The following is a 136657-nucleotide window of genomic DNA, read 5'->3' on the forward strand; positions in this document are numbered from 1 at the left end:
CTGTAACATACAGGTGTATGACGTTCTGTAACATACGTTTGTATCACGTTCTGTAACATACATGTGTATCACGTTCTGTAACACACGTGTGTATCACGTTCTGTAACATACGTGTGTATCACGTTCTGTAACATACATGTATATGACGTTCTGTAACATACGTGTGTGTATCATGTTCTGTAACATACATGTGTATCACGTTCTGTAACATACGTGTGTATCACGTTCTGTAACATACATGTGTTTCAGGAACACACTTGGCTGCAGTGCTCGGGACATATGGATCCTAGAACAGGAGAGTTATTCTTAGAACCCGAGGGTGGAAAAGTTTCAGTTTGTGTCATTAATAAGAAAGACAGAATATAAATGCATAAGATGCAAAGAACAAACCGGTAATAATCAAATTACAAAGCAGATATTCTAATACACAGAGACTATTGAAACAGGTCTGGCCTGATGCCATGTTATACTAAGAAAAGAACAGGAAATGTTACATGATGTACAGAGTTCTATTCCGCTAAACCCACACGCAGGTGCTGGGCACATGGAGGAAATACAGACGTCTCACGGTCACACTCAGACAACCAGGGTCCCTGAGATGACATTATCCTCACAACAATGCACCATCTGCAGACGCTGGTCCCCATTTACAGTTTTTTATCATTATTCACAATCTGTATTGTTTTACACTATTGTTTTACACTATTAATTTGTTATAATGAGCTGAAATAATACTGTAATCCACTGACAGATGTGTATCACTGTAAGCCCTGTGTAAGGTTACGTGAGGCACATTATACCTGGTACTTAAAATAAGTTGTTTTTTGTCTAGAATATTAATTATTTGAACTTGGATGCACCGATATACTGAATATACGTTAGTTTCTCTACACTCTGTTATCCTACAATATGTCCAACACAAAATACACAACTAAATCCACAAGTTTGCATCTAATTCTAAAAAAGTCCCTTAATCTCCAGGCATCTCCTGCGCAGAATACAGGATTGGACCCAACAGATGGGCAGTTTAGAAGGACGGAGGGATCAGGGAGGGCTAAGGGGCATTGTTGTGTCCAGAGAATGATTATTCTATTAATTTATTGTATCAAGTAAGGGAGACAATTTAATTTAATTTAAAGCAGACATATAAGCAGACGTAGCTACAAACAACAAGTGATGGGATAATGTCCAGGCAGTTGGGTGCTCAGAAGAAATTTGCGTTACCCACTGGGCGGCCGACAATAAATGGTGGAGCCTGCGGTGGAAGATTCACCAGTGCAGAAGGTGCTGTGTGTCCAAGCACAATCACATTCAATTAATTCATACAAGGAGCGCGTAACAGACAAAGGGTTCGAGGGGTCACACCAGCGCCGGCAGGCTGCGGTCTGTTTATTCACTGCGAAAACTGAAGTCTTCTAGCACACTACAACATCCCTAATCTTACAACAGATACGAACAAACAGAATTGCACAATCATTATCATCATCATTTATTTATATAGCGCCACTAATTCCGCAGCGCTGTACAGAGAACTCACTCACATTAGTCCCCAGTCTCAATAGAGCTTAAAGTCTAAATTCCCTAACATACACACACACACACACACACACACACACACATACACACACACACACACACACACGCACACACGCACACAGACAGACTAGGGTCAATTTGATTGCAACCAATTAACCTACCAGTATGTTTTTGGAGTGTGGGAGGAAACCGGAGCACCCGGAGGAAACCCACGCAAACACAGGGAGAACATACAAACTCCTTACATATACAATAGCGCTGATATAATATATGACATATACACAGTTCAAATGTTGTTGTTAGCAGTTGCGGCGGCCGAGGGCACCGCCGCGACTCTCACCTCTCGACTCTCACCTGACCGTTGCCCTGGCGTCCCGGTTGCCATAGCGTCATCGCTATGGCAACCGGGACGCCAGGGCAACGGTCGGACACTAACTACAGGGGCGCTGTGTCCCGGCAGCTGGGAACAGCCGGGCGCATGTGCAGAAGCGCCCACAAGCCTGTGGGCTGATTAATGTGGCAGGATTGAGCCTGCCCATGTGATTTCAGAGCTAGGCTCTGATTGGCCACTACTGGTATTTAAGGCAGTGAGGTCTGCAGCCTCACTGCCGGTTATAGCGTTCTGTCCTCAGTCCTGCTGCCTGCTTGTGCTATCCGTTTGGTTCTTGCTACCTTGGATTTGACTACCCGTGTTTTGACCCCTGCTTGTTCTTGGACCTGTGACCCTTCTCTTCTGACCTCGACCTTTTGCCTGGATTTCGGATTTTGCTTCTCTGCCTGTGTGTCTGACCCTTCGCTTGTCTCTGGATTTTGCATCTGTGCTTGTGACCCTTTGACCTAGGATTCTTCTTAACTACAGCCCGCCAATCACTCCACTCCTGGGTACTCCTTTAAGCCAGTATACGTTACTTGACCCTCGGTTGGCCCGCAGCCCAGTCTGTCCCCACCACTAGGGGCTCCAGCGAACTCCGGGCCTTCAGAGTAGTCCCCGAGTTTCACTGTACTGGCTTGGGAGTTCCTAACATTATAACCGGCCAAGGAAGGTTGGTATCATACGGCCATGGACAGCGAGGAGTCGAATCTGTCCCCAGCCCAGATTCTGGCCAACCAGATACAGGCGATTTCCCAAGTGGTGCAGAATTTATCCCAGCGCCTGGTAGTCCAAGAAGGGGCTTCTAGAGACCTGCAGCTCCAGCAAGTTCCCGCTGGTGACACACCGGAGCCTAAGATGAATTTGCCTGACCGATTCTGTGGAAGCAGGCCAGCCTTCCGTAATTTCAAAGAGAGCTGCAAGTTGTATTTTCGTTTGAAACCACGTTCCTCTGGTTCCGAACAACAAAGGGTAGGGATCATCATCTCTTTACTCCAGGGTGACCCTCAGTCTTGGGCCTTCTCCTTGCCTTCAACAAGCCCAGCCTTGCAGTCAGTGGATGCCTTTTTCCAAGCTCTGGGGTTATTGTACGATGACCCGGACAGGGTAGCCTCAGCTGAGGCTCATCTCCGAACGCTAAGGCAAGGACGTCGCTCAGCGGAGGAGTATTGTGCGGAATTTCGGCGATGGTCCACTGATAGCGCCTGGAACGACCCAGCATTGCGAAGTCAATTTCGCTTAGGACTTACCGATCAGATTAAGGATTCCTTAGTCCAGTATCCGATATCTGACACGCTGGAGAACTTGATGCAACTTGTTATAAAAATTGATCGTCGGATCAGAGAGAGGAAGGCTGAACGGGAGTCCTCTGCTCCTATGGACGTTTTCGCTAGCCTCGATAACACTTTGCCCGATTCCTCTGAACCCATGCAGTTGGGCGCTTACCGTTTGCCTCCGGAGTAACGCTCCAGAAGACGCTCACTAGGCTTGTGTATGTATTGTGGTCAACCAGGCCACTTAGTTCGTTCATGTCCCAACAACCCGGGAAACTCCAAAGCCTAAGTGCAGGTGAAGAGGTGCGCTTGGGTCTTCAGATTACCTCTTCAGAAAATTCTTTATTAGTCCCTGGACGTCTAAGTTTCCGCGGGAGATCCATGGACCTGAAAGCGTTTCTTGACAGTGGTGCGGCTGGTAATTTCCTGGATATACATTTGGCTCAGACGCTTGATATTCCGCATATCAAGTTAGGATCAAGCATCACTACATGTGGTTTGGATGGTAACCCCTTGCCTGGGGGAAGGATTCTCGCTAGGACTCCAATGGTTCGGTTGTCTGTAGGAGTCCTCCATACGGAGGAGCTCTCTTTCTATCTTATTAGTTGTCCATCTGCTCCGTTGATATTGGGGTATCCCTGGCTTCGCAGTCATAATCCCCTTATTGACTGGAAAAGTGGAGAGATTACTCGTTGGAGTCCCGAGTGTTCCACGCCTTGCTTGACCCTGCCGCTTAGAATCCTACAGCCTAGTCCAGACTTGTTGCCGGTACCCTACCAGGACTTCTCTGATGTGTTCTGCAAAAGGAAAGCTGATTCCCTTCCACCACATCGAGAATATGACTGCTCCATTGATTTAGTCCCGGGTTCCAAGTTGCCCAAAGGGCGGTTATACTCCTTGTCCATTCCAGAGACTCAGGCCATGGAGCTATACGTGGAAGAAAACCTGAAAAAAGGTTTCATACGTCCTTCTAAATCTCCCGTAGGCGCAGGTTGCTTTTTCGTGTCAAAAAAAGATGGCAGTCTTAGACCATGCATTGATTTCCGTGGACTGAATAACATCACTATTAAGAATATGTACCCGTTACCGTTGATTTCGGTGTTGTTTGATCAATTAAAGTCTGCCACTATATTTTCGAAGATTGAACTCAGAGGGGCTTACAATCTTATTCGAATCAAGAAAGGGGATGAATGGAAGACTGCTTTCAATACCCAGTCGGGACATTATGAATATCTCGTGATGCCATTCGGGTTATGCAACGCTCCGGCGGTTTTCCAGGACCTGATCAACAACGTTTTATGAGAGTTCCTGGGTAAAACAGTAGTTGTGTATCTGGATGATATTTTAATCTACTCTGAGTCTTTACTTCAGCACCATCAGCATGTTCGCCAAGTTCTGCTGAAATTACGGGAACATCACCTATATGCAAAAAGGGAGAAATGCGAATTTGAGGTGGCCACTGTGTCATTTCTGGGATATATCATCCCTTCATCAGGATTCGCAATGGACCCTGCCAAAGTTCGAGCAATCCAGGATTGGGTCCTCCCTACTAATCTGAAGGCGATCCAGAGGTTACTCGGATTCGCAAATTATTACCGTAGGTTTATTGACTCTTTTTCCTCGTTAGTGGCTCCTATCACTGCCCTCACTCGAAAGGGAGCTAACCCAGCCAAGTGGCCTTCGGAGGCATCGGCGAGTTTCTCGGCACTCAAAGCTGCTTTCATTTCAGCTCCAGTGCTGAGACATCCTGATCCGGAACTTCCGTTCATTGTAGAGGTGGACGCTTCTGATATCGGTGCTGGCGCTATCCTTTCTCAGAAAGACCCAAGGAGCAAAAAATTACATCTTTGTGCATTTTTTTCTAAAAATTTTTTATCTGCCGAATGTAATTATGATGTCGGCAATCGTGAATTGTTGGCCATTAAGTTGGCACTGGAGGAATGGCGACATAGGTTAGAGGGAGCTACTCATACCATCACCATCTTCACGGACCATAAAAACCTCCAATACATCCAGACCGCTAAAACCCTGAATTCTAGGCAGGCCCGCTGGGCCTTATTTTTCGCCAGATTTAACTTCATTATTACATTCCGTCCAGGTTCTAAAAATACTAAGGCCGATTCCTTGTCTCGAAGTTTTTTGGCCCATCATCCTCAGTCTCCTGACCCGTTGCCTATTGTTCCTACAACTACTGTTCATCTCGGACTCACCCAGGATCTAGGAGCAACTATCCGGCGCTGCCAGAGAATCGCTCCGGTTAAGACACCGGTCAACATATTTTTTGTCCCAGTCCATTTAAGGAAATCTGTTCTCATTGAAGGCCACAACAACCGCTGTGCTGGCCATCCGGGAATCCGTAGGACTATTGAGGTTCTTTCTCGTTGGTTGTGGTGGCCCACTTTGTCAGACGATGTGGAGAATTATTTTCGGGCTTGTCCTGAGTGTGCTAAAAACAAAACCGATAGTAACGGTCCTTCTGGGCTATTGTTACCCTTGCCGGCGCCGAGCAGGCCTTGGACCCATTTGTCGATGGATTTCATTGTCGACCTACCAGTATCCGCAGGACATAACACCATCCTGGTAGTTGTCGATCGGTTCAGTAAGATGGCACATTTTATAGCTTTGCCCAAGTTACCGGATGCCAGGACCCTGGCCACCTTGTTTTTGACGCATATTTTTCGTTTTCATGGGACTCCTGAAGATATTGTATCGGATCGAGGATCCCAGTTTATTGCCCGGTTTTGAAAAGTCTTTTGTAAGTCCATCGGGATCTCTATCAGTCTGTCCTCAGCATATCATCCCCAGTCGAATGGACAGACAGAAAGAACGAACCAAGCTCTGGAACAGTTTTTGCGCATCTATGTGTCTAAGTTCCACGATAATTGGTCCTCTCTTTTGCCCTGGGCAGAATTTGCGTAGAATAATTCTTGCCATTCCACTATTCATACATCCCCGTTTTTCTGCAACTTCGGGTTTCACCCGAAATCCAACTCGTTCTCTACTACTGTTCCCTGCGGGGATTCCAGAACACCTGCTTTTACGGCCAGGCTAAGGTCCGTCTGGAAAAAGGTACACGCTGCACTAGGTCAAGCTTCCCGAAAATCCAAGGTCTTCGCTGACCGTCACCGTAGACCATGTTCATTGAAACTGGGGGATCGGGTTTGGTTATCCACACGGAACATCAGGTTGCGGCAACCTTGTAAGAAGCTGGGGCCCCGATACATTGGACCGTTTCCAATTGAGAAGAAAATTAATCCAGTGGCATTTAGGTTAAAATTACCAACCTCCTTAAAAATACCTGCGACCTTTTATTGTTCGCTTCTGAAGAAAGTCGCCGCTCTCAGTAAGTTCAATCAACCTTTCTCCAACAGGCCCCGGCCTCTGATGGTGAATGGAGACCATGAATATGTTGTCGAAAGAATCCTTGACTCAAGAAAGGTCCAAGGCCAACTTTAGTTCCTCGTACATTGGAAGGGTTATGGCCCTGAGGAACGATCTTGGATACCACAGAGGCGTCTCCATGCTGAAAGGCTCATTAAAGAGTTTTTTAATAAGTTTCCCACGAAACCTGGATGTCGGGGTTCCTTGACCCCTCCTCAAGGGGGGGGTACTGTTAGCAGTCGCGGCGGCCGCGGGCACCGCCGCGACTCTCACCTGGTTCCTGTAGGCGTCCCGGTCGTCGCTATGGCAACCGGGACGTCACTTCCTGCCTTTACCCGACCGTTGCACTAACTACAGGGGCGCTGCGTCCCGGCAGCTGGGAACAGCCGGGCGCATGCGCAGAAGCGCCCACAAGCCTGTGGACTGATTAATGTGGCAGGATTGAGCCTGCCCATGTGATTTCAGAGCTAGGCTCTGATTGTCCACTACTGGTATTTAAGGCAGTGAGGTCTGCAGCCTCACTGCCGGTTATAGCGTTCTGTCCTCAGTCCTGCTGCCTGCTTGTGCTATCCGTTTGGTTCTTGCTACCTTGGATTTGACTACCCGTGTTTTGACCCCTGCTTGTTCTTGGACCTGTGACCCTTCTCTTCTGACCTCGACCTTTTGCCTGGATTTCGGATTTTGCTTCTCTGCCTGTGTGTCTGACCCTTCGCTTGTCTCTGGATTTTGCATCTGTGCTTGTGACCCTTTGACCTAGGATTCTTCTTAACTACAGCCCGCCAATCACTCCACTCCTGGGTACTCCTTTAAGCCAGTATACGTTACTCGACCCTCGGTCGGCCCGCAGCCCAGTCTGTCCCCACCACTAGGGGCTCCAGCGAACACCGGGCCTTCAGAGTAGTCCCCGAGTTTCACTGTACTGGCTTGGGAGTTCCTAACAGTTGTTCAATATATATACACAGAGAGAGAGAGAGAGAGAGACCACTTCAGAATGTTCATGCACTCACTTGGCAATTCCATTTGAAAAGTCTTTATACCTATAGTATTTGGTTCTCTCCACTTTTTTCTTCAGATCTTTTGAACTCTTGCACCAATTAGAAAGTTCCTCACCTATTACTATTAGTATATTTAATTACTGCACTTTTTTAATCTTCTTTTATTAGTAGTTTTATTAAGTTCAGAAGAAATAAAATAGGAGAGCAAAATGATCTCAGCCTTGACAGCTCCATAAGATATTTGGGGATTCCAAATATTTATAACTACAGGAACAGATAGGCTTTCAGAACTCTGCAGATCAGTGATACCCAACACTGATTTTGTGTTACGCTTTAATGCTGAAAGATGGAAATAAAAGCTATGGAGCTCGGGATATGATGAAAATATATAATATTTATTACAACAGGTCTGAATCAGAGAATGCAGGAAATGATACGAACCGAGTATAGCAGACAAAAAAACAAGGATCTCTGTGTGATGTTGAGAACTGGTAACAAGGAATACAACTGGTGCAGGTGGACTGGCCGAATGGAGAGAAATCAGATACAGAGATGACGGCAGCAGCTTGTAGGAGTCCCAGAGAACAGGAGTAACAAGTGAGCACAACAATAATAAGGAAGCGCAACATAACAATAATGACCAGCACAGGTAACTGGGAGAGGCAGGCATGAACAGTCCCAGAAGCAGGAGCTGCCGAGATGAAGCAGCAGCCTGAGGCGATGCTGCAGAGAAAGTGAGGCAGATCCTGACATTTTGTAACCTTAGGAATCCAGTACGAATATTCACCTGTATCTTACGATAAGGACAAGATAAATATTTTTAACATGTTTTGAGATAACTTAGTGGCACTGCTACCTATTATATAATGAGTAAATAAAAGTTATTGCAGCATATTGATTCTGGTTTTGTTTGTGTAGGTCTTCAGTAGGGGACCTGGCATTAACGGTAAAGCATCTGAAGCACATGATACCGTCCATGTCGTGGTCCTTTTCAAATCCAGTTGAAGTGGGTTGGGACCACCAAAGGCCAGGGCGCCAGGGGAGAGAGGGCACCCACAATTGTAATGTCTGGGGCTGTCATATTGCAGTGCTATCTCTGCCACCATTTTCAAGCATTAATTAAACACCATGTACGTCTGTGTTGTTATAATTAAGTAATAAAGTGCTGGTTTGTGGTTTTGGGAGAGAGAGTATCAACCGTTAGGGGACTTATCTGCTCATTGATACTGAACATGTTATTACTAATTAAGTTTATAGCTCTGTCTCAGATAACATGAAGTAACGTGTCAGGCTGACCACATGTTATGAATAGAAAGGAACTTGGGTAATGACTGTTACGATGCCTCTTTCTTCTTAGATCTGCTGCGCCACGGGAAGGGGGGGGGGACCACGCTGACAGCACATTAAATGGGATACAACTGCGGAGGTCGGAGATGGGAAAGGGTTCAGTGCAGCTCAATGACGGACATTGGTTTTAGGTGAAACGTTGTAACCAGTCAGACGTTTGCTTTCTTTGTGTAACTTGCTGTAGACAGATAAACGCCAATTGCTGATTGGCTTAGTGCATTGTTTGCACCTAAATGCAATGTTAGTGAAATATACTCTCATGTTCCCCTTGAACACTTCGCCATAAACACACATGACCGAGGCAGATGTGTCCTATGCCTCCAGCAGCCGCTTTTCCCATAAAGCTATATGTGCTTTCGGGTACCATATCTCCCCCCAGGATCAGATGTGTAAAAGCAGCAGAGGTAAGGAAGATCCCAATGGATGGGTACCGTGTAGTAAGAGAAAGACAACAACATAATCCACTGGAGGTGGTAATCAGAGAAGCCAGATTCATAGACGGGAGGACAGACAAAAAGTCACAGAGTTTAAGGCATAGGGAGCACAATAATAATATAGGCGATGTATCTTGCGCTGGAATTTTGGGCACCATTTTGGACCTGGGCGCTTCCAACAGTGCCTGTGCAGTGGGGCAGTCCCAAAAAATGTGCTAAGATTTTTCCCTTCTGGTGATGCAAAAGGGGCAGTGGACATATCTGCACAGGTTCCGGGAGTGCATGAATGTCATGAGAGGCAGATTCCCCTGGATAGCCATCCATGCAATGTCCTTATGTCTATTAGTCAGCCTCTTAGAGGCCACATTCCCCCACAGATGTTTTGTTGTAGCAGCAGGGAGCCCTGGAACAGACTCCATGACATTTTTAGCTCTGATGAGCTTGTGGACAGTGTTTGGCTTCCACAAGTCTGGTTTAAGTCCCTCCAGATGGTGCTCCCTCACAAAATGTCTAATATCCAGGTAAAACCAAGATGTAGTATAGTTGTAAGGGAAGGAGCTGTCCCTCTTGTCCCAGCCAAGGGTCCTCCAAAGGGGCAGGAGGAAAAATCGAGACATGGACTTCCCAGCAGATAAAGTGTTCTTTGGATACAGTTACATACAAAGAAGGTTCGCAGCATGGTGGGAATATCAGGATCTCTTTCCCACCGTTGAGGAGCTCCTTTTGCATAACCGAACGCTTCACTCTCTCCATTTTGGAGATGAAGTGGAAGATTGTCCTCGTGATGGTCTTACAGATGGCAGCAAGAGGTGACCAAGCTTGGGCCGTGTACTGCAGAACATGAAGGATCTCATTGCAGAGCACCAGTGCTTTCCCTTCAATGTTGAGGTCTCTGAGGCTCCACAAACCGACTTTTTGTCTCACTGTCACCAGTCTCTCTTCCCAAAACTTCAGGGGCTCCTTCCCTCCACCAAACCAGACTCTTGATGAAGTCTGACTTGATTGTGAAGGGGAATGTAGCGGGGGAGGACAGGTGCCACTGCTCAAAGAGCATTGCCTCTGACTTCCCGTAGATGACCTTTGCCCCTGAAGTTCGGCCAAAATTCTCGCCCAACGCCAGGGGTGCATCCATGGCCTCTTTACCCGTTGTTGGACCTGCTAAGAGCTGATAGTACACTTGATCGTAGCCAAAAGGCCGAGAAGCGATCTTCCTACACTCATACATACATTTGTTTCCTCACGCCTGGACTACTGCAATGCTCTCTGCTTGGGTCTCCCAGAAAAAGATCTGCACCACTTGTAGCCCCATTCCTGCCACATAACACCTGATCTCCGTTCCCTTCACCGGCTGCCTGCTAGATGGCGAATGTGTTACAAGATTGGCTTATTGACATTCACAGCCCTACACAACCAGGGTCCTGGGTACTTGCAGCAGCTTCTGATTCCCTCTACTCTCACTCACTCAATTCCATCTGCAGATGAAGGACTACTGACAGCATCTCCCATAATTCATCATAATTTAAGCTTTTAGTTTTGTGGCTCCTACGGTCTGAAAGTTGCTGCCTCGTTCAGTCCTCCAGACCCCCACCCTAAAACCCCCACAATGACTAGAGATTCCAGTTTACTCAATAATCTAAGTTGGTTATGAATAGCTTTCAGCTCGGAGCTTTGCTATTATATTGTATCTCAGTGTTGGACCATCAGTGTAGTTATCCCTTGTGTGAGCTGACTGTAATACACTGTTCTATCTTCTGGATCCTGATCCCCCATAACATTGTTATTTCCCCCTATTCAATTGCGTTATTAGCTACTAAAAAACATTGTTCTTGGATATAATGTCCAACTCTATCGATACCTGGTGTATTCTTGTTTTTATCAGACTCCTCCTTTCCTCGCGTATTCTGTGATATCGCTATTGGATACTGGTTTAGCTTCATCTCTGATGGACATTTAGTATTTTAACTTGATTTTTATTTTTGACTATTGATGAACAGATTTGTATTTACAGTGAGTCCATCATGCAGATTTTTTTTTACATATAGTGAATATTGTATTTAATTGGATGCCAAAAGGAATCAAGACATTATCAACTTTTAAATTATTTACTGCCAGTTAAACATTGGTCAGGATAATAGTTGTGGGTTTGGTCTATGGACCAAGAAAGTTGTAGGGAAAAAAAAATATTAATATTTTGGTTAATTGTCATTTCAAACCATGCGTCAGTAACTCCAATCCAAGCTGCAGATTTACTAAAGCATCTAAAAAGTAAAATTGTGTAGGCGTGGCCTATAGCAACCAATCACATTCTAGCTATTGTTATCTAATATATTCTAGCACATGATAGCTACAATCTGATTGGCTGCTATGGGTAACACCTCCACTTTTCCTTCTTAAAAGCATTAGTAAATCTATCCCTGAGATTTCAGTGAGAGCGCCAACATGGAAAACGTTCAGCAGCGCAAAGCGAACGAAGGAGGAGGTCGAGAGCGTAGGCAGACGGATGTCCCCGACTGCAGTAGTCAGTAAATCAATCCATCGAGCGAGTCTGCAAGAGTGAGGGATCCCAGAGTCTGATCCCACTTTTAACCCCGAGTGCCCCCCAATGCAATAGGTGAAGCAGTCTATCCTCCAGTCACCAGAAGTGCCGCTGCCGGGCCTCAGGCACGGAAAGTTAGACAATCATTGTACCGACCTTCAATCTATTTCTATAGATTAATCAGGTCACCTCTAAGCTGCCGCTGCTTCCAAAGTAAACAAACCCAATGTATCTAACCTTTCATTATAATCTAACCTTCCCGTCACATTAAATGTGTGCATTAGATAGCAGGATGACTTCACACACATTACATTTTCATGAAATTTATTTATTCTAGTTAATTATTGTGGTAAATTATTATGGTCAATAAGTTGATGTAAACCCTGATGAGTTGGGCGTATGACCAATAGCGTAGAGTGAAATCAGCAAATTTGTACTGAACATGCAGAACAACATGTACACACGTGTGCGTGTGCAGATTTACTGGCAGGTGGAGCTTGTGTTGGCTGGTGAATGGAGAGGTGTGATGGGAGAGCGAAGAGGCGGTCTAACATAGTCCGAGAGCAGTAACGGTGTGTTCGTGTGATTGCGAGCAGATGTAGATCTGTATCTAGACGTGGATACGTCTGTGGAAACTACATCAATGGCGGTGTATGAGGGCTGGTGCGAATACACGCTGATGATGATGATGATGGTCACCAGCATGAGATAGCTGATTGGCTGATTCACCACAGAAGCTGATAGGTGCTTTGCTCACTGTTCATGAATATGTTATGATTTTGTGAGTATATTCTTGCAAGTCGTTTACATGAGAAGAGTTTTACCTGCTGGAGGTCTGTAAATAATATTTTTTTATTCCAGCCTAATTATGAATGCATATTTCGCTATAAGAACAAATTTGTAAAAATTGAGTGTAAGCGGATCTGATGTACACCTGATGCTCATGCTACTGGCGCAATGGAATCAGATGATACATAAAATGATATTATCTCCCTCTACAAGTAATCAGCCCAATATCTTTGTAGCACCCTCTGACACTCTCTCTTCATTTAATTCCACAAATGAAGAGGAAGTTTCTACTCTCTTCTCTTCTTCCTACTCTACCTCCTGTCCTCTTGATCCCATTCCCTCACAAATTGGTAGATTCCTGTCTCCTGTGCTTATTCCACCTCTAGCTAAAATCTGTAATCTGTCTCTTTCTACTGGTATCTTTCCATCACTATACAAGCACGCAGTGATTACTCCTAATCTGAAATACAAAATTCTGACCCAAACTCTCTCTCAAATTACTGCCCCATCTCCCAGCTCCCGTGCCCCTCCAAGCTTCTAGAGAGACTTGTCTACGCTCCCCTCACACACTTCTTTTCCACAAACAACCTATTGGATCCTCATCAGTCTGGCTTTCCTTCTCAACACTCCACAGAGACTGTACTGAGCAAGGTTGTCAATGATGCTGTGTCTTTCATGCTGTGCCTGAGCCCCCAGAGTTATAGTGCTTACTGTTACTTGTACTGTGCTGTTTCACCTTGTACTGTGCCATTGTTTGTCCTTGTACGGCGCTACGGATACTTTGTGGCGCCCTATAAATAAAAATTAATAAAAATTAATAATAATAATGATCTGATCACAACAAAAACTAAACACCATTACTCTCTTCTAGTTCTCCTGGATCTCTCTGCTGCATTTGACACTGTTGACCACTCTCTCCTCATACAAACATTGCAATCTAGAGCTGCACAGTGACTCAGTGGTAAGCACTTCTGCCTCACAGCGCTGGGGTCATGAGTTCGATTCCTGACCACAGCCTTATCTGTGTGGAGTTTATATGTTCTTCCTGTGTTTGCATTGGTTTCCTCCCACACAACAAAAACATACTCGTAGGTTAATTGGCTGCTATCAAATTGACCCTAGTCTCTCTCAATCTGTGTGTGTATGTTACGGAATTTAGACTGTAAGCTCCAATGGGGCAGGGACTGATGTGAATGACAAATATTCTCTGTGCTGTGCAATTGAATTGTTGGCGCTATATAAATAAATGGTGGTGATGATGACTAATCCTACTTATCTAATCCCTCTTTCAGTGTTAATTTCTCTGGATCCACCTCTGCTCCGCTTCCTTTATCAGTTGGAGACCACAAGGCTCAGTCCTAGGTCCTCTGCTATTCTCTATCTACACCACTTCTCTTGGAAAACTAATAAGCTCCTTTGGATTTCAGTATCATCTCTATGCGGATGATACACAAATCTATCTATCCTCTCCTGATCTTTCACCATCTGTGTTGTCTCGCGTTACTGACTGTCTTTCTGCCATTTCATCTTGGATGTCTTCTCGCCAACTCAAACTCAATCTTTCAAAAACTGAATTAATAATATTCCCACCCAAAAACAGAAGCTTCCTGCCTGACCTTTCTATTTCTGTTGATAACATGACCATAAATCCCACCCCGCAAGCTCGCTGCCTAGGTGTAATCCTTAACTATCCTCTGTCCCTACATTGACTTTATATTTAAGTCATTTTGCAAACATTTAAAAAAACATTTCCAGAATACATACATATCTCACACAAGACACTGCAAAAACTTTAATTCATGCACTCATCATCTCCTGCATCGACTATTGTAATTCCCTCCTTATTGGTCTTCCCTCAGCTTTTACAATATATTTTGCACGCAGCGGCTAGATTGATTTTCCTTGCAAACCGTTGTTCCTCTGCTGAGCAACTCTGTCAGTCTCTACATTGGCTGCCTGTATTTCAACGAATCCAATATAAAATTCTTCTACTAACATATAAGGCCGTCAACAAAATTGCACTATATACATTTCCTCACTTGTCTCAAAATATCTCCCTACTCGACACCTCCGTTCTGCACAAGTTCTGCGTCTCTCTTCTACTCTCATCACATCCTCCCATTCTCGGTTACAGGACTTTTTTCGGGCTGTATCCAGTTTATGGAATTCACTCCCTCGCACCACAAGACTTTCCTTTAGTCTTCAAACCTTCAGGCGTTCTCTGAAAACCCACCTCTTCAGACAAGCTTATAGTATTCCTCTACCACCCTCTTAATCTCTTTAGGTTACCCTATTACCACCCTCTGCACAGCTAATGCAAGACAACAACCCTCTGACCAACATAGTTGTGTGACTGATCATACAGCCCACTCAATACATTTACCTTTGCATTCTGGATGGACCAATAAGTAATATGTGGTACTTACCCTCATATATCAAACTCCCATTGTCCTATAGATTGTAAGCTTATGAGCAGGGCCCTCTTACTTCTGTCTGTATTATCCAATATTGTTTTAGTATTGTGTTAGTTCCCAATTGTTAAGCGCTATATGAATAATTGTTGATAATCTGCTACTAGCGCAGATCTGCAGCCATCGGGCCCGAGTCATTAAGGACAGTAAGGCAAAAAAGGAGCAAATTTGATCCTAGACAAACTAATGTTACAATACAAGGGGTGCAAATTAGTTTATTATTTTGCACATAAGATAAATACTGGCTGATTTTCATGTAACACACAAATATTTGATATCTTTATTTTTAGACTGAAATTTAAAGATGATCTAGGACATGCCCTACCCCAACTATAAATCTGTCCCCACATTTTAAACTTACCTCTCCCTCCAATGCAACAAGGTTTTGCCCAAGTGCAAAGTTACTCATTTTGCTTGCTTTCCTTTCCTTAATGACTCAGGTCCATCATGTGATTTACACAACTTTACATGTACATACAACAGCAATTTTATAGCAATTTTTCATTGAATGCATTTTACATTTGAGAATTCGGACACAAATACATGAGCCCCATATGATGCAGTGTGACTTACCCCTTATAATCAGTAGACATGGGCCTAGATGACCTCATATAAACACTGCCTTTCCAGGAAAGTAGTTTCTTATAATGTACAGGGGTCCTTTTAATTATATTTTCCTCCAGCTGTGAGATCACATTTAGAGGAGATGGTACAACAGGCACCGAATACTTGTAGGACTGGGGGGGATGTAACTGTATTTCTGATTCACTTTCTCTGTTAGTTAAAGGATAATGACAAACGATGATGGAAACATTGGTTTTGGGTGGAATATCGTAAATAAAATCCAATCCCAAAATATGGTTCATCCACGTCCAGGGTTCCTGCTGCAAACGGGGTCACAGCTCAGCAATGGGAGGTGATGGAGGGTGGGGACATTAGGGCAATGACTGATGTGAGTGAGTTCTCTGTACAGCGCTACGGAATCAGTGGCGCTATATAAATAGCTGATAATGCTGATACATATAATACCGCTGTGTACAGATAAATGTCTCTTCTGACCTTACGGTGTCTCATTCTCTGTAACTGCCCAGTCTCTTATCTGTGTTACCGGACGTTATCAGCAACGTCTTATTATAAGATTTGTCAATAGTGTAATAGTGGCTCAGTCCCCAGTCACAGCCGGACCCTCTGGGTCCTCACAGGTCACTCGGTGTCATCTAGATACAGCCGATTCTATCATCAGGAACCTTCTGTTATAGAGATTATATCAGACGCTTCCTCTAATAGGAGCCTGATCTGATGCTGTCTGTACCCAGCCAGTAACGGCACCAAACCGCTCGTTATATAGTGTGGGGGGAGGGGCGCATTATAATATACCAGTGATTATAATAACAATGCATTTTGTAAGAAAAAAGGTGCCTGAACTCACATCACGTAGTCACTCACTGTACACACACCCACACGTCAGTTGTATAACGGAACATAACGTCGCTGCCCGTAGTAAGCTCTCAGCACGCGACCTCACGACCAATCACAACCAGCGCGGATGAAGTACGCATGCATCAGACTCGACACACAAGCAGCCGCATGCACCGTTATAATGATTTTGCCGCCGACCTGCTACGCTCGACAGGGGGCGATTCAAGTCCACGTGGACCAAACATTAAATATTCCAAAGTTACTTTTAAAACTTGAAAAATCCGTTGAAAAAAGGTGCCGGAAGTTCCGGTGAGTTCTATGACAAAATAGCACTGTATGTATATATATATATATAAGGATGCACTCAATTCACAATAAGTAAAACAAACCTTATTTGTATGGAGGTTGGTATGTATATATATATATATATATATATATATACTAAATAAATATACTTGTATATTATAAATATATACGTATACTATATATATATATATATATATATATATATATATATATATAACTTGTCATTTCATCTGACAGCACCAGTGCACATCGCTCATAAGATGCCGGCTGTTTAATTTGCCCAAGTCAGGTTATCGCAGAAGTATGGCAGCATGCAGCGAATGACCTCCAGATTGAACAGAGCCGTTTTGACATTTGAGGGAAGGAAAGATGGTCACGTGCACACAAATTTTTTTTAGGTTTACCACTTTTAGTTCCAGTATTATAGGGGCGTAAATAACAGTCGTGGGCCCTGGATATAATTTTATAACCCCCTCCCCCACCCCATGTACTTACCAGGGATGAAATAAACACATATATACATGGGCTGTGACGTGGCTGTGACGTGGGCTGTGACAGAGAATGCAACCCCCCTCCCCGTGGCCCCCACAGCACATCCTCTGCAGTATTATGATCACCGACCCCTGTGTGCTCCGTCATCTTCCCTCCAGATTTACAGCACTAGCATGCCCCCTTGTGGCCAGGGAGTGATCTGCATGCAATATAGATGATCATTTGGACAATTTATTCCAGTCTTAGATATAAAGACACAAACTTCTGATTACATTACATTATGATTTCTATGTTATGCTGATAACGCAGTTTATTTTAGCCTCTTGTAGTCATTCTATGACCAGCTCTTCTTGCTTTGGGGAATTTGTGAAACTCTGGCAGACTTGGGCCTAGATGTACTAAACTGCGGGTTTGAAAAAGTGGAAATGTTGCCTATAGCAGCCAATCAGATTCTAGCTGTCATTTTGAAGAATGTACAAAAAAAATGACATATAGAATCTGATTGGCTGCTATAGGGAACATCTCCACTTTTTCAAACCTGCAGTTTAGTAAATATACCTCTTGGAGTCATTTTTGTTATCTTCAAGGAAGTCAGACGGATGAAACGCGTCGGCTTACCTGGGACTTACCTGCGGTTGTAACCTGAGTTCTTCCTAATGCCTGTGCAGGGCAGTCTTAATGAATGGGCACGCTGGGCAGTTGCTCTCGGGGGCCACACGAGCAGAGGGGCCCCATAAGTTTGCCAACTTTTCAGTATATTATTCTGGGAGATTTATGCAGAACCTTCAAACCCTCTTTATTAAAACGTTTAGGTGGACCAATCACCTCTGTATCAGCTGTTATATGTACACGCCATCTTACTGTTGCGAATACATATCTTGACCTTGACGTAAACAACATACACGTACTAATTGTACATAAGTGGGTGAGTGGTTGTGTAGGTAGGGCCCCAAATCACTGCTTTTCCCGGGGGTCTATAACGCTGTTAAGACAGCCCTGTGCCTGCGGGTCTCCTGGTCAGAGTCTACGTGAATAATGTTTCCGGTATGCACATTATATATATATATATATATAGACTTTCACATACTGTGGTTTAGAGGCGGATTACACCATATTGTTTCCATTTTGTGGAGTTTCAGCCTCTTTAATCTGTGTATGTGTAAGGTCCGTAGAAGAGCAGTGCCTCACAGGGCGACGAGCTCCTAGTACCTAAGAAAAACCTACCATGATTCGCGGGGATGACTGTTTCCTACCTCGGTTCCGAATCGGGGAGCTCTCCGTACACCCACTGATATCGCCTAAGAAGAGAAACGGAGAGTTAACCCGAGCCTATCAGGAAAGAGCTGTCCGAGAATACGGCAAAGAACGAGGACACTCTCAGTCCAAGCTCACTCGCCGCCTCCTCGCTTTACTCTTGCCAAGGCACAGGGGACTACAGGCACTTGAGACCAGGAATGGTCCCGCCTCAAGTACCTGGCCCACCTGCCGGTGAGGGCCGAACCGAAAGGGGAATCGAGCGTGATACTCACCGGGACACTCCCACTTACGATCCTGTTCTCCTGCACCTTCCCGACACCTGCGGAGGACAAGAACACACAGCCTCCCTCTGCACTCTCAGTGAGACTAAGATGGCACCCACAAAACTAAACTGACTGAAACAGTGACCCGACCCTAACAACACTCTAATGGTCGACAACGCAACTAAGTCAACTATGACTAACTAGGTGTGGTGCACTAACGGAACTGCTCACTTACCACTACTGGGAACACCAGCCGGTGTTCACGGACTAAACCGGAGGGCGGTTCCTAACCCCCTCACCCAGGTCGTACCAAGAAGCTGCCTTCTTGCTATGGGGTCACCCATGGATCCTAAGGACCGGCTGCACGAGGCCCGACTGAGGCTCACTGGAACAGCACGCTAACCCGCGTACAGACTGCCGCCCGGAACAGCCGATCGAAACTGAACCGCCCGACTGCCTGCACCCAGGTATCGAACACGTGTCCCACTCCGGAGCCGCCAGGTAACCTGCACGGAACTGAGGACTAGGACTCTCAACCTGAACCACGGGACGCCCCCTGGAACTGCGTTGAGCTGTGCTGTACTGTCACCGACTCACTCAGTCACCCCCTCTGGAAACCAGTGCGACCCCAGGGACCTAAGGGATGGGGAAACTACGTGTGTTCTCCCCTGACTATGTGTACGCTGGTAACTACACTTGTCCCCACAGCACGGGTTAGCACAGAAAAACACAGGAACAAGAGCCTACCTTTAATGGGGGCCTGTCGTCTTGCCCCTGAACACAGTTATGTAGCACACCCCAAAATACAGTAATACAAACAATACTCGCCGCACAGACAAAATAAATGCAGTATACAGTACTTTGTACGCTACTCACCAGAGCACACCGCTGTTAGCCAACCAGCCGGTTGCTACAGCACCACAGGAGCCTCCGCTCTACTGTACCTCCTAACTCCGTGTGCTCACCTCACACAGGACCGCGCCTACACTCACGAGGCTCTCACGCCTCTATTACACCACCACCAGGGCCGTCTGCCCTTCACACCATGGGCCTCTGCTCAGCTACACACAGAGCCTCGTGCTCTGTTTAATGGGCCTCAGCCCCCTCTCTAACTCAGGGCTCTGAGCCCACTAACTGTGGGCCTTGTGCCCGTAAAAGACTATGGGCAATCAGCCCCTAACCAGGCCCTGTGGCCTTCCTATGGCCTCTAGGCCGCTAACTACCTAAGGGCCTTGTGCCCTTTTATACCTGGGGGCTCTGAGCCTTCTCTATCTAACTAACAGGGCCTTGTGCCTTTTATAGCAATATGGCCTACTGGCCCACTACTTATTCGGGGCCTAGTGCCCAAGTCCCTGGGCCTTGTGCCCCTAATTTAATCTGTCCCACAGGGCCTTGTGCCTGACCGTGGCCACGGGCCTAGTGCCCGACTCTAGTAGGTGTGCTGCGGGCGGGGGCCCGGGAGAGAGGTTGCCTGGCACAGGCCTCACCTGGTGCTGTCTTCGGGGAGCTTCTCCTGGACTCCTTCCCCGTCTGCCGCTGCTTCCACGCTCTGCCGCCGGCTTCTGGTCTTGATCACGCCGGTCTTCAGGCAGCAGAGGCGCTCTTAGCCCTAACAAGGGCTCTCTGCCGCCACTGCTTGTCTCCGCTGGCTTCTTCTCTTCTGATCTTGATCCCACAGCTCTCCGCGACACGTCCTGCTTCTTCTCTCTCTGCCGACGAACTGCCCATGGTGGCGCGCTCCGACTTAAATAGTTGGCGCCGCGCTAACGTCATCACGTAGCGTCGACGCCACGCCACGTGATGACATGGCGGGTCCGGATTGGCCCGCCGCCATTTTCCATTTTCAAATGGCCGGGAGGTGAGCCCTGATTGGCTCCCCGTCCCGGCTGAACCGAGGGGACCGCCGCCGCCCGAGGAACGACGACGGCCCCGCACAGGTAAGCTCTCCACATTTCCCCTCGGTTTAATGTCGGCAGTCCCTGCCGACAAAACCCTTGTCCACACGAAATTGGGGTCAGTATAACGTTCTCCCGGCTGGCCCAAGTTTGGTCGCTGCGATCTTCTAGGTAGAAGCGGCGGTGTTGGAAGGTCCACGTTCACTGGAGTGGAATCCGAAGTATCAACGTCCTCTGTGGTCGTTGGTGCCCACCAATCCACCCCCATTGGGGCGGGTATGAGATCTGGCTCACTTCTCTCCGGGACGTCGGAAGCCAAATCCAGAAAACCACAGGGACGTTACATATTCCGATGCAGCACCCGCGGTCTTCCAGTCCCTTCCGCAGGAACCACCTCATACAAGGGGAGGTCAGGAGCCATGCGCCGGTGCACCACATATGGCAACACTTCCCACCGATCGCTGAGTTTATTTCCTGGCCTCTTTATTTTTACCAGTACTCGCTGACCTACTACGAAGGGAGAAGCCGTGCTGTTGGTTGGTCCGTGATGGACTTTGGACCATAGCTGCCCCCTAACCACATCCCCGGCAATTTGTGAGTGGGGCTCACTCCATCCCCGGACACGACATGTCCCAGATACTCCAACCGAGGTTTCAGAAGATGACACTTTCGCGGCTTCAACTTCAGGCCGAATTTCTCCAAGCGCTGTAGGACGACGTTGAGTCGATCTAGATGTTCTTTGACCGTGGGAGCGAAGATGATGATATCATCCAAGTAGATCAGAAGAGCGTCGAAATTCAGGTTCCCCAGACATCTCTCCATTAACCGTTGGAAGGTGGCGGGAGCATTAGTGAGACCAAAAGGCATCCTACAGAACTCAAACAGACCCATTGGAGTGATGAAGGCCGTCTTTGGCCGGTCCTCTGCAGCCACCGGCACTTGCCAGTATCCACTGGCAAGATCCAGAGTGGAGAAATATCTTGCCTTCCCTAGCACAGCTAGTGATTCCTCAATCCGGGGCAACGGATACGCATCGCGGACAGTACAGCTATTCAACCGCCGATAGTCCACACAGAACCTGATGGCACCATCTTTCTTCCGTACTAAGACGATAGGAGCTGCCCACGGGCTCTTACTTTCGGTAATCACGTGGCTATCCAGCATCTGCCTGATCATCAGCTTGACCTCCTGGTACAACTTGGGCGGGATCGGCCGGTATCTCTCCCTAATGGGCAGACTGTCTCCGGTTTGGATATTATGCTCCAGTTCCTCCGTGTACCCAAAATCATCCTTACTTCGGGAGAAAACTTTCTGTCTGGCCCATAGTATCTGTTGTAGCCGGGTAACATCCCGGGGCTCGATCCCTTCCAAGGAGGCATCCATTTGTTCCAAAATGGTGCTGTCGTTCCACTCGCAGGACTGGCTATCATCACATTCCACCTGCACCGCCAGGCCCCCTTGTTGTTCTGATGCGGGTTTGAGAAGTATCTGCCGGTCACCTCCAATCTGCTCTGCTTCAACAGCGATAACTCGAGTGACAGTCGTACCAGGACCCATCGTCTGGATATGGTCCTGCACATTGCATAATCGCACAGGTACCCTTCCTCGATGTACCCTGGTCAACGCACGAGCCACAAGCGGTCTTTCCGCCGTTAGTCCCGAACTGGCCGGTTCCACCAGCACCACTCTTCCCTCCAATCTCCGGTTTGTCCTCACCTCCATATATTGCAGCACCTCCTGACCAGGGGGTACTTCCACCGGCTGTCGGTAGTTGGTCCGTAAGTACCCAAGGAGCTCCAGTCCCGACTCAGTCGGTTCTTCATCACACTGGCGCACCATTCTCTGGAAAACCCGCTGCACAGGCCGGGGTACGTCCAAATCTCTCTAATATCGAGGCCCTTTGGCATGGAATAAGGCCTGATCCAAATTCTGTAGGGCGTTCATTCCCAGAATCACCGGGCCGTGACAGAGCTCCTTTCCACCGACCACCAGAATGCCCTTTCTCCCCAAGGTCTGTCCGCAGACCTCGATGTCCAACCAGACTACTCCCACAACAGGGATGGGCAGATTGTTGGCGGCGGTCAGCTTAATCCACGTTTGGGCCCGGCTCTTCTGTAAGTGAGCGTAATTCTCCAGAAAACACCGCTCTGACATAGTGGTCACCTGGGACCCCGTGTCTAGCAGGCACTGTTGTGGTTTTCCCCCTAACGTGGCTACTACAGTAGGGCACTCCCCCACCAAGTCAGCCGAGTTGGTGAAGTTAGGGTTTGCCTCCATCTCCCCCGTGGGTGGCCCCTTCACCGCGAGGGACTCTAGTTTAACGGTTCCTGGTTTGGAGGTTCGGGACAATTACGGGCATAATGACCCACGCGTTGGCATCTCCAGCAGCGAACGGCTGGTCTTGGACCTTGCTGTGACCTGGGGGTGCTTCTTCCTTCTTCTGTAGGTCCCCCTTCACCTCGGCCATCCCGCAGCCGACCGTCTTCCTGCCACAATTGTGCGACTTCCTCCTTCATGGCTAACAGAGCTTCCTTTAGATCTTTCACACAACTCTCCAACGGGTGGGCCTCTGCTCTGGACGGATTACTGGTGAGAAGGACCTGCTGTGGGGCTACCGCATAAGGCCCGTAGTGATCATATGCAATAAGGTAAGATAGCGCAAAACTCAGATCGATATAAAATTTATTACAAATACATGTATATCAAAAAATGATAAGCAATTACTACAATATAATCTGGTTAAATGAATAAAGTGTTGGAGGAGACCTGACAGTCATGGGACTAAATCAGTGGCATAGTATCATTATACGTGTCATAGTGAAAGTGTGTGTATTCCACTAAAGCAGTAACACTTGAGGTATGTAAATCGTGTCACACATAAACATAAAAACCTAGTTCAGAGAGCTTTCAGACACTGATAGATGTCATGAATATCATGGAGATTAGCTGCTAGGAGTTTGATGTTATAGTAATTATCGCTATGCAGATGGTTATAGATCTCATCAGAGAGAATCTAATACACGAGTAACAGCATGCAGTGAACAATAACGATAAACAGGTAATTCCAATTGATAAAAACGTGCTTAAATGGTCTCCAATTAGAACGTTGATTGGGGTGTAAATTCAGAGGAATCGCAGAGGGCTTCCGTTAAAAGATCAGTCTCGTTAAATTGATTTCCAGACTGGTTTAGATATGCACCTCTACACAATAAATCTCCTCAAAATATCATATGACAACAGTCAAGTCCAAGCAAGTATGAAGGTATAGCACGCTGAAAAGGGAACACAGAATATCAGCTGATGAGCAGGTTAAACAGCCCACATTCCCCGCTCTGTATACTCCTATAAACAGAGTTGTAGCCAACAATGTTGGATTATATAAGCGAGGGTATAAACATCAAACCTGCATGTCGGGCTCAATGTCCTCCAGCCGCAGTTTTAATCGTGTTAGCGTCCATTGAAATGGATCATAGAAAGTGGTGAATAATCACATTAAGTTTAGTGTCCTCTGCCTGCAGATTAAGCCGTGTCGGCATCCGTTTCAAAAGAAGCGCAGAGATCAATGTGTGGTTAACAAGCAGAATGAACTAAGTCCAACCCCGGGGTATGGGAAAGAAAATAGTATTTTTCTGCCACGTCTCTAAGTCTCCAGGTCTCCAATGGATAGGTGTACTTCGCCTGACGCGTTTCTCGGCACTGACTTGCCGTTTCCTCAGAGGCAATGATAAAACAGCCACCTGCAAGGGGGCTGTCATATACCCATCATGATCAGTCACGTGACAGGGACTATCCAATATGGAGCAGAGTATACGTGTAACTCTGATTGAGCCAATATGATCCTACATAACATTAATTCAACAATAAAAATAAACATTCCTAAATTGTAAATTACAGCGTGACATTGAATTTTAAAAAAAGTGCCAAGCTTTAAAATTTGCGGACTAAATATGTAATTAGTCCACAGCATAAAAATGATATATTTACACATACACCAAAGCTTATCATACTTGAATATCTATAGTTACAAATAATGGTGGTAATATAAGCCTAGTACAAATTTTCCTTTAAGTGAATATAAATTGATATGGCCTGATACATGAACTTGGACACTTCAAAATATAAAGCAAAAAACTATTGGATAGCATATTTATAGGGCGTCTTGGGTATATGTTGTAAACAGCCCTAACTCATTGGTATAATAACCAGACAGAAATATGGAAAGCATTACAAGCATTACCACTAAATTGGTATCTATAAATGTATTGAAAAAGGGTTTAAACATTCTTGGAAATTGGAGCCAGAAAAATTATTAATAACTAGCATCTATAGAATGGAAACTGGGATGAAAAGTAGTGAATAATGAAAAATAATAAATACAGAGATCAAATCAGCCTTGTGGAAAACACTAAAATAGTGTCAGCATGAGACTCAAGATGCCTCACCTACCTAAAAAGCCCAAAAATGTAAAGAACAAACGTAAGTAGTATATTCAAATGTTATTAAGTTCTATGCTGTCGTTCAGGCCATGCGGAGACATGGTATCAAGTTTGAAAATCCAAAATGCTTCACGTTTACACAACAGGTTGAACCTATTACCTCCTCTCTTAGTTTTCTCGATGTGTTCTATTGCTCTTATTTTCAGACCTGATAGGTTACTGTTTTGACAAACATTGATATGTGAAGATAGACTATGCGTTCTAATTTTATTGATTATATTGCGTCTATGTTCCAGGAAGCGTGTGGCTAATGTTCTAGTAGTCCGTCCTACATATTGGACTCTGCAGATGCAGTTGATAAGGTAGATTACAAAAGTGGATTGGCAATCCATAACTTTCTTGATAGAGAAACTCCCACCTGTTCTAAATGATGAAAAGTTGCACACTCTATGATCTGTGTAGCTACATGTGATACATCTGAGTTTCCCACACTTATAGAACCCACTCGATCTACTGAGCCATCTGGTCGCCGGTTCAATAGACTTAGGAATATGATTAATTTTGTCAAAATGTTTAAATAGACTCGGAGCTAATGTTTTTTTAAGGTTTCTAGATCTTTTAAAGACCACCATATTATTGGTCTTGATATCGTTACTTATGAAGTTATCCAATCTTAACAAAGAAACATTTTTATTAATGGCTCTTTTAATATCACGTGCTGCACAGTTGTACTGTGTAACAAATGTAAAAGTTCTGGAGTCCTGTTGCATATATTTTTTCTTATTTGATTGAACCAATAGCTCAGATCTGTCAATTTTGTCAACATACGAAAGTGCATTATCCAAGATGGAATCGGAATATCCCTGTTCCTGGAATGCTGTATATAATTTTCTAGAGTGGGTTATAAACTCCTCAGGTTGTGAACAGTTTCTTTTGATACGTAAAAACTGTCCCTTGGGGATGTTGTCTCTCCAGGGTTTGTAATGGTTACTCTTATAGTGAAGAAAACTGAAGGCATCTATATCTTTGTAATAATTGGTGGTTGTTATTTGATTATCAACAATCTTGACTGTAATATCTAAAAAATTAATCATTGTAGGATGGAAACATGTGGTGAAACGAAGCCCAAAGGTATTGGAGTTTAGATGGTCAAAAAATAAATGCATGGTGGGGAGGTCCCCATCCCAAATAAAAAAGAGGTCATCTATGTAACGGCCATAGAGGACCAGGTTCGCCCCGAAAGCAGAATCCCATATGTATCGTTCCTCAAAAAGCCCCATATAGAGATTCACATAGCTCGGTGCGAACCTAGTCCCCATGGCCGTCCCTCTAGTCTGCAAATAATACTTCGAATCAAATAGAAAATAATTATGATTCAAAATAAATTCAATAGAAAGCAATAGAAACTCTGACAGTCTACCGTCAGAATTTTCTTGTTTATTCAAGAAATATTTTACGGCCTCAAGGCCTAAATCATGGGGTATATTAGAATAGAGGGCTTCAACGTCACAGGTGATGAGATAAAAAGAGGGTTTCCAATTAATGTTGCGGATCAGACGTAGAAAGGTGGTGGTATCCTTAATATGGGATTTAAGTGCTATTACAAATGGTTGAAGGTGAGTATCTACAAAGAATGACAAATTGCTAGTCAGTGCACCCACATCGGAGATAATGGGTCTCCCCGGTGGGGACACGAGCGACTTATGAATTTTTGGTAAATGGTAGTATGTTGGTATGATTGGATGTTTTGAAAATAGAAACCAATATGTTTCTTTGGAAATGATACTAGAAGTAAGTGCTTGATCAAGTAAATTATGAAGTTTCTCCTGGAACAGCAGGGTAGGATCATAGGACAATTGAACATAAAAACGATCATTGTTCAGCTGTCTCATTGCTTCCACGTGGTAATCAGCAACATCCTGTATCACCGTGCCTCCACCCTTATCCGCCGGTTTAACTATTATGGTGTTATCTTCCATCAGATTCTTAATGGCTAATCGTTCTTGAGGGGTCAGGTTATCCCTAAACGGTTTGTGTGAAGCTGATTCGCAGATATGTTGAAAGTCTTCCATGGTACTTTTGAAAAAACTCTCAATAAAAGGACCCCTATATTGCAGGGGATAGAAGTCAGAAGGATTTTTGAACTTGTGCACAGATGTGGAAGTATTGATATTGAATAGTTCAATCTCAGAAGTGGAATCAGAATTCCAATTATCCCGTTGCAGTGATTCCAACTCGGATAAGGCTATGTTATCACCATCATCTAGAACAATAGGAAGTAAGTCGGCTTTCGCTTTTTTGATGGCTTTGATAGCGAAATAGCGTTTCCTACTTAGGGCTCTGGTGAATCTGTTCAGATCCACAAATAGATTGAACAAATTGGGTTTAACTGTGGGTGCAAACTTAAGACCTTTTTGTAACAACGATAGGTCAGCTTGTGTTAGTTGCTTAGAGGAGAGGTTGAATATACCCTTGCCACTTAGTAACGACGTACGTTTTTTGTGTGTTTTAGTTGCACCTCCTCTAGAGCCTCGTATTCTTCCTCTCTTGTTCTTTTGAGAGTAGGTGAATTTAACTCTTCTGCTCTTAATACATATGGATTGGGAGGGTGACCCTTCCCTAAAAAAGACACAGAGGAGGAGGGAGGAGGAAGGAATCCTGTAGAAACAACGATAGTTTGTGAGGCCATAGTGGTAACTGAACCACACGGGTCCTCTGTGGATTGACTGTTATGTGGAGTACTGTTGGTGGTGCCTGATGTAGTACTGGCACGATTCTCTGACAGAGAGGTATTCATTTTGCTGTTCCTTTGTAGAAACTCTGAGGCAGAAGTATGTAAACACGTATTGGAACCATGATTGTACTGTTCCCTGAAAGAGCCCTTTCTCTGTAATTGTCCGGACTGAACCGATCTATTAGGACTTGTGTCCCGTGGTCCATATATGTCCGCAGAAGTTAATTTGTGAGATTTAGTGACAAAATTAGGATAATCAACTTTTGATCTACTCCTACTTCTAGGGTGTCTGCCAGAGGGTCTGTTGTAAGACCTAGTTCTCTCCATATCATAATCCTCACAGTCTCTCCTGAATTTAGCTTCCTTACGTGATAGTGATCATCCCTATCCCGGGACACAGCCTCCGCTTGTATTTCCTGGAACATCAGGCCAGGTTTATCCCGCACTTTGTCCAGTAGAATGTACCGGAGCGGCATGTTCCAGAGGCCCATGGCAAATTGGTCTCGCAGTAGCACATCCGCGTCCCCCATGGTGCCCGACCCCCGTGGGTCTCTCTTCCAGAGCTCTCTCACCAGTTCTAGGAGAGCGTTGCCAAACTGGGTCAGACTCTCGTCTTCCCTCTGCACACGCCCGAAGAACCTCTTTCTCAGCACTGCCACAGAGGAGGTGTCGCCGTACAATTCTTCCAAGATTTTGAAGATCGCGTCCAAGGTGTCCCTATTGCGTTTGGGTCGAAGAAGAACCGTCCTCCTGGAGTCTCCTTCCAGGGCGTTCAGAGCCAGCTCCACCTTCATGGCGCCGGTGATATGATACAACCGGGCAGTGCCATGTAACCGTTCCTGCCAGTCCGCGAAAGCAAGATTCTTCCCATCGAACTTTGGCAGGTGGGACAACGCGGCACCCACAGCCATCACATTAGGCTGGCTGCGCTCGGCGCGAGGCCTGGGGTGGCTTGGATCAGTCATCATGCACGCGAATCCTGCTGACTACGCCAAAATGTAAGGTCCCTAGAAGAGCAGTGCCTCACAGGGCGACTAGCTCCTAGTACCTAAGAAAAACCTACCACGATTCGCGGGGATGACTGTAGAAACGGAGAGTTAACCCGAGCCTATCAGGAAAGAGCTGTCCGAGAACACGGCAAAGAACGAGGACACTCTCAGTCCAAGCTCACTCGCCGCCTTCTCGCTTTACTCTTGCCAAGGCACGGGGGACTACAGGCACTTGAGACCAGGACTAGTCCCGCCTCAAGTACCTGGCCCACCTGCCGGTGAGGGCCGAACCGAAAGGGGAATCGAGCGTGATACTCACCGGGACACTCCCACTTACGATCCTGTTCTCCTGCACCTTCCCGACACCTGCAGAGGACAAGAACACACAGCCTCCCTCTGCACTCTCAGTGAGACTAAGATGGCACCCACAAAACTAAACTGACTGAAACAGCGACCCGACCCTAACAACACTCTAATGGTCGACAACGCAACTAAGTCAACTATGAATAACTAGGTGTGGTGCACTAACGGAACTGCTCACTTACCACTACGGGGAACACCAGCCGGTGTTCACGGACTAAACCGGAGGGCGGTTCCTAACCCCCTCACCCAGGTCGTACTAAGAAGCTGCCTTCTTGCTATGGGATCACCCACGGATCCTAAGGACCGGCTGCACGAGGCCCGACTGAGGCTCACTGGAACAGCACGCTAACCCGCGTACAGACTGCCGCCCGGAACAGCCGATCGAAACTGAACCACCCGACTGTCTGCACCCAGGTATCGAACACGTGTCCCACTCCGGAACCGCCAGGTAACCTGCACGGAACTGAGTACTAGGACTCTCAACCTGAACCACGGGATGCCCCCTGGAACTGCGTTGAGCTGTGCTGTACTGCCACTGACTCACTCAGTCACCCCCTCTGGAAACCAGTGCAACCCCAGGGACCTAAGGGACGTGAATACTACGTGTGTTCTTCCCTTACTATGTGTACGCTGGTAACTACACTTGTCCCCCACAGCACGGGTTAGCACAGAAAAACACAGGAACAAGAGCCTACCTTTAATGGGGGTCTGACGTCTTGCCCCTGAACACAGTTATGTAGCACACCCCAAAATACAGTAATACAAACAATACTCGCCGCACAGACAAAATAAATGCAGTATACAGTACTTTGCACGCTACTCACCAGAGCACACCGCTGTTAGCCAACCAGCCGGTTGCTAGAGCACCACAGGAGCCTCCGCTCTACTTTACCTCCTAACTACGTGTGCTCACCTCACACAGGACCGCGCCTACACTCACAAGGCTCTAACGCCTCTATCCCACCACCACCAGGGCCGTCTGCCCTTCACACCATGGGCCTCTGCCCAGCTACACACAGAGCTACACACAAAGCCTCGTGCTCTGTTTAATGGGCCTCAGCCCCCTCTCTAACTCAGGGCTCTGAGCCCACTAACTGAGGGCCTTGTGCCCGTAAAAGACTATGGGCAATCAGCCCCTAACCAGGCCCTGTGGCCTTCCTATGGCCTCTAGGCCGCTAACTACCTAAGGGCCTTGTGCCCTTTTATACCTGGGGGCTCTGAGCCTTCTCTATCTAACTAACAGGGCCTTGTGCCCTTTATAGCAATATGGCCTACTGGCCCACTACTTATTCGGGGCCTAGTGCCCAAGTCCCTGGGCCTTGTGCCCCTAATTTAATCTGTCCCACAGGCCTTGTGCCCGACCGTGGCCACGGGCCTAGTGCCCAACTCTAGTAGGTGTGCTGCGGGCGGGGGCCCGGGAGAGAGGTTGCCTGGCACAGGCCTCACCTGGTGCTGTCTTCGGGGAGCTTCTCCTGGACTCCTTCCCCGTCTGCCACTGCTTCCACGCTCTGCCGCCGGCTTCTGGTCTTGTTCACGCCGGTCTTCAGGCAGCAGAGGCGCTCTTAGCCCTAACAAGGGCTCTCTGCCACCACTGCTGGTTTCCGCTGGCTTCTTCTCTTCTGATCTTGATCCCGCAGCTCTCCGCGACACGTCTTGCTGGTTCTCTCTCCGCCGACGAACTGCTCATGGCGACGCCACGCGATGACATGGTGGGTCCGGATTGGCCCGCCGCCATTTTTCATTTTCAAATGGCCAGGAGGTGAGCCCTGATTGGCTCCCCGTCCCGGCTGAACAGAGGGGACCGCCGCCGCCCGAGGAACGACGACGGCCCCAGACAGGTAAGCTCTCCACATATGACCCAATGGTCCACATACGGTGCCCATAGAAGATGATCATATCCTGTCACAGTCCAGAGCCATAACTAGAGATTTCAGTGCCCTGGATGAGATAAACCACTGCCCCCCTCCACCCCCATCCTCTTGTGGGAGGGGGGGGGCACTGAGCCTTTTACAAGTACTGGCTGGTTCTCCAACCTGTTCTTGCAGTCTGACCACAGGGAGCTGCTGTTGTCATCCTAAGCTCTCACTTACTGCTGGGATGATCCCGTTGGGCCCTGTTTGTAGAAAGATCCATTATTCACCAGCAACACAACCAGTGAACAGTCCAGGCCCCTCCTCTGACCAGCACAGACAGTCTACCCCAACTCTGTCCCACATGCAGTTATAAGCACCCAAAACTCCCCAGTAATAAATGAATAGCCCCCACCACCACAATCATCCCACAAGTAAAAGAATACCCCCACCAATAAATTAATAATGACCAGCAATAAATGAATAGCCCCCACTACTATTAAATTAATAGACCCTACCCCCATTAAATGAATAACCTCTCTGATAAATTAATAACCCCTACTCCAGTTAAATTAATAGGTGCTACATTCATTATATTAATAGCCTGTAACCCCATTAAATTAATAGCCTGTGAGGATGGACGGGGACTCACAGGCTGAGGAGGAGACACTCACATCTTGAGGGGGATACAGAGGATATGGAGAGAGACAGAGAGAGTCACAGGCTGAGGGGGAGACGACACCCGCTGAGTGTTACTTACCTAGACGGCTGGAGTGCAAGCTGTAAAATAAAGACGCTGGTGGTCCGTCCAGGGGGTCGAGGGTCCTCTTCTGAGCACTCACCATAATCAGGCAGCAGCTTGCTGGGCTAACCATGGGGGAGGGGTGCCTCGGTCACCTAGCCAATAATCACTAAGTGGGAGGGTGAGTGGGCGGGTATACCTGACTCAGGTAGGAGTGTCCTGAGCTGCACTGCACAGGAGCTCCGCAGTGTCCCTATGTGGTGTTAATAATGGGTGGAGATACCGTGCAATAGGGTATAGCCCCCCCCCCCACTGTTCATAGCGCGATCCGCTGGCGCTGACTCTGCATCAACCCCAGATGTGCAACTGGGGCTGGGATTTATTTAATAATCGGGGGCCATGGGCCCCCTCAGTCTCACACCCTGGGCGGCTGCACCGGCCGCACCGCCCTCACTGCGGCTCTGTCACAATCATATCAAGCTGATTCATCTGTCAGGGTGTATCTGACAGGGTGTATCTGACAGGCTGTGAGGATTTTCTATAGACAATGTATCAATCTGAGGACTTCAGCAATCACCGATTTGCCGGCAGTATTTAAAACAGCAATTTTATTAAAGGTGATTTCCACATTTGTATCAGATAAGCTCATTTTTGTTCACCTTTAGTATGTGGACATCTGTTATATTGTACATGGATTATTTCTTTATTCATTTACACGGCACCTTTTTCTGTTGTTTAATTCAGATACCGCAACAGAAAGCTGCAGGATTGCTGTATGTTTTCTATGTAGTCACAATTCACTATTAGTGTCAGAAGCTTTATGCTAGTTTGGTTTTTACCCTTCTGATCGGGTTTGTATGTTTCAGTATTTAGTAATAAATGTAATGTTATATTTCATGGACTAAAGTCCCCTTGAATCTATTGTCAAAGTAATTCCATGGTACTAAAAATAATAATAAAATCATCTAATTTTCTATTACTGTACGGGGGCAACAGCAGGTGGGGGTGGGGGGGGGGACGTATTTGTGGTTCTGAAGAAAGCTTACAATTTACAGCATTCATATTATAAATATATATATGGGCATCACAGTGGCGTAGTGGTTAGCACTTCTGCCTCACAGCACTGGGGTCATGAGTTTAATTCCCGACCATGTCCTTATCTGTGTGGAGTTTCAATGTTCTCCCCGTGTTTGCGGGGGTTTCCTCCAGGTGCTCCGGTTTCCTCCCACACTCCAAAAACATACTGGTAGGTTAATTGGCTGCTATCAAATTGACCCTAGTCTGTGTGTGTATGTGTGTATGTGTGTGTGTGTGTGTATCTTAGAGAATTTAGACTGTAAGCTCCAATGGGGCAGGGACTGATGTGAGTGAGTTCTCTGTACAGCGCTGCGGAATTAGTGGCGCTATATAAATAAATGGTAATAATAATATATATTTCAATTTTATTCAGTATTTTGATAATCTCCCCTCTCATGTCTTATTGTCACTTTATTACGTTGTCATACCCCTCATTGCCCCCTTGAATTTCTTTTATTGCCATTCTTATATAAAATGCAAAATGCTTGAGGCTGTTCTGGGACAGTGGGATAGGGGGGTTCCCTGGGCACCCCTGCCTCTCAATTACAGTAACACCATCTGACACTGATTATAATATCACACCTCACCCACAATGATAAGATGAGGGGCCACAGACTCTCGGTGGTCCCTCATGGGAGGGGGCTCAGCTTTATAGAATAACAGATTTCTACATCCAGATTATTTCAAAATGAAGACACAGTTTATAATGTGATCTCTGTAACCACAGAGGATGTGAGGGTCCCGTGATAGGTCGGCTATATCCAGGTTATAAACAGTGATCTGTTCGGTTCTTTAACTTGTTTAACAATAATAGATGCCACTAAATGCGATTGCTGCATGACAGGAAGAGCTGTTTTTGCTAATCGTTGTCTCCTACGCACATTATATGGAAACAAGATTGTGTAACGAGCCAACAGCATTACATCCGAAGTGAGACATCTGTGACTGGTGGAACATGGTGCTTAGGGAGCGTTCCGGCTCAGCGGAGTAATACGTTAGGTGTAATGTGACCACGTTCCCGAGTACATTACAGTAACCTCATAACATTACTCTGCGCTAATTGTCCTTACAATCTCTTACAACACGTCTGTAATAGACCAAGAGACTCCATGAATATAATCCACTGATTTCCCGTCTCCGCTTCGCATTAATGACTATTTCATGTAGACACCGTGGGCCTCATTGATGACGTATGCCATTTGTTTCTGTAAGTACATGAGTGACCTATGTAGATATTTGTGTATCCTAATGTGACGAAAGAGGGACCCACTAGACTCAGGACGTTTTATTAATCACCCGTTTCTCAGTTTAAAGTACTGCTTAATCCTTCGCCCAGACTTGGTATATACACCACAGTATTGGTGTATTATGTGTATTATTATTTCATGTTATTGGGTACATTTTGTCCTTGCTATTACCTGCAATATTGTATGTATTGGAAATATAAAGACTGTTGCCATATTGTGCGAAAATAACAGGACAGCAAAAGCCACATTACATGACTAGAGAGTTAACTAAGTCATGTTAACTAAAGTAATTACCATTTGTCTCAAATGACCATTGTTATGAGGTGTGGCTTAGATTTGGTTTGTAATCAGAACAATGTCTGATTGACTTGACATAGCTAGTTGGCAGCCCAAGTTAATTAGCTAGGTCAACAGGTAATCTGAGAGGTAATTAGGTTAGAACTTCACCTAATCGGTGTGCCGTTGAAGGGGGCGTATTCTACTCTGCCAAAGGGGTGTGTCTAGCTACACCCATTGGTATACCTAGTGCTACCCAGGGACGTGTTCAGCGCCACTAGGTGAAACCTATAGTACTGTTCGCAGCATGCCAGAGGGAGTTTATGTATAAGTGACAGGTCACCAGAGGCTGTAACTGACCCTAAATTCTTCAACTATCAAAAATCTCTATTAAATTTCAACAAATACATTTTGCACTTATAATAAATTATTTAAATAAATATATAAATGTACATATATACAAATTTATTTACTGATAATAAAAGTCTTCTACTGTATTTATATCTTTTTTACTTTGAACTCAGCAAGACTTTCAAATAAAACAATAATTTCTGGCAGGACTGATAGACCGTGTAATATCACCAGCTATATAATAATATTCATGTACACATACAAACTCCTAGGAGCTCTTATGCTGCTCACTCTTTCCTGTTACTCTCCATCTACTTCTCCACCTCTGTTCTCTTTAACTCTATCACCCCCTCTGTTCCATTTATTACTCCTTTATTTTATATGTATTTTTATTCGAATTTCAACAAGGTGGGGAGGGTACCAATAAGAGAATAGGAGGAGGGGGGTAGGGTACATGTATTGTTTTAACAGGTAAACTTCATATTACAGGTGGTTACATATTACTCCTATAATTCCTCTTCTTATCCTTCTTTACAGATTCCTCCTCATCCCTCGTTATATCTCCTCACTCTCTGTCCTCCACAGCTGTCTCCAGCTGAGCTTTCTATATTCTCCTTTACCCTCTAGTGCTTGTTTTACCTCCCCCCTTGTTACCCCCACTCACTGCTTCTACTGCCCACTATTCCCCTGTTCTGTCTCTTCCCTCCCCGTTATCTCTGGTTACATTACTGAGTCTTATCTGCTCTTCTTGTGTCTGCCACAATCTTCAGTGCAGTCCTCCGGTCAGCCAATCACACAGTCTGTAAGGGTCACGTGTGTGGGGGGCGGGGCCATGTCGCTGCAGAGTCTGACCCGCTGAGGCCGGCTGTTTAAGGATTGCTGCCTGTCATCACGCTGCAGGGGGCGGATCAGCCACGCTTTTTTGATCCGGACCAGAGTCTGGGAGATTAAGAGACTCTCACGGGAGTCCGGGAGACTGCCTGCTATTTCGGGAGTCTCCTGGACATTCCGGAAGAGTCGGCAAGAATGATTTAGATTGTGTAATGCTGCAGATACAATGTGTCTTAATGTTTCTCGCAACCGTGATGTGTCATGTTATTCTCTGATGTAATATTGTAACCCTTTGTTTAGTGTATCCAGCCAAATAGGTAATTCAGTAAAGCTATTCCATTGTATAATCAGGGTAACAGAGACTGCATGTTTAACAGTTTAATAATTTGAGTGTACACTGATAGACCCCTGCTAAAATGGAGAGAATTGAGACATTTGACCATACTCCTTGTGTATACAGCCAAGAATATAGGGAGAGCAGAATGCCAATAGATTCATTCTAGCTTGGAGGATACTGGTGTACAAGACATCAGCGAAAAGGACTCTGGGCCAGGCATCGTGGTTCCGCTGGAGAAAACCCTACCAGGACAGGGTCTGTGTGAGCCAGTAACCCAGGCTGGGCGAAACCGTAACTGTCTAGCTAATCGGTAGTGGTAATATTGCGGGAGGATAAGACTCTGAAAGAGACTGAGATTATTACATTGTAGTGCTGACTGCTGCTGGAGGATACATGCTACCATTTACCCTGTAACTTGTGAAAGTCTTGTGGTGTTGTGCTGTCGTAATAAAGCCTTATTTTGGATATATTCTGGTCTACCCGAGTGAGTTGAATCCCACAGAGGGTAACTCCCAGCTAAGGGTGGTATCCTCACACCTAGACCTGCCTCTCCTCACACCTGAAAGGTGTGATCATGTAAGTGCGACATAATTATTATTTTATACATTAGCATCGTAGCTAGATTATATCAAGACGCAGACATATTCTGGCATTGTCATTTCATAAGGACTACTCCAGGAAACGAGACATACACAGGTAAATCCACTGCTCTGTCCATCATTTCCTGCATACGTTCAGTGCACTAACGAGTCCATCTGAGAGCAGCACAGTGGCTCAGTGCTCAGCACTTCTGCCTTACAGCACTGGGGTCATGAGTTCAATTCCTGACCGTGGCCTTATCTGTGTGGAGTTTGTATGTTCTCCTTGTGTTTGCGTGGGTTTCCTCCGGGTGCTCTGGTTTCCACACACATTTCAAAAATATACTGGTAGGTTAATTGGCTGCTATAAAAATTGACCCGAGTCTGTGTGTCAGTCCGTCTCTGTGTCTCTGTGTGTATATTAGGGAATTTAGACTGTAAGCTCCAATGGGGCAGGGACTGATGTAAGTTTTCTGTACAGCGCGGCGGTATAAATAACGGTGATGATATTACCGACCACCTACTTCTAGACACCCACTTATCCTACTGCCGCAGGGAGGGTGGAAACGTCAGCCTCACACTAGGAGGACTCCTCACTTAAGCTTTGCAGAGAGGTTTATAACACAGCCATAAAATATGGGCGAGAGTTACACACACACCCTGACTGGGTCACTTACATACACCGTCATGCAGGACAGAGCCATCGGAGTCAGATTATTGCAGAGGGGATTGTGGATAGACGGAGGGTGAAGCCTCCTGTTTATTAAACACTGCAGAACAGATCCTGCTCCTGTGTGTACCGTCACTTGTGTAATGTTTTTCTAACTACCCTCCCATAGTCCCGGCCTCCGCTTTTGGCTCCGTCTTCTGCAGATACAACCCAGCAGCCTTGGCTGTGTCCAGAAGCAGCTTTTCCCCCGATAGATAACAGAGTGGACTTTGTGGTTGTTCTAGTTTTGTGATATTGTTTTGATTTGCTTCCATAACAAGATAACAAAACTTATAATCAATATGTGGAAAATGTTGCTGGACAGGCTGTTATTATACTTTGTTTCTTCCTTTTCCAAAGGGATTTCCAGCTTTGAGAGTGTGATGGTGAGAGTAAGGGTGATTGTGAGAGTATGATGGTGAGGGTGAGCGTGGGAGAGTGAGGGTGAGGGTGAGAGTGGGAGAGTGAGGGTTACGGTGAGAGTGGAGAGTGAGGGTGATGGTGATGGTGAGAGTATGATGGTGAGGGTGAGCGTGGGAGAGTGAGGGTGACGGCGAGAGTATGATGGTGAGGGTGAGCGTGGGAGAGTGAGGGTGAGGGTGAGCGTGGGAGAGTGAGGGTGAGGGTGAGTGTGGGAGAGTGAGGGTGATGGTGAGAGTATGATGGTGAGGGTGAGCATGGGAGAGTGAGGGTGACGGCGAGAGTATGATGGTGAGGGTGAGCGTGGGAGAGTGAGGGTGAGGGTGAGAGTGACGGTGAGAGTGGGAGAGTGAGGGTGAGCGTGGGAGAGTGGGAGAGTGAGGGTGACGGTGAGAGTGGGAGAGTGAGGGTGACGGTGAGAGTGGGGGAGTGAGGGTGACGGTGAGAGTGGGGGAGTGAGGGTGACGGTGAGAGTGGGGGAGTGAGGGTGACGGTGAGAGTGGGGGAGTGAGGGTGACGGTGAGAGTGGGGGAGTGAGGGTGACGGTGAGAGTGGGGGAGTGAGGGTGACGGTGAGAGTGGGGGAGTGAGGGTGACGGTGAGAGTGGGAGAGTGAGAGTGAGGGTGAGGGTGGGAGAGTGAGGGTGATGGTGAGAGTGTAATGGTGAGGGTGAGAGTGGGAGAGTGATGGTGAGAGTGGGGGAGTGAGGGTGATGGTGAGAGTGGGAGAGTGAGAGTGAGGGTGAGGGTGAGGGTGACGGTGAGAGTGGGAGAGTGAGGGTGACGGTGAGAGTGGGGGAGTGAGGGTGACGGTGAGAGTGGGGGAGTGAGGGTGACGGTGAGAGTGGGAGAGTGAGGGTGACGGTGAGAGTGGGAGAGTGAGGGTGACGGTGAGAGTGGGAGTGGGAGAGTGAGGGTGACGGTGAGAGTGGGGGAGTGAGGGTGACGGTGAGAGTGGGAGAGTGAGGGTGACGGTGAGAGTGGGAGAGTGAGGGTGACGGTGAGAGTGGGAGAGTGAGGGTGACGGTGAGAGTGGGAGAGTGAGAGTGACGGTGAGAGTGGGAGAGTGAGAGTGAGGGTGACGGTGAGAGTGGGAGAGTGAGGGTGACGGTGAGAGTGGGAGAGTGAGGGTGACGGTGAGAGTGGGAGAGTGAGGGTGACAGTGAGAGTGGGGGAGTGAGGGTGACGGTGAGAGTGGGAGAGTGAGGGTGACGATGAGAGTGGGGGAGTGAGGGTGACGATGAGAGTGGGGGAGTGAGGGTGACGATGAGAGTGGGGGAGTGAGGGTGACGATGAGAGTGGGAGAGGGAGGGTGATGGTGAGAGTGTAATGGTGACGGTGAGAGTGGGAGAGTGATGGTGAGAGTGGGGGAGTGAGGGTGAGGGTGAGAGTGATGGTGAGAGTGGGAGAGTGAGGGTGAGGGTGACGGTGAGAGTGGGAGAGTGAGGGTGACGGTGAGAGTGATGGTGAGAGTGGGAGAGTGAGGGTGACGGTGAGAGTGGGAGAGTGAGGGTGACGGTGAGAGTGGGGGAGTGAGGGTGACGGTGAGAGTGGGGGAGTGAGGGTGACGGTGAGAGTGGGAGAGTGAGGGTGACGGTGAGAGTGGGAGAGTGAGGGTGACGGTGAGAGTGGGGGAGTGAGGGTGACGGTGAGTGTGGGAGAGTGAGGGTGACGGTGAGAGTGGGAGAGTGAGGGTGACGATGAGAGTGGGGGAGTGAGGGTGACGATGAGAGTGGGGGAGTGAGGGTGACGATGAGAGTGGGGGAGTGAGGGTGACGATGAGAGTGGGGGAGTGAGGGTGACGATGAGAGTGGGGGAGTGAGGGTGACGATGAGAGTGGGAGAGGGAGGGTGATGGTGAGAGTGTAATGGTGAGGGTGAGAGTGGGAGAGTGATGGTGAGAGTGGGGGAGTGAGGGTGACTGTGACAGTGAAAGTGAGGGTGATGGTAAGAGTGGGAGAGGGAGGGTGATGTGAGAGTGTAATGGTGAGGGTGAGAGTGGGGGAATGAGGGTGACGGTGAGAGTGAAAGTGAGGGTGATGGTGAGAGTGGGAGAGTGAGGGTGACGGTGAGAGTGGGAGAGTGAGGGTGAGAGTGGGAGAGTGATGGTGAGGGTGAGAGAGTGAGGGCGATGGTGAGCGTGGGAAAGTGAGGGTGAGCGTGGGAAAGGGAGGGTGAGCGTGGGAGAGTGAGGGTGATGGCAAGGGTGATGGTGAGAGTGGGAGAGTGAGGGTGATGGTGAGAGTGGGAGTGATGGTGAGCGTGGGAAAGTGAGGGTGAGCGTGGGAAAGTGAGGGTGAGCGTGGGAAAGGGAGGGTGAGCGTGGGAAAGGGAGGGTGAGGATGGGAAAGGGAGGGTGAGCGTGGGAGAGTGAGGGTGATGGTGAGAGTGGGAGAGGGTGAGGGTGAGAGTGGGAGAGTGAGGGTGACGGTGAGAGTGGGAGAGGGTGAGGGTGAGAGTGGGAGAGTGAGGGTGACGGTGAGAGTGGGAGAGGGTGAGGGTGAGAGTGGGAGAGTGAGGGTGACGGTGAGAGTGGGAGAGTGAGGGTGACGGTGAGAGTGGGAGAGGGAGGGTGAGAGTGTGATGGTGAGAGTGGGAGAGTGAGGGTGATGGTGAGAGTGGGAGTGATGGTGAGCGTGGGAAAGTGAGGGTGAGCGTGGGAAAGTGAGGGTGAGCGTGGGAGAGTGAAGGTGAGAATGAGAGTGAGGGTGAGGGTGAGAATGAGAGTAGGAGAGTGAAAGGAGATGCACACTAACCCCCTTTTCCTTGCCAGACTCCATGACAGCACCAAGCTGAGTGCAGACTGAAGCTATGTAATGTTTCTCTTCCTTTCCTTCATCGTCTTTTTCGTCTCTCTTCAATATTGGAGCCAGTGGCAGTGGAGCCAAGTTGTTTTTTTTTTACTTGGAATTAGGGCACTTACCTGTTCCCAGAGAGGATCTGGGATGTGTCGGTGTTATATCCATATGAATTAGCCACCGGGACAAGGGACCGGTCTCTACTCCCTCGGTAGCAGAGACAGGAAGGTGGCATTTGAAATTGAAGAGTGTGAGAGGAGTGTCTGACGTCAGCACTGAAGGAAGCTGCCGGTTTCTACATTGTCCAGGACCCAGCCTGGTCTATGCTGATGGACACCGGCTCCAGGTAAACCTTAGTGAGGGGTGTTGGAGCTCGCTTAGGCTTGTTAGTTAGTTTAGGTCCATAATCGTGTGTGTGGAGATTGTGACAGAGTTATCCAATGATCATATGGAGGCCTTATGTAAGGAACGTATCCCTAAGGGAAATACTCTAGTCCAAGCCCCAGATCAATGTAAGGAATTAATGAAGTCGATGGAGAAGATATATTTTGCCTCTAAAGAAGATCTTCAGGCATCAGAAGTGGACTGCTATACCATTAGAAGACGGAGCCTCATTTAAAAGTCCTAGCCATGATACAGCTTTGACGTAACCTGCACGCAACTTGCGTTTAGAAAATGAGCACGGAACTTAAGTGTAGTTCCGACCATATTTAAATACAAGCAGATCCCAATATGTGTTTCCATTTTAATCTGGGTATAAGTAGCTTCTGGGTAAATGTTACTTGACGTACGTAGACAGACGGAACAGACTGCAGGATACGCACTTAAAGGCACATAGTGATGCATGCACAAATTTAAAATAAATAAATAAATGAACAACTCCTAATACTATAATCAATAAAAAGATTTGTTAAAAAAAATGTTCAATTGTGTTTTTCATTCTTTTATAAGTCAATACATAAAGCAGGATGTTCTCAATGCTTCTGCACTTACAGTAGGTTTTATCATCTATATTCCTTACATAAACGTGTTCTGTGCTACCTAGTGGCGCACACACACACATGTAGTTTTTAAATGAAGACTATACCGCGTCAGTCATCATGATCAGTCGCCACTGACACCTGCTCTGTAGCTGGTGCAAATGATCTTATACTTAAGAGAAACCCTGGAGCTGAGCTGACTGTACGTACGTTGACAGCTCTTACAGTACACGGCCCACTTCATCCACCCTTCCCGATTCCGTCCTTCCAGTCGCAGGCAGTTGTGTCTGTTGCATTCAAACAAGAATTTCATGCAGTTGAGTTCATTGGTGTAAGGTCCTTTTCTGAGTATGTGCAGAACTATTTCCTGCAACATACGACATGCAAACTGGACGCCGAAGATGAACCAGGCCCCCCAAGGCAAGAAAAATGGAGACATGTTTTAAAAAGTTGCATGTTTCCGCATGTCCTACAATTAAAGAAGGAGGAGCCACGGCTTCCGTCCCCAGCGCAATCAGGAAAGGGATGGATAATATATATACTGAAAGTAAGTAGACAATATTCTTATTTTTTATGCCAGACATCGCTGAATACTGTGGTGTTTGGTAAAAAACTGGACATAATGAATTAAAAAAAAGAAACAGAGAATAAATACCTGTTAATTAATAGTGAAGGGTAATTTTCTACTTCTTCCTTAAGACAACAGTCCAAGGAAGCCAGAACGTTATCATCCACAAATAGCTAAAACACCAAGGTAATAAGATTCAACTCCCATCACATGGACTCAAAAGCAGAGGGGAGAAATGTTCGAACAACCCCCTGGAAATTCAACTGGGGTACGTACGTGTTCCCTCTTGTTCCTCTAATTGCACATGGAGGGAAATAAAGAAGCATCGTTGAAGAGTAAATGTATCTCTGACAAAGTGACTACAAACATGAAAGAAGAATTCTACTATAACATACTCCAGTGTTTGGAAAACATTTTATAGATTGGTGCAGAATCAGACTTTCTACAGGAAGGTCTGCAGGTGGGACTTGTTCGTGGGTACATTGAAGGTACAGGTATCAGCACTGAGTATATTCCTGGACACAACCTTGCATGAAATACTTTGGGGCATTTTGGGATCTTAATCTTGTTTTAGAGGCTCCAACATCAGAAGCCGTTGAACCCCTACAGATAATATAACTAAAATGGATCACAATCAAAGTAATATTTTTAATAGAGATCATGTCTGCTAGAAGAGTATGAGGACTTCAGATGTGGGCAAAGAACCTTTCTGACAATACAGCCTGTGACCGCATGGGCTTACTCCACCACCTAGTCTGTAGGGGAAAGGAGGACGTCACCGTCAGTAACCGTCTATTACTGACCCCTCCTACTGGTGTCACCCAACCACCAGACACTCGCCGACTGCGCAATACTTGTAGGAGAATTCAGCTGTCACCATCAGGTTCCTTCAACGGTGCCTACGAATTGCTTACTTCTGGGTAGTTGGCATAGCTGCTGCCATGTCCAACAGCACAATCAGCTCCACAAAGGTCTAATTAGCATGGGAGTTCCTTTCTTTCAAAAATACAATTTCATCCAACATAAGTCTACTGCATCAGAAATCAACACATTTCCAATACAAATATCAGTACATTTGCAATATACACATCGGCGCACTGCCACTGAATGAAATACATTCATACAATAAGTTATTTAGAAGTGATCCAGCCACACATGCAGATAAAGTGGAGCTATGAACAAGCTGTACGTCCAGCTCTGCGTCCAGAGACAGCTAATGATACAGAGACGGTTTTATACATTGGATCTGCTCAGAGCAAGATCTGTGTATCTGACCAGGACAAAGGAAAGACAGATCAGCTCTTTCTGAAGGACCAAGGTTAAGCTCCTTACAAAAATACGTTTGTGAGAAGTTATTTCACAGGCTTATAAGAGGACAGGACGTGAGGTGCTGAATATATTAGGGGCACGTTCCATGAGATCTGTAAGGAGCTCTTGGGCCCACAGTGCGCAGGATTCAGCAGTAGGAGGGTCGTGGATCCAGAAACTCTCCAGGCACTGAGGACAGTTTGGAAGGTTCTGTCAGTTGATCAGTAAAATCACTTATGTGCAGTGTTGACTATTCTGTTAGATGACCTCCCCCCCCCCACATATTGGATTGCTGGGGTATCTCATTTGTGGGGGCTGCCATGTAGTCTTAAAAGGAAATATGCAAATTGTGTTTACCTAGTAATTTATTTTCCTTGAAGAACTCCATTGCAGCTCCGATATTCCCTCCCATGTGTTATGTGTTTCAGAGACAAGGATGGAAAGGAGTCGTCACATTATACCTTCTGGGGGTGTCAACGACATTATACCTTCTGGGGGTGTCAACGGTTTCCTGTCTCTACTCAGCTTATTAAGGATTAACTAATTCATGGACGCTATTAGTGAGTTCTTCAATGAAGCATATTCCCCCTAAGACAGGGGGTAGATGGGTCACAATGTAGCTGCCCCCAGCACTTATAACAGGGACCTCTGCTGGGGTGTAAGCCACGTTCTGTAGGAGAACCGAGGCAGAAGAAAGATCCGGGGAACAGACTACTGACTGTAGAATCTAGGTATTACACCCCACTCCTGTATGGTGCAAGCTACAGAGGAACTAGTGTACAGGTATGGGGGCCATCGGTGTAAAATACCTTTATTATTAGGTATGAGCAGTGGTACCTGGTGGGGAAGCAGAAGAGGGGGCTGTCCAGGGAACAAGGGCTCCTGCACACAGTCAGAACATTCAATACGGAATTAAACACACAACAATCAGTGCAGCCGGCACAGTTCAAACCCACTGATCCTAAGAACCCCAATGAACAGGGGCCCCTAAAACACAGGAATAAGCCACAATCCAGGCCGTGTATGTACAATGTCTTTAATCCCCTGCTTGTTGCATCGCTCATGCCGCTAAAACCCAAAAAGTGAAATAAAAAGGAGAGGTGGAGAGCCCCCGGGGAGCGAGGAGGAAGGGACGGGACACACGTAGGACTCATGTCTGGTAGCCCAGCAGTAACATGAAGACTGTGCTCCTTCCTTCCACGCTATAAGAGTTACTATACACTCACTTCCGGAGGAGGGGTCGGGGGGCTGCCATGCTCTTCTCCATAGATACTGAGTTAGAAGGAAACTTTGGCAATGTCCACGCATTAAAAATGCCTGTTAAATCACACAGTGCAAAAAATTCCATTAAAACATGTGTCGTCTAAGTCAGATACCCCCCTGTACCCCCCCCCCCCCCACCCCCTGATGTTTGGCCCCATAACCCCCGCGGAAGCAGCCTGGTCAAGCAGAGCAGTTTGGTCAGTGAGTCGCCTCCTTCCAAGGCGCTGGTCTGTGGCTGGCAGAGTAAATGAAGGATAATGGAATTGTGCCTGGGATCGGCAAGTCGCCCCAGTCTTGTAACAGTCTGAAGTGGTCCCAGGGAATGGTCCTATCGCGCCACATGGCTTCCAGGCAGCGTGCTATTGGCCAGGCGTATGACCGGTAACGGATGGGCCTCTGTGTTGAACACCCAGTTGTCTAATGGCAGGAGGTCGTCGCTGGAGAAGAGGAGGTACAGGTACCTGGGGGTGGAAGAGACGGGAGTAAATAGAGATTTCAGATGATTGACAGACACTGGTTCAGAGTCCTCCTTAGAACTATATCCATAGTGAATACTAAACAACTATATATAATAGATACCACCTAATTGGCCTTACCCGGACATCTATTCTCCTTAGTGGATTATGTACTAAAAACGCCGCACAAACCATATGCAACATAAATTAGATTCTGCCTGCACAGCGCAGTCTCTTATACCATCGCCATGAAACGTATGTCACACGGCATCAGTAACATCCCCTTGTATCGCCAGCTTGTGCCCGTATATAAAGTGTCAGCTCTGTGATATAGACCCGCTGTATATCAAGCTCTGGTGTGATCAGGGAGCCGATCAGAATTTATTCCTGAAGTCTTAAGGGCAGATACAGCTATAATATTGTTATTATTCCTCCCCCGGTTACAGATGGGGGGGGGGGGGGGGGGGGGGGGTGTCCTGTGTGATTGGCCAGGCTGGTGGTCTCAGACAACGCTGTGTGCTGGTTGGTTGCACAGATCCGTCAGTCATCAGCTCCATCCTGCTGGTTGGGACTCACTAACAAATGTTATTCAGATATGTGATGTAATGTGCCCAGTCTGAGAAGAGCATGATCCTTCTGCTTTACATGGTAGAGTCTGTGTTTGCGGGGTCGCATATCCTGATGGGAGGAGCCGGGTGGATTGGGGGATGCTCCTGATGGGAGGAGCCGGGTGGATTGGGGGATGCTCCTGATGGGAGGAGCCGGGTGGATTGGGGGATGCTCCTGATGGGAGGAGCCGGGTGGATTGGGGGGTGTTCCTAATGGAAGGAGCCGGGTGGATTGGGGGGTAATGGAAGGAGCCGGGTGGATTGGGGGATGCTCCTGATGGGAGGAGCCGGGTGGATTGGGGGATGCTCCTCATGGGAGGAGCCGGGTGGATTGGGAGGTGCTCCTGATGGGAGGAGCCGGGTGGATTGGGGGGTGCTCCTGATGGGAGGAGCCGGGTGGATTGGGGGGTGCTCCTAATGGAAGGAGCCGGGTGAATTGGGGGGTGCTCCTAATGGAAGGAGCCGGGTGGATTGGGGGTGCTCCTGATGGGAGGAGCCGGGTGGATTGGGGGGTGCTCCTAATGGAAGGAGCCGGGTGGATTGGGGGGTAATGGAAGGAGCTGGGTGGATTGGGGGATGTTCCTAATGGGAGGAGACGGGTGGATTGGGGGATGTTCCCTGATGTGAGGTGGTGTGTGGATTGGGGGTGGGAATGTTCCAGTAAAATGTGGGCTAGGCTCCTCCAATGCAGGACAATGAAATGAGAATCCGGGTGCAGATGGTGTGTTTATGAATCTGTTTCCTGGAGTTTCATTCTTTCCACTACGTGCAGACAGATATCCGGGGGGCCATTTCCTAAGCAGAAGATAGGCTGCAATAGGCAAATATAACAGGTGCATGCAGGCGTTGTGCTTCTGCATTTTTACACTTTTCAGGAATGACCTTTATAGCAGCTTATAGCTACATGACACGGATCATGGTGTGATATATCATTCTGTATACTGCTCTGTAAGAGTCCTACGCAGGGGGAAGAGCTGGCAGAACCAGCCGGTAACACACTCACTTCAGCGTCTCAGCCAGGAAGAAGCTCTGCTGGACATCATCGTAGGCTGGTGCCGAGGAATAGACGTCCTTCACACCCGAAAACCCACCACTCACTCGGCAGTACTTCTCAATGGCCTGCAGATGGAGACAAACCCTGGCCAATCAGCACCAGGCATGTGATACATAAACACCCACTATTACGGCTAATGACAGGACGCACCTGAGCAGCTTCCCAGCCCCAAATCCGGTATTTCGGGTCGTGGGTGAAGCGCCACATGTACCAGTACGTTTCGATCACCTCTGGACGCAGGATGTAATATTTCTCATTTTGACGCACAGCCACGGCTTCCGCACCACCGTCAAACTTAAATGCTTCTGGGCCCAACTTTAGTACTGAGAACAAAAAGAGACACAAAGGAAAGTGTGAGTGGGGGGGACTATGTACAGGACAAGGAAGGGGCATATATAAGGAGACAGGGGAGTAGTAAGGCCCCCCCACAGCACAATCAGGTACATCTCGTCCCCCACTCTCCAGCAGTAATCAGTGACAAGGGGGTGGGGGTTTACCCCAAGCCCATCACAGCACAAGTATCGCAGCGGAACTTTCAAATTATCACCATGTGTTTTGTACATTTTCACTTATTACACACATTTATTTTTAATTGGTTTATCAAAGTCCACTTTAGTACTATTATTAGACAGAACCAATGGTGTAACCATCCCCTGGTGGACTCTCCATTCACCTGTCCGGTCGTAGGACTCATGACACGTGTGGGCAATCTCAGCGCCCAGCTGAAGATAGTGCCCAGCCTTGTCCTCCGGAGACCCATCCGCACCCAGCGCCAACATGCCACCCGCGAAGCAGGTCAGGTGACCCATCTTTCTTTCCAGGTGACCATTCTTCCACTCCCCAATAAAGGTCAGTCCCCCGTTTGACTTGCGGATGAGGTGCTTCTCGATGGCCTGTAACACAGCAGGGAGAGAAGAGAGTGACATCTTCTTACAGCAACATACCGGGAACACACAAACAGCGGTGAAGTTCATTTGTCAGAATCTCCAGGAGATGGCGCTACAGAGCTAGAAAAATATTTTGTTGAAGAATTACAGGTACAATACTGCCCCTGTTATACATTGAAACACCCTCCGGAAAGCGTACAATACACAACTATTACATCACATGTAAATACTCACTTCAATGGCATTGTCATACATCTTCCGAGCATCGTTGTCTGTCCGATCAGACACCAGCCAGGCCTTCAGGAGATACTCATAGAAACTGTCCCCTAAGCCGCCCACTGACGTGTGGTCTGTGAGGGACAGAAATGTTAGTAATTAGTGTATACAGCATGGAATCATCAGACACAGAACCACGATCAGGAGAAAGTCACCGAATCCCCCTCATCTCATCCGGTGTGTACTGACCAATGACTAGAGTCCCTGCACAGAGAGACCGTCACCTCTCACCTGGAACACTAACATCCAGCTAAAGACAGATGTATCAAAGTGAGATTCTCCTACATTATGTCCTCTACAGACTCAATACATCATTCTCACTAAGCACATGACTGCGATATACTGACGTCGCATAACTTCCTCCCCGACTGACTCCATGACACCTAGTCTATCTAGCCAGACACCGGATATAGTAACAAAACAGAAAGAGGACAATGGGTCTGAGCACTTACGCTGCCCCCAGCGCCCGGTCCTGGGATTCAGGTAGTTTGGGTAGAGCCCGTTGGGTCGATCCATTTTCTGTAGAAGTTTTCGGATGTGCATGACCTACAAAACGGACAGATATTCCAGCTCAATCAATGTGAACTCCATATATGCACCTGAGGCCCCATCCTCCACACCAAACAAATGACTCAGGACACAGACAGATACCTGCGCTATATTATGTCTCAACACTTCCACAGGAGGAGGAGGGAAGGAGAGAGAGGAGGCCGGGTTTAGATCGAGGAGGGAAGGAGAGAGAGGAGGCCGGGTTTAGATCGAGGAGGGAAGGAGAGAGAGGAGGCCGGGTTTAGATCGAGGAGGGAAGGAGAGAGGAGGCCGGGTTTAGATCGAGAAGGGAAAGGAGAGAGGAGGCCGGGTTTAGATCGAGGAGGGAAAGGAGAGAGGAGGCGGGGTTTAGATTGAGAAGGGAAAGGAGAGAGGAGGCGGGGTTTAGATCGAGAAGGGAAAGGAGAGAGGAGGCGGGGTTTGGATCGAGGAGGGAAAGGAGAGAGGAGGCCGAGTATGGATCGAGAAGGGAAAGGAGAGAGGAGGCCGAGTATGGATCGAGAAGGGAAAGGAGAGAGGAGGCCGAGTATGGATCGAGAAGGGAAAGGAGAGAGGAGGCCGAGTATGGATCGAGAAGGGAAAGGAGAGAGGAGGCTGGGTTTAGATTGAGGAGGGAAAGGAGAGAGGAGGCTGGGTTTAGATTGAGGAGGGAAGGAGAGAGGAGGCTGGGTTTAGATCAGGCCTGTCCAACCTGCGGCCCTCCAGGTGTTGTGAAACTACAAGCCCCAGCATGCTTTGCTGGTAGACAACCAGTTGATAGCTGGAAGGGCATGCTGGGACTTGTAGTTTCACAACATCTGGAGGGCCGCAGGTTGGACAGGCCTGGTTTAGATTGAGGAGGGAAGGAGAGAGGAGGCTGCGTTTGGATAGAGGAGGGAAGGAGAGAGGAGGCAGGGTTTAGATCGAGAAGGGAAAGGAGAGAGGAGGCCGGGTTTAGATCGAGGAGGGAAGGAGAGAGAGGAGGCCGGGTTTAGATCGAGGAGGGAAGGAGAGAGGAGGCCGGGTTTAGATCGAGAAGGGAAAGGAGAGAGGAGGCGGGGTTTAGATCGAGAAGGGAAAGGAGAGAGGAGGCGGGGTTTAGATCGAGAAGGGAAAGGAGAGAGGAGGCCGGGTTTAGCTCGAGAAGGGAAAGGAGAGAGGAGGCCGGGTATGGATCGAGAAGGGAAAGGAGAGAGGAGGCTGGGTTTAGATCGAGAAGGGAAAGGAGAGAGGAGGCGGGGTTTAGATCGAGAAGGGAAAGGAGAGAGGAGGCGGGGTTTAGATCGAGAAGGGAAAGGAGAGAGGAGGCCGGGTTTAGCTCGAGAAGGGAAAGGAGAGAGGAGGCCGGGTATGGATCGAGAAGGGAAAGGAGAGAGGAGGTTGGGGTTAGATTGAGGAGGGAAGGAGAGAGGAGGCTGCGTTTGGATCGAGGAGGGAAGGAGAGAGGAGGCCGGGTTTAGATCGAGGAGGGAAAGGAGAGAGGAGGCCGGGTTTAGATCGAGGAGGCCAAGGAGAGAGGAGACCGGGTTTAGATCGAGGAGGCCAAGGAGAGAGGAGACCGGGTTTAGATCGAGGAGGGAAAGGAGAGAGGAGGCCGGGTTTAGATCGAGGAGGGAAAGGAGAGAGGAGGCCGGGTTTAGATCGAGGAGGGAAAGGAGAGAGGAGGCCGGGTTTAGATCGAGGAGGGAAAGGAGAGAGGAGGCCGGGTTTAGATCGAGGAGGGAAAGGAGAGAGGAGGCCGGGTTTAGATCGAGGAGGGAAAGGAGAGAGGAGGCTGCGTTTGGATAGAGGAGGGAAGGAGAGAGGAGGCGGGGTTTGGATCGAGGAGGGAAGGAGAGAGGAGGCGAGGTTTGGATCGAGGAGGGAAGGAGAGAGGAGGCCGGGTTTAGCTTGAGAAGGGAAAGGAGAGAGGAGGCCGAGTATGGATCGAGAAGGGAAAGGAGAGAGGAGGCTGGGTTTAGATTGAGGAGGGAAGGAGAGAGGAGGCTGCGTTTGGATAGAGGAGGGAAGGAGAGAGGAGGCCGGGTTTAGCTTGAGAAGGGAAAGGAGAGAGGAGGCCGAGTATGGATCGAGAAGGGAAAGGAGAGAGGAGGCTGGGTTTAGATTGAGGAGGGAAGGAGAGAGGAGGCTGCGTTTGGATAGAGGAGGGAAGGATAGAGGAGGCGGGGTTTGGATCGAGGAGGGAAAGGAGAGAGGAGGTTGGGGTTAGATTGAGGAGGGAAGGAGAGAGGAGGCTGCGTTTGGATCGAGGAGGGGAGGAGAGAGGCGGCCGGGTTTGGATCGAGGAGGGGAGGAGAGAGGAGGCTGGGTTTGGATCGAGGAGGGCAGGAGAGAGGCGGCCGGGTTTGGATTGAGAGGGAAAGAGATATGAGTCCAGGAATGGATTGTGTAGGGAAGTAGACTGTGATAGAATGTGGAAAGAAGGGATAGGGAGACTAAAGGCTGCAGCAGGTTTAAAAAGGAAGAAAAGCTGCCTCATGAGGAAATAAAAGTAGCCGAGTTATAAGTACTGTGCACAAATATCCCTCAAATCCTATGGTTACTGGCATATTAGTATGGGAGGTAAAAGTTATAAAACACACCTTATTGTAATATACAGGTTTCCCAGTCAGGTAGGTCAAGTGCACAAACTCCAGGTGGAGGGTACCGAACTCAGCCAGAATGCTACTGCCCGCAGATGCCCAGCCCCAGTTCCTTCCAACACCACTAGGGGGAGATAAGAGTGAGCATGCAACAGCGACAGATGGATATCATGTTCCCTGATACATTATAGCACAAACACTAGACCCTTTGTAATGTTTATTATAGAAAGTGACAACAGGGATCGGTCAGATTAGTGGATAATGGAGGAAGAAGAGGAAGCTGGGCTGTAACTATAGCAGTATATAGCCCGATACGCCCTTTGCAGTTAGAGGAATGCATTGATGTGGTTCTGCTGGGGTCTGACAATGGTCTAAGTGCTGCGGTGAGCAGCTGCAATATGACCCTTGGACAATAGTTAGAGCTGGTCCTACACTGACCGAAGGCCAGTACGACCACCTTCCTTTCCCCCGGTGGAGGGAGCTGGTTTAAGAGCAGGCGTTACTGTTTATTACTTGCGTAATCGTGCTGGTCATGAAAAAAGTGATCAAACATTTGAGCGTTAATTCAGCTGAGTGCGAGCAATGAAAAAAGATCAGAGGTTATACAGACCCGGAAAAAGGGTCCGGTTTTATTTAGTTTCAAGAAATTTCACTGATCCTTAAAAACTTATTGTGGTTTATAGAGAGTCTGGTTATTCACAATATCTGATGTCTCAGCCAAAACTCTCCCTGGCTGTATAATGTCAGATACTACATTTGAAAAACTTTCCAACTCGGACCAAATGAAGACGATGATAATCTGAGGTCCTGCTTCCAGAACATGCTTCCTAACACCCTCTTGATGATAATCTGAGGTCCTGCTTCCAGGACATCCTTCCTAACCCCCTCTTGATGATAATCTGAGGTCCTGCTTCCAGGACATCCTTCCTAACCCCCTCTTGATGATAATCTGAGGTCCTGCTTCCAGGACATCCTTCCTTACCCCCTCTTGATGATAATCTGAGGTCCTGCTTCCAGGACATCCTTCCTAACCCCCTCTTGATGATAATCTGAGGTCCTTCATCCAGTACGTCCTTCCTAACACCCTCTTGATGATAATCTGAGGTCCTTCCTCTAGTATATCCTTCCTAACCCCCTCTTGATGATAATCTGAGGTCCTTCATCCAGTACGTCCTTCCTAACACCCTCTTGATGATAATCTGAGGTCCTTCATCCAGTACGTCCTTCCTAACCCCCTCTTGATGATAATCTGAGGTCCTGCTTCCAGGACATCCTTCCTAACCCCCTCTTGATGATAATCTGAGGTCCTGCTTCCAGGACATCCTTCCTAACCCCCTCTTGATGATAATCTGAGGTCCTGCTTCCAGGACATCCTTCCTAACCCCCTCTTGATGATAATCTGAGGTCCTGCTTCCAGGACATCCTTCCTAACCCCCTCTTGATGATAATCTGAGGTCCTGCTTCCAGGACATCCTTCCTAACCCCCTCTTGATGATAATCTGAGGTCCTGCTTCCAGGACATCCTTCCTAACCCCCTCTTGATGATAATCTGAGGTCCTTCATCCAGTACGTCCTTCCTAACACCCTCTTGATGATAATCTGAGGTCCTTCCTCTAGTATATCCTTCCTAACCCCCTCTTGATGATAATCTGAGGTCCTTCATCCAGTACGTCCTTCCTAACACCCTCTTGATGATAATCTGAGGTCCTTCATCCAGTACGTCCTTCCTAACCCCCTCTTGATGATAATCTGAGGTCCTGCTTCCAGGACATCCTTCCTAACCCCCTCTTGATGATAATCTGAGGTCCTGCTTCCAGGACATCCATCCAAACACACACTAGATGACAGCCTGTGAAATTGTATTAAATAACTATTCCCTACAAACCAAAATGGACATTTCTGGCAATTAAAAAACTTGCCATCATAACTGTGAAAGCAAATAAATGAAGAGTTGAAACAGGAGTCTGAACTGGAGTTTGGCCCGTTTTCCAACTTCATGGAATTTACAAACACTTGATAACTGCACCACCAAATGATCCGTATAGAAAATATATACGTAGTGTACACCCATCTTTATTCCAGAAGAACCTCCAGGACCTTGCGCCACCTATACTGGACACCATCTAGGCCTCTGTACCACCTGGATCTTTCAGGACTCTGCACCATCATGGCCTCAGCGTTCTGCAGTCCTCTGCACCATAGTGGACCATACTAAGCCTAACTTCCTATCTGCTCCGAATGTCTCAGATTACCCCCTCCCTTTAGAGTAGAAGCTCTCATGGGCAATGTCCTGTACCTCACATGCCCACTCGGCGACCACCTCTCGCTTTGCCACATGTCTCTGTATGCCACGTGATTTGTTCTGCTAACTGCATCCATACATTTATTATTCTGTTTATTTGTACCCATTGTTACACTTCTTGTTCTCATGAATGTCTTATCCATATGATTATGCCAGGAGCTAGTGAACCTGTGGCGTCATAAATAAATGATGAGTGAATCTGTTAACTCCTCGTTAACCCCCACTGGGCAATAAGTGGAAATACTTCCTGACCACCAGTGGACATCATCTCACTGTATCCATGAACCCTTCCACCCACAAGCACTTACCTCTTTAGATTCACCATGGCCCAGGGAATGCCCGTCGGGGTATTAAATGCAGGGAGTAATTTCTCGGCCAGCATCACAGCCTTGTTCTTAAACACCTGCAAGAGAAACATCCACCAGGCTTATTACAGAGGTCTGATAGTGTAATACAGAGTATATGTCACACTCCTCCAGCCAAAACCCCAATTCATTCTATGGGGGGGGCAGAAATGTACAACGTTCTAACACTGGAGAGATGCTACCTTATACTTGGGCCAGTTTGGTACCATCCACCCACCGACTATACCGACTATACCTATCCCTCTTGTGCTACCCCTACCCATATTATGGTGTCCTCAAGGCTGCTCTAATAAAGGGGCACAAAAAGCAACTGCATAAAGATCCAGTGACACCAAATCTACAGTGACCTTAAAGCCGGCACAAAGGTTACCCGAGTATGACGTCTGGCTTGGACCTTTGTTAGATTACTCCCAGGGTAACACATGCGTGTAATACTACATACTACAAATTGATGGGGAACACAAGCTAATTCATAAACATGTATAAAATAAAGTGGCGTAAAGTAAGACACATAGATTTTGTACATACACTATTACAGCCCACGTAACATTAACCAATCAGGTATGAAAACAAAAGACATGGACAGGCTGTTCTAGTCCTCTGATACTGCGCGGGCATGAAGGGGTCCGGAGTGGATGATGGGACATTTATTAACCCCTGAGAGAGGTCAGGACCGGATGTTTAACAAGAAGGAAGACAAGATCCATATATCAGTCACACAGAAGGGTTCCTACAGGGTTCTGTAAGGTGTTTACGGAGCAGCAATGTTTATTACAGGCCTTTGTTTTAGTCATAGCTGTCCCTTATAGAAAATAATAATTATGGGTAGAGAAAACATTTACTACTTTACCGGGGAGAAATTACCCAATGATTCTGTCAGATATGGAAGATATGTTATCAGATATGCGATATATGAGGAGATATGTCTGATGTGAGATTTACAATGTATTATAACAAACTATCAGACATAACAATGATATGACATCATATAGGATTTATGTGATAAGTGACATATGATATAGGACAGGATATAAGATGTATAATAAGAGTTATGATCTTGGATAGAACATATGGCATAATTTAAGGATTAACACTAAGAGAACACTGGCGATCCGGCCCGGATACAGCAAAGCAGAATAGTATTTATGAGGATAATAAATATGGGGCTTGTGCCATTAGGATACATGGTAACCGCAGACATAGTCAGTAATACCCAGGGGAGTGCTGCTAATTTAGCAGAAGAGCTTGTAAATATGTCGGCCGTGTGTTTCTAATGATTTACAGGAAGAGGCTGTGGTCTGACTCTCACCCGAGCCATTAAATCACTGTGTAAGGCTGAGCTTCACCGTTACAGCAATATAATCCAAATCTACAAGGTACCATTATTTATGTACTAACACGTATTTATATAGCGATACAAAGCGGTAAGAGGGCTGCTCGCAGGCTTACAATCTATATGGTTCAGACACCAGTATAAACAATATACTGCGGATTATAAAATGCTGAAAGTATCACTCCCAGCAGATGGCTCAGACTGAGATACAGTAACTGAGCAGCGCACAGGGCGGAGATTCCATGAGGAGTAGACAGAATCCTGCCAGGATCTTACCTCTTGTCCGGACAGGTAAAATGCCGCCAGCAGACCACCGATGAAGCGAATGTTCACCTCAAACACGGACACCTCGGAATTCTGCAAGTCAAAGAGACACAGCTCTGGTTACAGGACGAGAGACCGCTGAGCGGTCAGATGAGACACCCACAGTCAGACAGAGAGAGATCAGGTCACACACACTCTACCTCTACCTGCAGCCACACTAAACGGTGTGTCTCATCTATGGATGATATAATTACATTGTGCACAACATCATCATCAGCTATCTATATAGCGGCACTAATACCGCAGCGCTGTACAGAGAACTCACTCACATCAGTCAGGAATGGTCTGCTCATCCTGATCTCCATTAGGAGATGGGACGTTCTGCTCTCGCATCTACCAGCCCCCCAGGTGCCCGACTGCAGGTGGGATCACGTTACGCTCTCATCAGACATTAGCTTAGAGGGGATCACTGCGGACTACTCATACTGTGCGTCAGCAAACTCCCCGACCACACAGAGGTGTCATCCAAAGACATTACTGCCACATTCACTTTCCTACTGGAAGAACATTTCTGAGCTTACTGTCCCTTTAATGAACATGAAGTCACTAATAACCTTCACGCACACGTACCAATCATTGCTGTGCATACAGACTCCAGCTATATATATATATCACTCACCACACTGAAGTCCAGGTTGTTCTGCACCCACTCCTGTCCATCCCGGAACTCATCCAGAAGCCCCATGATATACAGGGTGTCCAGCGCATCCACAATCGTGGCTCCCATTTGTGAGTTTCCTGCGCGTACCAGCACACATGGGGTTAAATACACTCAGCTGTCTCTGAGGCTGACAGTACAGATGTCCAGAGATGGCACATAGACCAGGCTTACACCTCAGCATAGCAATCTGCCCGAACTGCTGTACCTGATGTGACCACACGGGGCAGCACTGTACTGAACAGTATTCCACAAGAGAGGACACAATTTACAGATCTAGTGATCGCACTGTCACATTATAATCAACATAAAAACAATGGATCCATCAATAATCAAAAAGGTTCTAGACGTGATTTCCACCACATCAAAAGCTCAGTGCAATCAGTCAGTACAGTAAGCTTAGTACAAATCACTCCCTCCTCCAACTAGTAAAACCAGTAGTGTCCTTTCCCCAGAGCCCATCAATTCCCACATTACATACCCAGAATCCCCAGCTGCAGCGGGAGCTCTGTATACTGTGTGACTGAGGACATTACCCAGAATCCCCAGCTGCAGCGGGAGGTCTGTATACTGTGTGACTGAGGACATTACCCAGAATCCCCAGATGTAGCGGGACCTCTGTATACTGTGTGACTGAGGACATTACCCAGAATCCCCAGCTGCAGCGGGAGCTCTGTATACTGTGTGACTGAGGACATTACCCAGAATCCTCGGGCTCTGTATACTGTGTGACTGAGGACATTACCCAGAATCCCCGAATGCAGCAGGACCTCTGTATACTGTGTGACTATGAGGATATTACCCAGAATCCTCGGGCTCTGTATACTGTGTGACTGAGGACATTACCCAGAATCCCCGGATGTAGCGGGAGCTCTGTATACTGTGTGACTGAGGACATTACCCAGAATCCCCGGATGTAGCGGGAGCTCTGTATACTGTGTGACTGAGGACATTACCCAGAATCCCCGGATGCAGCGGGAGCTCTGTATACTGTGTGACTGAGGACATTACCCAGAATCCCCAGCTGCAGCGGGAGCTCTGTATACTGTGTGACTGAGGACATTACCCAGAATCCCCGGATGCAGCGGGAGCTCTGTATACTGTGTGACTGAGGACATTACCCAGAATCCCCAGCTGCAGCGGGAGCTCTGTATACTGTGTGACTGAGGACATTACCCAGAATCCTCGGGCTCTGTATACTGTGTGACTGAGGACATTACCCAGAATCCCAAAGTGCAGCAGGAGCTCTGTATACTGTGTTACTGAGGACATTACCCAGAATCCTCGGGCTCTGTATACTGTGTGACTGAGGACATTACCCAGAATCCCCGGATGCAGCAGGACCTCTGTATACTGTGTGACTGAGGACATTACCCAGAATCCCCGGATGCAGCAGGACCTCTGTATACTGTGTGACTGAGGACATTACCCAGAATCCCCGGATGCAGCGGGAGCTCTGTATACTGTGTGACTGAGGACATTACCCAGAATCCCCGGATGCAGCGGGAGCTCTGTATACTGTGTGACTGAGGACATTACCCAGAATCCCCAGCTGCAGCGGGAGCTCTGTATACTGTGTGACTGAGGACATTACCCAGAATCCCCAGATGTAGCGGGACCTCTGTATACTGTGTGACTGAGGACATTACCCAGAATCCCCAGCTGCAGCGGGAGCTCTGTATACTGTGTGACTGAGGACATTACCCAGAATCCTCGGGCTCTGTATACTGTGTGACTGAGGACATTACCCAGAATCCCCGAATGCAGCAGGACCTCTGTATATTGTGTGACTATGAGGATATTACCCAGAATCCTCGGGCTCTGTATACTGTGTGACTGAGGACATTACCCAGAATCCCCGGATGTAGCGGGAGCTCTGTATACTGTGTGACTGAGGACATTACCCAGAATCCCCGGATGTAGCGGGAGCTCTGTATACTGTGTGACTGAGGACATTACCCAGAATCCCCGGATGCAGCGGGAGCTCTGTATACTGTGTGACTGAGGACATTACCCAGAATCCCCAGCTGCAGCGGGAGCTCTGTATACTGTGTGACTGAGGACATTACCCAGAATCCCCAGCTGCAGCGGGAGCTCTGTATACTGTGTGACTGAGGACATTACCCAGAATCCCCAGCTGCAGCGGGAGCTCTGTATACTGTGTGACTGAGGACATTACCCAGAATCCCTGGATGTAGCGGGAGCTCTGTATACTGTGTGACTGAGGACATTACCCAGAATCCCCGGATGTAGCGGGAGCTCTGTATACTGTGCGATTCTGGGGTAAAACAGCACATATAGGAAATATGTGTAATCAATAATTCTTACCAAAAATGTTGGTGGAGTGGCCCTTCCTTGCGATGGGTTTGAGTTCATTGTGGCCCCAGCTGTACTGTTTATAATTATCCCATGCGTGTTTCATCATCTGTGAGGAGAAAATATCTGTTATATCCCCAGGAGGAACATCCGACATAATCACAGGGGAGCACAGCTGTGATATCATATAATAACGGGGTGACGGAGGAGAACAGCTGTGATACAGTATAATAACGGGGTGACATGGGGCACAGCTGTGATATACTATAACGGGGTGACGGAGGAGAACAGCTGTGATACAGTATAATAACGGGGGTGACATGGGGCACAGCTGTGATATCATAATAACGGGGTGACGGAGGAGAACAGCTGTGATACAGTATAATAACGGGGTGACAGGGCACCGCTGTGATATCATATAATAACGGGGTGACGGAGGAGAACAGCTGTGATACAGTATAATAACGGGGTGACAGGGCACAGCTGTGATATCATATAATAACGGGGTGACGGAGGAGAACAGCTGTGATACAGTATAATAACGGGGTGACAGGGCACAGCTGTGATACAGTATAATAACGGGGTGACAGGGCACAGCTGTACACAAGGGTGATTGTACATATTCAGCCCAGTGTGACGTGATGCTGCTGGGTGAGATTATCCAAGGACCGCTCAGTAATTGTAACAATGGATGAACACATCTTGTGTACATGATGCAGGTGAGGAGGCCCTGTCTGTGCACACTTGTGGCTGGATACTTAGTATAATGTGCAGCTCACTACAAACCAGCCGGGAATATTATTCCATTAACCTTTAAAGGTTACTTTACCGCCGTTACTGATCAGCCAGGGTTTAGTGTTTGGTAGATAAGTAATGCAGATAATTGCACTGGACAGTCTATAGCTGGGGATCCTACATGTAGTACTGAGTGCCTGCTCCGGGCTCAGAGCCCTCTCCGATGCTCTCCGTCACCGGCAGCTAATGACAGGCAGCTGGCAGCAGCTACTGCAGACCTCCTGATGTGCTTGGAGCATCGTTAGGAAGATAAGCCTTTAATTGGCGTTAGAGAGATCTGTGAGTGGCTGGCACAGACACCAGATATCGGGTAGATGCCACAGAGCGCAGTGGGTCAGGAGGAGGTAACGCAGAGATATATAAAGGGAGAGAGAGAGACGGGAAAGAGAGAGAAGAAAAAAAGGCAACATTTGGAAATAAACGGGGCGACAGGAGCACATAGGAGGGTGTGGTGATAGGAGATATAGGAATGTGATGCCCGGAGGGAGGCGGTAAGGCCGTCCTTACCCGTAGTGTCTACCTATAAACCGGCCGCACACGAGGTGTCCATTACGCCACCGCCGCTATAACCCATTTACCTCTATGTTACTGGCTACTGTCACTATGGGTAATAAATCAGTATTATATTGTCCCCACGTATTATCTGGCACTGCCGCCATCACTCGCTCACATATCTCTATCATATATATTTCCAGCATTTTATATTTATACTGGATTAGATTTGACATTTGTATTTTTTCACACATAACATTCAATACTGAAACACTCGGACGGTTCAGCATCGCACTCTCGTTATATAGAACATTAACGGATCAGTATATCACAGCCCATACCGCTGTACTACGGGAGAGCAGTCTGTATATAATCATGTACATATTACTCTATTACTGATATACTAATGCTTGGTCATCTTATGCCACATGTGTGTTATATAACCGTGACTCATTCAATGCTGTAATAATTATATATATATATACACACACACACACACATATACACACATACACACACATATATACACATATATACATATATACATACACACACACACACATATACACACATACACACACATATATACATATATACAGAGAGAGAGAGAGATTTATTATATATAACAAATGAAGAGTTAGCCAGTAACACCATTCCCATTGTCCCATTTCTCTATACGTCACCAATCCCTTCCCTCCTCCCATTTGCACCCCACACCCAATTTATTTACTATTTCTGTCCCTTCAGTTGCAGGATCTCCTCTCTCTAATTCTGCCCATTATGAGCTATTTGCTTATTGATAAAGTAAAACACATGAGAGCAGCACAAACAAAGAGAAATATACACAGATCGGCAGCACCATTCGTGAAAAGATTTAAAATGTAAATCCTAAAACTATCTTCTTCCCCCGTCACTTCTGAGATACTCCCCTAATGGCGCTTGGTCAAGCAATGTGGACACCAAGGTTGTCTTATGTGGAGGTACTGATTGGTTGGCTACTCTGTGCTCCAATCAGAGCCTTCGACACAAGAGGTGTTGGATGAATTGAAATTCTCCGGTTAAGCGGTTGTTACGTGTGATCTTACTCCTGGCCGGTCCTTCTACAACTACATGTACAGTGCACCGTAGTAATGATGACAGGATCGTACGTGGGAGCCCCGAGCTCTCTGATCTCTACACACTGATCTCACCTCCTTGATTTTGTCCCTTTTCTCTCGGATCTCGGGGTCTCCAGGGTCCCCGCTCTTCAGCTCTGGCAGGTTGGGGACTGGAGCCAGCGGCATTGGTTGGTTGTCCTTCTTTTTAAGGTCTTCCATCAGTTTGTTCTTCTCGGTCTGGATCTCAGCCCGGATCTCATCTCGAGACTTCTTCAACTTCTCCTTGGCCTCTTCCAGAGCCCGCTCGTGGTCCGCCCGAATCTTGTTCCTCAGCTGCTCCTCCTCCTCTCTGGAAGACAGGAAGACATGTACGACACAATGAATTACACACATTATACAGAAACTATAATAAGAAGCCCCCAAAGTGAGAGCGTTCCTGTCACCACTTAGAAAGTGCTGTGTCCACAGAATACTTGTGCTACATATGGTCTGCGGCAGTCTTAGGCACTGCTCATATGTAACACAGAAATAGGACACATTGGCAGCGAGGGTACAATCCTGTAACAGAGAGAATTCGGTAGGACGTACACGTGACACTCTTGCGGTAATGAGGTTTCGTTGGCGCTGATTAGTGCAGTTTCTATATAAATACAGATTGAATGATACGACGGGATCATCTGTATGGGTAAATTGTAAGGAGGTAACAACACTTCCCTGTGTGATATACAACACACTTCTCACTGCAGTGTGATATCCAGCTAGGCTTTTTAATAACCAGTTATAAGACACAGCAGGAGGCCGCTCCCAGAGCTCATTAGTCTAAAGAACAGACTGTAACTCATAATAACAATGATACGATTTCCCCTCTCTCACAATGTAAATAGAACAGAATAGCGAAGAGAACAGAACACAGTCACACTGATAACGCACAAGTTATAATTGACATCTACCTATTATTACGTCACAGGTACAGTATCGCGGCTTCTCTTTTCCTGGCCGCAGAACAGGTGACCTAGACGGTCGCTCAGATGCACAATGACCGGATTATTCTTTGCTGTGCTCATGTTTTGTTCCTCTGTGCTGCAATTACTCAATGGCTTCTTTTTCAACATTAAAACTTGAGGATTACTTACCCACATTGCTCAACAGTACATTAAACCAACAGAAACCAATTAATAATGAAAGAACATGCTCTAAGCTTTAAATAGCACCAACATATTATGCAGCGCAGAGACTATGTAATTACTCACATCAGGCCTTGCCCTAATGGAGCTTACAATCTAAATTCTCAACCACACAGTAACGTTATCCTACTAGTTTGATTTTGAACTATGGAAGGAATTCCAGGGGGAGCTCATACAAACTGCACACGGGTCTGAATAGAGCACATGACGACAGCCCTGAGGCAGCAATGCTAACTACTGTGCCACAGTGTATATGCTGTCTACCTCGCAACTGTCTGCTATGATTTTTAGCAATGTTAGTAATAACATTGATATTCCAGAAGGCAGGCAGCCATAGTACCCAACATCCCACTACAAACACCAATCTCGTTCCTTGAGGGCTACACCAACACTGGTAAGTCTCTCTAGAATTCCCGGTTTCCTGAATAATACACTACTGAGGTCATTGTATGGTTTTATTTCTGGATAGATAAAATTGGGCTCTGCAGGAATCCAAGGGAAGCGGTGAACTGTGAACCAGCTATAGTCTTGGGATACGTGGATCTACGCCAGAGGGGACTGCGACACATACAGTAAGATGTTAGTTGGCTACGGATTATAATTAGGCCTGGAAAAGAACAAGGTCATTGTACTGTAAAAATGATTTTCTAATTAAAGGAAATAATACGGGTGGAAATGACCGACTCCTGCTGCTTCCGATAACGTATCCTAGCACTGATTAGCAATGGCGGCTCCCAGGCCGGGCAGACAGAGTTGGATTGTTTCATACGTCCTCAGAGACGTGATAAAGGATTAAGTGCGAGGATGCACAACATGGGGACCATTCAGCTGTTCTGCTCTAGAAATGGCAGAGAACGGAGAGTAGAGATTGAATGTAACTAAGACAGACAGGATTATCTCAGGGGAATTGCTGGAACTAAGTGTTAGAAGAGGGAGCAGAGAGAAACAAACAGCCAAGTACGAAACAGCCACAAAATAGGGAATCATCGTGATACAGGACGTGGCTTAGAGGCCAAAACACGGAAAACAAATAGGTTCAGGGCAAAAACAAGGAACACTGTGCAAAATGGGATAAAACTGAGATATAGGGCAAACTAATCTGGAAATATAGATAGATATGAGAGAGTACAAAGCCTATGGACAGCCCTGGATCACAGGCAGAGACAAACCTGTTTCTGATGCAGATAAGAGAGAAAACCATCTATGTAGTAGAAGGAGAGTGAGATATTACCGAGGGATAGTACGTTATAAGACCACTGGATTTATAATACTATTGTTATTTGCATTCTTAATGTAAAAGTGCCGTCATTATGGTTAATGAACATCAAGAGGGATCCAGATTATGCTATAATACAAAACAAGTAGAGGAGAAGAGACCCGTGGAGCCCTGAACAATAGTAAATACACCCAGGTACAGGGTAAGGCAATGAGTCAGCCAATCAGAAACCTGCGGATAATGCTAATATATTGATAAATGGATCTTTGAAGACACCAGAAGGCTGAGTGGAAACCATATTTCATGTTATGATTAATGTGAGCTGGTAAAACATTAATAACACCCCCCCCCCCCCCCCCTCATGACAGAAAATGATTCTGTACGCGACGTCAGTAATACCTAAGGAGAAGACATAATACTGGGATAGACCTGAGCCCACATCTGACTACTAGTATCAGACATCAGTAACCAGATGATGCTTACAGTGATGTAGCAGCGTTTAGCACTAACTGTACGAGTATAGGACAGAGGCTCAGCACTGCGCTCTCATCAATCAGCAGCTGGAATATATGGCTCTGTTCTAGGCTATAATTTAGTACATGCACAGACATCTCACTCTACGTGCTGGAGATTGCACCCTGAAACTAGTGGCGTGATCTCCTACACGTGTGTCACATGTGCAGGACATATGTGTAAAACATCATCAGACTGAAACACTATTTATAAAACTTCTTCCTGAATGTAATCCCATCTGTGACACTTATTGCTGGGAGTCTATTAGCGATATACCACGTTCACAATACGCAGGACGGGGCAATGGTCCAAGTCTACGTATATCACAAATTACTGTGGTCAAGAAAACATTTATTATACAGAGAGGAGATACTTGCTGTACAATCACCTACAGCCACACGATTCACAGCACATCTAAGAGACATAATCCAAGGCTGGGGTCACCTGGAGGAGAGGTGGGTCCACCGGCCCCAAAATGTGTCATTATAACCGGTAGACACAGAACATGGCTCTAAGTATATAAAGAACGTCCAAGTATTTCTATAACTATCACACCCACAGTACACAGCACACGCTGCTTACTGTAAGGCTTTCTACATGCCCCAAGCAACGCACACTTTCCATCAGCCAGCGGATGGCGCTATGTTAAAGTGTAGACAATACTACATGATGTTATAAAGCACATTATAACGCTGTTTTGGCCGCACCAACTTTAGACATCGTGAAGTTTAACTCTGACTTAAGTATTGCATATAATGTTTTGTATAAAATCCCACAAACAGGAATATAACGTAACACTTATCAGAGATTATCGCCCCTGGCGTGCTGCAGGAGGGCAGCCATCAATTCACTTAACATTTCAAATAAGCCAAATGCTAGGAGGACATTAATATTTCACAGCGTCAACCTTCCCGAGCTGAGATAAACAGCTCATCAATAATGACAGGAGGAAGCTGGAACTATGGGGACCAGAAACTTATCAACAGCTCCGTCTATAGAGACATCGAGCAGAAGCAACATACAGTAAGAGGGAGATATTTACCTCCTACATGAATAACCTGTGTACAATCATCATCACCATTTATTTATATAGCACCACTGATTCCGCAGCGCTGTACAGAGAACTCACTCACATCAGTCCCTGCCCCATTGGAGCTCACAGTCTAAATTACACACATACACAGAGACAGAGAGAGACTAATGTCCATTTGATAGCAGCCAATTAGCCTACTAGTATGTTTTTGAAGTGTGGGAGGAAACCAGAGCACCCGGAAGAAACCCACGCAAACACGGGGAGAACATACAAACTCCACACAGATAAGGCCATAGTAGGGAATTGAGCTCATGACCAGTGCTGTGGGGCAGAAGTGCTAACCACTGTGCTGCCCATGCTCCTTTAAGTGAGATATATGTACACAGGGAATATCCAGGACGTGTGCATTAATCCAGTTGGATGTTTGTGTATATGAAAATGAATAAATACCAATAAGAGGATTAAAAAAATAATACAAGCAATAGTTGTACCTGTATTGTAGTTTACATAACAAGCAGAGATCCACTAGATGAGTTCTATGAAGGGTAGGGGTCTTTATCAGTGAAGGGCACAGAGATAACACGCCGCGGGCACTGCATCTATATGATGGTCTGATTGTACATACATGCAGGAAAAACTGCTCTGAATTGTGGGTACATAGAAGATTATATCAGGATTACTCCGATACAACAACCACGTAGCGTATGGCTATGCGCACATTGATGGCGGTACATATGTACAGAACAATGGACCTGATACAAGAGCTTCTGAATGATGTGAATAAGTCTTTGTGTAATTGCTGCACTTGTCTCATCAGACTGATCTGTGATGTGCCCATGCTATTCCCCAGCTCCACTTCATAGGCCAGTAAGGGTGGCTACAACTGCCCCAGTTTCTCAGACATTATCCAGAACTAGAGTCCAGAAAGTGTAATCAGGAGAACCAGACACCTGGGTCGCTGCTCCGACTGATGGAAATGATTGCGGAGCGTCGCGGTCACTTCCAGACACACCAGACAGGTCCAGTACAATGTTCATCAGAGCGATTGCAGGTTACGGTAAGTCAGGTTCTGTGAATCTCATTGTCCCAGGGGCCTGGTAGTCACACTATTCTTTTCCTATAGCAGCCGACGGTCAGCGTTCAGGAACGGTCACTTGTATAATGAATACTAACCCGTATACAGCTTATTGTTATATCATAACAAATCTCCCCCATCTTCACCATCCATCCACTAATTCTTCACATCCCCTAAGGTGGGTCAATTCATTCTAAGGACCCCCAATGTGGATACATCATCATCATCAACATTTATTTATATAGCGGCAACAAATTCTGTAGCGCTTTACAATTGGGAACAAACATTAATAAGACAATACTGGGTAATACATACAGACAGAGAGGTAAGAGAACCCTGCTCACAAGCTTACACTCTATAGGACAATGGGAGTTAGAGACACAAGGGCATGTGCTACATCATATTGCCCACTGGACCAGCCAGACTGCAAAGGTAAAAGTACTGAGTGGGCTGTGTGTGTTGCAGTGTAGGTCAGAGGGTTGTTGTCTTGTGTTGGATGTGTAGAGGGTGGTAATAGGGTAATCTAGGGAGATTAAGATGCACTTTTACCATCATATCCCATCTGTTTCATACTTTCAAAGGCATATTTAAACCAAATTAGAGTTAGTGTATTTCTTCTTTCCTAGAATGAAATGAAGACCGGCAGTATAATGGCAGAGAGAAACCTGCTGTAGGCATCTGTTGTCCTGTGTGTTACTGCGATAATCCAGAAGACTGACATTATAACGATCAGCCCTCATTACCGGCTTATATCGCCTCAGGGAATACATTGAAATGTGCACAGGTCACAAAATATTTCATAAATCACAATACAAATAACCAGGATTTGCTGGTGTAGAGGGAGGAGAGGTTTTGTATTTATATTACAAGGAAAAAGTTACCAAGAGACACATAAATCACCCAAACACAGCACAAAGCCCTCCTCTGTGTACCGGGGGACCTCCATAACTCATCTCAGGTGTATGAGGACTATACCGGTGACATCTCAGGTGTACGAGGACTATACCGGTGACATCGCAGGTGTATGAGGACTATACCGGTGACATCACAGGTGTATGAGGACTATACCGGTGACATCACAGGTGTATGAGGACTATACCGGTGACATCACAGGTGTATGAGGACTATACCGGTGACATCTCAGGTGTATGAGGACTATACCGGTGACATCTCAGGTGTATGAGGACTATACCGGTGACATCTCAGGTGTATGAGGACTATACCGGTGACATCACAGGTGTATGAGGACTATACCGGTGACATCACAGGTGTATGAGGACTATACCGGTGACATCACAGGTGTATGAGGACTATACCGGTGACATCACAGGTGTATGAGGACTATACCGGTGACATCTCAGGTGTATGAGGACTATACCGGTGACATGTACAAGGACAGTGACCTGCAGCTATACCACAGATCCCGTTATACTGGTACAGTAACAGTCATATGTTTATGTGACAAGTGCTCAGGTCACCCTGCTATCACCGCTGATGGAGGCACTAATGAGAAGTCAGAGCAGGATAAAGTACAGACAATGGTCTACGGGGCATTTGAGGAAGAAGATATGGGCAGATCCTTCACCATATTCTCAACAAACGGACAAGTGCACATGTGGCACTAACCTAAAGATGTCTACAGCCATGAGTCCTTGTGTCCAGCAGTGTAGGGTCTGTATTGCTGTGGAGCCACGTTCCTGGCATGGTCTGAATGAAGTCCATTCCTTAGGAAAGAAGGTCAATGCTAAGTGCTACTTAATGCCCACGTTGCAGCCGTTCTTTCCTGACCACAGGGGCGTGTTTGCACCCATTCAGCAATCATGTCAGGTCACCCAATGGTTTGAGAAGCATGACCCGGATATTATCCATACGTCATGGTTTTCTTTGTAGCCAAATATGGGATATTTTGGAACGATGCCTGAGACAGTATTTTTCATAGCCATCAACCAGGCATCATCTGAGTGTTTTTCTTGGTAGTCTCCATGTCACAGTGCACACAAGCGTCACAATGCTCTACAACCTGGCTTTATATTGGCGTTTCCATTTTTTCTGTCCACTGCCTGTAGTTTGCGGATTCCAAAGAAGTGCAATCTTAGGACAAACAATTTTTGGGAAACACCCAAAGATCATGTGAAGAGTCTCAGAATTACACAACAGAACTGGTTTATATCTCCCTAAATACAGCTTCAAACCACTCACGTGGTCCTATATACACACACAACAATGCCAGCCTGCCCTACATACACAGCAATGCCAGCCTGCCCTACATACACAGCAATGCCAGCCTGCCCTACATACACAGCAATGCCAGCCTGCCCTACCCACACTGACCAGACACCAGCTACACAGCAATGCCAGCCTACCCTACATACACAGCAATGCCAGCCTGCCCTACCCACACTGACCAGACACCAGCTACACAGCAACGCCAGCCTGCCCTACTTACACAGCAACGCCAGCCTGCCCTACTTACACAGCAACGCCAGCCTGCCCTACATACACAGCAACGCCAGCCTGCCCTACATACACAGCAACGCCAGCCTGCCCTACATACACAGCAACGCCAGCCTGCCCTACATACACAGCAACGCCAGCCTGCCCTACATACACAGCAACGCCAGCCTGCCCTACCCACACTGACCAGACACCAGCTACACAGCAATGCCAGCCTGCCCTACATACACAGCAATGCCAGCCTGCCCTACCCACACTGACCAGACACCAGCTACACAGCAATGCCAGCCTGCCCTACATACACAGCAATGCCAGCCTGCCCTACCCACACTGACCAGACACCAGCTACACAGCAACGCCAGCCTGCCCTACTTACACAGCAACGCCAGCCTGCCCTACTTACACAGCAACGCCAGCCTGCCCTACATACACAGCAACGCCAGCCTGCCCTACATACACAGCAATGCCCGCCTGCCCTACCCACACTGACCAGACACCAGCTACACAGCAATGCCAGCCTGCCCTACATACACTGAGCAGACACCAGCTACACAGCAATGCCAGCCTACCCTACATACACAGCAATGCCAGCCTGCCCTACCCACACTGACCAGACACCAGCTACACAGCAACGCCAGCCTGCCCTACATACACAGCAACGCCAGCCTGCCCTACATACACAGCAACGCCAGCCTGCCCTACATACACAGCAACGCCAGCCTGCCCTACATACACAGCAACGCCAGCCTGCCCTACATACACAGCAACGCCAGCCTGCCCTACATACACAGCAACGCCAGCCTGCCCTACATACACAGCAACGCCAGCCTGCCCTACATACACAGCAACGCCAGCCTGCCCTACATACACAGCAACGCCAGCCTGCCCTACATACACAGCAACGCCAGCCTGCCCTACATACACAGCAACGCCAGCCTGCCCTACATACACAGCAACGCCAGCCTGCCCTACATACACAGCAACGCCAGCCTGCCCTACATACACAGCAACGCCAGCCTGCCCTACATACACAGCAACGCCAGCCTGCCCTACATACACAGCAACGCCAGCCTGCCCTACATACACAGCAACGCCAGCCTGCCCTACATACACAGCAACGCCAGCCTGCCCTACATACACAGCAACGCCAGTCTGCCCTACATACACAGCAACGCCAGTCTGCCCTACATACACAGCAACGCCAGTCTGCCCTACATACACAGCAACGCCAGTCTGCCCTACATACACAGACATGGATGAGCTTCCCTCATATGTATGAACAGAATACACATTAATCTACTGCTGGCACGCTCCCAGAGCCCACCTCTACCAGTCTGGATCAGCGCCAACAACCGACAGCCGTATGGGAAATAAATGGCCAGAGGCGAAGGCACTGAAAGCAGATTACAGCCGTGCTGGGAGGATATCATCACTAAATCGATTTATTAAATAATCTTATCTGTAATAAAATGGCCTAAGTGCATAATCTATGTACTGCAATATAATATGATATGGTCAGTGTGTGATCTGTGAGGAGGAAACTACATGACTCAGCTGGGCGGCTACAAGGACAGGGGATTCCTCATATACTACCCCATACCCACAAATAGCCCCCTACAGCCACCCCCACAATAAAATAAAGACACTACCACGTGCCCCCCCCTTCGCACAGACCGGGTCTTGGAGAGAACGATGGCAGAGGACGGTTCTTAGTTTTCCATCTTCCACCAACATATCAGTATCAATCATCAGTTATACTGAGTGATACCCTTATTATATACTAACATACTATATACTTATACACTCATATGTATCAGAGACATAAAACCCAGCAGCGTGTGGGAAGGACGACCGGCCATACGACAAGAGCCCTCAATTAGATGTAACATTGGTCTCATCTCCCTGTATGAAGAGAGATCTTCCCCCAGTCTGTACTCTGTACTCGGAGACGAAGGGGCCAGAGTTGGTTGAGGTTTGACAGCTCAATTTATCAGGTATGTCTGCTCCTCTGTGCTGGGAGATAACAGAGTGTGTGATAGGAATAGAGAGTCTGCTGGTGCCAGTGGTTTCAAGCTGTATTTAAGCAGCAACAAACAAACTGTGATGTGTAATTGTGAGTGAAGAGACTCTTCATACGAGCACTGTTTGGGTTGCTGAGGTTTCCTAATCAACCTCCGACAGGCGAAATATAGAGTGACGGAATACAGGGACCCAGAGAGAGTACATACATATTATATATCATACACATACATACATACAAAGCATATTACAGGGGTCAATACAGAGGAGAGGGGAGGATAATCTGTAATAATCCACTCTGGATACACAGTGATGAATGGGCAGAGTACATCATACGTATGAGGCAGGGGTAATATACACACACGTATGTAATACAGGCAAGTATGAGGCAGGGGTAATATACACACACGTATGTAATACAGGCAAGTATGAGGCAGGGGTAATATACACACACGTATGTAATACAGGCAAGTATGAGGCAGGGGTAATATACACACACGTATGTAATACAGGCAAGTATGAGGCAGGGGTAATATACACACACGTATGTAATACAGGCAAGTATGAGGCAGGGGTAATATACACACGTATGTAATACAGGCAAGTATGAGGCAGGGGTAATATACACACGTATGTAATACAGGCAAGTATGAGGCAGGGGTAATATACACACGTATGTAATACAGGCAAGTATGAGGCAGGGGTAATATACACACGTATGTAATACAGGCAAGTATGAGGCAGGGGTAATATACACGCATGTAGCAGAGCTAAGCACTCGGTGTAAGGAGGGAAGCAGAGGAAGGTACAACATACTATGTTCCATGTAAACTGAGACAAAACACACAGTATAATGCAGGGGATGCTTCACTGGTGTAATATAATCTATAGCTCACTCTTCTCAGTTACCAGAGACACCGCCCACTGGGAACAACATCTAAGGGACAGGGGACATCCGAGTCACAGCGATGCCGGACTAACACACAGGTAATCCCACCATATATCACAGGACTGTCACCGGTCACCTCCACCCCACATACTGGGCCTGAGTCATTAAGGAGAACAAGATCAACTTTACATTTCAGTGTGAAAATAAAGCTATCAAGTATTTGTGTTACATGAATGCAGCCAGTACTTCTCTTACATGCAGCATAATAAACTATTTTGTACCCCTTACATTGTAACGTGGTTTGTGCAGGAGAAAACTGTCTTACTGTCCATAAAGTCTCAGCCCATTATATCCACTTCGAGTGAGTGAGACCGACACATAGATAATAATGTGCTGACCAGTTTGTGTGACCCCCCCCCCGTCACATCAGACGGAGGACGTATAAGGACCGGTACACAGGTAACTGCTATAACACACACCAACCAATCACAATCTGACTTTATTCCAGGACCATTTAGAAGATGAAAACAAACAGCTGATTGGTTGTTTCCTGCTGAAGCTCATTAAATGCACAGCTACCAAAACCACAGTGTGAGCTGAGGCCCATAGAGCCGGCATCACGCCGCGCCGAGCTGCCGCCGGCACCGGGAAGCCTCGGCTCATTAGGATTCGCAGCACCAGCGCCATTCTGTCTGCTTTTCCCAACTACCATAATTAAAGGGGAAAAACAAACCTGGAACATGTGGCATCGAGCGAAGGGTCAGACATCTTTCAAAACATTGTGATATAAAAGAGCATTTTTGACAACGTGCTCTAATTAACACTAATTGAAAATGGGCATATGTATCAGCAGATGTAATTCCAGTAACTTTCCCTGGCTGCAGATGGAGAACACACAACGCTTCCCTGTGTAGTAATAAAGGTGCAGTACACCCTAACATCCAAGGGGGGGGGTCGTCCATCGCTCCCACTCCTCTGAGCTGGTGCACGCGCAGTGGACACAAGCTCTCCTGAGAGCAAACTGGGGGGCCCGGAAGGCAAGAGCGGAATCATTTACCCCTACCCTGCTAGGGGCCCGGCTGTGCATTGTTCCGCCACAAAGGGTAAAATACGCTGTTCAGAGTGACCCTGAATCCCAGTACAGCTCTGGTAATAAATTATTCCTCTACTCTTTCACAGACCGAGTCCTGACGGAGTCAGATACAAACTGGAGATTGCAGTCATTTAAATCCACTCAACTGTTAAACTGTCCGTTAGAGAAGCCCTTCCCCACAAACATGGTCGTCTGCAGCACAGGAGTGACAGAGAGCATGATGGGAAGATATTTCATGCATATTATACAGCTCAATCATACACAGCCTTTGATATATGTTCATTTCACACAGCGGCTTTACTGCTGGTTAAACAGTTGTCATAATAATATAATAATATTTAATTTGCCCTCAGACCTTCCAGCAATGTCTCTAATCTCTGAGCTTCCAGCAAACTGGGATTTAACATCCACTAATAGAGAAACTAATGCAGGGACTGATAACGGATTCATCCACCCAAATCGATTTATGGCTTTCTCCCTATTAGACTCCCGATGCCGGGAGATGGCTACTAAACACCTGTTAGATATAACTGCTGCTTCTACAGACGTATTATTATCTTTCCTTTATAAGGGCCACAAAGCAACATATACACAGTACAATGATCCCCATATATAACCAACACAGAATGGCAATCACAGCACACAAATGTGGAACATGCAAGTCTGATGTACAGAAGATGTTAGGGAGACAGAGCAGAGCGCTAACCGCGCAGTGTGCGACATGCGCGAGGAGACGGAGCAGAGCGCTAACTGCGCAGTGTGCGATACGCGCGAAGACGCTTTCTGCTGCTGGGGAACAATCCTCCATCATCATTTATTTATATAGTGCCACCAATTTCGCAGCGTTGTACAGAGAACTCATTCACATCAGTCCCTGCCCCACTGGACTTACTGTCTACATTCCCTAATATACACACAAACTAGAGTTAATTTTGTCAGCAGTGAACTACCAGCATGTTTTTGGAGTGTAACCCACGCAAAGACGTGGAGAACATACAAACTCCACAACCATTTAATTTAATCAGAAATAAAATATGGCCACTGCCATCAGTATTACCCTCCCTCGTGGTACGGATAGCGTCCGTGGGATAATGCGTAGTGTTAGACTGGCTACAGAAGAGAAATAGGTGATATTTCATGTCCTTTTGTTATGGACCGTTCTCCCACCCTTACAATGGAAGACAGGGACTCCGTCAGAGCTACTACAGGGCTTACCAATGCTCTTGACCCACAGGTGCTCAGACCTGGGGGGCACTCAGACTTGGGGGGTGGACTGCTCTTGATAAATTCACAGTTGTGCCACACTCTTCATTTCTTTATCATGGACATGACCGTGTCCAGGGGATATTAATATTTGAAGTTATAGTATAGTCTTCCCATTTGCTGCTTTTCCTCAGATTTGCTTTCAGTGTTCTTTGAACCTCATGATGAAGCTCTTGTTTGGAAATGCAATTACCCCTGTGGGATCTCCTACTTACAGGTGTAGTTATTCAGAAACACTAATTGTACAGAGGTGTACTCCAATCATATCATGTGACCTCTGGAGACTGCGGACTGAACCTGTTTTTTTTTTGCGATGGATCGCAGCAGGAGGGGCGATTACTTATATCGTTATGGTCTGCTTTTTATATCTAATTAAGATTTAAAGTTTTTTAATTAACAGAGTATTTTGTGAGCAATAGTAGAAGGTCTCAAATAAAATCAAATTTGATTTCATATAGCAAGAAATAAAATGTGAGAAATGCCAAAGTTTTCTATCCTCCTTCCAGCCACAGTCGCCCTGCGCCCCTAGGACATGGGCCGTTATAGGTTCAGTAAACACACAAGTTAGAGGACATTTCTATACCTGGTCTCAGCACATTGTATAACAATCATTCATAAACCAGACATTACGTAACTATTCAGTTATACACCGATCCCTGGCCATTTACTGCACAGATTACAGCACTCAGGAAGACGGCCCTAATTATTGTTATAAGCAGAAACCATTTATCCTAATGCAGAGGAGGGAGCAGCTCAAATGTAAACTCTGATCCTGAGAAACATCAGCATCGGGCGGTAATGAGACAACTGAGCGACCATATGAAATAATCTAGATTAGTTCTCTGTTCTGGCGGAGGAACAGCCCAGATTGTGTGTAATTATTAATAACATTTATTTATGTAGCAGCAGCGAACTCAGCTCAGTACTGAGACAAGATTAGGTATTGATAAAGGGATAAGGGCGCAGAACGCATATTGGACCAGCCCGTTGCCCTGGGAAAGGTGCTTATTGGGGTAATATGATCTAGTCCGCTAGCAGTACTGGGAGCAGACTAGTCCTCCATCTCTAGGCCCACTTAATACCACCGTTATAGCAACACTGACATCCCTGGGGGGTAGCACTTCAAAAGTACTGCTAGGCACCCCCCAAGGGGTCAGGACCACTGAGCTCCCTCCATGTCCTGCATGAACCAGACAAGATTGGGAGGTACGTACGAGGAAGACACAGAGATCTGGGCTGCAAATACAGATATTATACTATACCTATAGTCTCATGACTGGAGTATAATGAATCAGCTGGGATTACATATCCTACACATGGGCAGACATCACAGCTCAATAGTTACACAGATTTATAGTTTTGTTAACCGTGCACGGCCTTTATATGGTAAAGCTGGATGCGCACTACAGAATTTTCACCCAACTACCGCTCCGGTCAATCAATAAACAAAGATATCACATTAGTGTGTACGTTCCCCCGATCATGTTTTATCGCATCAAAGCACATCGTATCGTTTGACTTCATTTTATTAACTTCCTAAAAATCACTATAAACGATGGAACGATGTCAGGTAAATGGAACGATGTCAGGTAAATGTGGCAGTGTGTACACACTCACCACCAGCAGCGTAGGCAGATATCTGTACAGTGTACACACTCACCACCAGCAGTGTAGGCAGATATCTGTACTGGGTACACACTCACCACCAGCAGTGTAGGCAGATATCTGTACAGTGTACACACTCACCACCAGCAGTGTAGGCAGATATCTGTACAGTGTACACACTCACCACCAGCAGTGCAGGCAGATATCTGTACAGTGTACACACTCACCACCAGCAGTGTAGGCAGATATCTGTACAGTGTACACACTCACCACCAGCAGTGTAGGCAGATATCTGTACAGTGTACACACTCACCACCAGCAGTGTAGGCAGATATCTGTACTGGGTACACACTCACCACCAGCAGCGTAGGCAGATATCTGTACAGTGTACACACTCACCACCAGCAGTGTAGGCAGATATCTGTACAGGGTACACACTCACCACCAGCAGTGTAGGCAGATATCTGTACAGTGTACACACTCACCACCAGCAGTGTAGGCAGATATCTGTACAGTGTACACACTCACCACCAGCAGTGTAGGCAGATATCTGTACTGGGTACACACTCACCACCAGCAGCGTAGGCAGATATCTGTACAGTGTACACACTCACCACCAGCAGTGTAGGCAGATATCTGTACAGGGTACACACTCACCACCAGCAGTGTAGGCAGATATCTGTACAGTGTACACACTCACCACCAGCAGTGTAGGCAGATATCTGTACAGTGTACACACTCACCACCAGCAGTGTAGGCAGATATCTGTACAGTGTACACACTCACCACCAGTAGTGTAGGCAGATATCTGTACAGGGTACACACTCACCACCAGTAGTGTAGGCAGATATCTGTACAGTGTACACACTCGCCACCAGCAGTGTAGGCAGATATCTGTACAGGGTACACACTCGCCACCAGCAGCGCAGGCAGATATCTGTACAGTGTACACACTCACCACCAGCAGCGCAGGCAGATATCTGTACAGTGTACACACTCACCACCAGCAGTGTAGACAGATATCTGTACAGTGTACACACTCACCACCAGCAGTGTAGACAGATATCTGTACAGTGTACACACTCACCACCAGCAGCGCAGGCAGATATCTGTACAGTGTACACACTCACCACCAGCAGTGTAGACAGATATCTGTACAGTGTACACACTCACCACCAGCAGTGTAGACAGATATCTGTACAGTGTACACACTCGCCACCAGCAGTGTAGGCAGATATCTGTACAGGGTACACACTCACCACCAGCAGTGTAGGCAGATATCTGTACAGGGTACACACTCACCACCAGCAGTGTAGGCAGATATCTGTACAGTGTACACACTCACCACCAGCAGTGTAGGCAGATATCTGTACAGTGTACACACTCACCACCAGCAGTGTAGGCAGATATCTGTACAGTGTACACACTCACCACCAGCAGTGAAGGCAGATATCTGTACAGTGTACACACTCACCACCAGCAGTGTAGGCAGATATCTGTACAGTGTACACACTCACCAACAGCAGCGTAGGCAGATATCTGTACAGTGTACACACTCACCACCAGCAGTGTAGGCAGATATCTGTACAGGGTACACACTCACCACCAGCAGTGTAGGCAGATATCTGTACAGGGTACACACTCACCACCAGCAGTGTAGGCAGATATCTGTACAGTGTACACACTCACCACCAGCAGTGTAGGCAGATATCTGTACAGTGTACACACTCACCACCAGCAGTGTAGGCAGATATCTGTACAGTGTACACACTCACCACCAGCAGTGAAGGCAGATATCTGTACAGTGTACACACTCACCACCAGCAGCGCAGGCAGATATCTGTACAGTGTACACACTCACCACCAGCAGCGTAGGCAGATATCTGTACAGTGTACACACTCACCACCAGCAGCGTAGGCAGATATCTGTACAGTGTACGCACTCACCACCAGCAGCGTAGGCAGATATCTGTACAGTGTACACACTCACCACCAGCAGTGTAGGCAGATATCTGTACAGGGTACACACTCGCCACCAGCAGTGTAGGCAGATATCTGTACAGGGTACACACTCGCCACCAGCAGTGTAGGCAGATATCTGTACAGTGTACACACTCACCACCAGCAGCGCAGGCAGATATCTGTACAGTGTACACACTCACCACCAGCAGTGTAGACAGATATCTGTACAGTGTACACACTCACCACCAGCAGTGTAGACAGATATCTGTACAGTGTACACACTCACCACCAGCAGTGTAGACAGATATCTGTACAGTGTACACACTCACCACCAGCAGCGTAGGCAGATATCTGTACAGTGTACACACTCACCACCAGCAGTGTAGGCAGATATCTGTACAGTGTACACAGTCACCACCAGCAGTGTAGGCAGATATCTGTACAGTGTGTACACACTCACCACCAGCAGCGTAGGCAGATATCTGTACAGTGTACACACTCACCACCAGCAGTGTAGGGAGATATCTGTACAGTGTACACACTCACCACCAGCAGCGTAGGCAGATATCTGTACAGTGTACACACTCACCACCAGCAGTGTAGGCAGATATCTGTACTGGGTACACACTCACCACCAGCAGCGTAGGCAGATATCTGTACAGTGTACACACTCACCACCAGCAGTGTAGGCAGATATCTGTACAGTGTACACACTCACCACCAGCAGTGTAGGGAGATATCTGTACAGTGTACACACTCACCACCAGCAGCGTAGGCAGATATCTGTACTGGGTACACACTCACCACTAGCAGTGTAGGCAGATATCTGTACAGTGTACACACTCACCACCAGCAGTGTAGGCAGATATCTGTACAGTGTACACACTCACCACCAGCAGCGTAGGCAGATATCTGTACAGTGTACACACTCACCACCAGCAGTGTAGGGAGATATCTGTACAGTGTACACACTCACCACCAGCAGTGTAGGCAGATATCTGTACAGTGTACACACTCACCACCAGCAGTGTAGGCAGATATCTGTACAGTGTACGCACTCACCACCAGCAGTGTAGGCAGATATCTGTACAGTGTACACACTCGCCACCAGCAGCGTAGGCAGATATCTGTACTGGGTACACACTCACCACTAGCAGTGTAGGCAGATATCTGTACAGTGTACACACTCACCACCAGCAGTGTAGGCAGATATCTGTACTGGGTACAGAGTCCCCATCTGTTCAGCAGATGGTTATGAGAGATGAAGGTCACAGAGATGAAGGGAAGTCATGTAGGTGAGTACACAGGGATCTGCTGCTCATCGGGACCTTCAGTCATTGGTGAAATCTCATCAGAAATCGCATGTGAAGTAAAGTACTATATTGTGTACCCGGATAAAGCTGGTTAGTGCAGAGACTGATGACAGAGTAAGAGGCTGTAATGTGGTTTCAAGGAGTCACACACAGAGGATCTTGTACTGGCTTCAAACAGTCATAAAAAGCCCATTATAATTTACACTTCTGTAGAGAAAAGACTGCAGAGCTAACGACTGCTTTCATGTAATCTGGTCACACCCCACGCAGCCGTCACATACAGCTCCGACACCCCACGCAGCCGTCACATACAGCTCCGACACCCCACGCAGCCGTCACATACAGCTCCGACACCCCACGCAGCCGTCACATACAGCTCCGACACCCCACGCAGCCGTCACATACAGCTCCGACACCCCACGCAGCCGTCACATACAGCTCCGACACCCCACGCAGCCGTCACATACAGCTCCGACACCCCACGCAGCCGTCACATACAGCTCCGACACCCCACGCAGCCGTCACATACAGCTCCGACACCCCACGCAGCCGTCACATACAGCTCCGACACCCCACGCAGCCGTCACATACAGCTCCGACACCCCACGCAGCCGTCACATACAGCTCTGACATGCACAGCGGAAAAGGCTCAGTACTCAAATCACTATCCAAAACCAATAAAACAAATAATGGCCATAAAACTAGTTTATAAAATGTCCAGCGGTCACCTACACCGATGCGTCACCTACACCATGGCGTCACCTACACCATGGCGTCACCTACACCGATGCGTCACCTACACCGATGCGTCACCTACACCATGGCGTCACCTACACCATGGCGTCACCTACACCATGGCGTCACCTACACCATGGCGTCACCTACACCATGGCGTCACCTACACCATGGCGTCACCTACACTAATGCGATCTTTCTGATCACAAGACTGTATAAAATTATACTATTGCACATTTCTTGTCTGCGTTGGGATTTAATACACTGTATACACTGCGCTACATGGAAAGATTGAGTCCCCCTATAAAATGCTTTATAGAACGGTTTATGTGCCAATACTACACTGAGTAATGTGAGCAGAGGGCGTTTCCTTATCCAAGGAATTCACGGAGAGGAACACGCTGCTCTAACCAGGACCTACAATGCTCCCACCTTGACATGCTCTGCGGTAGCCCCGTATCCTGGGGCTATTATATTGCTGTGTACTTTCCATTGTTTTCCTGCTCTATGTTCTGAGTCATGTAAGAAAGCACTGGGTCTCTGCACCCTAGTGATCCCTGGTATGCCACCAACCACCTGCCTCCACGCCCGGAGCTTTGTACAACATCCACAGTGTAAACACACAATTAACCAGCAAAGTGCCAGCCACCTACACTATCCCTGGGGCTCCCTGTGCACAATGAGACAAACGCGGCTTCTTCAGCATCTAGGTGAGGATACGTCCCGAGCGGTAGCGGTCACCTCTCTGCCAGAACTCTCCCTCACCCCATCATAGACAAAGGCCCATGTACCCCAGTGTTTGTACGGAGGGAACTGCACATCTCTATAATTGCATGAAAATGTAAGAGAGTCTTTCAGTGTAAGGCAGCAGAATGCTGTAAAAATCAGCCACGTTTCTATATATTTGTTAAATAACTCTCAGGGCCCTGAAATATGGCACAGTCCCAAATCAAGAAATAAGGAAACAAGATGGTACAGACTCCCCCTGAGCGGGGCCAGCAATCTATACATAACACCCCGACTGCTGCACCCCAGCTGAAGCAGTAGTAGATACTGGCAGCAGCTCCCCAGCAGCAATAGTACGTGGACATATTATAAAACAAATGAACACAAGAAAAGGCCTCAGACCCACTGGGATCAGCACAAGTACATGAAGGACAATTACTTTTCATTGACTGCCAAGGCCGATATGTCTGTGTAGATAGAATTACAGCGCCCTCCGTGTAATGGAATAAGTACAGTATTCTTGTTGGTAACCTCTGACCACAAGAGCTCAGCATCCTGAGAGCCATCTACCCCACGAACACAGCGACGCAGAGAGATCCACGTTCCTGGCAGCATCTGTGGCACAGAGCGGGCGCTGGGACGGACTAATCTATGGCGTTTCTCTGATCCGTGTTCCCAACTTATCCAATCAACAGTAAAGAGAATACTTTCTAAATGTCGCCAGACAATCAAGGTACAAAATCTATAAATAAAATGTTTCTTCTATAAATCAGATTCTAATAACACGTTATATATGTATATACATGTAAGCATTTCAGGAACCAATCAGGACTCAAGATATATAGAAAAGGTTATGACAGCGGAAACATTTTCTCCTATGAACATACAGACTCCTGGGGCCGACAGCATATCTAACACAATCGTTCTGTACATGCCCAGAAGCCGGGTGGACGCTATGAGCCTATGCAGATTTGCATTATTCTACAACTTATGCCAGTCTGTGCCATTGTTACATGGGCAGAATACAGGGCATGGTCAAGCAATTGAGATCGGCAGAAAGACACATATACGCCTGAGAAAGCCGTATTATATAGCGCATGACGCCGTATTATATAGCTCATGACGCCGTATTATATAGCGCATGACGCTTATGTTGGTCTCTGACACTTACAACGCTGATGCAAACTGCTGGCGATTCCTTCGTCACACGGACATATCCACGCGAGGGGTCTCGTGGCCGTTCCGGAGGCACCTCGCGCTGATATTGTGAGAACTGAATTTCCTCCTTAGACTGGAGGGAAAAAAAAAAATCTGGTTTGCAGACAATTGTCAACCTCGCTAACAGGTCCCCACGTTGTCCAGCAACAAACGGACAAGATCGGCCACCAAGCTGGAGACTTGTCGGGACCAGAACTTCTGTGGCTGCTTTTAGAAATGACGTTTACACTTGTTGCTCACAGACCGCAGTAATCACACAGCTACTTTAATTGGTACAATTTAAACTGAGTCAGCAGAGATTGTAGCATAATAAAGGTGACCACAGTGGGACACCTCCCTGGCTTTGAATGCCCAGATAATTGATTAGGCGACGGTCTCCCCCAGAATTACTTTGTATTAAACGCTACATCTGACCGGATTGGAGCCGCGACCAATCAAATCAGGTGTCACATATACACACATCGTGTCTGGAGCACAGAATGCCGTATATACCCTGCAACACGTCACTGCAAGCGGAGAGGGGGGTAAACACCAGACGATCGATTCTCAGGGGTGCACCTATAAAAAAAGGGGCAACCCTCTAAAAATAAGTTGTGACTGCCCCTGTATTAGGAAAGTTCTTCCAGTCTATGACAAACAGACCATGAGACACAGGCGAGGTTTTATGTGGGGAGGATACAGACACTTTATCATATTAATATGTCAGTCTCCCAGACTCTCCCAGTACAGCTAACAGGGACATCTCTCACAGTAATAGAAACATAGAATATGACGGCAGATAAGAACCGCTTGGCCCATCTAATCTGCCCATTGTTTAACCTATGGTGACCTCAAACCCCATTTGGTACTTTAATCGTTGTAAGGATATCCTTATGTCTATCCCAAGCATGTTTATACTGCTCTACTGTATTATCCTCTATCACCCCTGATGGGAGAATATTCCACTTATCCACTACCCTTTCTGTGTAGTAGTTTCCTCACATTTCCTCTGAACCTACTTCCCCCAGTGTCAGTACATGTCCTCGTGTTCTAATACTTCTCTTCCCTCCAGTGTCAGTACATGTCCTCATGTCCTAATACTTCTCTTCCCCCCAGTGTCAGTACATGTCCTCGTGTTCTAATACTTCTCTTCCCCCCAGTGTCAGTGCATGTCCTCGTGTTCTAATACTTCTCTTCCCCCCAGTGTCAGTACATGTCCTCGTGTTCTAATACTTCTCTTCCCCCCCAGTGTCAGTACATGTCCTCGTGTTCTAATACTTCTCTTCCCCCAGTGTCAGTACATGTCCTCGTGTTCTAATACTTCTCTTCCCCCCAGTGTCAGTACATGTCCTCGTGTTCTAATACTTCTCTTCCCTCCAGTGTCAGTACATGTCCTCGTGTTCTAATACTTCTCTTCCCCCCAGTGTCAGTACATGTCCTCGTGTTCTAATACTTCTATTCCCCCCAGTGTCAGTACATGTCCTCGTGTTCTAATACTTCTCTTCCCTCCAGTGTCAGTACATGTCCTCATGTCCTAATACTTCTCTTCCCCTCAGTGTCAGTACATGTCCTCGTGTTCTAATACTTCTCTTCCCCCCAGTGTCAGTGCATGTCCTCGTGTTCTAATACTTCTCTTCCCCCCAGTGTCAGTACATGTCCTCGTGTTCTAATACTTCTCTTCCCCCCCAGTGTCAGTACATGTCCTCGTGTTCTAATACTCCTCTTCCCCCAGTGTCAGTACATGTCCTCGTGTTCTAATACTTCTCTTCCCCCCAGTGTCAGTACATGTCCTCGTGTTCTAATACTTCTCTTCCCTCCAGTGTCAGTACATGTCCTCGTGTTCTAATACTTCTCTTCCCCCCAGTGTCAGTACATGTCCTCGTGTTCTAATACTTCTATTCCCCCCAGTGTCAGTACATGTCCTCGTGTTCTAATACTTCTCTTCCCTCCAGTATCAGTGCATGTCCTCGTGTTCTAATACTTCTCTTCCCCCCAGTGTCAGTACATGTCCTCGTGTTCTAATACTTCTCTTCCCCCCAGTGTCAGTACATGTCCTCGTGTTCTAATACTTCTCTTCCCCCCCAGTGTCAGTACATGTCCTCGTGTTCTAATACTTCTCTTCCCTCCAGTGTCAGTACATGTCCTCGTGTTCTAATACTTCTCTTCCCCCCAGTGTCAGTACATGTCCTCGTGTTCTAATACTTCTCTTCCCCCCAGTGTCAGTACATGTCCTCGTGTTCTAATACTTCTCTTCCCCCCAGTGTCAGTACATGTCCTCGTGTTCTAATCTTTCTCTTCCCCCCCAGTGTCAGTACATGTCCTCGTGTTCTAATACTTCTCTTCCCCCCAGTGTCAGTACATGTCCTCGTGTTCTAATACTTCTCTTCCCCCCAGTGTCAGTACATGTCCTCGTGTTCTAATACTTCTCTTCCCCCCAGTGTCAGTACATGTCCTCGTGTTCTAATACTTCTCTTCCCCCCAGTGTCAGTACATGTCCTCGTGTTCTAATACTTCTCTTCCCCCCCAGTGTCAGTACATGTCCTCGTGTTCTAATACTTCTCTTCCCCCAGTGTCAGTACATGTCCTCGTGTTCTAATACTTCTCTTCCCCCCAGTGTCAGTACATGTCCTCGTGTTCTAATACTTCTCTTCCCTCCAGTGTCAGTACATGTCCTCGTGTTCTAATACTTCTCTTCCCCCCAGTGTCAGTACATGTCCTCGTGTTCTAATACTTCTCTTCCCCCCAGTGTCAGTACATGTCAACGTGTTCTAATACTTCTATTCCCCCCAGTGTCAGTACATGTCCTCGTGTTCTAATACTTCTCTTCCCCCCAGTGTCAGTACATGTCCTCGTGTTCTAATACTTCTCTTCCCCCCAGTGTCAGTACATGTCCTCGTGTTCTAATACTTCTCTTCCCTCCAGTATCAGTGCATGTCCTCGTGTTCTAATACTTCTCTTCCCCCCAGTGTCAGTACATGTCCTCGTGTTCTAATACTTCTCTTCCCCCCAGTGTCAGTACATGTCCTCGTGTTCTAATACTTCTCTTCCCCCCCAGTGTCAGTACATGTCCTCGTGTTCTAATACTTCTCTTCCCTCCAGTGTCAGTACATGTCCTCATGTTCTAATACTTCTCTTCCCCCCAGTGTCAGTACATGTCCTCGTGTTCTAATACTTCTCTTCCCCCCAGTGTCAGTACATGTCCTCGTGTTCTAATACTTCTCTTCCCCCCAGTGTCAGTACATGTCCTCGTGTTCTAATCTTTCTCTTCCCCCCCAGTGTCAGTACATGTCCTCGTGTTCTAATACTTCTCTTCCCCCCAGTGTCAGTACATGTCCTCGTGTTCTAATACTTCTCTTCCCCCCAGTGTCAGTACATGTCCTCGTGTTCTAATCTTTCTCTTCCCCCCCAGTGTCAGTACATGTCCTCGTGTTCTAATACTTCTCTTCCCCCCAGTGTCAGTACACGTCCTCGTGTTCTAATACTTTTCTTCCCCCCCAGTGTCAGTACACGTCCTCGTGTTCTAATACTTCTCTTCCCCCCAGTGTCAGTACATGTCCTCGTGTTCTAATACTTCTCTTCCCCCCAGTGTCAGTACACGTCCTTGTGTTCTAATACTTCTCTTCCCCCCAGTGTCAGTACATGTCCTCGTGTTCTAATACTTCTCTTCCCCCCAGTGTCAGTACATGTCCTCGTGTTCTAATACTTCTCTTCCCCCCAGTGTCAGTGCATGTCCTCGTGTTCTAATACTTCTCTTCCCCCCCAGTGTCAGTACATGTCCTCGTGTTCTAATACTTCTCTTCCCCCCAGTGTCAGTACATGTCCTCGTGTTCTAATACTTCTCTTCCCCCCAGTGTCAGTACATGTCCTCATGTCCTAATACTTCTCTTCCCCCCCAGTGTCAGTACATGTCCTCGTGTTCTAATACTTCTCTTCCCCCCAGTGTCAGTACATGTCCTCGTGTTCTAATCTTTCTCTTCCCCCCCAGTGTCAGTACATGTCCTCGTGTTCTAATACTTCTCTTCCCCCCAGTGTCAGTACATGTCCTCGTGTTCCAATCTTTCTCTTCCCCCCCAGTGTCAGTACATGTCCTCGTGTTCTAATACTTCTCTTCCCCCCAGTGTCAGTACACGTCCTCGTGTTCTAATACTTCTCTTCCCCCCCAGTGTCAGTACACGTCCTCGTGTTCTAATACTTCTCTTCCCTCCAGTGTCAGTACATGTCCTCGTGTTCTAATACTTCTCTTCCCCCCAGTGTCAGTACATGTCCTCGTGTTCTAATACTTCTCTTCCCCCCAGTGTCAGTACATGTCCTCGTGTTCTAATACTTCTCTTCCCCCCAGTGTCAGTACACGTCCTCGTGTTCTAATACTTCTCTTCCCCCCAGTGTCAGTACATGTCCTCGTGTTCTAATACTTCTCTTCCCCCCAGTGTCAGTACACGTCCTCGTGTTCTAATACTTCTCTTCCCCCCAGTGTCAGTACATGTCCTCGTGTTCTAATACTTCTCTTCCCCCCCAGTGTCAGTACATGTCCTCGTGTTCTAATACTTCTCTTCCCCCAGTGTCAGTACATGTCCTCGTGTTCTAATACTTCTCTTCCCCCCAGTGTCAGTACATGTCCTCGTGTTCTAATACTTCTCTTCCCCCCAGTGTCAGTACACGTCCTCGTGTTCTAATACTTCTCTTCCCCCCAGTGTCAGTACATGTCCTCGTGTTCTAATACTTCTCTTCCCCCCCAGTGTCAGTACATGTCCTCGTGTTCTAATACTTCTCTTCCCCCAGTGTCAGTACATGTCCTCGTGTTCTAATACTTCTCTTCCCCCCAGTGTCAGTACATGTCCTCGTGTTCTAATACTTCTCTTCCCTCCAGTGTCAGTACATGTCCTCGTGTTCTAATACTTCTCTTCCCCCCAGTGTCAGTACATGTCCTCGTGTTCTAATACTTCTCTTCCCCCCAGTGTCAGTACATGTCCTCGTGTTCTAATACTTCTATTCCCCCCAGTGTCAGTACACGTCCTCGTGTTCTAATACTTCTCTTCCCCCCAGTGTCAGTACATGTCCTCGTGTTCTAATACTTCTCTTCCCCCCCAGTGTCAGTACATGTCCTCGTGTTCTAATACGTGCTCCCCTCTGGATATTCTCACCCATCCTCCCTGCCACCCTCACTCCTCTGGACCATATTTTTCCCCTGTGCCTGCTACCCAGGACTCTCCCTCGACCCCTGGACTCAAAATTCACCCCTCCCTGCACCCTCTGGAACTTTCCCATGGACTCACCTGTGTTCCTGCTCTCCACCCTGAGGGCACCAGCTCCTGTGGACTCTCCTGCTCTGGACTACTAGTGATCAATCACCACCTGCACCTAGTGTGCCCCGTCCTCTCTGCCTGGTATTGTGTCATTAGTATTGCCTTTTGTTTTCTCTCGCTTCCTATTGTTTTTGCCTAGTATTTCACCATGTCCTTTTTGCTTTAGCGATACCTAATTGTAACTGTTTTTGCCTGCAACTTTTTCTCCTTATTTTATTACTGTTACTTATTTTATTACTGTTACTTTTATTTCTTTTATTCATTGTATTACCAGCGTGCTGCGCGACCGCTTGTCTATTGTTGTCCTCACCACTGCCTCTCCACCCCTCCTGCTTCTTCTACCTTTTTCTCTCCCCCTCCACCATCCACTGTCTCCAGTCTCTCACCATGCCTCCGCGCTCCTGTCCTATTCCCATCCTCTCACCTAGCCTCCCTCCCCGTCCCTACCTTAATGTTCCCCCTCGCTCCATCAACCCTGCAAATCTCCTCCACATCACTCCTCTTCCCTCCCTCCCGTTCTCCTGTGCCCTCTGGAACTCTAGATCTATCCGCAACAAACTGCCGGCCATCCACGACCTCTTCATCTCCAACTCTTTCAACCTCCTTGCCATCACCGAAACCTGGCTCTCCTCAGCTGACACTGCTTCCCCCGCCGCTCTCTCCCATGGTGGCCTTTCATTCACCCACTCCACCAGACCGGATGACCGTCCAGGTGGGGGAGTGGGTATCCTCCTTTCCCCTAACTGCACCTTTCGGGTTATTCCCTCTGAACCTTCCCTCTCTTTCTCCTCCTTTGAAGTCCATTCCATCCGCCTCTTCTGCCCCATTCACCTCCGTGTCTCAGTCATATACCGCCCCCCTGGCCCCACTTCCCTCTTTCTCGACAACTTTGCTGCTTGGCTTCCCCACTACCTCTCTTCTGACCTCCCCTCCATCATACTTGGAGACTTTAACATCCCTATTGATCTCCCCTCTGACCCTGCCTCCATTAAACTTCTCGCCCTTTCTTCCTCCCTTGGCCTCACGCAGTGGACCTCTTCCCCCACCCACTGCCTTGGTCACTCCCTTGACCTTGTTTTCTCTCATCTGTGTGATCTCTCTGACTTCTCCAACTCTCCCTTCCCACTCTCTGACCACCATCTACTCTCCTTCAATCTGTCCTCTTCCCCTGCTTACCCCCTCCCTAAAACTACCCTCACTAGGCGTAATCTTGCTGCTGTTGACCCTACTTCCTTTTCCTCCTCTCTTGAAACTCTGCTATCCCCTCTTCCCTCCCTGGTCTGCCCTGATAACGCCACCTCTCTCTACAACCACTCTCTCACCACTGCCTTGGACGCTATTGCCCCTGCCACCTCTGTCCGCCGCCGCTGCTTAATTCCCCAACCCTGGCACTCTAATTCCACCCGCTTCCTCCAGAAGTGCACTCGTGCTGCTGAACGCCTTTGGAGGAAATCTCGCTCCCTGGCTGACTTCCTCCACTTCAAGTTTATCCTCTCCTCCTACTGCTCCGCCCTCTCCCTCTCTAAACAATCTTTCTTTAAATCCCTCATTTCTTCTCAGTCCTCTAATCCCCGCCGCCTCTTTGCCACATTCACCTCTCTCCTCACCCCTCCCCCTCCTCCTATCCCACTCTCCCTCTCTGCTACAGATTTTGCCTCATTTTTCTCCTCCAAAATTGAGTCTATCCGACTCGATATATCCTCATCCCCTTCCTCTCCGGCCCCTCTCTTTGCTCCTCCCTCTCCCCTTATCCCACCCTGGGACTCCTTCCGCCCTACTACGGGCGATGAAGTCCACTCCCTCATTCTTTCTTCTCCCCCTTCTACCTGTCACCTGGATCCCATCCCCTCTCACCTTCTTCGCTCCTTCTCCCCCACTGTCTGCGCTTACTTAGCTCACCTCTTCAACCTGTCTCTCTCCACTGGTACTGTCCCCTCTTCCTTCAAACATGCCCTCATCTCTCCCATTCTAAAAAAACCTAATCTCGATCCCACCACACTCGCCAACTACCGCCCCATTTCTCTTCTCCCCTATGCCTCTAAACTTCTCGAGCGTATTGTTTGCAATCGGCTCACCTGTCACCTCTCTGACAATTCCCTCCTTGACCCTCTTCAATCTGGCTTCCGCCCCCTCCACTCTACTGAAACTGCCCTGACCAATGTAACAAATGATCTCCTCTCTGCTAAATCCAGGGGTCACTTCTCCCTGCTCATCCTCCTGGACCTATCCGCAGCCTTTGACACCGTGGACCACCCCCTCCTCTTGCAGACACTTCACTCTCTCGGTCTCTCTGGCTCTGTCCTTACATGGTTCACCTCCTATCTCGCCAACCGCTCTTTCTCTGTAACTATGTCCGGTTCATCCTCCCCCCCCTCTGCCCTCCCTGTTGGAGTCCCTCAGGGCTCTGTTCTTGGCCCTCTACTCTTCTCACTCTATACTTCCTCTCTTGGTGCTCTCATCACCTCATTCGGCCTTCAGTATCACCTATACGCCGATGATATTCAACTTTACATCTCTTCTCCTGATCTTTCCTCTCCCCTCCTCTCCCGTGTATCTGACTGCCTCTCTGCCATCTCCTCTTGGATGTCCTCTCGCTTTCTCAAAATTAACATTGAAAAAACTGAACTTATTGTTTTCCCTCCGTCCAAGTCCTTATCCCATCTGGATCTCTCCATCACTATTAACAACTCCACCATTTCCTCCGTCCCCCAACTACGCTGCCTGGGCGTTACCCTCGACTCCTCCCTCTCTTTTACCCCCCACATTCAATCTCTTGCGCAATCCTGTCGCTTTCAACTTCGTAACATTGCCCGCATCCGGCCCTTCCTATCTAATGAAGCAACCAAAACTATTATCCACGCGCTCATCATTTCCCGGCTGGACTATTGCAATCTTCTCCTCACCGGCCTCCCCCGCTCTCGCCTTGCCCCCCTTCGTTCTATACTTAATGCGGCGGCGAGGCTTATCTTCCTTTCTCGCCGCTCCTCTTCTGCCTCCCCTCTCTGCCTTGCCCTTCACTGGCTCCCCTTCCCCTATCGAATTCTTTTCAAACTTCTTACCCTCACCTACAAGGCCCTCTCCCAGTCTACTGCACCTTACATCTCCAATCTCCTCTCCATCCACACACCCGCCCGTTCCCTGCGCTCGGCCAATGACCGTCGCCTCTCCTCCACTCTAATAACCTCATCCCACTCCAGAATTCAAGACTTCTCCCGAGCTGCCCCCTTGCACTGGAATGACCTCCCTCGCTCCATCCGTCTATCCCCTAACTTGTGCTCCTTCAAACGGGCACTCAAAACTCATCTCTTCCTCAAGGCTTACCAGCCCTCCACTTAACCCTCTTTCCATGCTCGCTCTCATCTCCTAGATCCTCCTTTGAAAAGGGTGCGCTTGCTCCCCTCCTCTGACTCCCTCTGTGCCTACTGTCTGTTGCCCTCCCTTTAGGATGTAAGCTCAAATGAGCAGGGCCCTTCTCCCTCCTGTCTCTCTACCTTCTCTTCTGCTCCAACCTCAATATTCTTGATTTTCCTGGAGCATCTGAAGTCTCGGTATTACTCGTTTATTGTTCTGTACTGTTATTCCCTGTACTGTCCATTGTTTGTACTGTGTTCGGCGCTGCGGAAACCTTGTGGCGCCTTATAAATAAATAATAATAATAATAATAATAATACTTCTATTCCCCCCAGTGTCAGTACATGTCCTCGTGTTCTAATACTTCTCTTCCCCCCAGTGTCAGTACATGTCCTCGTGTTCTAATACTTCTCTTCCCTCCAGTATCAGTGCATGTCCTCGTGTTCTAATACTTCTCTTCCCCCCAGTGTCAGTACATGTCCTCGTGTTCTAATACTTCTCTTCCCCCCAGTGTCAGTACATGTCCTCGTGTTCTAATACTTCTCTCCCCCCCCAGTGTCAGTACATGTCCTCGTGTTCTAATACTTCTCTTCCCTCCAGTGTCAGTACATGTCCTCATGTTCTAATACTTCTCTTCCCCCCAGTGTCAGTACATGTCCTCGTGTTCTAATACTTCTCTTCCCCCCAGTGTCAGTACATGTCCTCGTGTTCTAATACTTCTCTTCCCCCCAGTGTCAGTACATGTCCTCGTGTTCTAATCTTTCTCTTCCCCCCCAGTGTCAGTACATGTCCTCGTGTTCTAATACTTCTCTTCCCCCCAGTGTCAGTACATGTCCTCGTGTTCTAATACTTCTCTTCCCCCCAGTGTCAGTACATGTCCTCGTGTTCTAATACTTTTCTTCCCCCCCAGTGTCAGTACACGTCCTCGTGTTCTAATACTTCTCTTCCCCCCAGTGTCAGTACATGTCCTCGTGTTCTAATACTTCTCTTCCCCCCAGTGTCAGTACATGTCCTCGTGTTCTAATACTTCTCTTCCCCCCCAGTGTCAGTACATGTCCTCGTGTTCTAATACTTCTCTTCCCCCCAGTGTCAGTACACGTCCTCGTGTTCTAATACTTCTCTTCCCCCCAGTGTCAGTACATGTCCTCGTGTTCTAATACTTCTCTTCCCCCCAGTGTCAGTACATGTCCTCGTGTTCTAATACTTCTCTTCCCCCCAGTGTCAGTACATGTCCTCGTGTTCTAATATTTCTCTTCCCCCCAGTGTCAGTGCATGTCCTCGTGTTCTAATACTTCTCTTCCCCCCCAGTGTCAGTACATGTCCTCGTGTTCTAATACTTCTCTTCCCCCCAGTGTCAGTACATGTCCTCGTGTTCTAATACTTCTCTTCCCCCCAGTGTCAGTACATGTCCTCATGTCCTAATACTTCTCTTCCCCCCCAGTGTCAGTACATGTCCTCGTGTTCTAATACTTCTCTTCCCCCCAGTGTCAGTACATGTCCTCGTGTTCTAATACTTCTCTTCCCCCCCAGTGTCAGTGCATGTCCTCGTCTTCTAATACTTCTCTTACCCCCAGTGTCAGTACATGTCCTCGTGTTCTAATACTTCTCTTCCCCCCAGTGTCAGTACATGTCCTCGTGTTCTAAGACTTCTCTCCCCCCCCCAGTGTCAGTACATGTCCTCGTGTTCTAATACTTCTCTTACCCCCAGTGTCAGTACATGTCCTCGTGTTCTAATACTTCTCTTCCCCCCAGTGTCAGTACATGTCCTCGTGTTCTAAGACTTCTCTCCCCCCCCCCAGTGTCAGTACATGTCCTCGTGTTCTAATACTTCTCTTACCCCCAGTGTCAGTACATGTCCTCGTGTTCTAATCTTTCTCTTCCCCCCCAGTGTCAGTACATGTCCTCGTGTTCTAATACTTCTCTTCCCCCCAGTGTCAGTACATGTCCTCGTGTCCTAATACTTCTGTTCCCCCCAGTGTCAGTACATGTCCTCGTGTTCTAATACTTCTCTTCCCCCCAGTGTCAGTACATGTCCTCGTGTTCTAATACTTCTCTTCCCCCCAGTGTCAGTACATGTCCTCATGTTCTAATACTTCTCTTCCTTTGTAGAATATTTCCCTTCTGCACCTTGTTATAACCCTGGATATATTTGTAAATTTCTATCATGTCCCCCCGTTCCCTTCTCTGCTCCAAAATATACATAATATGATCTTTTAGTCTCTCCAGGTAAGTTCTGTGCTGTAGACCATGCACCATTTTAGTTGCCCTTCTTTGTACAGTCTGTAATGAATTTATATCCTTCTGGAGATACGGCCTCCAGCACTGAACACAGTATCTAGATGAGGCCGTACCAATGACCTATACAGTGGTATTATTACTTCTTTCTGCTACTGATTCCTCTCCCTATGTAACCAAGCATCTGACTTACCTTCCTCATTGCTTTGTTACATTACTTACCTGCCTATAAGTCACCTGAAATAGTGACTCCTAGATCCCTTTCCTCCTCAGTAGTTTCCATTATAGTTCCATTAATACCATAAACTTTTGATTTTGCATTTTTTTGCCATTAAACTGTAGCTGCCACTTTCTTGACCATTCCTCTAGTCTACCTAGATCATCAATCATTTGTTTTACCCCCCCTGGTGTGTCTACCCTGTTACATATCTTTGTGTCATCTGCAGTAATATATACTGTCCCTTCAATACCATTTGCAATGTCACCAATAAAGATATTAAAAGTACTGGTCCAAGTATAGATCCCTGGGATACTCCACTGGTAACCTATCCCTCCTGTGAGTGTTCTCCATTTACTATAACTCTCTGTTATCTGTCCTCCAACCAAGATCTTATCCATTCATCCATCTTAGATTCCAATCCCAAACGTTTAAGTTTAACAGTCTACGAGGTGGGACAGTTTCAAAAGCCACTATAAAATCTAGATAAGATACATCTATGGCCTCTCCTTGATCTATTACTTTAGTCACCCAGTCTAAAAAGTCAATAAGATTTATTTGACCTGATCTCCCCCCAGTAGATCCTGCTGTTTGGGATCCTGTAAGTTACTGGATTTGAGATATTCTACAACTCTTTCTTATAACAGTGTTTCCACCAATCTCCTACTACTGATGTAAGACTCACTGGTCTGTAGTTGCCTCTTCCTTGCTTCCACTTTGTGCAGTGGGACTACAGTCACTCTTCTCCAGTCCTCTGGGATTACTCCTGTATCTAGTGACTGGTTGAATAATTCTGTTAATGGTGTTACCAGCCCCCTTTAAGCTCTTTTAGTATCCTTGGATGTATCCCATCTGGCCCCATTGATTTATCCACTCTCAGTTCTGAGAGCTGTTAGGACCTTCTCCTCTGTAAATGTACTTGTATCTACCTCATGTTTATCAGTATACTTGTAACTTATCTGTGGCCCCTTCCCGGCTCTATCTGTAGTGAGCACTGAGCAAAAATAATAATTAAGATGATCTGTTATTACCTTGTCTCCTCAACAAGACCCTCACTCTCTGTCTTTAGTCTTATTATTCCTCCTTTTGTTTTTCTCCTTTCACTTATATACCTAATAAACATTTTGCCCCCTTTACCTACTGACTGGGCCATATTCTCTTCAGCTTGTGCCTTTACACATCTGATCACCTGTTTTTCTTTCACAATACTCACTACTTCTTTTACAAACCGCACTGGCTTCCTTTTCCTTGTACATTTCTAAAGCCTTTTGATACAAGTCATATTTCCCAGATATATGCCTCTTATAATGGAATTCCCCAAGAGAAGTACAGTCCTATTTGGGGATTTCAGCTTCCTGTTCATATCGCTAGTAGAAGTCCCCATATCCTCATGTTGTGTATTTGTGTATCATGCAGTGAGGAGTGCAGTGCCACAGGGAGGGAGCAGGGGTACATGCACTGAGGAGCGCAGTGTCACAGGGCCGGAGCAGGGGGACATGCAGCGAGGAGCGCAGTGTCAGAGGGTCGGAGCAGGGGGCACATGCAGTGAGGAGCGCAGTGTCACAGGGCTGGAACAGGGGGCACAGTGCGGAGCGCAGTATCACAGGGTCGGAGCAGGGGGGCAAGCAGTGAGGAGCACAGTGTCACAGGGCTGGAACAGGGGGCACAGTGCGGAGCGCAGTATCACAGGGTCGGAGCAGGGGGACATGCAGTGAGGAGCACAGTGTCACAGGGAGGGAGAAGGGGTACATGCAGTGAGGAGCGCAGTGTCACAGTGTTTTGCGAGTTCTTCTGTGATCGATCTGTCTGCTGCTACTGCTGGAGCAGTATGTGATGGGAAGAGATTAGCATGCAGCAGGTGAGGGGCAGGCTGCGGCCTCTGGAGACCTGTAACTATGTTAACTAATTCACTTCCAGGGGACGCAGTATTGTGCAACAAGTGCTCCCAGGGGCTGTGTGTATTAGAATCAGGGATGTCAAGTAAGTCACCGACCAGGCTGCACGTATAGACACTGCTCAGCATTTACAAAGCGGACAGTCACCAGGGCAACCAACCTGGCAGTCACTGATACCGGGACTACGGGGTCCGTACACCCAGCGAGGAGTCACACGGATACAGGGACTACAGAGTCCGTACACCCAGCCGGGGAGTCACACGGATACAAGGACTACAGGGTCTGTACACACAGCGGGGAGTCACACGGATACAGGGACTACAGAGTCCGTACACACAGCGGGGAGTCACACGGATACAAGGACTACAGAGTCCGTACACCCAGCGGGGAGTCACACGGATACAGGGACTACAGAGTCCGTACACCCAGCGGGGAGTCACACGGATACAGGGACTACAGAGTCCGTACACCCAGCGGGGAGTCACACGGATACAGGGACTACAGAGTCCGTACACCCAGCGGGGAGTCACACGGATACAGGGACTACGGGGTCCGTACACCCAGCGGGGAGTCACACGGATACAAGGACTACGGGGTCCGTACCCAGCCAGGGAGACACACGGATACAAGGACTACAGGGTCCGTACACCCAGCGGGGAGTCACACGGATACAGGGACTACGGGGTCCGTACACCCAGGGGGGAGTCACACGGATACAGGGACTACAGGGTCCGTACACCCAGCGGGGAGTCACACGGATACAGGGACTACGGGGTCCGTACCCAGCCGGGGAGTCACACAAATACAGGGACTACGGGGTCCGTACCCAGCCAGGGAGACACACGGATACACGGACTACGGGGTCCGTACACCCAGCGGGGAGTCACACGGATACAGGGACTACGGGGTCCGTACCCAGCCGGGGAGTCACACAAATACAGGGACTACGGGGTCCGTACCCAGCCAGGGAGACACACGGATACAGGGACTACGGGGTCCGTACAGCCAGCTGGAGATGATATTAATATATGTATATAACACATACAGACACAGGGCCAGGATGTCTGTGATGCTGGATAGTATGTTAGCACACTAACAGGATCTCAGTTCTCCTGATGTCCTCTCTGCAATGGGAAATGAAATGTACAACTCCCATCCAAGTCTCATAGTAAAGAGTATAACTCCCCTGGAGCAGGGACTCGTAGGGCCAGTGATTTATAGACATCTCATTACAGACATTTATAATGTGAGTACAGACCACAGCAGCCTGCACACGGCGCTGGATTACATAATAAAGGTGGTATACCTGTGCCGGTGCTCATCGTGCCCCTGGCCATGGATGAGAAAGCCCCCCGTGTTCTTGTCTCCTTTATCCGAGTCTATATGGGGTATCAGCACATCCTCCAGGCCCAGGTCAAAGCGTTTGTGCTTGGATGAGTCGGGGAGGAAGAAGAAGGCCCCGAAACACAGCGTAATGAAGGCACTGAGGATGAGGAGCAGGATGAACTTCTCGGAGAGCCTCAGGGTGGCTCGGTGATGGGGGATGGAGGAAGGCCCCAGGTTCAGCGCTGGGATCCTGCGCCCGGACAGGGGGAGCAGAGCCGGGGTGGTCATGCCTGGAGCGGAGGTGAAGAGCTGGTCTCAGGTGATACCAAATGTACAATGCATTGAGGGACCTTCCCCAAGTCACCGACACCAGAGTCCCAGGGGGGCGATTCCAGAGAGCAGTGTGCCCCCCAAAAGGTCTGTGTATCACCACCGCTGGGGACAGCTCTGTCCAGTGCCAAATATCACTGACGGGTATCCAGTGCCTGGTATCATTGACGGGTATCCAGTGCCAGGTATCACTGACGGGTATCCTGTGCCACCTGTGCCCTCACCCACTGCAATGTGTCCAGTGCCAATAATCACCGCAAGGTATCCAGTGCCAGGTATCACTGACGGGTATCCAGTGCCAGGTATCACTGACGGGTATCCAGTGCCAGGTATCACTGACGGGTATCCAGTGCCACCTGTGCCCTCACCCACTGCCACGTATCAGGTACCACCTGTGCCAGGTATCACAGCCGGGCACCCAGGGCCACCTATCACCGCTGGTTATACTGTGCCAGTTATAAAGTGCCCCCTCTGCCAGGGATCACACGGTGCCAGCAGTGCCAGGTATCACACAGCAGCCACCGGTCCAGCATCGGCCGCCTCGGTCACAGCTGTGGCCCCGGTGTCTCTGTGGCCCCCAGCAGATGTGACGGGAGAGCGGGGCCCCGGGGGGTGACGGGCGGGTTGTGTGCTGGCGGCGGGTGCTGGGGGTCCCCGGTGATCCAGGCCCCGGATGTCTCGCTCTCCGCAGCTCCTCCTCTACCTTAAACGTTAATCGGTGGCGTCGCCATCTTAGCCGGGTGGGCGGAGCGAGGAGGGGCTGCCATGGAGACGCCGAGCCCGCAGCAGCCAATCACATCCTCACCGCGTCACGTCCGGCTCGGGGGTCACGTGGGCTAATGCGAGACCAAATCTCATTCCGCCATCTTTGATGAGGGCTGGTTGTTGTGGTGTGTATCAGGTTGCATGCGAGGACATTATACATGGGGGAGAGGGGGGTCATTTTACATGGAGGGGTCATTATACATGGGGGGATCATTATATATTGGGGGGGTCATTATACATGGGGGGGTCATTATACATGGGGGTTTCATTATGCATGTGGGGGGTCATTATATATTGGGGGTCATTATATATTGGGGGGTCATTATAAATGGGAGGCATCATACATGGGGGGGTCATTATACATGGGGGTCATTATACATGGGGGGTCATTATATATTGGGGGGGTCATTATAAATGGGAGGCGTCATTATACATGGGGGTGTCATTATACATGGAGGGGTCATTATACATGGGGGGGTCATTATATATTGGGGGGGTCATTATAAATGGGAGGCATCATTATACATGGTGGTGTCATTATACATGGAGGGGTCATTATACATGGGGGGATCATTATATATTGGGGGGGACATTATAAATGGGAGGCGTCATTATACATGGGGGGTGTCATACACGGGGGGGTCATATATTGGGGTCATTATACATGGGGGGGTCATTATACATGGGGGGGTTCATTATATATTGGGGGGTCATTATAAATGGGAGGCGTCATTATACATGGAGGGGTCATTATACATGGGGTCATTATACATGGGGGGTCATTATACATGGGGGGGCATTAAATATTGGGGGGTCATTATACATGGGGGGTCATTATACATGGGGGTGTCATTATACATGGGGGGGTCATTATAAATAGGAGGCGTCATTATACATGGGGGTGTCATTATACATGGGGGGTCATAATATATTGGGGGGGTCATTATACATGGGGGGTCATTATACATGGGGGGGTCATTATATATTGGGGGTTCATTATAAATGGGAGGCGTCATTATACATGGGGGTGTCATTATACATGGAGGGGTCATTATACATGGGGGGTCATTATACATGGGGGGGTCATTATACATGGGAGGTGTCATACATGGGGGGGTCATTATACATTTACAGCACTACCCCAAACCCCCTGCTCCCCCCAAGTACACCATTCATTACTGTGCTGACTTGGACACGTCTTCCAACCATCCCAGCAGTTAGGTCACAAGTCTTCTAAAATCGGCACTGTTGGTTAGAGTAAGGGGCTCACATAAGGCTTAACGCAGCGCTGCAGGTTACACCCCCCTTACCTGCTCGTCCTTCCCTGGAGCCCCAGGACCCACAGGGTGAAGTAGTTTTTCCTGAGGCTCCACTGTTTCTGTGGTATAACCACGGAAAGTCTTCTCCGTTCACCACTGTAAAATGGCTTTAGCAGGGTGTCGAGTGGGAGGACTATTAGCAAGCTGCGATCTCTTTGACTTCTCAATGGTGCGGCACCCGTCCATAGCAACACCCAGCCTACACCCCAGCTTTATACGGAGCCCTGGGATAAATGACTCCAGGGTCTGATAGTGCAACTTTAAGGTCAAGCTCAGATTTCTATTATTACTGTTATTATTTTTCAGAAACAGTAAAGGAGAAGATAAAGGTGACGCTGCCCAATCAAGGTTACAGAGTGGCTACAATTTGGGGTTTTCATAGTTCCCAACATTTGAGTAGGTGCCCTTGGGAGAGAGGGCATGCCTAGCGATCATGGGACAGGTTGCATGCCTAGCGCCCTTGGGACAGGTTGCATGCCTAGCGCCCTTGGGACAGGTTGCATGCCTAGCGTCCTTGGGACAGAGGGCATGCCTAGCGCCCTTGGGACAGGGGGCATGCCTAGCGCCCTTGGGACAGGGGGCATGCCTAGCGCCCTTGGGACAGGTTGCATGCCCAGCGCCCTTGGGACAGAGGGCATGCCTAGCGCCCTTGGGACAGGGGGCATGCCTAGCGCCCTTGGGACAGGTTGCATGCCTAGCGCCCTTGGGACAGGTTGCATGCCTAGCGTCCTTGGGACAGAGGGCATGCCTAGTGCCTTTGGGACAGGGGGCATGCCTAGCGCCCTTGGGACAGGTTGCATGCCTAGCGTCCTTGGGACAGAGGGCATGCCTAGCGCCCTTGGGACAGGGGGCATGCCTAGCGCCCTTGGGACAGAGGGCATGCCTAGCGCTCTTCCGACAGAAGGCATGCCTAGCGCTCTTGGGACAGGTTGCATGCCTAGCGCCCTTGGGACAGGGGGCATGCCTAGCGCTCTTGGGAGAGGGGGCATGCCTAGCGCTCTTCCGACAGAAGGCATGCCTAGCGCTCTTGGGAGAGGGGGCATGCCTAGCGCCCTTGGGACAGGGGGCATGCCTAGCGCCCTTGGGACAGAGGGCATGCCTAGCGCTCTTGGGAGAGAGGACATGCCTAGCGCTCTTGGGACAGAGGGCATGCCTAGCGCTCGGGAGAGGGAGCATGCCTAGCGCCCTTGGGACAGAGGGCATGCCTAGCGTCCTTGGGACAGAGGGCATGCCTAGCGTCCTTGGGACAGAGGGCATGCCTAGCGCCCTAGGGACAGGGGGTATGCCTAGCGTCCTTGGGAGAGAGGGCATGCCTAGCGCCCTTGGGACAGAGGGCATGCCTAGCGCCCTTGGGACAGAGGGCATGCCTAGCGCTCTTGGGAGAGAGGGCATGCCTAGCGCCCTTGGGACAGGGGGCATGCCTAGCGCCCTTGGGACAGAGGGCATGCCTAGCGCCCTTGGGACAGAGGGCATGCCTAGCGCTCTTGGGAGAAAGGGCATGCCTAGCGCCCTTGGGACAGAGGGCATGCCTAGCGCTCTTGGGAGAGGGGGCATGCCTAGCGCTCTTGGGAGAGGGGGCATGCCTAGCGCCCTTGGGACAGAGGGCATGCCTAGCGCCCTTGGGACAGAGAGCATGCCTAGCGCTCTTGGGACAGAGGGCATGCCTAGCGCTCTTGGGAGAGGGGGCATGCCTAGCGCTCTTGGGAGAGGGGGCATGCCTAGCGCCCTTGGGACAGAGGGCATGCCTAGCGCCCTTGGGACAGAGGGCATGCCTAGAGCCCTTGGGACAGAGGGCATGCCTAGCGCTCTTGGGAGAGGGGGCATGCCTAGCGCCCTTGAAGGAGAAGGGATGTTACACAGTTTATCAGGGTTGCTGTCTCACCGTCAGTAACCGACTGTTACTGACCACTCCTACTGGTGCCACCAGACACTCGCCAACTGCGCAATAGCTGTAGGAGAATTCGGCTGCCACCACTGGGCTCCTTCACCAGCACCTGGAACCACTTACTCCTGGGTAGCTGGTATAACTGCTGCAGCGCCTCTATTCTGTGGGTTAGCTGGTACCTCCTAACCGCTTACTATGGATCATGGCTGCTGGGTAGCGGGCAGAACGTGACACAGAGACACTGGGTTCAACACAGGACAGCCGAGGAACACATTATAGTGTAAGCTCTTCTCTGTTGGTCACAGGATACTGTAGGCATTAGGTGTCAGCAGAATCTTCAAGCAGTGATGTATATTGCTCAAGGGTCCTGACAAGGACCAAAACACGCTAGTTGAAGGTACTAGTGATATTCCAGAACTACAGATGGTGTTATACAGTTAAATTACAAAATACAGCTCTTTATATACTGTTTCTGGCACGCATGTTGGCAGGAGATAACGCAGATGTAATTTATTCTCTAAATTTGGATTTAACACAATTTTAAATTTAACAAAATTCACATCAATCTGTGATTTCCCAAATTACTTGCAGTTACTTTATTCAAATAGTCCCCTATCTTTTTAACAGGACAGAATACACAGGTTATTAAGATAACGACCGTCTGCTGTGTTTTCAGACTAAAAAGATATGTTGGCCACTCTCAGATGAAAGACCTAATTAGCATGGGATTGCCGTTCTTCAGCAGTTACAGAAACAAATTTCCTATATCATGGCATATGGCCTCAGAAATCAATATATTTATAATGCAAAAATCAGTACATTTGCAATAATATATATTGGCGCATTGCACCACTAATTAAAATAAATTTATACAATAAGTTATTTCTAAGTGATCCAGCCACACTCCTCCCCTCTTGTCCATGCGGGCCACGTCCCCCTGATTCGGCTCCTGATCCCGCAGTCTCTTTGGGTTGTCGGAGGTGACTGGGGGATGTGGCTCTTCCTGCCTAGACAGTCCGTCAGCATTGCTGTGCGCCTTTCATTGCTTATGAACTATATGAAAGTCATAATTTTGAAGGGCAAGGCTCCACAGTAACTATCATTCTCCCCTGAGGTGTGTTGTAGCCACGTTAAAGGATTATGATCAGTCACCACAGTAAAATGTCATCCATACAAGTAAGGTTGAAGTTTATTCACTGGCTAAACAATGGGCAAACATGCGTTTTCAATTGTGGTATACCCCACCTCCCGGTTAACAGTTTCTTGCTCTAATAGGCCACAGGGTGCTCTTGCCCATCTGGCCCCACCTGGCTAAGTATTGCTCTCAGTCCATACTGTGACGCATTAGTTTGCACAATAAAGTCCTTGTCATAATTGGGTGCCAACAGTACTGGAACACGAACCAGGGCTTCCTTTAACAACTGAAATGCCAGCTCACAAGCGGGTGTCCAGTCAACTACTTTGGGGAGTTTCTTCTTAGTAGGATCTGTCAGGGGCTTTGCTACAGTAGGATGAAACGTCGGTAGTACCCTGAGGTCCCTAAGAAGATCAGCACTTGTCTTTGGGTTGTGGGACGGGGCCAGTCTCAGATTGTCTCTACCTTAGCTGGTTCTGGCTTAACCCTACCTCCCCCCACACGATGACCCAGGTACTGCACCTCTGACATCCCCATTTGACACTTGTCTGCTCTGATGGTCAGACCTGACCACTGAATTTTCTCCAACACTTGCCCTACATGTTTCAGATGATCCTCCCAGGGCGTACTAAAAATGGCAATGTCATTCAAGGACGCCTGAGCAAAGCCTTTACATCCTTCCAGCAGGTGATCAACCACACGCTGGAAGGTGGCTGGCGCATTCTTCATCCCACATGGCATGGACTTAAACTCGAACAGGTCAAATGTGGTGATGAATGCCGACCGTTCCTGAGCCTCGGGGTTCAGCGGTATCTGCCAATACCCCTTGCTCTAGTCAAATGTGTAAATATACTTTGCTCCAGCTAACTCATCTACCAGAGCGTCAATGCGGGGCAGGGCATAGGCATCAGACACGGTCACCTCGTTCAACCAGTGGTAATCTATGCAAAGCTTCATCATCTTGTCCTTCTTGGGAACCAGTACAATGGAGAACAGCCAGGGACTGCATGATGGCTGCATCACTTCTAGCCCAAAAATATCCTGCACCTCCCTGTAAGTACACTTCTTGGCCTCTGGTGAGAACCGATAAGCGGGTTGCCTAATTGTCCTCTGCTCACCAGTGTTCACATGGTGCATCACCAAGGAAGTCTGGCCGGTCACAAAGGACTGAATTTATACAAGTTATTTCTAAGTGATTCAGCCACAGGTACGATATCCATCAGGTAGCTGTATTTAGGAACTTCGATGTGTGTGCAGTATGGTGTGTATTTAACCTGTGGATCATTTACCTTTACACATTACATACACACAGTATCTTTGTTGCTTGTAAAGTTTAAGATATGTAAACTCTGATTAGAGCTAAATATGCAGTTGTGTAGCTAGCGATGGAAACTCTGTCTCACATGTATATTAATGTCTGTAATCACCAACTGCACAGAGCAAGGGACTGGTCCTGTACCTGCAATTACCAACTGCTAGGAGCCAGGATCTATTATTATTATTATTATCTTGTATTTGTAAGGCGCCACAAAAGGTCCACAGCACTGGACATGATATTTATAGTAGTATACAATAAACAGCAACGATCCATAATGCCTTACATAATATTTTACTTGCAATTACCTGCTGTACCTGCAATTACCAACTGCCAGGAACTAGTGCTGTGCCAGAATTTCTCAACTACCAGGAACCAGTAACTAGTGCTGTACCTGCAATTACCAACTCCCTGGAGCTAGGAACTAGTGCTGTACCTGCAATTACCAACTGCCTGGAGCTAGAAACTAGTGCTGTACCTGCAATTACCAACTGCCTGGAGCTAGAAACTAGTGCTGTACCTGCAATTACCAACTGCCTGGAGCTAGAAACTAGTGCTGTACCTGCAATTACCAACTGCCTGGAGCTAGGAACTAGTGCTGTACCTGCAATTACCAACTGCCTGGAGCTAGAAACTAGTGCTGTACCTGCAATTACCAACTGCCTGGAGCTAGAAACTAGTGCTGTACCTGCAATTACCAACTGCCTGGAGCTAGGAACTAGTGCAGTACCTGCAATTACCAACTGCCTGGAGCTAGGAACTAGTGCTGTACCTGCAATTACCAACTGCCTGGAGCTAGGAACTAGTGCTGTACCTGCAATTACCAACTGCCTGGAGCTAGGAACTAGAGCTGTACCTGCAATTACCAGCTGCCTGGAGCTAGGAACTAGAACTGTACCTGCAATTACCAACTGCCTGGAGCTAGGAACTAGAGCTGTATCTGCAATTACCAACTGCCTGGAGCTAGGAACTAAAGCTGTACCTGCAATTACCAACTGCCTGGAGCTAGGAACTAAAGCTGTACCTGCAATTACCAACTGCCTGGAGCTAGGAACTAAAGCTGTACCTGCAATTACCAGCTGCCAGTGGGAACTGGTGCTCTGCCTGTGGTTATGAGCTGTCTGGAGCCGGGATCTGGATGTGTCCATGAACTTGTATCCCCACCAACAGCTATGATTGTTAATCCGCTACCTCATGTATCAAGTGGTTCCCTCCACCTTTCAGATTGTAAGCTTGTTGGGCAGGACTATCTTTATCTTCTGTTTGATATCATTGTATGTTATTTGTTAGTATCAGGATATCCTCATTGTACGGCATTAAGCAGTTTATTTGTGCTTTATAAATAAAAGATAATATCTACTTGAAGATTGTATCGGCAACATAGATGTGTGAGTTACTAATGCACAAGTAATTCTAATATGTGTTTATAATCCTGTAAATAACATCTGTAAATGGCGAGTTGTGATGTGATTGCCTATAAATCATGGGGACTGATGCAGAGTTGTACGTATGTCTGTTTGCATAGTGTATATTGCGTATTACACACAAAATCCTGTATGTAGCATCTACACTCAGACTTGAAAAGGTGTGACGGGCGAGAGAAAGGGCGTTCAAAGTTAGGCCGAGAACAATAAGGGTATGTTCACGCAATCCAATTTTTTTGCTACTACCGTGTACAAGGAGATAAAAGATTATATGGCGCAATAGCAAATTCATTTTTTTTAATGAAAAATATTTACAGAATTTTATTGCGACTGCGAGCTGTTTGCGCGTTAATGGGCGTATATAGGTGTAAGTGCGCCTGCCATAAATCTAGCGCTACAGATGTGGAGCTGGATGTATCTTGAGATGCCTGTGACTCAGCATATGGGCTTATATACGCTATTTTTCCTGCACATTTGTGGGCCGTAAATTATTTCCAAGTTGTGTTCCACTTTGTATCGGACCCGGTGTGTTCTGATTTCCAATGTTTACATTGAACTCTAGGCCCATAGATATGGGCGCACCTTGGCTGCATTCATTGTTCGCTGTGTGTCAGGGAGTTTGGTGGAGCGTGCAATCAGTAGGCTGATCTGTCCACAACCTAGGGCGCAGGATTCGGGGGATGCCGCTGCAATTTCATTTTTTTTGGGGGGGATTTTTCTTTCTTTGTTTTTGGTCAGCGGGGCCGGCCTGGTTCTAATGGCCGTATTGTGTGACGGTCATGAGGATGTTCTCCGTCAAGCGCACTTAGGAGGAGTTTCTGGTTACCCAGAAGCCCTCCTTTCTCTAATCATGGAACCCGACAGTTAGTAGGTGTATTACATGTATTATAACACATTGTCTGCAGCCTAGGACACATTTCCATGAGCATCTGCATAGGTTTTCATGAACACTGGCCTCAACAAAATGGCCACCATCACTTTTCTCTCTAGTGTATTATTTTTACAGTTTTGTATCTAGTGCTCAGTGTCTGACAGAAAATACAGACAGTAACTGTGGTGTTATCACTGCAGTCTGGTGTCAGCGCTGGGTGAGTCCCTGTAACACTGAGATTAATAGTTTTATTATAATTGTGTATGAGAGGAGATTAATATTAGTTCTGTACAGTAATATTACTGTGTTAGATGGTCAGATGTATTAATGTGCAGATTACTTTATGCCTCATTCTTTTTTATGTAACATTTTATTACATTTATGTACATTTTACTGCTCTAATTCTAGTTTTCATATCTGAATACAGCACTACTGCCTAATGTCTGATTCGTAGGCAATTCTGAATTGTTTTGCTAGGCTATATATATATATATATATATATATATATATATATATATATATAATATACACTGCACAGCAGAACTTCTCTTTATGTCATTCTCATGATATACATACACATATATATACATACACATATATATAAATACACATATATATACATACATGCTATACAAACATAACAAAGAAAAGCGCCAAACATAGTGTGATACCACAAATGAAAACTGAAATATACAGGTGTTTCAAATAGCCGCTTACCAAAATAAAATAAGTTTAGTGGGAAATTCAAATGAATTCCAGATCCTTCCCGGAGGTGAGTTATACACAGCTGATCCGATTCACTTCATACTAGAACTCGAGGAAACAAGGAATAATATAGTGCAATATATTCATAACACCAGCTACTTCTCATAAAATTAGAAATATTTAATTACACATTCATAACATAGTAAACTAATGCCCGTACATTGAGAACATAAATAAATAGTTTATCTGTAGAGACAAGTCTCTCAAGCAGGTGATCCCAGGAGAAAGCTCACTGGCCAGGAAACACTCTCCAACGTAAGCTGAGAAGACCACAGATAACGTCCAGTCCCTCGACGCGTTTTGTCAGAAATTACTTTATCAAAAGGGAAATAACAACATACTGAGAAGTCCTAGATTAAATAGTCCACACATCCATTCAGTGCATGAGAGTTCGCGGTGAAATACAGTCTCCATAGGTCGGTTTTACTTCTGCCCAAGGCCGATGACATCACTTTCGCCCAATATACGATATGTCCCTTCCGCCCTTACTTGGAGGCCGTAGGAGGCAACAAGACATCCTCAACATCTGCCCTTATTCCACTCTCAGAGATGACACTAATAGAATGGAAACAATACAGGTAGTATCGTACGTTACATATACATCACTGCACGATTACCACATAACGCTTGATAGAATTAATATAATTACATTTAAGCGATCACCTACCCTATAAACAATAAACTCTTTTCCGTCCTCATTATATTATCACTAGGATTTAACAAAGACCAGAAACCTAAATCACAGTATATAAAACAATTAAAATATAATTATTACACAAATAGGTGGCTAGAAGCCATGATAATATATACATGAAAAACTATGGATCACAAATAAGAAGATTAAAAAGGAAAAAAAGAGGAAATAAGATGAATTAGAACATTAAATGAAAGGTGCTATTTCAAATTCCTCATTGAGGCATGTAGGTTTCTGGTCTGTGAAGTGATCACTGATGGAGGAGTATTGTATTGCAATGGTTAATTAGCGGCATTTTAAAGGACAGAATATGTGACATTAGTGTGCACATTATGACGTAAGTAACATGAAGTTATATATAGTAACTGGTTAGACCTGTTTTGACCAGCTGTCATTACACCATACAGCACATACTGATTGCCTCACATTAAAAACAATAAAACATACAAATAACGCAGTGTATTCTATGTACCTCTTCTAATTGGATACTGCAGAAGGTCAATGCACAGAGATGTCCGAGATCATAAATATCAGTGTAGGGTCCTCTGTCAGAGCAAACTCGGAGCTTGTCGAGACGATCACCTCCCCCAAACATGGAAGAGTAAGGACTCACATCCAGGATTGGTGTAGCCGGGGATACCAGTGTATTGTACAGACACTTTATACTGTTCTATTAGTCTATACTTTCTTTGTACTTATTTTCCTGATGACAACTTAATATTTTAGAAAAGACGGGTAAACAATTTTTACAGGACAATCCTGAATTTTGACATCGGAAACGGGGAATTGGAGTCAACCAAAATGGAGTGGTGTTTGGGCAAATGTGCACGTGGTGTAGTGTATCCTTATTTTTCAACTGAAAGTGGCTGTGGTTGTACATTACACAATAGTCACAAGTACGGATGTGCTAATTATTAATATTATTTTATTATTATCTTTTATTTATATGGCGTCACAAAGGGTCCTCAGCGCCGTATATAGTGCATAGGAGAAAACAGATCACAGCATACAGGGACGTACAAAAAAACAACAAAGTGCAATTAATTTGACAACTGACTGAGGACCGGGTATGAGTGAATAAAGAAGCGGGGGAAGCAGAGATCAGTGGTACTCACTATTACGACTGAAACCGAAGACTGACAGCTTGAAAGGAAGACTGTACTAAATTGCGGAAGCTGAAGACCCGGCAGCATCCGATGATGTCAGATTGAAGGGACACTCTGTCATGCACCCTCTTAAGGTAGTAATTTAAAGAGGAGCCGCATGTACAATGTACATAGCTGATTAAACAACCTTGCAAAGGCGGCTCTTCTTTAAATTACTACCTTAAGAGGTCTGATGACAGAGTGTCCCTTCAATCTGATAAGCGGGGTGCAAAAAGCCACATGGGGTTATGCCACCGTTTGCCACCAGAAGTCTGTGACAGAATGGACCCTGCCACCCTGTCTGTTGTTGCTGGGAACCAGCTGGGCTTACTTTGCCACCGTTCCTTTTCGTTATCCCAAATGCGCCCCCTAACCGCAGTAGGAGGGACTTACAAATGCTGCTACCACTGGACTCTTTCACGGCATCTAGAACTGCGTTCCTTCTAGGTAACTGTCGCTGCTAGTATACCCCCTTGCTGGTGTACCTGGGCTGGTACCCCTGACCTCTTACTATGGATCAGGGTTGCTGTGGATGGCTCCCCCCTGGCCTATCACACTGGCCAGAGCTGCTGGGTAGCAGGCAGAGCGGTGGTACTGGAAAGCTGGGTCCAAACCTCAGTACAGCCGGGAACGGATTAGATTTGGGTCTAATCTGTAGGTCACAGGAGTTTCGTTGTGGACGAATTGTCAAGCAGGTCTTTGAAGCAAGTGATGTTTATTTGCTCTCACACTGGTTTAAGGTACCAGTGATCAAGAGGTCAGAAGAAACAATAATGATACATTTCAGTACAAACCAGTGCTGTTTAATACAGTTTTGGACACAGCCTCGTAGGAGTTAAGCCAGCCCCCTAAAGTCTGAGTTATTTTTAGTATCAGGATGCAATATGTTTCCCCAAACATGGATTTAAATGCAGTTTATACTTAACAAAATTTGCAGTAATCTGTGATATCCTAAATCACATTGATCAGAGATTTCCTTGCATTTTAACCAGGATACAGGTAACGGCTCCCTGCTGGGCCTTTAGGCCAGAGCAGGCATTTGACACTTTACATCAAAAGACTTTCTTAGCATTTCCTGCTATCAGCAAAACAGACTCCCTCCTCACATATGCCTAATTGGAGATTTCCTCTAGCAAACAAAGACATTTCCATATATAACACATCCCAATGTAACACGATAAGTGAATTTGCAATTATACATTAGTGCCTGTACCAATAATTGAAATATATTATTTTTCATGATCCAGCCACAAATAAATATTGATAAGTGATCCAGCCCAGGGCCATCTTTTCCATTGGGCACGACGGGCAGCTGCCCGGGGGCCCCACAGGCAAGGGGGCCCCATAGGCACGGATCTTAATGAGAATAAATAATCCTGCAAAAGAAAAAAACGGCAAAAAAAACCTTCAAGGGTCACTGAGCAAGTACATCTATCCATCTCTATCTCTATATATCTATATCTATATCTGTATCTGTATACATCTATGTATCTATACCTATAGCTATATCTAGGGGCCCTGGTGCACTGCTTTGCCCAGGGGCCCATAATGTTGTTAAGATGGCCCTGATCTAGCCACACTCTTACTTGAAAAGATTTGTCCACTACGTAAATGAGCCGCACGTCCTGAAGTCCGCAATGGTAACAGGTTCATAAATTCCACCTTTTAATGGAAAGTTACAGTAGGAAAACCACAGTGGCAGTCACGCTGGTAAGAAATGGTTGAGATTGGTGATGGGATTTGTTACATTGTAACAGAATAAAGTTTCGCTATTTATAGTGATACAAACCCTTTAATCTTCTCAGGTTAGTGATGCGACAGGCATGTTATTCCCAGCTGCCACAGCAACACAAGCATAAAATCTGGTATAATGTAAACAAAACATGTGTATTTGTTACCGGGACAACAAAATGTAATATTGACCTCTAGTAACTATGCAATGCGCCAGTCGCAATGCATTCTGGGTGTTTCCTTTTACATTGATATTCCTTCCAGATAGGGAGAGATCATGAAAAGACAGTTTATGGTTACATATTTTTACATGCATTTCTGGCAGTGTGTCAGCAAATTATTCCCAAACACTGATGAGCCTGCACATTGCACATGATCTTACTGCCTGCACGGGTGAAGCTTCTCTGTCAGTAACACAAAGGAGTGATCTCTCCACTTCAGGGTACATCTCGGGGTTACACTGTATCTTGTAAGTGCTGAATGTTGGTCATACACATTATATAACGCTAATCATAATTATACTTATAGCCTGTACTTCCCTACTGAGGTCATTTGTATAACCGCCACTAATTTATTAATCGTGTAACCTGTGCACTGGTGTATTCGGCATGATCCTGGTAAATCACAGCAAATCACAGAACTGCCCCCTGCACAGTGATACCCCAGAAAAAGTGGCTTGTATCTCCTCAGTGCAAATACATGGAATATTGTTATGTGTATCCAGGTTATTGATGAGTCTGATTGTGCTAATAGAGGAATTATGCACAATTCCTAGTATTTTATATAGACCAGTGTCGCTACAGGACTTCCAGACCATGCTGCGGGCTTGGTCCATCATCCATGTGTCATAAGTGTGCTTTACACGGATAAAGCTGTCACCCCTATGACCAATTGTAAATTGAGGGCAAGTTAGACCACATCCCCAGTCAACACAAACCACGCCTAGATCGGCCCAAACTATTTCAGGAGAGGTCACAGCGCTTTCAGGATTGTAGGACGGTGTATACTTCCTTTTCTGTGCCTAATAAAGTAATGTATTTCTATGGACAATAAGTATTGGGAGTTAGAGATTCCTAGTGACGGTGTTACTTACTCTGGTGATAAATGGAGCTCTTCTTAGCAGCTCTGATTTAAACACAGCAGCAAAACTAAACTTGCTGAATATGTGCAAATATGTATCAGATTTATGGATTCAATTATACAGCAGCTATCAGTGTAGGAGCAGAGGTTGGCATCAAGCAGGTCGGGTCCTGCGCTCCATCCACCATCTGTGAAATACAGTCACACACCACTGGCAAGTTACTGCTTCTGTTCTCTGTGCCCCAGGTGCTGTGCTCATTACTTTATGATGGAAGGACAAACAGCGGTGTTTGTGTGACACGAGGTTGATGAATGATGTGCAGACGTGACACCGAGGGTAGAGAGGGTTCTGGTAGCAAGAGCTTACAGTCTAGAGGGAGATGCTGTGACAATAAGAGCTAATTAGAAAAGCAGATAAACAGCTTATAATTTGCAGCTATAGGTATAATTCCAAGACATCACATGCAACCAGTTCTTAGGGGTTATTCTATAAAATTGGATCAGGGCTGAATTTGTGCTGAAACCCCATTACATTAATTTTTTTCTCCACCCAATTCTACAATAACATTCGTATTGTGCTGATCGTTGCTCCCACAGAAGAGGTAATTAATGGAGCACAAATCGATAAACAGAGGATGGAGGGAGATGACGGTAGCAACGAGCAGAGGATGGAGGGTGGTGACGGTAGCGAGGAGCAGAGGATGGAGGGAGGTGACGGTAGCGAGGAGCAGAGGATGGAGGGAGGTGACGGTAGCGAGGAGCATAGGATGGGGGGAGGTAACGGTAGCGAGAAGCAGATGATGGAGGGAGGTGACGGCAGGGAGGTGAAGTGGATGGAGGGAGGTGACGGCAGGGAGGAGCAGAGGATGGAGGGAGGTGACGGAAGCGAGGAGCAGAGGATGGGGGGAGGTGACGGTAGCGAGGAGCAGGGGATGGAGGGTGGTGACGGTAGCGAGGAGCAGAGGATGGAGGGAGGTGACGGTAGCGAGGAGCAGAGGATGGGGGGAGGTGACGGTAGTGAGGAGCAGAGGATGGAGGGAGGTGACGGTGGCGAGGAGCAGAGGATGGAGGGAGGTGACGGTAGCGAGGAGCAGAGGATGGAGGGAGGTGACAGCAGCGAGGAGAAGTGGATGGAGGGAGGTGACGGCAGGGAGCAGCAGAGGATGGAGGGAGGTGACGGCAGCGAGGAGCAGAGGATGGAGGGAGGTGACGGTAGCGAGGAGCAGAGGATGGAGGGAGGTGATGGTGGCGAAGACCAGAGGATGGAGGGAGGTGACGGTAGCGAGGAGCAGACGATGGAGGGAGGTGACGGTAGCGAGGAGCAGAGGATGGAGGGAGGTGACGGTAGCGAGGAGCAGAAGATGGAGGAGGTGACGGTAGCAAAGTGCAGAGGATGGAGGGAGGTGACGGAAGCGAGGAGCAGAGGATGGGGGGAGGTGACGGTAGCGAGGAGCAGGGGATGGAGGGTGGTGACGGTAGCGAGGAGCAGAGGATGGAGGGAGGTGACGGTAGCGAGGAGCAGAGGATGGGGGGAGGTGACGGTAGTGAGGAGCAGAGGATGGAGGGAGGTGACGGTGGCGAGGAGCAGAGGATGGAGGGAGGTGACGGTAGCGAGGAGCAGAGGATGGAGGGAGGTGACAGCAGCGAGGAGAAGTGGATGGAGGGAGGTGACGGCAGGGAGCAGCAGAGGATGGAGGGAGGTGACGGCAGCGAGGAGCAGAGGATGGAGGGAGGTGACGGTAGCGAGGAGCAGAGGATGGAGGGAGGTGATGGTGGCGAAGAGCAGTGGATGGAGGGAGGTGACGGTAGCGAGGAGCAGACGATGGAGGGAGGTGACGGTAGCGAGGAGCAGAGGATGGAGGGAGGTGACGGTAGCGAGGAGCAGAAGATGGAGGAGGTGACGGTAGCAAAGTGCAGAGGATGGAGGGAGGTGATGGTGGCGAAGAGCAGAGGATGGAGGGAGGTGACGGTAGCAAGGAGCAGACGATGGAGGGAGGTGACGGTAGCGAGGAGCAGAGGATGGAGGGAGGTGACGGTAGCGAAGAGCAGAGGATGGAGTGAGGTGACGGTAGCGATGAGCAGAGGATGGAGGGAGGTGACGGTATCGAAGAGCAGAGGATGAAGGGAGGTGACGGTACCGAGGAGCAGAGGATGGAGGGAGGTGCAGTAGCGAGGAGCAGAGGATGGAGGGAGGTGACGGTAGCGAGGAGCAGAGGATGGAGGGAGGTGACCGTAGCGAGGAGCAGAGGATGGAGGGAGGTGACGGTAGCGAGGAGCATAGGATGGAGGGAGGTGACGGTAGCGAGGAGCAGAGGATGGAGGGAGGTGACGGTAGCAAAGAGCAGAGGATGGAGGGAGGTGATGGTAGCGAGGAGCAGAGGATGGAGGGAGGTGACGGTAGCGAGGAGCAGAGGATGGAGGGAGGTGACGGTAGCAAAGAGCAGAGGATGGAGGGAGGTGATGGTGGCGAAGAGCAGAGGATGGAGGGAGGTGACGGTAGCGAGGAGCAGACGATGGAGGGAGGTGACGGTAGCGAGTAGCAGAGGATGGAGGGAGGTGACGGTAGCGAAGAGCAGAGGATGGAGTGAGGTGACGGTAGCGATGAGCAGAGGATGGAGGGAGGTGACGGTAGCGAAGAGCAGAGGATGAAGGGAGGTGAGGGTGGCGAGGAGCAGAGGATGGAGGGACGTGACGGTAGCGAGGAGCAGAGGATGGAGGGAGGTGACGGTAGCGAGGAGCAGAGGATGGAGGGAGGTGACGGTAGCGAGGAGCAGAGGATGGAGGGAGGTGACGGTAGCAAAGAGCAGAGGATGGAGGGAGGTGATGGTGGCGAAGAGAAGAGGATGGAGGGAGGTGACAGTAGCAAAGAGCAGAGGATGGAGGGAGGTGATGGTGGCGAAGAGCAGAGGATGGAGGGAGGTGACGGTAGCGAGGAGCAGACGATGGAGGGAGGTGACGGTAGCGAGGAGCAGAGGATGGAGGGAGGTGACGGTAGCGAAGAGCAGAGGATGGAGTGAGGTGACGGTAGCGATGAGCAGAGGATGGAGGGAGGTGACGGTAGCGAAGAGCAGAGGATGAAGGGAGGTGACGGTGGCGAGGAGCAGAGGATGGAGGGATGTGACGGTAGCGAGGAGCAGAGGATGGAGGGAGGTGACGGTAGCGAGGAGCCGAGGATGGAGGGGGGTGACGGTAGCGAGGAGCAGAGGATGGAGGGAGGTGACGGTAGCGAGGAGCATAGGATGGAGGGAGGTGACGGCAGCGAGGAGAAGTGGATGGAGGGAGGTGACGGCAGGGAGGAGCAGAGGATGGAGGGAGGTGACAGCAGCGAGGAGCAGAGGATGGAGAGAGGTGACGGTAGCGAGGAGCAGAGGATGTAGGGTGGTGACGGTAGCGAGGAGCAGAGGATGGAGGGAGGTGACGGTAGCGAGGAGCAGAGGTTGGAGGGAGGTGACAGTAGCGAAGAGCAGAGGATGGAGGGAGGTGACGGCAGCGAGGAGAAGTGGATGGAGGGAGGTGACGGCAGGGAGGAGCAGAGGATTGAGGGTTGTGACGGTAGCGAGGAGCAGAGGATGGAGGGAGGTGACGGTAGCGAGGAGCAGAGGATGGAGGGAGGTGACGGTAGCGAAGAGCAGAGGATGGAAGGAGGTGACGGTGGCGAAGAGCAGAGGATGGAGGGAGGTGACGGTAGCTAGGAGCAGAGGATGGAGGGAGGTGAAGGCAGCGAGGAGCATAGGATGGAGGGAGGTGACGGTAGCGAAGAGCAGAGGATGGAGGGTGGTGACGGTAGCGAAGAGCAGAGGATGGAGGGAGGTGACGGAAACGAGGAGCCGGGGATGGAGGGAGGTGACGGTGGCGAAGAGCAGAGGATGGAGGGAGGTGACTGTAGCGAGGAGCAGAGGATGGAGGGAGGTGACGGTAGCAAAGAGCAGAGGATGGAGGGAGGTGATGGTGGCGAAGAGAAGAGGATGGAGGGAGGTGAAGGTAGCGAAGAGCAGAGGATGGAGGGAGGTGACGGTAGCGAAGAGCAGAGGATGGAAGGAGGTGACGGTGGTGAAGAGCAGAGGATGGAGGGAGGTGACGGTAGCTAGGAGCAGAGGATGGAGGGAGGTGAAGGCAGCGAGGAGCATAGGATGGAGGGAGGTGACGGTAGCGAAGAGCAGAGGATGGAGGGTGGTGACGGTAGCGAAGAACAGAGGATGGAGGGAGGTGACGGAAACGAGGAGCCGGGGATGGAGGGAGGTGACGGTGGCGAAGAGCAGAGGATGGAGGGAGGTGACGGTAGCGAGGAGCAGAGGATGGAGGGAGGTGACGGTAGCGAAGAGCAGAGGATGGAAGGAGGTGACGGTGGCGAAGAGCAGAGGATGGAGGGAGGTGACGGTAGCTAGGAGCAGAGGATGGAGGGAGGTGAAGGCAGCGAGGAGCATAGGATGGAGGGAGGTGACGGTAGCGAAGAGCAGAGGATGGAGGGTGGTGACGGTAGCGAAGAACAGAGGATGGAGGGAGGTGACGGAAACGAGGAGCCGGGGATGGAGGGAGGTGACGGTGGCGAAGAGCAGAGGATGGAGGGAGGTGACTGTAGCGAGGAGCAGAGGATGGAGGGAGGTGACGGTGGCGAGGAGCAGAGGATGGAGGGAGGTGACGGTAGCGAGGAGCAGCGGATGGGGGAGGTGACGGTAGCGAGGAGCAGAGGATGGAGGGAGGTGACGGCAGGGAGGAGAAGTGGATGGAGGGAGGTGACGGCAGGGAGAAGCAGAGGATGGAGGGAGGTGACGGCAGCGAGGAGCAGAGGATGGAGGGAGGTGACGGTAGCGAAGATCAGAGGATGGATTGAGGTGACGGTAGCGAAGAGCAGAGGATGGAGGGAGGTGACGGTGGCGAAGAGCATAGGATGAAGGGAGGTGACGGTAGCGAGGAGCAGAGGATGGAGTGTGGTGACGGTAGCGAGGAGCAGAGGATGGAGTGTGGTGACGGTAGCGAAGAGCAGAGGATGGAGGGATGTGACGGTAGCGAAGAGCAGAGGGAGGTGACGGTGGCGAAGAGCAGAGGATGGAGGGAGGTGACGGTATCGAGGAGCAGAGGATGGAGGGAGGTGACGGTAGCGAGGAGCAGAGGATGGAGGGAGGTGAAGGCAGCAAGGAGCAGAGAATGGAGGGAGGTGACGGTAGCGAGAAGCAGAGGATGGGGGGAGGTGAAGGTAGCGAAGAGCAGAGGATGGAGGGAGGTGACGGTGGCGAAGAGCAGGGGATGGAGGGAGGTGACGGTAGCGAGGAGCAGAGGATGGAGGGAGGTGACGGTAGCGAGGAGCAGAGGATGGAGGGAGGTGACTGTAGCGAAGAGCAGAGGATGGAGGGAGGTGACGGTAGCGAAGAGCAGAGGATGGAGGGAGATGTTGGTAGCGAGGAGCAGAGGATGGGGGGAGGTGACGGTAGCGAGGAGCAGGGGATGGGGGGAGGTGACGGCAGTGAGGAGCAGAGGATGGAGGGAGGTGACGGTAGCGAGGAGCAGAGGATGGAGGGAGGTGACGGTATCGAGGAGCAGAGGATGGAGGGAGGTGACGGTAGCTAGGAGCAGAGAATGGAGGGAGGTGAAGGCAGCGAGGAGCAGAGGATGGAGGGAGGTGACGGTAGTGAGGAGCAGAGGATGGAGGGAGGTGACGGTAGCGAGGAGCAGAGGATGGAGGGAGGTGATGGTAGCGAAGAGCATAGGATGGAGGGAGGTGACGGTGGCGAAGAGCAGAGGATGAAGGGAGGTGACGGTAGCGAGGAGCAGAGGATGGAGTGTGGTGACGGTAGCGAGGAGAAGAGGATGGAGTGTGGTGACGGTAGCGGAGAGCAGAGGATGGAGGGAGGTGACGGCAGCGAGGAGCAGAGGATGGAGGGAGGTGACGGTAGCGAGGAGCAGAGGATGGAGGGTGGTGACGGTAGCGAGGAGCAGAGGATGGAGGGAGGTGACGGTAGCAAGGAGCAGAGGTTGGAGGGAGGTGACAGTAGCGAGGAGCAGCGGATGGGGGAGGTGACGGTAGCGAGGAGCAGAGGATGGAGGGAGGTGACGGCAGGGAGGAGAAGTGGATGGAGGGAGGTGACGGCAGGGAGAAGCAGAGGATGGAGGGAGGTGACGGCAGCGAGGAGCAGAGGATGGAGGGAGGTGACGGTAGCGAAGATCAGAGGATGGATTGAGGTGACGGTAGCGAAGAGCAGAGGATGGAGGGAGGTGACGGTGGCGAAGAGCATAGGATGAAGGGAGGTGACGGTAGCGAGGAGCAGAGGATGGAGTGTGGTGACGGTAGCGAGGAGCAGAGGATGGAGTGTGGTGACGGTAGCGAAGAGCAGAGGATGGAGGGATGTGACGGTAGCGAAGAGCAGAGGGTGGAGGGAGGTGACGGTGGCGAAGAGCAGAGGATGGAGGGAGGTGACGGTATCGAGGAGCAGAGGATGGAGGGAGGTGACGGTAGCGAGGAGCAGAGGATGGAGGGAGGTGAAGGCAGCAAGGAGCAGAGAATGGAGGGAGGTGACGGTAGCGAGAAGCAGAGGATGGGGGGAGGTGAAGGTAGCGAAGAGCAGAGGATGGAGGGAGGTGACGGTGGCGAAGAGCAGGGGATGGAGGGAGGTGACGGTAGCGAGGAGCAGAGGATGGAGGGAGGTGACGGTAGCGAGGAGCAGAGGATGGAGGGAGGTGACTGTAGCGAAGAGCAGAGGATGGAGGGAGGTGACGGTAGCGAAGAGCAGAGGATGGAGGGAGATGTTGGTAGCGAGGAGCAGAGGATGGGGGGAGGTGACGGTAGCGAGGAGCAGGGGATGGGGGGAGGTGACGGCAGTGAGGAGCAGAGGATGGAGGGAGGTGACGGTAGCGAGGAGCAGAGGATGGAGGGAGGTGACGGTATCGAGGAGCAGAGGATGGAGGGAGGTGACGGTAGCTAGGAGCAGAGAATGGAGGGAGGTGAAGGCAGCGAGGAGCAGAGGATGGAGGGAGGTGACGGTAGTGAGGAGCAGAGGATGGAGGGAGGTGACGGTAGCGAGGAGCAGAGGATGGAGGGAGGTGATGGTAGCGAAGAGCATAGGATGGGGGGAGGTGACGGTGGCGAAGAGCAGAGGATGAAGGGAGGTGACGGTAGCGAGGAGCAGAGGATGGAGTGTGGTGACGGTAGCGAGGAGAAGAGGATGGAGTGTGGTGACGGTAGCGGAGAGCAGAGGATGGAGGGAGGTGACGGCAGCGAGGAGCAGAGGATGGAGGGAGGTGACGGTAGCGAGGAGCAGAGGATGGAGGGTGGTGACGGTAGCGAGGAGCAGAGGATGGAGGGAGGTGATGGTAGCAAGGAGCAGAGGTTGGAGGGAGGTGACAGTAGCGAAGAGCAGAGGATGGAGGGAGGTGACGGTGGCGAAGAGCAGAGGATGGAGGGAGGTGACGGCAGCGAGGAGAAGTGGATGGAGGGAGGTGACGGCAGGGAGGAGCAGAGGATGGAGGGTTGTGACGGTAGCGAGGAGCAGAGGATGGAGGGAGGTGACGGTAGCGAGGAGCAGAGGATGGAGGGAGGTGACGGTAGCGAAGAGCAGAGGATGGAGGGAGGTGACGGTGGCGAAGAGCAGAGGATGGAGGGAGGTGACGGTAGCTAGGAGCAGAGGATGGAGGGAGGTGAAGGCAACGAGGAGCAGAGGATGGAGGGAGGTGACGGTAGCGAAGAGCAGAGGATGGAGGGTGGTGACGGTAGCGAAGAGCAGAGGATGGAGGGAGGTGACGGAAACGAGGAGCCGGGGATGGAGGGAGGTGACGGTGGCGAAGAGCAGAGGATGGAGGGAGGTGACTGTAGCGAGGAGCAGAGGATGGAGGGAGGTGACGGTGGCGAGGAGCAGAGGATGGAGGGAGGTGACGGTAGCGAGGAGCAGCGGATGGGGGAGGTGACGGTAGCGAGGAGCAGAGGATGGAGGAAGGTGACAGCAGGGAGGAGAAGTGGATGGAGGGAGGTGACGGCAGGGAGAAGCAGAGGATGGAGGGAGGTGACGGCAGCGAGGAGCAGAGGATGGAGGGAGGTGACGGTAGCGAGGAGCAGAGGATGGAGTGTGGTGACGGTAGCGAAGATCAGAGGATGGATTGAGGTGACGGTAGCGAAGAGCAGAGGATGGAGGGAGGTGACGGTGGCGAAGAGCAGAGGATGAAGGGAGGTGACGGTAGCGAGGAGCAGAGGATGGAGTGTGGTGACGGTAGCGAGGAGCAGAGGATGGAGTGTGGTGACGGTAGCGAAGAGCAGAGGATGGAGGGAGGTGACGGTAGCGAAGAGCAGAGGGTGGAGGGAGGTGATGGTGGCGAAGAGCAGAGGATGGAGGGAGGTGACGGTATCGAGGAGCAGAGGATGGAGGGAGGTGACGGTAGCAAGGAGCAGAGGATGGAGGGAGGTGACAGCAGCAAGGAGAAGTGGATGGAGGGAGGTGACGGCAGGGAGGAGCAGAGGATGGAGGGAGGTGACGGCAGCGAGGAGCAGAGGATGGAGGGAGGTGACGGTAGCGAGGAGCAGAGGATGGAGGGTGGTGACCGTAGCGAGGAGCAGAGGATGGAGGGAGGTGACGGTAGCGAGGAGCAGAGGATGGAGGGAGGTGATGGTGGCGAAGAGCAGAGGATGGAGGGAGGTGACGGTAGCGAGGAGCAGACGATGGAGGGAGGTGACGGTAGCGAGGAGCAGAGGATGGAGGGAGGTGACGGTAGCGAGGAGCAGAAGATGGAGGAGGTGACGGTAGCAAAGAGCAGAGGATGGAGGGAGGTGATGGTGGCGAAGAGCAGAGGATGGAGGGAGGTGACGGTATCGAGGAGCAGAGGATGGAGGGAGGTGACGGTAGCTAGGAGCAGAGAATGGAGGGAGGTGAAGGCAGCGAGGAGCAGAGGATGGAGGGAGGTGACGGTAGTGAGGAGCAGAGGATGGAGGGAGGTGACGGTAGCGAGGAGCAGAGGATGGAGGGAGGTGATGGTAGCGAAGAGCATAGGATCGGGGGAGGTGACGGTGGCGAAGAGCAGAGGATGAAGGGAGGTGACGGTAGCGAGGAGCAGAGGATGGAGTGTGGTGACGGTAGCGAGGAGAAGAGGATGGAGTGTGGTGACGGTAGCGGAGAGCAGAGGATGGAGGGAGGTGACGGCAGCGAGGAGCAGAGGATGGAGGGAGGTGACGGTAGCGAGGAGCAGAGGATGGAGGGTGGTGACGGTAGCGAGGAGCAGAGGATGGAGGGAGGTGACGGTAGCAAGGAGCAGAGGTTGGAGGGAGGTGACAGTAGCGAAGAGCAGAGGATGGAGGGAGGTGACGGTGGCGAAGAGCAGAGGATGGAGGGAGGTGACGGCAGCGAGGAGAAGTGGATGGAGGGAGGTGACGGCAGGGAGGAGCAGAGGATGGAGGGTTGTGACGGTAGCGAGGAGCAGAGGATGGAGGGAGGTGACGGTAGCGAGGAGCAGAGGATGGAGGGAGGTGACGGTAGCGAAGAGCAGAGGATGGAGGGAGGTGACGGTGGCGAAGAGCAGAGGATGGAGGGAGGTGACGGTAGCTAGGAGCAGAGGATGGAGGGAGGTGAAGGCAGCGAGGAGCAGAGGATGGAGGGAGGTGACGGTAGCGAAGAGCAGAGGATGGAGGGTGGTGACGGTAGCGAAGAGCAGAGGATGGAGGGAGGTGACGGAAACGAGGAGCCGGGGATGGAGGGAGGTGACGGTGGCGAAGAGCAGAGGATGGAGGGAGGTGACTGTAGCGAGGAGCAGAGGATGGAGGGAGGTGACGGTGGCGAGGAGCAGAGGATGGAGGGAGGTGACGGTAGCGAGGAGCAGCGGATGGGGGAGGTGACGGTAGCGAGGAGCAGAGGATGGAGGAAGGTGACGGCAGGGAGGAGAAGTGGATGGAGGGAGGTGACGGCAGGGAGAAGCAGAGGATGGAGGGAGGTGACGGCAGCGAGGAGCAGAGGATGGAGGGAGGTGACAGTAGCGAGGAGCAGAGGATGGAGTGTGGTGACGGTAGCGAAGATCAGAGGATGGATTGAGGTGACGGTAGCGAAGAGCAGAGGATGGAGGGAGGTGACGGTGGCGAAGAGCAGAGGATGAAGGGAGGTGACGGTAGCGAGGAGCAGAGGATGGAGTGTGGTGACGGTAGCGAGGAGCAGAGGATGGAGTGTGGTGACGGTAGCGAAGAGCAGAGGATGGAGGGAGGTGACGGTAGCGAAGAGCAGATGGTGGAGGGAGGTGATGGTGGCGAAGAGCAGAGGATGGAGGGAGGTGACGGTATCGAGGAGCAGAGGATGGAGGGAGGTGACGGTAGCGAGGAGCAGAGGATGGAGGGAGGTGACAGCAGCGAGGAGAAGTGGATGGAGGGAGGTGACGGCAGGGAGGAGCAGAGGATGGAGGGAGGTGACGGCAGCGAGGAGCAGAGGATGGAGGGAGGTGACGGTAGCGAGGAGCAGAGGATGGAGGGTGGTGACCGTAGCGAGGAGCAGAGGATGGAGGGAGGTGACGGTAGCGAGGAGCAGAGGATGGAGGGAGGTGATGGTGGCGAAGAGCAGAGGATGGAGGGAGGTGACGGTAGCGAGGAGCAGACGATGGAGGGAGGTGACGGTAGCGAGGAGCAGAGGATGGAGGGAGGTGACGGTAGCGAGGAGCAGAAGATGGAGGAGGTGACGGTAGCAAAGAGCAGAGGATGGAGGGAGGTGATGGTGGCGAAGAGCAGAGGATGGAGGGAGGTGACGGTAGCAAGGAGCAGACGATGGAGGGAGGTGACGGTAGCGAGGAGCAGAGGATGGAGGGAGGTGACGGTAGCGAAGAGCAGAGGATGGAGTGAGGTGACGGTAGCGATGAGCAGAGGATGGAGGGAGGTGACGGTATCGAAGAGCAGAGGATGAAGGGAGGTGACGGTACCGAGGAGCAGAGGATGGAGGGAGGTGACGGTAGCGAGGAGCAGAGGATGGAGGGAGGTGACGGTAGCGAGGAGCAGAGGATGGAGGGAGGTGACCGTAGCGAGGAGCAGAGGATGGAGGGAGGTGACGGTAGCGAGGAGCCAAGGATGGAGGGGGGTGACGGTAGCGAGGAGCAGAGGATGGAGGGAGGTGACGGTAGCGAGGAGCATAGGATGGAGGGAGGTGACGGCAGCGAGGAGAAGTGGATGGAGGGAGGTGACGGCAGGGAGGAGCAGAGGATGGAGGGAGGTGAGGGTGGCGAGGAGCAGAGGATGGAGGGACGTGACGGTAGCGAGGAGCAGAGGATGGAGGGAGGTGACGGTAGCGAGGAGCAGAGGATGGAGGGAGGTGACGGTAGCGAAGAGCAGAGGATGGAGTGAGGTGACGGTAGCGATGAGCAGAGGATGGAGGGAGGTGACAGTAGCGAGGAGCAGACGATGGAGGGAGGTGACGGTAGCGAGTAGCAGAGGATGGAGGGAGGTGACGGTAGCGAAGAGCAGAGGATGGAGTGAGGTGACGGTAGCGATGAGCAGAGGATGGAGGGAGGTGACGGTAGCGAAGAGCAGAGGATGAAGGGAGGTGAGGGTGGCGAGGAGCAGAGGATGGAGGGACGTGACGGTAGCGAGGAGCAGAGGATGGAAGGAGGTGACGGTAGCGAGGAGCCAAGGATGGAGGGGGGTGACGGTAGCGAGGAGCAGAGGATGGAGGGAGGTGACGGTAGCGAGGAGCATAGGATGGAGGGAGGTGACGGCAGCGAGGAGAAGTGGATGGAGGGAGGTGACGGCAGGGAGGAGCAGAGGATGGAGGGAGGTGACGGCAGCGAGGAGCAGAGGATGGAGGGAGGTGACGGTAGCGAGGAGCAGAGGATGGAGGGTGGTGACGGTAGCGAGGAGCAGAGGATGGAGGGAGGTGACAGTAGCAAGGAGCAGAGGTTGGAGGGAGGTGACAGTAGCGAAGAGCAGAGGATGGAGGGAGGTGACGGTGGCGAAGAGCAGAGGATGGAGGGAGGTGACGGCAGCGAGGAGAAGTGGATGGAGGGAGGTGACGGCAGGGAGGAGCAGAGGATGGAGGGTTGTGACGGTAGCGAGGAGCAGAGGATGGAGGGAGGTGACGGTAGCGAGGAGCAGAGGATGGAGGGAGGTGACGGTAGCGAAGAGCAGAGGATGGAGGGAGGTGACGGTGGCGAAGAGCAGAGGATGGAGGGAGGTGACGGTAGCTAGGAGCAGAGGATGGAGGGAGGTGAAGGCAGCGAGGAGCAGAGGATGGAGGGAGGTGACGGTAGCGAAGAGCAGAGGATGGAGGGTGGTGACGGTAGCGAAGAGCAGAGGATGGAGGGAGGTGACGGAAACGAGGAGCCGGGGATGGAGGGAGGTGACGGTGGCGAAGAGCAGAGGATGGAGGGAGGTGACTGTAGCGAGGAGCAGAGGATGGAGGGAGGTGACGGTGGCGAGGAGCAGAGGATGGAGGGAGGTGACGGTAGCGAGGAGCAGCGGATGGGGGAGGTGACGGTAGCGAGGAGCAGAGGATGGAGGAAGGTGACGGCAGGGAGGAGAAGTGGATGGAGGGAGGTGACGGCAGGGAGAAGCAGAGGATGGAGGGAGGTGACGGCAGCGAGGAGCAGAGGATGGAGGGAGGTGACGGTAGCGAGGAGCAGAGGATGGAGTGTGGTGACGGTAGCGAAGATCAGAGGATGGATTGAGGTGACGGTAGCGAAGAGCAGAGGATGGAGGGAGGTGACGGTGGCGAAGAGCAGAGGATGAAGGGAGGTGACGGTAGCGAGGAGCAGAGGATGGAGTGTGGTGACGGTAGCGAGGAGCAGAGGATGGAGTATGGTGACGGTAGCGAAGAGCAGAGGATGGAGGGAGGTGACGGTAGCGAAGAGCAGAGGGTGGAGGGAGGTGACGGTGGCGAAGAGCAGAGGATGGAGGGAGGTGACGGTATCGAGGAGCAGAGGATGGAGGGAGGTGACGGTAGCGAGGAGCAGAGGATGGAGGGAGGTGAAGGCAGCAAGGAGCAGAGAATGGAGGGAGGTGACGGTAGCGAGAAGCAGAGGATGGGGGGAGGTGAAGGTAGCGAAGAGCAGAGGATGGAGGGAGGTGACGGTGGCGAAGAGCAGGGGATGGAGGGAGGTGACGGTAGCGAGGAGCAGAGGATGGAGGGAGGTGACGGTAGCGAGGAGCAGAGGATGGAGGGAGGTGACTGTAGCGAAGAGCAGAGGAAGGAGGGAGGTGACGGTAGCGAAGAGCAGAGGATGGAGGGAGATGTTGGTAGCGAGGAGCAGAGGATGGGGGGAGGTGACGGTAGCGAGGAGCAGGGGATGGGGGGAGGTGACGGCAGTGAGGAGCAGAGGATGGAGGGAGGTGACGGTAGCGAGGAGCAGAGGATGGAGGGAGGTGACAGTATCGAGGAGCAGAGGATGGAGGGAGGTGACGGTAGCTAGGAGCAGAGAATGGAGGGAGGTGAAGGCAGCGAGGAGCAGAGGATGGAGTGTGGTGACGGTAGCGAGGAGAAGAGGATGGAGTGTGGTGACGGTAGCGGAGAGCAGAGGGTGGAGGGAGGTGACGGTGGCGAAGAGCAGAGGATGGAGGGAGGTGACGGTAGCGAGAAGCAGAGGATGGGGGGAGGTGAAGGTAGCGAAGAGCAGAGGATGGAGGGAGGTGACGGTGGCGAAGAGCAGGGGATGGAGGGAGGTGACGGTAGCGAGGAGCAGAGGATGGAGGGAGGTGACGGTAGCGAGGAGCAGAGGATGGAGGGAGGTGACGGTAGCGAAGAGCAGAGGATGGAGGGAGGTGACGGTGGCGAAGAGCAGAGGATGGAGGGAGATGTTGGTAGCGAGGAGCAGAGGATGGGGGGAGGTGACGGTAGCGAGGAGCAGGGGATGGGGGGAGGTGACGGTAGTGAGGAGCAGAGGATGGAGGGAGGTGACGGTGGCGAGGAGCAGAGGATGGAGGGAGGTGACGGTAGCGAGGAGCAGAGGATGGAGGGAGGTGACGGCAGCGAGGAGAAGTGGATGGAGGGAGGTGACGGCAGGGAGGAGCAGAGGATGGAGGGAGGTGACGGCAGGGAGGAGCAGAGGATGGAGGGAGGTGACGGCAGCGAGGAGCAGAGGATGGAGGGAGGTGACGGTAGTGATGAGCAGAGGATGGAGGGTGGTGACGGTAGCGAGGAGCAGAGGATGGAGGGAGGTGACGGTAGCGAGGAGCAGAGGATGGAGGGAGGTGACAGTAGCGAAGAGCAGAGGATGGAGGGAGGTGACGGTGGCGAAGAGCAGAGGATGGAGAGAGGTGACGGCAGCGAGGAGAAGTGGATGGAGGGAGGTGACGGCAGGGAGGAGCAGAGGATGGAGGGTTGTGACGGTAGCGAGGAGCAGAGGATGGAGGGAGGTGACGGTAGCGAGGAGCAGAGGATGGAGGGAGGTGACGGTAGCGAAGAGCAGAGGATGGAGGGAGGTGATGGTAGCGAGGAGCAGGGGATGGAGGGAGGTGACGGTGGCGAAGAGCAGAGGATGGAGGGTGGTGACGGTAGCGAGGAGCAGGGGATGGAGGGAGGTGGAGCCAAGGATGAGCAGATGATGGAGGGAGGAGGGATGTTTATTGTTGTGACGAGGGTCAGAGAAATGTTGCATAAGGCTTTTGCAACTTCCCAAATAATGAATACAAAAGTGAGATGTAATTATAAGTAGGGATTCGGTTATTTGGTTGTTTTTTTTTAACTAAAAATCCCGAAAACTGACCCCTCTGCGAATCTTGCGGTAGAAACAATAGTAACAAACATTTGACAAGTAATTTTACTCGCTCTTTCACAAGTGTTAAAAAAACCCGATAAAACAATATGAGTTTCTGGACTTATATTATTCAATTATTAGTACTGCTCTCTCGCCATCTAGTGGCTAATATTATAATTTACAGGCAGCGTGAACTAACGTAATATCAATATCGCTTATCGGTAAAGTGTTCAAATCATACAAAATATAAATTACACATAAAAAGAGAACAAGTAGAGACGAGGTTGATGAATGATGTGCAGACGCTACACGACGCTACACAGAGGGTAGAGAGGGTTCTGGTAACAAGAGCTTACAGTCTAGAGGGAGATGCTGTGACAATAAGAGCTATTGGGAAAAGCAGCTATAGCTTTTAATTTGCAGCTATAGGTATAATTGCAAGACATCACATGCAACCAGTTCTTAGGGGTTATACTATAAAATTGGATCAGGGCTGAATTTGTGCTGAAACCCCATTACATTAATTTTTTTCTGCACCCAATTCTACAATAACATCCGTTTTGTGCTGCTCGTTGCTCCCACAGAAGAGGTAATTAACAGAGCACAAATCAGCCGCTCTGCAGAGCTAATACAGCCTTGGAGCCACCATTTGTGCACGTGTATCTAGATGTTCTGCAGGGCGCAGAGGTTTGTGAAGGAAGATGGTGGCATTTGCAGCGTGCAGAAAGAAAGAAGGAGCAGGATGGCGTTAAGGCGTCCCTAGTGAAATATGGACAGTTCCCCTAATATACTGTTCTGTTTGGCTTCATTTAAGGCTTACATCAATCATGAGAGTTAGAAAACCATGGGGCGGTCTTTATGATCTGGGTAACTTTCCTGTATTGTTGTTACTGTTCAGGTAGAGAACAGATGGGGGGACCTAAAGAATATTTTATAATAACCTTTCGTTTGACTGTGATATAGTAACAAGGGTGAAGTGTAGGGAAAGATAGTTATCGGGAACTAAAACTGAGGAAACTTCTTGGCATTATCTGCTATCTGTGTGAAAGACTACAACTATGTGTTTAGGAGCCAGCTTTTTCTAAAGTGACTGTATGCATATGTCTAAGAAGAAGAGAGGGAGCAGTCGGGTGTAAATTGTATTTTTCATTTGTGTTGAATTGGAGGAATGACAGACAAGGGAGCTTGTTTTATAAAATCTCCTGGAGAAAGTAACTGTTTATTGAAAGAAAGTAAGTTTGCAAAGTGACGCTTTGTGGGATTATCGTTGTTAAGTCAATATTGAGAAATACAGGGAACTGTGACACTACTCTGTACTATTTGCAGCTGTAATACCTGTTTAACCTGTGAAGAAGAAATGATCTGTATTTGTGCTGCCTTTTAACAAGCACTGCATGATTGTATACGTTTGTCTAATAGCCAAGTTAAAGCAACTGTGATAGAGCTTAATATTAGGGGTGTGCACCGGCCACTTTTCGGGTTTTGGGTTCTGATTAGCTTGAGGTTTTGGGTTCTGATTGGTTTTGCCCAAACACCCCACTAAAGGTTTTGGTTCTGATTTTGGGTTTTGGGTTCTGATTTTTTTTCAAAAAAGCATAAAAAGTGCTAAAATCCATATTTTTGTTTTTTTTTCACTCCTACACTATTATTAACCTCAATAACATTCATTTCCACTAATTTCCAGTCTATTCTGAACACCTCACATCTCACAATATTGTTTTTAGGCCAAAAGGTTGCACCGAGATAGCTGGATGTCTAAGCTAAGCGACACAAGTGGGCGGCACAAACACGTGGCCCATCTAGGAGTGGCACTGCAGTGGCAAACAGGATGGCAGTTTGAAAAACTAGGCCCCAAAGAGCACATAATGCCAAAAAAAGAGGTGCAAGATAGAATTGTCCTTGGGCCCTCCCACCCACCCTGATGTTGTTGAAATAGGACATGGGCACTTTAACAAACCAATCATTTCAGAGACAGGGCCTAAAAAACTGTGGCTGAAATGATTGATTTGTTTGGACCCCCACAAAACGAGCTGGCAAAGAAAAAAAAGAGGTGCAAGAAGGAATTGTCCTTGGGCCATCCCACCCACCCTTATGTTGTTGAAATAGGACATACACACTTTAACAAACCAATCATTTCAGCGACAGGGCCTACCAAACTACTGTGGCTGAAATGATTGGTTTGTTTGGGCCCCCACACAAAAAAAGCTATTCATCTCTCCCTGTACAAACTAAACAGGCTCTACTGAGGCAAGATGTCGTCCTCATCCTCAACCTCTGATTCCTCACCCCCTTCAGTGTGTACTTCCTCATCCTCACACATTATCAATTCGTCCCCGCTGGACTCCACAATCACAGGTCCTTCTGTAGTCTCTGGAGGCCATTGCTGGTCTTGATTGAAGAATTGATAATTCATTTTTATGAACATCATCTTCTCAACATTTTGCGGAAGCAACCTACTTCGCCGCTCACTGACCAGGTTCCCCGCTGCACTAAAAACTCTTTCGGAGTACACGCTGGAGAGGGGACAACTCAGGTAAAATAGAGCCAGTTTTTCCTGCCAGTAAAAATAAGGACTGTCTGACATGTCTACTTGGCTGGTGTCAGCAAAGTAATCCTCCACCATTTTTTCAATGGTGACAGCATCCAATGCAGCGACAGTAGACATGTCTGCAATGGTTGGCAGGTCCTTCAGTCCGGACCAGATAATCTCAGCATCCCCGCCAGCGGGTCGTTTATGAAAACTCAGCTGTTTCCTCGCAGCCACAGGTGTGGAAGAAAATGAAGGAGGAGCTGTTGGCATGTCACGGTCCTCTTCAGAGGACAATCTCCTGACCAGCAGGTCTTTGCACCGCTGTAGACTTGTGTCTGCCGGAAACAGACACAACATATGCTTTAAACCGAGGATCCAGCACGGTGGCCAGAATGTATTCCTCTGACTTTAAAAGAGTGACCACCCTCGGATCCTGGCAAAACGTACGAAGGGCTTCATCCACAAGAGCTACATGCTTTGTGGAATCGCAATGCTTTAACAACTCCTCCCTCACTTTCTCCAGCTGCTTCTGCAACAGCCTGATCAGGGGAATCACCTGACTCAAGCTGGCAGTGTCGGAACTGACTTCTCGTGTGGCAAGTTCAAACGGCTGGAGAACCTTGCACAACACGGCAGGAACAGTGAACGTAGTTAGATATTGCAGTAGAAATTGCTTTTTACTGCAGGAACAGTGAACGTAGTTAGATATTGCAGTAGAAATTCCCTTTTACTGCAGGAACAGTGAACGTAGTTATATATTGCAGTAGTATTTTTTTTATACTGCAGGAACAGTGAACGTAGTTATATGTTGCAGTAGAAAATTCCTTTTTACGGCAGGAACAGTGAACGTAGTTAGATATTGCAGTAGTATTTTTTTTTATACTGCAGGAACAGTGAACGTAGTTATATGTTGCAGTAGAAATTCCTTTTTACTGCAGGAACAGTGAACATAGTTAGATATTGCAGTACTCATTTTTTTATACTTTTTTAATTATAATTATAATTTTTTTTTATAATTTGTTTACTGTTCTAAGTATACAGGTCCAATAAGTATTATTTCTTAAGTTATTGCCCAGTTTATATTTGAAGTTATAATAATTCTTATGCTGTTTGTTAGAGATGACAGATAATCAGGTGTAGTTGCTATATATACAACCGTGAATGATCTATTTGTTAAGTGTTTGCACCTTTAGATGCAGAAACAGAGCCCAGCCAATGCAAGACAGAACAGGTTGCCTAGGGCTCAAATGCATCCTTCATGTACAGGAGTGCATAGTGCTCCCTCAGCTTGCCCCACAGTTTCTACAGCTTAAGACCCAGTGGGAGCTCTAAGTCTGAGGACTGCTACCAGGTTGCCTAAGGCTCTGTGCTTCCAGGTTTCAGAGCTGCTATCTGCGTCTGTTTTATTGGCTGACAGCAGCTGTTTTCTCCCGTACACTGAACAAAACCCAACCTCCCGCTTCCCTGATCAATGCCCGAGTGAAGATGGCGGCGGCAAGCGGGAATTTAAAGAATCCGAGTATCGCGAGATCCGACGGAGGGATTTGGACTCATAGCCTCGTTTTCAGTTTTCTCAGTGTCGGAAATACCCGAACAGTGCTCGGATCGCCCTCGGATCCGCGATGTTCGGGTGGGCTCGGATTGCGATAATCCGAGCCCGCTCATCTCTACTTAATATATCTTACTAGTAATAGTTATCGCAGTTATGGAGATATTGCAGGACAGTCATTAGAAGGCATAGATGTACCTCTTAGCGGTATAGATCTGGTGAGACCTGTATAAATAGTGCGTTAGATATTAGTTATTCTTCTTGTCCAAATACCCTTCAAATGTTTGCATTTAAATAGCTGCAGGGCCTGACTCATTAAGTAATGTAAAAAATAGGAGTAAATTTGCACCATGATGCATTGGAGGGGAGGTACATTAAAAATGTGGTGTAGGGGGTAGGGCAGGTCCTAGATCAACTGTAAATTTCAGTGTAAACATAAAGCTATAAAGTATTTGTGTGCTACATTAAAAAAACAGCCATATTTAAGTTATGGGAAAAATAACAAACTAATCTGCTCCCCTTGCATTGTAACATGGTTTGTCCAGGAGAAGATTTACTCCTTTGTGCCTTAGGGGCATATTTAATAAAGCACGATAGTGCTTTTAACGGGTAATTAGGGTCCCACAGTGTCCTCCGCAAATTTATTAAGGGGGCATCGCAGCAGATATCATGGATATCTGCTGCTTTGCACTCCTCTTCGTTTTTGGGAGCAGTCACCATTCAACAGAATGGTGACTGCTCCTGGCCGCAATCTAACAAGTCCCGAAAAAACATTTTTTTCGGGAACTTGTCATGTTAATGTACCAGCTGAAGCTGGCGTACATGAGGAAATCTAATGCTGTCAGCTCTGCTCCGGAGAGCAGAGCTGGACAGCGCATGTGTGGAGGGATCACATGATCCCTCCCTGTCACTCAGCGCTCTCTCTCTGCAACTATCGTTGCAGAGACAGAGAGAGGATCTGTGTGCGCATGCACAATTGAAGAGTAAGGAGAAGACCCGAAGACAGCGCTTCCGAAGAGGCAGGTAAGTATGATTTTTTTTTTCACAGAAACAGCAGATTATCGGGACTGCTGTTTCTGTACTCCGGTTTTGATAAATTTGAGAAATGAATCAATACTTATCCGTCCGATAAGGATTGATGACCATTTCTCTATTTTAACGTTAAATGATAAATGTGCCCCTTACTCTCCTTAATGACTTCGCCCCACAGTGATTACTGCAAAGTTCCCAGAGTAATATGGAGGCTCCGCATAACAAGAAACGAGGTAACGAGTTATTTACAGACAGGACACACAGGTCAGTCCACACCCGAGCAGGACAAAGGGTTGGTACCTACATGGCCAGGTTATGGCGGAGTCTGTACCCAAGGAGCAGACATGAGGCTGATGATAACCAGACAGCGGAATACAGACACCATTATTGGTGCGCACCCCCGATAACGAGTCTGTGTATCCTGACTCTGTGTAATAATCTATAGTCATATTATGTATATTAGAGGGAATCACAGACTATACATATAGATTATATAACTTGTCTAAAGCAAATCTAAATGTCGGAGGACATGTAGACATCAGATAAAAACACAAGTGGTATAAAACCAAACCCAAAAGGTGATGGCCCTTATTAGCCCTCATGCTACATGGGGACACGGCCAGCCGTTCACAGCTCCTGAACGTGGTCTCTGGGGTACTAGTTGTGGGCATTGGGGGGCGGGGGGGCAGATTTGCTGGTAAAATGTTTTATTACTCCTCAATGTCTTCACTGAAAATAAATGGTTAGTTTGTATTGTGTGTGTTATAATATCCGGTATATTGCGCTCCATCTGTTTATGAACTGCAGGTGACAGAGCTCCCTCTGCTGGCCAGGAAGAGATGTTCACACTGTCAGAGCTGAGCGTCAGAATCACAGGGGACATTGGAGACAGGAGGGCGATTGTACCACAGGCCGGTATTATAGAGATAGCTGTGTCTATATTACATGCCCCAGATCTATATTTGCCTCCAGGCCACTTTCTCTGTGCTGCCCCATAAAATAATTCCCGACATTCAATGTTCTCTTTGATACCAACCTCAGCTGTGCTCAGTATAAAATAAATACATGGAAATAATACAACCCAAGTTCAGCACAAAATTAATTATTTCTATATAAAATATGAAAAAGTTTTAAATTTTTTTAAAAAAAATGAGCAAAGTAAGTAGCGTTGCCCCTGCACTATGTGGGCTATCCAGAAATCCCGGCCTGCTCTGTATATAGAAACAATGTGGACTGTCCAGAAATCCCGGCCTGCTCTGTATATAGAAAAAATGTGGACTGTCCAGAAATCCCGGCCTGCTCTGTATATAAAAACATCGTTGACTCCAGAAATAATGGCCTGCTCTGTGTATAGATAAAAGAATGTGGACTCCAGAAATCCTGGCCTGCTCTGTGTATAGAAGCAACGTGAACTGTCCATAAATCCCAGCCTGTTCTTTGTATAGCTAGAAACAAAGTGAACTCCAGAAATCCTGGCCTGCTCTATGTGTAGAAGCAACGTGGACTGTCCAGAAATCCCGGCCTGCTCTGTGTATAGAAACAACGTGGACTATGCCGGAGACCTCCCGATAGAACAGAAAGTTACAACAATGACATTATCTTGCCCCCCCTTCCTATTATAGTATCAGAGTCCATTTTATGGTCGTGTTATAAATGTAATTGAAATGATACAAGAAGTTTTACATACATAGTTACATAGTTACATAGTTACATAGTTGATGAGGTTGAAAACAGACATCAGTCCATCAAGTTCAACCTATTTTGGATCTTCTGTGATCTCTTATATTTGAAATTGATCCAGATGATGCAACCACCAATCTTTCAATCGGGTAAAATTGGTCCTGACCCAATATTGCAGTCCTGTTTCTCCCTGGATCCACTAATATCCTTCATTTTAATTTACAGTTGTAACCCCAGATACACTTTTCTGCTAAAAATGTGTCTGACCCTTTCTTAAACATATCAATTGAATCCTCACCACCTACCCTGGCGGTGAATTCCTTATCTTACTGTAAAGAACCTTCCTTTGCTGGTTGTGAAACTTCCTCTCCTCTAACCTTAGGGGGTGACCGCGTGTCCTGTGTATGGTCCTTGGGGTAAAATGTTCCCATGAAAGTTCTCTGTATTGATCCTTAATGTATTTGTACATAGTTATTATATCCCCTCTTAGACGCCTCTTTTCTAAAGTAAACATGCCTAAACTGGCTAACCTTTCCTCATAACTTAATGACTCCATACCCTTTATCAGTTTTGTTGCCCTTCTCTGATCCCTTTCTAGTTCCAAAATGTCTTTTTTTATAGAGTGGTGCCCAGAACTGTACTCTGTATTCAAGATGAGGTCTTACCAATGGCTTATATAGTGGCAAAATTACACTGTCTTCCCTTGCATCTATGCCCCTTTTTATGCATGCCAATACTTTGTTTGCCCTTGCAGCTGCTGCTTGACATTGAGCACTATTGCTAAGTCTACTGTCTACTAGCACTCCCAAATCCTTCTCCATTATAGATTCACCTAAATGTATCCCATTTAATTTATAGATTGCGTTTTTGTTTATGATCCCTATGTGCATAACCTTACATTAATCTATGTTAAACCTCATATTCCATTTGGCCACCCAATCCTCCAGTTTATTCAAGTTCTTCTGTAGAGTAACTTCATCTTGCTCTGATTTTATTACCTTACAGAGTTTAGTGTCACCTGAAAAAATGGAAACTTTGCTTTCTAAACCATCACCAAGGTCACTAATAAATATATTAAAAAGGATTGGCCCCAGCACGGATCCTTAAGGTACTCCACTTAAAACTTTTGACCAATTTGAAAATGTTCCATTTATCACAACTCTCTGTTCCCTATTCTCCAACCAGTTTTTGATCCAAGTACAAATGTTGTTTCCTAGACCCAGTTCCCTTATTTTGCAAACCAACCTCTTGTGTGGCACTGTATCAAAGGCCTTTGCAAAATCTAAGCAGACCACATCTACAGTACTGCCCTGGTCTAAGTTCACACTAACTTCCTCGTGGAAACTAATTAGATTAGTTTGACATGACCTATCCCTCACAAATCCATTTTGATTCCCACTAATAATTTTATTGTGCACCAAGTAACCCTGAATACTATCCCTTAATATACGTTCCAGGAGATTCCCCGCTGTTGATGTCAGGCTTACAGGTCTATAATTCCCTGGTTGTGATCTTGTCCCCTTTTTAAACAACAACACTACATCTGCTATTCACCAATCCCTTGGTATTGAGCCTGATGAGATTGAACCTATGAAAATTAAGAATAGTTGTCTAGCTATTTCTGAGTTCAGCTCCATAAGGACCCTTGGGTGTATGCCATCTGGACCTGGAGCTTTATTTATCTTAATATTCTTCAGTCGCCTTTGGTCTTCTTCCTTTGCCAGCCAAGTATTAACTAATGACACAGTTTCATTTCCATTTTTATGTATTATTTCTACCATTTGTTTCTCTCTAGTAAATACTGAAGAAAATAAATTGTTTAATACCTCTGCTTTTGTCTTATTATCATTAATCAATCCCCCATCTCAGTTCTTAGGGGTCCTATATTGTCTTTTTTAATCATTTGCCATTTACATACTAGAAAAACTTTTTAGGGTTTGTCTTACTTTCTTTTGCAACTTGTTTTTCATTGTCTAATTTAGCCAATCTAATTTCCTTCTTGCATGTTTTATTACAATCCTTGTTACACTACATTGTTCATTTAGATTTTATTTTAAACAAAATGTAACAGTTGTATTTTGATGCTAAGGCTCCATCCAGTGCTGAAACAAGTTTACACTTATTCTCTGGTTCATTGTGTGTCAGTAAGAAGTTATTTCCCACATCCTGCACGTGTCAGTAACTGACAATGGCACAGACTGACTCACCTAGGACAATACACACACCCACTGTGCCACTCACCAGATCACATCTGATGGCAACAGACTAATCAGTGAGCAATTATCTGAGAATGCAAATTAATAGGGCTTGTGCGATGTCTGCAGTGTGTGGCACTGGCAGTGTATAGAGAGGGCTGGTGCGATGTCTGCAGTGTGTGGCACTGCCAGTGTACAGAGAGGGCTGGTGCGATGTCTGAAGGGTGTGGCACTGCCAGTGTATAGAGAGGGCTGGTGCGATGTCTGCAGAGTGTGGCACTGCCAGTGTAAAGAGAGGGCTGGTGCGATGTCTGCAGGGTGTGGCACTGCCAGTGTACAGAGAGGGCTGGTGCGATGTCTGCACGGAGTGGCACTGCCAATTCTATAGAGAGGGCTTGTGCGATGTCTGCAGTGTGTGGCACTGCCCGTGTATAGAGAGGGCTGGTGCGATGTCTGCAGGGAGTGGCACTGCCAGTGTATAGAGAGGGCTGGTGCGATGTCTACAGAGTGTGGCACTGCCAGTGTATAGAGAGGGCTGGTGCGATGTCTGCAGGGTGTGGCACTGCCAGTGTACAGAGAGGGCTGGTGCGATGTCTGCACGGAGTGGCACTGCCAGTGTATAGAGAGGGCTTGTGCGATGTCTGCAGTGTGTGGCACTGCCCGTGTATAGAGAGGGCTGGTGCGATGTCTGCAGGGAGTGGCACTGCCAGTGTATAGAGAGGGCTGGTGCGATGTCTGTAGTGTATGGCACTGCCAGTGTATAGAGATGGCTGGTGTGATGTCTGCAGGGTGTGGCACTGCCAGTGTATAGAGAGGGCTGGTGCGATGTCTGCAGGGAGTGGCACTGCCAGTGTATAGAGAGGGCTGGTGTGATGTCTACAGAGTGTGGCACTGCCAGTGTATAGAAATGTCTGGAGCGATGTCTGCAGGGTGTGGCACTGCCAGTGTATAGAGAGGGCTGGTGCCATGTCTGCAGGGTGTGGCACTGCCAGTGTATAGAGAGGGCTGGTGCCATGTCTGCAGTGTGTGGCACTGCCCGTGTATAGAGAGGGCTGGTGCGATGTCTGCAGGGTGTGGCACTGCCAGTGTATAGAGAGGGCTGGTGCTGATGTCTACTTGCCAGGTGGACAAGACACAGATTAGATTATGCATTATATCCAGGGGCAAACACAGGATTTCAAGAGGGTGAGAGCTGCTCTCCAGATCTCCCATCCCCTATACTATACTACTGTTAGGTACCCGCAGTTCCCCCTTCATAATCAATATCATAAGAAGCGGGAGAGAGCTCCTAACCGCCCCACATATCATTAAGAGCACTCGCCCGCCACACTTACCTTCTTCTCTCTGTACTTTTCTGTATATCAGGGGAACAACATAGTAAACGGGCCACAACTTCTGGGAAAATAACTTCATTTTGGATATTAATCTGGTAATTGGTCCTTTAGCAACAACTTTTATTAAGAGGAACTTGTTGAACACAGACTCGGCCTGCAGTACCTGGTACCTTCTCAGACACTGGGAAAGATTCATACCAGAAGGCTGTAATGAAGCAATGGCAGTACCTGTGCAACATGAAAAACACACTGGCTCTCACAACCACAACCCGCAATCCACGTATGCACACAACAATACAATACCACAATGCACAGTATACCTTCCTACTCTGTCCAGAGCCTGCTGCTTGCCCTAGCAGGAATTCTGGGCCTAGTGCCCTGCCCTAAATAACCGGGGACCAACTTTCTAAGGGCCTTGTGCCCTGCTTGTGGGGCCCCCTGCCTGAGCTATGGGCTTCAAGCCCGATAATAGCCTACAGGGGCCACCCTTAACTGCTGCTCAGGCCTAGTGCCTGATGTGCTGCTCAGGCCTTGTGCCCGGGGAAAGATAGGTGCCCAAAGAAGGTGATATAGAGTGCGACCACGGGTCCAGGAGAGGTGGTGCCCAAGGGGCCTTGCCTGGTCCAGAGATATCTCTGGCTACCTCGGCATACGTCCTCTTCTTGCCGCCAGCGTCTTCCAGGAGCAGCTGCCTGGACTCCTCTCTTCCTCTCGGCACCGCTGGGTCTTCAATAGACAGAGTAGCTCTCAGCCCTGGCTCTCTGTCTCCGCTGCCAGACGGTCTTCTTTCCTCTCCTGCCGCGGTCCCACGAGGTTCTCTCTGCTTGATCGTCGCCGCTGACTGAACTGTGACAGCAGGGATAGGAAGCATTGCTACATTACAAAACAATGGCATAAACGTGAATCTCTTACTACTGGGCAGAAAAATGTATGAAATACCCCTTTGGTGGATCCTGAAAAAGTGTATTTACCTCCACTGCATATTAACGGATGAAACAATTTGTAAAAACAATTGATAAAAATTGTTTAATTTATGCATTTGAAATCTAAATTTCCAAAAGTAAGTGATACAAAACTGAGAGAAGGAATTTTTATAGGGCCACAAATAAGATCAGTAATGGATGATGAACATTTTCAGAACTTTTAAGTCCACTGGAAAAAGCAGCCTGGTTGTCATTCAAAAATAAAGCAGCAAACGATTGTGATACAGTGAGTGATCTAGTGAGTGATCTAGTGAGTGATCTAGTGATTCATACAAAGCTGTGGGATGCAACTTGTCTTTAAAACGTCACTACTTGGACTCCCAACTATGGGTATATTTACTAAACTGCGGGTTTGAAAAAGTGGACATGTTGCCTATAGCAGCCAATCAGATTCTAGCTCTCAGTTTGTAGAATGTACTAAATAAATGATAACTAGTCTCTGATTGGTTGCTATAGGCAACATCTCCACTTTTTAAAACCCGCAGTTTAGTAAATATACCTCCTAGACAATCTTGGGTCTGTCAGAGATGAGCATGGCGAGAGTTTCCATCAGCAGATTTCTATGATGGATAAAAGTACCAAGGCAAATGGAGCTCCAGTATGCTGGCTATTGCGGGACTATGGAGAGAGACATCCCAAAGGCAAAATATGCCTGAAAATCATCATATACAACTTTTTAGGTCAGCCAGAATGAGGTTTATATTTATCATTTAGAATTACATAAGAAGTAATTTTTATAAAACTTTAAATGTATGTCACAAAATACCCTGGCCGATGGAAAAAAATCTGAATGCATACTCGAATTCAGCAGGAAAAATACATTTACATTCAGTTTATTTAGTTCTTGCAAAAAAAAAAGTTTATTTTTGTAGACTATTAAACGTGGATGCTTTTGATTTAATGTTGGGGCTGGTTGGCGTTTTATAAATTTCATATACGCATTATTTTTTCCAAATAGGGCCCCCAAC

The 136657-nt window shown here is 48.3% G+C and overlaps 1 protein-coding gene across 1 annotated transcript; it reads right to left on the bottom strand.

The window, feature by feature from the left end:
* Positions 1-44379: 44379 nt before the first annotated feature.
* On the bottom strand, positions 44380-96107 carry MAN1A2 (mannosidase alpha class 1A member 2). Its single transcript, XM_075197485.1, has 13 exons — positions 95277-96107; positions 60786-61041; positions 58321-58417; positions 55954-56072; positions 55287-55367; positions 53621-53715; positions 51011-51134; positions 48353-48446; positions 47859-47974; positions 47411-47630; positions 46888-47060; positions 46687-46802; positions 44380-45081 (listed from the first exon to the last, which is right to left on the bottom strand). Exons 1-13 carry the CDS (start codon positions 95582-95584, stop codon positions 44949-44951), a joined length of 1932 nt encoding a protein of 643 aa, XP_075053586.1. The 5' UTR covers positions 95585-96107; the 3' UTR covers positions 44380-44948.
* Positions 96108-136657: the final 40550 nt, after the last annotated feature.

This window comes from Mixophyes fleayi, chromosome 2, assembly GCF_038048845.1.
Source record: "Mixophyes fleayi isolate aMixFle1 chromosome 2, aMixFle1.hap1, whole genome shotgun sequence".
Lineage (NCBI taxonomy): Eukaryota > Metazoa > Chordata > Amphibia > Anura > Limnodynastidae > Mixophyes > Mixophyes fleayi.

Bases quoted from the DNA above. Each gene is read 5' to 3' on its own strand.
- MAN1A2 (XM_075197485.1), bottom strand. From the start codon at position 95,584: ATGACCACCCCGGCTCTGCTCCCCCTGTCCGGGCGCAGGATCCCAGCG. The intron at 61,042-95,276 runs GTATACCACCTT...CCTGTCTTCCAG, and splicing joins CACGATGAGCACCGGCACAG to AGAGGAGGAGGAGCAGCTGA. The intron at 47,061-47,410 runs GTGAATGGAGAG...TTTTGTTCTCAG, and splicing joins TGAGTCCTACGACCGGACAG to TACTAAAGTTGGGCCCAGAA.